The sequence below is a fragment of the Atractosteus spatula genome, chromosome 6, assembly GCF_055471065.1.
Source record: "Atractosteus spatula isolate fAtrSpa1 chromosome 6, fAtrSpa1.hap1, whole genome shotgun sequence".
Classification (NCBI taxonomy): Eukaryota; Metazoa; Chordata; class Actinopteri; order Semionotiformes; family Lepisosteidae; genus Atractosteus; species Atractosteus spatula.
The window spans coordinates 29326614-29470792 of NC_142711.1; the positions used below are offsets into that span (position 1 = coordinate 29326614).

The 144179-nt window shown below is 35.4% G+C and overlaps 2 protein-coding genes across 2 annotated transcripts; both read right to left on the reverse strand.

Moving 5' to 3' along the window:
- Positions 1 to 22539: 22539 nt before the first annotated feature.
- Positions 22540 to 27321, reverse strand: aqp1a.1 (aquaporin 1 (Colton blood group) a, tandem duplicate 1). Its single transcript, XM_088919233.1, has 4 exons — positions 26905 to 27321; positions 25099 to 25260; positions 24327 to 24407; positions 22540 to 23630 (listed from the first exon to the last, which is right to left on the reverse strand). The coding sequence occupies exons 1-4, from the start codon at positions 27265 to 27267 to the stop codon at positions 23451 to 23453; spliced, it is 786 nt and encodes a 261-aa protein (XP_088775359.1). The 5' UTR covers positions 27268 to 27321; the 3' UTR covers positions 22540 to 23450.
- Positions 27322 to 41107: 13786 nt separating this feature from the next.
- On the reverse strand, positions 41108 to 107732 carry mindy4 (MINDY lysine 48 deubiquitinase 4). The gene is made up of 18 exons (XM_088918830.1): positions 107508 to 107732; positions 105963 to 106082; positions 105557 to 105804; positions 104147 to 104426; positions 103109 to 103437; positions 83756 to 83814; positions 80954 to 81063; positions 80452 to 80568; positions 73451 to 73539; positions 69395 to 69496; positions 69027 to 69090; positions 68520 to 68585; positions 67593 to 67660; positions 52661 to 52724; positions 50785 to 50946; positions 46064 to 46244; positions 43778 to 43850; positions 41108 to 41933 (listed from the first exon to the last, which is right to left on the reverse strand). Exons 1-18 carry the CDS (start codon positions 107565 to 107567, stop codon positions 41885 to 41887), a joined length of 2241 nt encoding a protein of 746 aa, XP_088774956.1. The 5' UTR covers positions 107568 to 107732; the 3' UTR covers positions 41108 to 41884.
- Between the last annotated feature and the right edge of the window lie 36447 nt (positions 107733 to 144179).

The window sequence follows — 144179 nt, forward strand, 5'->3', positions numbered from 1 at the left end:
TTCTCTAATATAATGAAGAAGTCTTTATTGTAGGAAATTTCCCTGGATACACACACACACCTACAGTACTAACAACATAGTACTGTACCATGCCTGCCCTTTATACAACAAAAATACCTTTAATTAGCTCCCTAGCAGAATGTTCTCAAACACCCCTCACCATTAATATAAAATAAATAAACACTATTTATTTATAGACTACAGATAATAGTGGCCATTAATGGCGTCTCATGTGAGCTCGATGGAAGTTGCAGTTCTTCCTTGCCCGTACTGCCACAATATGCTAACAATGCAGGAATATAAATTAAATAGAACTGATTACTAATTAGCTTGCTGCGATAGGCCCCAGCTCTCCCATGACCCTGTATTGCATTAAATGGTTAGAAAATAGATAGATGGATTATTAATTAGTTGAAGATAATAGGAGAATGTGAATAACATTTGAGGTGTTTTCTGTTATCCTACAGTATGTGCATGTATATTCTTTAAACACTGCATAAAACATAACAGTTAAGTTTGTATATGTGTCTGAAGCTAGTGGCAGGCAGGTGTCATATCATAGATAGGTAGGCAAATAGATCCACTATTTAAGGAGTTCCCAATCCTGGTCATGGAGGACCACACACATACTGGGTTTTAATCCAACCAAGCTCTTGATTACACAATTGATCCCTTAATTTATCAGGATTAACCTAAATGTTTTGACTGTTTTCTCCTCTTTAATATGTTGGAGGTATTTTTAACTATTCCATTTCGTACATAAAATTAAAGCTCAAACTTTGGAGTTAAAAAAAAACAAATCAAGCAAATTAAGCTGGAATGAAATACCAGTAAAATAGCAGTAATGAAATAGCAGTTGTGTGGTCTGAGAGCCCCTGGATTGGGAAATTCTGCACATGCAGACTGGGATGCTCAGACAACAGTGCACAATTGCCAGAGAGCTGCCAGTGATAGAGTGATAGATTTGGATAGAGTGATAGAGCTGGTGTAGTCAGAAAGGGGTCATGAAAAACAGTGAAGTTTTTGGAGCACCTGCTGCCCTATAGACATATAACACCTCCAATTGGTGCTAAGGCATGTACAGACTTTGAACTGTCAAATGGATGTGATGTGTGACCAGATTGAAAGAACATTTCTGCCTATTCTCACTTGCCCTGTGCTATACAGGTTTAAATTCTGTGAGACAAAGAATAAAGAAGCACTTGCCAATTCCAAAATTGAGAGCATGAAGTAAAATAAAAAATACAAACAATTATTAACAAACAATACATGTTTCAGTGGGAACTTTTTCATTTAAAAGCTTAACTCAGAAATAAGTACTGTACATTGGAATATTACTGAAGATGACAGCTACAGCAGATTATCAAAGCATTGATAAATTAAGCTTAAAGGGTTTGCATCTGCATTTTAATTAAAACAATCACCTGTGCTATAATGAAAGTGTGTTTAATTGACTTCAAGGAAATCAATATGCAAAAATTAAATGAAAATAAGTACTGTACTGCAGTACAATAAGTTTCTTCTCAACACCACTTAGCATTTTGCAAAGTCACCAAAATCAAATGTGAAAGCTATTAGCTTTAAAATAAGTCAATGGAGTCAAATTTACACAGATAGGGTTGTAGCACTGCAGTCTTTTTCATTTGATACATAATGAATAAATTGGAAAAGAAAATGTAATTCTTTTTATTCTATTCACACATCCTTTTCAATTTATGTTTTAATGTAATAGGGATATGAGTCACGTACTCTTTGCATGTACTACTGGAGATGAAACAATTATAAAACTTCCTAATGATAAGCAATTCGCCATGGACAACTAAAGGTTATTATCACAAAATCTTAATACAGAATATATAGAATTAAAAACAATTTTGTCTAATCAGATACATACATATAGAATGGTATATCTCCATTTCATGTTATATTTACTAGTTTTACTGTATATAATATTAGATTTAACCCCTAAAGAGAATGCAAGCTCCTGTAGCCAAGCATTGATAGATACACTAATTGTGTAAGTTACTGAATATTAGTTGATATGTATCATTCTTCGCTATTCCCATTCTGAAGGGAAAGTTAAAGAATATATTTTTCACTATTTTTTATTACTATAAAAAATAAAAACTGTATACAGAATATACAAAAGTGTTAACACTGAATAAAAATGCAAGCTTGTCTGTGAATATGAAAGTATGTCAATAATGTTCTTGTACATGTCAGTTTGAAATAACAGGCTGAACAGTCTGAACTGACAGTTCTTCAACTATTTAAACATTAAAAACAACCATAGAGTTTATTATTGTACATATACAATTGGAAGCTATAGTATTTGCCATAGGCATAGTCAAATTGGCTTTATCACTCTGTTCTCCTCCTCACTAATAGCTGATGTGTGGTGAGCGTTCTGGCACACTATGACTGCTGTCGCATCATCCAGGTGGATGCTGCACATTGGTGATGTGGAGGGGAGTCCCCATTACCAGTAAAGCTCTTTGAGTGGAGTGTCCAGAAAAGCGCTATATAAGTGTAAGCAATTATTAATTAGTATTATTATTATAGTACCATTTCTGCTATTTCAATTAATGTGGACATAAAAGATCTTTGTGTTATACAGACTTAGCATATACTGTATCTTTACACTTGTGATACAACTACAGTCCTAAAAACATGTAATATATAGAATATCACTACTCTCCACGATTGGCCTTTTAGAAATACAGTATCATGATAGGAATATCGCTTTATAAATACATTCATTAACATTTTAAAACACCTTCTGATATTTTTTAAAACCCTATAAATACAAATGTTTTTTTTTTTCCTTTTATGAACACTTGACTAATTTTAGGCATCAAGGACAACTTTTTAATAAATAAAACAAAAAAAAGAATATGTTCACATGATATTAGTGGTACCCCTCACCATATTACCAGCCTCAATATCCCCAAATTAAAATGAGATAGATGAGAAAGAAGGACCTTGCAAGAAGACTTTGCCTTCATCAACAAGAGCACTCCAAGCTGATAGAAAATTAGTCCATCTGTTCAAGTCAGAATCTATCTGTTTGAAAATTTTAATAAAATTGTTGACTGTAATGACATGCAGAGAAAAGGAAATCTTCATACAAGAATATATGAAGTGGTTGGCACAGCTGCAGACATCTCCAAATTTCTCCATTGTAATTAATTTCATATCCTAATAGAGCACCAAAATAATTAGGAACAGTTAACAGATGAGGCAGGACACAAATAAATGTAGCATCTGCATAAAACAAAAAACAATTTTGAGTATTATAAAGAGAGAAAAGGGTAGAAGTAATAAATTGATGGACAACATGAGCTACAGCTTCCAAAAACAAGAAAACATGCAGTTACAGCTTTAAGTGACTGAGAATTGTCTCTTATATTTTAGATAAAGTTTGTGACATTTGGAAGAGTAAACAGTTCTAGCTTCAAAGGAGAAAGGATGTTTGTTGAGGTCTGGGGTCCCTTGAGCAGAAACAATTGTGAAGTTTACCTTAGTATACCTAGGTAAGTTGTGGGTTAATTATTGTCAAGAAGCAATACAGAATACAGAAACACACAACATAAGAGAACATTAAGAGGACAGAGAGAGGAGGAAAAAAGAAGAAGCAGGGAAGAAGGAGAAGAGAGAGGAGTACGGAGGAGTTAGGACTTAGCCCACGCCATGCTCCCTACTTCATGATCATCCAAACCAAACCTGACAGGAGCTAAGTACAGTATGCTACAGAAATAATACTATTCTATGTTTTTTTTAGGAAACTTGGGTTTCTTGGGTAAAAGATACCTCAGTTAGAAACGTCTTTCCTGCATAAGGTGCATTTTTATGGATAGGGATAAAGGGTTCCCGTTTATTTTTTGTGGCATCCATGGTGCAGTGAGAGAGATTTAACTGCAGGTTATATCATATTTAGTTAGGGGGCAGCTTATCTCCTATAAGCTCCTATACAGAGCTTAAAGCCTCTGTAGGCTTTAATAGTTTAATGCTTATTAGCAGTCTGGGGCTTCCTGGGTGACCAGAATGTTAGGCCTCTGAAACACATTGTCAATATTGTACATAGAGTAACTTGTGTGTTTTATGTTTTGTTGTGTGTAGTTTAGTTTGTGTCCTCATTATATTAAATATTTGTTTGACCACGTGTGCCTGGATTATTACTCCTCTCAACAAAGCTGTGCCAGAGAATAAAGAAATCACGTGCCTCTAATTATACCAACCACTCAGGTATATTCTGGAAAAAGCACTTACAAGGGGGTTATGAATATTTATTTCATTTTTTGACTAAACCGCTCGGTCAAATCCTGATTTTCACCTTTTTCGTAACCACCCATTGTAACAATACTGTATAGTGGTGCGTGTGTGCATCACTTACTGTACATGTGCCCTTGGGGATAGCAGACAAGTGTTCTTAGTTTGGTGTTAGTAACACTGCTTTAAGGATCAGCATGTGGTGAAATTATTACCACATTAATGAAACTTCAGCACAAAGTTATATACTACAGAACCAACCCTAGATATTGAAAGAATGAACCAGGGAAACAATGTCTACAAGCACATGTATACTGTGGAAGAGATGGTGAAGATTCTCAGAGGATAGATGTCATCTAATACAGCCCTCCTGACTGTGAAAGACTTGTTTGTTCATATATACCTCCAGACAGTGTGATAGCACATTAGTGTACGACATGGCTTCAGAGCAAATCAGATGTAAAGGTTCACTCAGACAGTGGGGATTCATCTTTTTGTCAATAATAGTGATATATTGGCAATATATCATTCGTCAATGGCAGGGAGTATCATGTCAAGCAAAAAACACTAATCAAGACCAAAAAGTATAAAAAATATACAAAGCGCACCATCAGTGTTGGGAGAATTAAAATAAGCAAAACAATATTTGTTACGAAGAAATCTCAAAATGACTATCATTACAAATATACAAGTTATATGTTTATTCCATGCCGAAAAGAGAAGAAGAAAAAACAACATTTTGGCAGTGGAGCCTTCTTGAAGAACATGCCTTCGCATGTTGACGCAGCTACCCACCTGAATCATTAAAAATATATATTTCTTACAATTAACAATTCAGTGATGTTTAAAGATACCGTATTTATGCAGTTGTGAAACTTTTACAAATGTGTGAAGGCCATCTGTTGAGCAACAACTAAACTCAATAATCCCATCCAATTTAGCTTGAAACTGCATCTAAATTATGTAAACATTTTGTTATGTCAATTATGGAGTAAAATTTATGTCTGACTGAAAAAAAGTAAAATTATTAGGAAATAAATATTTCAAGTGGAGAAGCAGGGTTAGTAAAGTAGAAAAAAAGTAGCACCCGGACCGCACGGGGAACCCAAGTGGTCTGTTTGAACTGGCTGACTTGACAGCCTCTGGGGCACGAAAACATACAGTAAACACCTCTGACTCGCGGAGAGTCGCTTGAGAGGCGCTGCCTCATGACTGGGAGCTAGGCCCTCAGGGGATAGAAGTGGAAGAAGAAGACTCCCCTGACATCTTGAGAATTGCTTTGAGAGGCGCAGCTTCACGACTAGGCTATGCCCTCAGGGGACAGAAAGGAGATAGCCCCTTGACACGCCGAGTCGCATGAGAGGCGTTCCCTCAGGACTGGGAACAAATCTCTCAAAAAAGCGAAAGAAATCCTTGACTGGAGGAATCACCTAGAACCTCCATCTATTAGTTTCCATTAAATATTAAAAGTATTTATTTTTTTAGCTGAAAGATTAAACAAGTGCTTGAAATCTACTGCACTCATACAATACATACAATTTCTGAAAAAAATGTAAAATGCTGTCATGAGGAATACAAAACAGGTATAAACATTGTAATGTAGGTGTGCAAATGAAATAAAAACATTTTTACCTGAAATATACAGTAGGTTTTTAAATATAAAAACCTCCCTACTTCATCACCCTCTGACCTCCACATAGAAAAGAAAAAAATGACTATTGCAGTACAACTAAAGCCCTCTTTTTGCTGTTTGCAAATGTCTTTAATGCTTCAAATACAGTACGTAAAGAACACATATTGTAGAACACGTACTGTACAGTACTTAATCGTAAGACAGGCTAACAGAAGAAAAGTCCTTAATCTTGCTAAGAGTGCTAAAACCAGCCCATACCCAACCAGAAGAATCCACCCTAAAAACAGGAGGTGAGAGGATCCAAATTAAAATTTGCCTAATCTGTGACAAAAATAATTTTTCAAATGCAATATTGACTTTCTAGTCATTAATTACAGTGAATCACTTCTGTGTACAGTAGGTTTTCTACTCAACTGTGCTCCTGTATCATGCATCTCTTTGACAAGTATTACAGCATGTACAATATAGATATTACAACATGAGTTCATTTATAGTTTGGCTTATCATACCTGGATGAGGAGAATAATAACCTGTACATGAGGACAAGGCTGTTGGACACTACCTTTTTTGCAGGATGAGGCTGGGCAGCCACTAAATGATTGTGGTACATCTCGTTTGGTTTTTGGCAGAAGCTCGTGACAAGGATATTTGTTTTGAGAAATTTCAGAAATTATCATGCAGTGTTTCACAAAGACATGCTAATCTGACTTTCAATTATGTTGTCCTGCAGGCTCCGCCCAGGGCAAGACAACATAAAAGACAAATATTTGCAAATCTTTTGGATTTTGTGAGACGCATTTATTAATTTTATATTTCTAAATATTTGTATTATTTTAAAAGGTCTATTTAAAATGGTACAGTGTCTCCCTCACCAAGCGCAGCATTGAGAATTCTGTGAAATAATATCCACAGCTATCCATACAGAATACCAACTATAGTATTAGCATTGTTCTTGCAGACCACTTTCATCAAGATGCCATTATTTATACCACTGTTTTGCAAGCAATCATGAAAATTTTTTTGAGCGGTGCATACCACAACAATATAGTGGCAAATTGTAATATTAACAATTTCAGTTGTTTTGATTAGTTGATAGTCATTCCATAAAATTTCATGATCCAAATTTGATCCAGGTTCTATTCATGGCATGTAATTCCCTTTTCAGAAAAAAATACTGAATGTCCACATTACATTTTATATATAATGTTTATAATATATACAGTAAAATTTATTGTCTTTTCAAGAAACAAAAAACATTAAATGAAGCTTCCATTTTAGTAACATCTAGCACAACAAAAATGTCACCCAGTGGTCTTTTTTGAGCTATGAAGGGCTGAAAGCAGTACCCAGGACAGGACTGTGGTATACTGTACCAGTGTGCTTTCCCCTGGCATAAGCTTTGATATACTCTACATTCTAGATGACTGCATCTGTAGATGCATCATTGCTGTTTATTGTTCACAGAACTCTACATTTACTGTACTCAGCTGCAAGTTCTGAATATAAGGTGAGCTAAGAAAGATCCTCTGGATTGAGCAAGGAACACTGGTGTGATTGAAGTGAAATACAGTACTCCCTGGAGATAGAAGGTAGGTTGTGAACATTGTAAAGGTCTCAGAAGGAGCATAATTCCCATTGAGAAGGTAAGCGGTAGAGGAAAACCTCAGAGAAATATATGAAAGTTGCACCCAAAGCATAAATCTTTATAAGCCAGAAACCCCACTTAAAGCAGCTAAGTACTGTACCTGGCCCATTAATGTTTTGTCTTTCCCCTATGTTTTATTTTTGTTTCTAGTCCTTGTATGCCTCCTTTACAGTTTTATTTTTAATTTCTCTGTAGATTGTTGTGTTCTGTTTATTTGTCCTTTTTGTTCAGACATAATCCTTGTAGTTCAAGGACATCCACCTGATTGTTAGCAAATCTGCTCTGATTAATCTATTTATGGGTATGGTTTACAGTTGTTCACCATTGCATTGTGCATGCATGATTCACATTCTCAATATGGGCCTGTTCTTTAGCTTTTTTTTTACAACATGAGCAACAGTTATTGGGTCATCATGTGCTCTTACTAGTAGCCTTTCAACTTTTGTAAAATCCTAGCCATCTCAGTTACAGTTATAGAGCTTAGTAATGCTGACTCTTTGCTTCTTGTCAGCAGACATTTGCAGTTTAGGCCAGGATTCTATATTTCATAATAGGTTTCTTCATATACCGTACCTCTTAAATTGTAACTCAGACTTGTGCAGACAGGTAAACTGCACCTTTAAAATTTTGTATTTTTTATTTTCATAGCACAGTGTCTTTACTCTACAGCACATCTCTTACTTTGCATCACCAAGACAGTGAGCAGCATTTTCCACCTCGCCAATCGCCTTGCTAACATAACAATCAACGTCAAGTGCGAAGACAAAACTATTCCATTTGAGAAAAGCCCGAAATATCTAGGAGTTGTCCTTGACCACTCACTGACCTTCAAACAACATCTCTAACAAACAGCAGCAAAAATCCAAGCAAGGAACAACCTCCTGCTAAGACTAACTGGCACTAGCTGGGGTGCAAATTTCACCGTCTTACGCACCTCTGTGCTTTCTCTAGCCTTCTCGGTAGCCGAGTACTGCTCTCCTGCCTGGCACAACAGCAGCCACACGAAGAAGGTAGACACAGCCCTGAACAACAGCATGCACATTATAACCGGGTACATTAGATCTACGCCCACTGAATTGCTACCGATTCTCAGCGCCATCTCTCCACCTAACCTTCGCAGAGAAGCAAGTTGCATCAACCTTGCACTGAAAGCCTCGGATGACTCCAACCACTTTCTGCACGATGTCATCTGCAACTGGAACACCACAATCCTCCGATTAGAAAACCGGCACTCACCTTCTAACACAATGAGGCGCCTTATGAAAGAAGCAAACAACGACAATGGCACTAATTGGGCTAACAAAAAGTGGCAAGACGCGTGGAATAATAACAACCACAGACTGAAACAATTTATTGACAAAGTATCCAACAAACCCGCTGGAAATGACCTACCCAGACAAGCCTGGGTCAAGCTGAACCAACTAAGAACTGGACATGGCTGTTTCCGGGCCACCCTACACAAGTGGGGTCTCACTGATGACCCAACTTGCGAATGCGGCGATGGCAAGGAGCAGACGGCCGATCACATCCTATACTCCTGCCCTCGCTTCAGATGCCCTGGCAACTTTATCGATTTGGATGATGCCAGCCGCGACTGGCTGAGGCACCTGACTGTGACAATATAACTATGTAACCTCTGCATGTTAAGCTCATACGAATATATACAGTATAGCAAATCTCCATTTTGTTCAATGCAAGCTATTACAATACTTGAAGGGATCTCGGGAAAGTATGCACATATTATTGCTGTCTCATCTTCCTTGATGACATTTTCACATTTATAACAATCTTCTCTGACCTGATAAATTGTTTAATAATGCTAAAAAAGTATATAACTTTATCCATTTTCTAACTGCTTCATCCAATTCAGGCCTGCAGGGTAGCCAGAGCCTATCCCGGCAAGCAAAGGGTGCAAGGCAGGATACACAGTGGATAGGACACTAGTCCATCACAGGGCACAGACAGACACAGACACTCACACATTCACACCAGGGACAATATTCCAAAAAAAAAACCAAATTAACCTATTAGTATATATAGTGAACAAAGGTAGAGCATATAAACAGTGCCGTAGGTCCAAAATTGAATCCAGGGACTCAGCACTGCCAGGCAGCAATCCTAATTACTGTGCCACCATCCCACCTTTAAAGTATGCAAAAAATATTATTTTAAAGAAGTTTCTTAATTGCACAAGTACACAACCCCTCTACCATAGCAATCCTATATCAGTTGAAATGGAAATTAACAGTTTGAAAGGTCTCAAAAGTATTGTAATTGTCCTTGGATTCTTTCTCATCAAAACAGTTGAACTTTTCTTCTGAGCAAATGCTTCCAAATCTCTCAGATACAGTAGATATTGAAATCCAAGCCAAAACAAATAGTAAGACAGATTCACAAAGACCAAGGAGTTTTTTTTTTTAATCAAACAGAAGAGACACTATTAAGGACCTGAGAGCTGAGTAACAGAGGTTGTGGTATATTTCTATATATTGGTGTGCAGTTTTTATGCATGTTGTTTTATTGTGTTTGGTAGTGTTAATGAAAGAGTTATGATGGCATTTTTAGGCCTAATCCAAGTAATGTATTATGAAATACCTATATAGGTCACAAATATATATATTCTAAAATTCTAGCAAAGTATATATCTGAGCTGTGTGATAGGCTAAGCAGTGTAATTTTAATCTATGTTTTGCAATGGCTAAATGAGCTGTCCAGAGTGCTGAAAATCACATCTCTTTCAATAACCACTTATCCAATCCAGGGTCACGGTGGCCCAGATCATATCCCAGGAAGCACTGGGTGCAAGACCAGAAACATCCTTGATGGGATAACAGTCCATCGCGGGGCACACAAGGACACAAACATGCACACACTCATATCAGGGCCAATTATACAGAAGCCAGTTAACCTACCGGCATGTATTTTGACTGTGGGAGGAAACTGGAGCAGTAATGAAAATGTCTGTAACTATTTTACATGCTGGTCTGAATATCAAGAAAGACTTCTCTTTTATTATCTCTGGCAAGAAAGCATATGTAATCTAAATAATAGGAAGGATACACTGACACTCGACAGCAAATCTAATGTTACAGTACCATTTACATCACTTTATTATTAACCCTATACAATTACTTGCATTAGGAATTTGTCTTTTCGCATACCCCAGCTTGCTCTCCGTGAGACACACAGACACACAGATAGGGAGAGAGCCTGGGATCAGAGCGCAGGGTCAGCCATTGTACAGCGCCCCTGGAGCAGTTGGGGTTAAGAGCCTTGCTCTGGGGCCCAACGGAGTAGGATTCCTCTGCCGGCTGCAGGATTTGAACCAGCAACAGGCGCAGATCCTTAGCCACAGAGCCACCGCTCCGCCCTAATCATTATTTACTACAGTATTAGTATTAGCAATATAAAATATAAGTTATATGTTAATTTGGAATTTATATTCTGTTTCATTCAGTTTCTATTAAATGTTACTGTACAACTTGCTTGTATGGTCTTGTCAATCTTAATTTATTGTGGCTGCTAGGATACAGGACAATAATAATGTCTGCAATATCACAATGTACTGTAGCATAATCAAGAAACAAAACTAAACTTATGTTTTTTAACAATAAAGACATCAGTTCTCAACAGAATTCTGTCATTTGAGAAATACAAATTTTAAGAAGAGAACCCTAACTCAAGTCCAAATCAAAGTGAGTGAGTTTGTTTTCTTGTAATTGTGAGATTTCTGAGAATTCTAGCAAACTGTCTCTTTACATCTGTGGCCAACTACAGCAAAAGCAATGGTTGCATACATAATCAGAAAACTGGGAAACCTAAGCTACATTATAATTAATGTAAATAGTAATAATACTTCCTCACATTTATATAGTACTTTTTCAGGAACTGAAAGCAAAGGTTTGTTATAAGAAAAAAGTTTTTGTAATGAACTTTAAATCCCCATTATATTACATCTAGGACTCAATGTCTATTCCCCAGTATTGTTCAATATTACCCTAACAGAATAGTGAATTATACGGTCATACAGAAATTAAATATTTTGACAGTATCACTATTTTGATACTTAGAAGCCTAGAGCTTTAGTTTGGATTAAAGTATTCCTATGTTATGGCACAAGAGATTTTAAGAAGAGGAGATGTGTCTATAAACTGAATCACCTTTGTTGTAATGGAAATGGACTATATAGAGAAAAATCAATCTCCAAAATCCATTTTGGTATGACTAGTTTATGCCCCAATGTAAAACCATGTAAAAAAAGTAATAAAACTTATTTTCTATCAGGATCACAAATACTATCTGAATGTAATCTGACCACCTTCAGCCGATGGTCAGTCAAGCTGACCAATAGCTGACCAAATCTTGATTACTCATATTGTTAACACACTAGAGATTAATTCATTCAGCACATCTGCTGTTCTTATAGAGGAGCTGTGATCTATAAACTGGAAATGATCATAACTATACTCTTTACAACAAATGGTGGCTGTGGATACAGCAAGATTAAACAGTATATGGTAATGCTGTCTGCAACTTGAGGAAGTGTGGGGTCTAGTTAAAACTGGCAATCATCAATGTAGTAGTAAACTACTGTATGTAACACGTTATACTACTATTGATATGATTGTTGTTGTGTAAGTAGAAAACTGAATTCAAAAGTATTTGATACCCATTCCTTATTATAAACATGTTTTTTATTTCATTTTTGGCAATTATTAAAGTACAGTACCAGTGAAAAGAAGCAGCAGATTAAATTTTTCCGGTATAGGCAGTCTGTTGTTCGATTATATTCGATATTAGATTATATCGTGTTTACTGTATAGCTTCACCGCAATATTAAAATACATGGGAGAAATTAGGTAGATCCCCGTTTATGTTATCTTTTAGTCAAATTAATAAAGAAAAACTAATTAAGTCTGTTAATGACGGTTTATATTTGAAATTTGATTTGTGTTTCCAGCTCATCTGTTTCTTCTTTATATTTGCACTTGGGACTTCATTCGCTAGTAAGATTCTCACCTGTTGGTACATCAACAGTAATACACCCTGCTTTATATTTATGCACCCCACATAAATCAATATAGAAAAAATAAAAATCAGAATGATACTCTAAATATTTGTTTCACTCAAGGCAAATAATAAAAATAATTACTTACACAAGAAGCCAGCGATATAGTGCCCAAAATCCAGCAGGCAGAAATGATATTCATATTCAACTGAAGGGGCTGTCTAACCTCTCCAGATCAATTCTATAACTCCTATCTCTCTCTCAGACTCGAGCACAAATCCTTTATGCTTTGTAAGTGACGTGACTTGAGAAAATAAAAAGATTAAAATAATACATAATCAGCTGCTCCTCGCCCGTCCATTTAAACTCGGGTAAATGGAAAATGTTAAAATAACGTTGACTGTAATGTTGTTCAGAAAGGAAGAAAAAAATCTTGGACGCGCAATTATTTATTACTAAGTGACATTGAGATCGTTGACCATATTTTAAGCTAAAGTAAATGTATGTGGAGCTCACACCTTGAGTTAAGTTGTAAAAGAATTAAAAAGTTTAACGACTGTTCCCAGCATTTTAATTCCGCATCGTCTGCAGTGAATGTATCCTCTAATGCCTAAATACTAACCAGCCCTTTCCTTGTAAAACCCCTAGAAGATAACCTAGAGTAAAAATCTAAACATCAGAACTTTTGTGATCATTTGTTAAAGAGGGGCAATCTAAAGGTTTTGTATTGTGTATTTGCAGAAATCTTTATCATGAGTTTGCTTCATCAAATGTATTATTATTACTATTGACTGAAATAGAATATGTTATATTCTGCTCAAACATATTAGCAAAATATTTCCTTAAGGCTTAAAGTAGCCATGAGTGATGAATAAAATTCATATAAAAACAGCATTATTTTAACAATTTAAAAAATAAGGCCAGTTTTTTCAGGAAACACAAATTCACAGAAAATAAAATATAAGTAAACCAACATCAACAATATAATTGCTTTAAGCTCAGTTTGCATGTAAATTGCTAAGTGTGAACACACTTTCATTCACAACACCTTGGCTGTTCATCTCCAGGGTGATGGTTTTTGGTCCATGTGCCTTTTTCCTTTCTTTAACAGTATATTTCACTGTTCACTTCTCTGTGCTTCCAGGTACAGTATATCAACATCTTCAAAACAGCATTTCCCACTGTGGAATTTCAGGAAACATACCTGTAATACCTCTGCAATCTTACAGATTGCAATCTTACTGGCAAAATTATTACTATAGCAGTAGTAGTGGTTGCAGTAGTGGAAGTACTTAGATCCCAAAGCACTTTACATATTACATATTACATTCCCTCATCCAGAGAGAACAGTGCCACCCACTGGTTCACCAACATACAGTATGATGGTTAAATGTTTGTTAGCATAGAGGCAATACGGTTTTGTAGTTATAATACCTGAGAGCTTACATCAATGTGGTTATATTTGCACATATAAGAAATGCAAATGATATAATAGTTTATGAATATTTTGAAAGGGTTTAATTCAACATAGTTCATTTAAAAAGCGTTTTATTTTCATCACTCATCTGTTTTACTGAAATTTGATCAACCAGAGATAATTTTTCTGTAAATTAGAAATCTAATGCAGGAAACAAAATTTCTAATGAGAAAGGACATTTCTATAAGACAGAAGAGAAACAGCCAAAACTGCCAATGCCTAGTTAATTAATTTCTGAACATAAAGTTTCTTTATTATTTAAATTTATTATATTTCCCATTTTTACAAGATATTAATCATACATCATTGTCATTCCAGCATTTTGTTGTTGCCTCTCTTTTTTGTTTTTTATTATACACTCTTATCTGTATTAATTTTTAGTTTGTGTCTTTCTTTTGGTTTGTTTTTGGTTTGCTTTCTTTTAAAGCTGATCACCTGTACTTTGATTACTTTTTTCCAAATTCTCAAAACCCCATGGTTTAGGTTGTGATTGGGAAAGGAATCTAGTGTTAGTACTAGGGGATTTCTAATTTGGAGACTTGTTCAGTTGTTTGTTCTGGTGTATTGTTCTCTTTGTAAATCTTCAATAAAAATATTTGCAATGTAAAATCAACCTGATCTTGGCATGATCATCTCAAGTCACTTCAAGTACACTTCTTGATCAATTGTCTTCGGGAAACTATTTCATTCATCTTAAAGATGTCTAAATGTTTTTATTCCTCCTCATTGTTAATGCTGTCTTTTCTCTCTCAGTGAATGATAGTGTATCATTGGTAAACTCCTATTTTTCTTGATTTGTCCATTTCATCTCTGTGATTCCTGTATTCTGTAATTGATTTCTATCCACCGAATGGATGATTAGCCGTCCACAACTTCACAATAGCCTTGTTTTCCAGTTTGCCATTGCCTCCCTCCTACGATGTGGACTGACATTGGACTTCAGGAGTGGTGAATAAGAAAGTGAATTCTATCAAAAATAGATTTGAAAACTGCTACCCATAAATAATACCCAAGCAACATGAGAGAGATGAAGTGACAAGATAATTTCCACTGAGCTGGTATGTAGTTGCTAGAAATTTTAAAAACTCATGCCTTTATTTACTTACATACACTGTAGTTACTTCCTTCAAATATTGAGTTCACATGTCTGAATACTTATGCAGTCAACGCATTTAAGTTTTTTCTCTTTAGTTTTTGTTATTTACTGTAACTTATGTTACCCTTATAAGTCTTCAGTTTGAGCATTCAGCTTCTGAGTAAAATATCAAGTTTAAAAAAAATATGTATGAATCATTTTGTAAATTTACATATGGGGACACCATATGAAAACACTGCAAATCCACAGTAATCTCTTGCAGTAAAACTTAGAAAGCATCTCTTGACAGAAGGCTAGCAATCATTGAGTCTCTTGATAGCTGACTACATCTGTAGTCAGCATGTCTGAACTTGCATGTAAAGAACAAAGTGATCTTCATCTACAAAATCAAAAATGTTGGTTTCAGTTCATAAATCCATTTACCCCATGGATTACAAATGGATCAAAAGTTTTGATCTACAGTACATGCACAGTATGTCTAGTTTAAGCTTGTCTTCAGCAAGTTGAGCTCATGGTTTACTTTGATGATTGCACTATTCTTTTAGAAAATGATTCTATTGTTTTCAGCTGTGTTGGCATAAAGTCTCTCCAAGCGAGACCTGTTTTCCTGTAGCCTTGTAGTAATCTCATTGATTATGGTAAATGTTTTTAATGTCATTATAACATCCAACAACTTATTTTCTGTAGACAAAGATCAGGTGTCCAGTATTGTAATGCAAGCAGAAAAAGTTTTGTAATGTGATTGTAAGGATCACACTTGAGTGTGTGCTATTTCCAGATCCCACAACATCATGCTCTGCATGCTTGTTCCTTCAGCATCTCTGTCTCACTGCATCATCTCCAAGCTTAGCACCACCCTTAGAACCACCTTCTCCTGTATAAAGATTTTTCCTGGTGCATTCAGTGGCCCTTTACAGCGATTCTTTGAGGCATCTGAAGTGATAGACAAGAATGGTCCTGATGCACTTACTGTACATCTGGAATCATCTGACTTTTTAAATCATGCAAACAATTTTAAATGGAGGTAGAAACAAGCACATCTATGACAATTCCAGCTCATCTTGTACGACCACATAATATTTTCAAATCTGGAAACATGGTAGGGAGCAATTTTGTTCCGCAATCTGGAGACCTGTGGGAATGGCTGAGCATATTCTGTGGTGGTAATGAATGTGCAGTGAAATTTTCAAAAATTATATTTTTTATCTCATGACAAATCGGTCACTTAATATACCATTCAATTAAAAAGGTAGTCTACAAACTACAAAAGCTACAGTACAATGATTTTTGAATTTGCACCAGTATATATTGGACAAATTAAGTTTTCTGTATGCACAGATTACATTTGGCTTGTGGGCTTAGTTGTTGTTATTCAATATAACTATGAGAAGAATAGGGGAATACTAGTAATCAACATTCAGTCGTATAAAGGTGTATATAAGCCAGTTTTGTGTGTTCATACTTTGATTTTAAATGCTGGAGATATGGCCAATCTCAATATGGTGGGACAAACTATCCAAATTTGGGACTGTCCTGTCAGCTTTTGGATGTCTGGTCACTCTAACAGATATCTGAGCATACACGTAGTACTACAGTACAGAGCACAGTGATGTTACATTGATGGCATTTGACATTTTACAAATGTATCAATTAATAGGCCTGTGGAATTTAGACAGCTGGTTTAGTAAATATTACATTTTGATGTTTATTTATTTGGAATATCTGAAAGAAAATTTAGTAAAACTCTTTATGTTTCTATGGGCATTTTTTAATGATCTCATCCTGCAGTTTGAAAAATACCACAGTTTGAAAACTAAACAGATTGTTTAACTTCATTTTTTACACAGGAACAAGTCATGAGAAGTAGGCCTACTTCATGTGATATAAATGAATCAAAAGAATGGTATGATTTCAGTAAATGTACTGTATGACTAACAATTTGAAAGGTCCAGTTGCTGGTTGATTCATTAAAAAGATTATGCAAGATGGTGTGAAAACAGATAACTGAACACTTGTGTTGCTGAGTCACATAGTTGTCAGAGAGAAGTGAGCAAGACATTGACTCTTTGACATATTTGTGCTTATGAACAAACGTGAAAATGTCTCTCGAGTATAGTATTTTAAATGTATAAATCATTGAATCAATGCAGTAAAATACTGTATATCACATGATAATGCATTATTTAAGTAACAAAGAACAGCATGTAAATAATGTTTACGCAATTTGCAATACTTCTGAAAATAGTTTTCTTTAATATTTTTGTGTATACCTTAAATCCATTCATTAGGCAGATTAACATAACGTATTGTCACAGCTGGCTTAAAATGTCAAAGGAAAACCTTTTAGTAGATGAAGAGTAATGTAACATTTTGCCGTAGTTTTGAAAATTCTAGTACAAAAACTAGTAATATGTTCTTACATTTTGAAGGAACGAAAGACAGGTATTTGTTATAAAGTATTTTTTGTCAATATTAAAATGACTATCTTATTTGAACATAAATATGGGCTACCTTACTACTTTCAAATTAATTTCATTTTTTTGTTTACATTATGTGAAATGTGAAAATATACAAACTCAAAAATTAGTTCAGTAAATTTAGGAATAGGACAATGCATCTGTAACAACCTGGCAAGCCCAAGCTCACAGCCCCCAGACACAATGGCAACCAGCCAAATTGCCGTGTGGCCTCAAACACCTCCCGATGCAGTGAGAATATGATCAGAAAGGCTCTCTCTCATCTGCCCCCACTTAATGGGTTATTAACTCATCAGCACTGGATACTTTAGCCCTGTCCTGTTCTTTTTCTGGTGCCCTGTAATTTGTTTTTTTTGCCAGGAGAAATTCCCGCATGATCTCTCCTGTCTGTGCTAACCAGTATTCCATCTGAATCTGCCTGGCCTTTTGACATGCCTCTTTGCCTGGACCTTTACCACAAGCCTCAATTACTCCCCTTCATTATTACAGCTGCTGACTGGGTGTACAGCACATCCTCTGCCCTGCCTCTGCTTGCTTTTACATGGACCTTGCAGTTGGATTTCTCAGCCTGTCTCACAGCCACTGTCTCCCACACTCCCGGGTCAGGGCCATGTTGTAACAAAATCTTTCAAATTAAAATAGTATATTGTGTGACATCTGATGTTTATTGAAACAATTAAAATATATACAAATACTGTTTATACTGTAGATATAACAGAGACAACATATATACATATGCCTGAAACATGATTTTCTTTGATATACATTTTTACTAATACAATGGCTTGGTAATCCCAGAATTGAATGAATATTTTGGATATCAGGCACCAACAAGTAGGAAACCCTGTTTAAAGGAGGGTGCATTTTGTGTTTCTTATTTGCCAGCAGCTATATCACCCAGCAGCTCACAACTGGCAACCCACTGAAGCTAAGCAGGTGTGGTCAGTACCTGGATGAGAGACCTCCTGGGAAAAACTAAGGTTGCTGCTCAAAGTGGTGTTTGTGGGGCCAGTAGGGGACGCTCATCCTGCGGTACTAATACCCCAGTATAGGGGCCATCCTTTGGATGAGAGGTAAAACCAAGGTCCTGACTCTCTGTGGTTATTTAAAATCTCAGGGTGTTTCTCGAAAAGAGTAGGGATGTAACCCAAAATAACAAAATTTCCCATTGGCCCTTACCAATCATGGCCTCCTAATAATCTCCATCTATGAATTGGCTTCGTTACTCTGTTCTCCTCCCCACTAATAGCTGATGTGTGGCGAGCACACTGGCGCACTATAGCTGCCAGCGAATCAAATATTAAATAATAATTTAGCCATTAGGAACAGGTAAAGGTTTATTCCATGCTGAAATCTTCTTCAGGTATGGCTCCACAGCCGAAATTCTGTGTCTCTTTCCTTTTCAGCATGGAATAAACCTTTACCTGTTGCTTTGCAGCCAAAACATGCTGATGCAACTACTGTACCTACTGTGCTTGAACGATTTTAGCCATTAGCTGAGAAAATGTTATTGGAAACAATGTTGTAGATTGTAATTAAAACATATTTGAATAACCTCTTTATCCAATTCAGACTTGTGAGGGAGCCAGAGCCTATACATACAGTATTTAAATATGTTGGTACTGTGATCCTAAAAACTTTTCATTGTCTTTATTTTCATTTGTGTGAAAGAGCATAGTAAAAAAGTGCTGTATACAGTATAGTTTATTGGTTTTAGTATGTGAAAAACATAGAGAATTTTATATGCAATGCAGAACAATGCCTAGAACTATTTTGTCTATTTCCACAATACTATTTTAATATTTTTACCTTACCTTAACTGTAATATACCCTATTAGCTGGATAACTTTTTGGTAAGGCGCTATGTTTTTTTTTCACAATACATAACGAATATAAAAATGGAAATGATAGAGGTTACACATCTCACTAAACGTTGTGAAAATTAATGTTTATCTTAGAATGCTATCAGGCTCCTGCAATGATTTATTATAATCAATATGGTTCAGCTTCAGTATGGAAGAATCAGTCCTCACATTCATTAGGATCTGTCACATGTGGATGCATACCATCATGAAAAATTCACTGGATGTCAAATATGTCCCTTTCTCACCCTAACAGTGGTAATTTCTTTTTAAATTGCCATTGCCCTTGAGCATTATGTGCACATGTCATTATTTACTGTCTCCACCAGAAGAATATCCACACACTGCCTTGGCAAGCAATGCCAGTAGACATATTTGGACCACGTTTGGCATAAGTATCCAAAAGCACTGATGCCACCACAGAGCTGATAGAAGGCAATTTGTCTCTGAGACAAATGGTGTCACACTCTATAGATGTGTTGACTCAATACGAATTCCATGAGAAAACAGAAATTAGCAAACACATTCTACTACAGAAACAGGTGTCTTGTTTACTGTATGCCTACTTCTTTTTAAAATTATGAATATGTGAGATTGATAATTTACAGTATAATAATTTTTCAATGGTAATTAAGTCATATAAGCTTCACATCATTTTTTGCCCCATATAAAAAACCTTTGAGCTCCCACACAAAGTACAACAAAACCATCACACCCTTCTCTTATCAGTGGGGTAACTAAGTGACTCAGCAGCTAATGCCTTTTTTACTTTGACCACATTTTCTTGGAAAATATCATACATCTCATTCTCTGTAATGTACAAAGCTCAAAGCAACCCCCAAATGGTTGCATGTGAACATCTGTGAATAACTGTGAACAACCATTCCTTTAAGTATTTCACATCCATCTACTGCAACCATACATTTTTCTCCTTTGATGGATTTATATTGCCAGTAAATTAAAAGACATTTACAAAAACAGTTGTGTTCTGTAGGATAATTCTACATGGAAATCGCAATATGTTTAACTTTCAGACTCCAGAAATACAGGTAATAGCAATCGAATGTGTCAAAAGTGATTACTGACAGGATGACAAAAAAAGAATAGATTGTCACACCTCCAAGTGACAAAACTGCGGTGAAATACTGTTTTAACAATTATTTGTACAGTTGAAGGGGACAGCAAAAAGAGAACACCTAAGACAGCTGCACTACATCCACAACACATACTGTAGTTTTAACCATTCTCATTCAAATGTGAAGTTCTAATATAAATCTAAGAATAAGAGTAATATGATGCCAGAGTAAGACAATTTTAGATGGCACCTTCATCACACCTTTTATTTACGTGCTATCACTTTCAAAAGTTGTAGCTCTATAACAGGGCATCCAAAATTGTTTTACAGCAACCATAAAAAGTATATTGACTTCAATACATAATGTATAATATGTCATTCACAGTTTAATTGTTTTCAAAGCTAACAGTGTATTTTAAAAGTGCAGTTGTATTATTTTAATATGTCGTTTTTTTCAAACTTTTGACTTTTAAAATATAATAAAGAAAATTAAACAAAGTATTGATCTTTATATCTTAGAAGTGTGCATCTATTTGCAAATTACAATTACAAGTTTACAAGATCCCGAAAGTGTTCTGAGTTTTCCATGTCTTCTTGTTATTAGCAAAGGGTTCTGTGTGAAATCTAAGCATGCAAAAGGATATCAAGCTGTGGAAGACCTGATGTTATAAGAGTCCCTAGTTGTTATTGCTATCATTAAATTTTGTGGCAAGCAAAATCTTCTGATGGTAGCTGATGTTAAATTTAGAAATAAAGTATTTATTTTTAAGAATGTTATTGTTAGTGCTTAAACAAGAGTAATCTTGGGTATTTTTAAGATCTACCTGTAAAAGTTTGTGAAGTAATAATGGTACAATGTTTCACTTGTTTAAAAGCAACTTTTATTATCACAACTGAATAATGTTTGGAACAATTGTAATGTTTAAGTGCAATCCCTTCTTACACATGGATACCAGGATAGGCTCTGGTTCCCTCATGGCCCTGAACTGGATAAAGCGGTAAGAAAATGGATAGGTGGATGTATTGTTTAACGTTTAGAAAATATTGCTAAAACAAATACATTTAAAATTATGAACAGGTAAGACTTCTATACAGAAAGGGTTGTGGAAAGCTAGCAAAATCCCATGGTCCATTTTGTTGCTACAGAACTACAGTAGTAACAAGGCTCTGTCTTCACTACTACAAATTTCTTCTTTTTTCTCTTTTGAGTGTGAATTAATGAAGAAACATCAGGTTCTGTACCAAACAAAAAAAAAATCTGTTAATTACAATGGACTGTGATTTTTTGCTAATCTAAAAGGACACTACACATTAGACTTTTGCACTTTTACCACAATCTAGGCCTGTTTGTGCCAGAAATACATTTTTTAATGCAATGAGCATGAAAGACTCATCTTTCTCTTACAATGTTCTCTCTCAGTTTTTATTCAATGCTGACAGTTCAATGAAAGCTAATTTAACATAGTAATAGTTGATACAGTAAGTACAAGATTATGATTTACTGTACTTTACTTCTTAATTGTTTATGAATGGATAATATTCTGTAGTGTCATTTTAGATTATAAAATGAAGTGAAAAGTACTATATAAAATATATTTATTAATATATCAATCTATCAACGTATTTTCTGCACTTATAATCGTCTCATATGTGGTGTGATGATGGAGTAAATAAGCTGAACCATAGATATTAATAACTCTGAATTGTACTTCATGAAACTAGTATAACTAATTTCATACTGAGCTGTTTGTTTAGTCTCATTATTTGGAATGTTTTGAAACTTTACATATTCTAAAAATCTGGACTTTAGAATATGTACACAGTACAGTAAGTATTAATCCTCACAAGATTAATAAAATGACACAGGATGGAGTGTTTAAGTAAAATAATTTACTTTATTTTTAACCTACTATCAATTTCTATATTTCTGTGTACAGTATAGCTGATCTTCAAAATGAATACTGTATTGCAAAGTGATACCAAGCTCATTCATCCCATTCAGTCAATATAATTTTATTTAAATGTATTACATTTAACAAACTAGAACTACAACAAATTTGAACAGCAAAACAAAACTAAACAGGAATGGCAAGGAATTAGAAAGAACAATTGGACATAATTTTATTTAAAAGATAAGATGTATCACTTCAAACACTTAGACCATTTTAAATCACTCAAGCCAACAGTGCTCAGTAAAAATATTTCTATGTAACATGATGTACTGTAAGCAACCTGCTCTTCAAAAACAGAATGAGTACATAGATTGTGCTTTTTGATTCTATCAAATGTGTATAATATCCTTGTAAATATCCTACAGATAATGTATAGTAATTAGCAAACATATTTATTTTGCCTTGTAAAGCTGACTTTCATCATTTAAACAATAAACATAATCTTGAGAAATAACCTATTTAGAGCTTTGATTGTGTTACATATTCTGAAGGAACTTATTCTGACCAGTATGGAGACTATATGAAGGATACAACTGGACTATTTTTACCCTTAAAATACAGATCTAATTACAACTGAAATGCATTTTATCACAAAAGACAAATTTATAATAGTGCACTTTTAAAATATATATTTGAATGACATTACAATAACAGTATACAAAAAACATTTTTCATGAAAAAAATCGCTTGCATTAAAAAGTAGTATAAAAACCAAAGAAAAACACTTGATCAGTGCTCAAAAACTCAAGTTATCAAAGCACATTTTTAAGTCTTTTCTACTATAATCATTGACTTGGTAAAACGGGTAAAGCACTGTGTAGAATACTGCAGTCTTAATTTACACATATCTTTTAAAAAGAAGGAACTATTTTCCTAAATAAAATCTTAACAAAGGATCATTTTGTTTTACAGTAGGTATTCAAAGTTCTGTTGTAACACATAATGCACAAATGTCATCATTTCAGTGACATTTCTACTCTAGTATTCTCATCGGGTGCAGTGACATTGTATTCCCCATCCTGGCCATTCACCAGCACCCTCATGCGATCAGGCAGTTCATCAGATTTGGGAAACAGAAGAAAGTCATAGACAAGAGCAGCAGCCACACCTCCACACATGGGTCCAACCCAGTAGACCTGAGATGTAGAAGCAGATAACAATTATAACATTTTTTATTTTATTGTTTTTAAAGAGAAAAAAAAAATCCCCCCCACGTTCCTTATCTCTTCACTCAAGCCACATCCTCCCCAGTGGTACTCTCCTCCATGTTTCTACCTAAAGACCTTTCATATACAGTACAGTCAAAAAGCCACAATGTAATGCCTAGATAACAAGGCTTTCACAGTGTCAGCAGCAACAGTTCAAGCCTCTACCATTTCCTCTGTTCCATAGAACCTACTGTAGCAGTCGAAAGTTCAATAAGTATTTACAACCACTTGAGAATTTTAATTTGTCTGCGGTCACCACTTAAGTGAGCCTTAATATCACAATGTCTGTCCTACACTGAAAACACAACGTTTTAAGTGTAACATTTTGATACATACTGTATAGCTTAGTTGGTCCTTGTTTACCAAGCTGCAGAAAAGCTAAAGCTGGGTTTGGGGGCTTGTTCAGAAAACAAGGTGTTCTTGAAAATACAGAGGATGAAAACTCAATGGAAAGCATCAAGATCAATACCCACACATTCTGTGGGTAGACGCATATTTTAGTGCTGCTTTCTCTCCAACACATTTTCATGTTAACTTTTTAAAAAAGACAAATATGTTGAAGTCTGTAATGTAAGTGCTAATTTAAGGTTCCATTATTTGTTTTCAAATTTCACATTCTCTTACCCAGTGGTCTTTGAAGTTAGACGTAATCAGAGCAGGGCCAAAGGATCGAGCTGGGTTCATTCCACATCCAGTATAACTGATCTGGGGAGAAAACCACAGATTTGCATGGGATTGCAATGGTATTTCCTAATTATCGAAATAACAAATTAATATGTGATATTTTACCAGCTGTGCAGGAGAAAACACTCACTGACACAAAAATCAAGTAAAGTGGTTATTATAGGATCTATTTTTTTTGTAATGGAGCCATGATTTTTTTTCCTGAAATGTTCAAATACTAGCAGAAACGTACCAAAAGTTCACTTTCAGAATAGTTTTTTTGCTTCAAAACTATTTTAAAAAAATCTCAAAGAAAAAGTGTTTCACAGAATTCTAGATCTAAAATAACAAGCATTTACTGAGGAAAGGGGATGAAGTTTAAATTTATTCTGTAAATTCATCATTTGAGGCAGTACATTTGAAAAACATTACTGCTGGCAGCAGAGCAAATTTAGAAAGTGTTTGCAATTGCTCAAACTACAAAACTAAAAGGGTATTGTATCTAACTCTACCAGGGCTTTTAATTTCAATCTCTGCTTCTGACTCAATCCATTTTGCACCAACTGCTTACATATATTTACATACTGTAGGTCAAGTGAGCTGTTAAATTCCATTGGAACTGGCTAGTCTTCACCAGTGATTTTTTTCCACTCTATGGTGTACATCATATTTCAGTCAATTTCTAAGTGACTTACAGAAGTGAATACTAAGAATTCATGTTTTAATGACGTACAGCAGCAAGGTGCCCAAAGGCCACAGAGAGACCAATGGCAAGGGGTGCAGAGCCAGTGACATCATGCCGTCTCTTATCTGTTGTTGCTATAACACACAGGACAAGTTGAAAGGTGACAAGAAGCTCTATTCCAACAGCTTGACTGGAGGTTACATTGTTTAGCTGTAAAAGAAAGATACACATTTTAAAGGTTGAGAAAAAAATAATGATTCTTGTCAGCTCTGGATAAAAGATTGTTTACTTTTAAACATACAGTACTACCTGTAAACATTATATCAACAAATCACATATTATTAGGTATTATAAGAAGGTAACAAAGGTGACAAGGAAGAGAAGGCCATTTAGTCTGTCTGGTTGCTGATAACTAATTGATCTGAGTATCTTATGCAGGTTTTTTTTAAAGATGTGTGGTTTCAACAACATAGCTGAGTTGCTTTCTCCACACTCCTGCATTTTTGTCAAGTATGAAGAATATTAATCATACACTGATTACAGGATTTATTTTAAGATGGAATAATACAAAGTATTGATACCCCACTACATGACACTGTTGGACAGTTTTATTTTAGAACTGATACAATTATGGTCAATAAGTACAATAAGAGACTGAAAGTGCACTACTTACAATAAATCTAAGTATCAGATTATTTCAGTTTCTCACTAGGGACTTTATGTAACAACATAATACATAACTACAAAAATACATTTTTTTATTTATCTCAGTACATCATTTTTTAAACTTGATTCTCCACCCAAATTTTATTTTACTGGTAAAAGCAGTTATAAATGCTTCATTGAAAAATAACTCTGATGTGAAATATGTAACATCCTTGATGAACCTGTGAATCCAATGATATTCTGGTTAGTAGCAGCTGAGCTACTAAAATTTATTTTCATATTTTTCCATGTGCTAAACTTCAATATCCACTTTATTTCAACAGTTGAACTCGACAATTTAAAAAGTCATGCAAAAATGTCCATTATTTACCTTCCATTAATTACAATTAGAGATTAACTCAAGAAAGATCTGGGATATCAAATCTATATGGGATATGTTATCCGAATATGCTGATATGTCTTACAGTTTTAAATGAATTTAGTACTTTTTTGTGAGTGATGTAATTTAATTATGAAAAGCAAACTAGTGAACAGACCACTAGAGGTCATCATAAACTACTAAACCACTGCTCATAATCCTGATTGTTTTTGTTGGAATATGTACTATACTGTGTAAACATTTTTTATTCTTTAGCTAACAGCTTCTCAACTTTTTTATTATATCAGACTAAGGTCACCAAATCGGCCAGGTAAAATATTTAATCTGTCTCCTTGTTCTTTTATGTTATACATGTAATATTACTTGTATGTATTTTTTAAATCAGTATTTTTAAATATACAGTGCATTTACCACATGTTTAGTATCTAATTTAAATGATAAATTATTTAATTTGTAAAGAAGACCATGAGGCACATGCCACATGTTTCCAGCAAAAAAAAAAATAGTATTCTGAGTGGTTTTACTTGTGCTGTCCTTCTCATTACCTTAATTCACATTCAGGATCTATTTCTCTGTGCATAAAACACATGGATGAAATCAGGTGTTGTTATGATTATCCAATGCATTTGCACAAAACACGCACTCAAACATACGTGCACAAAATAGGTAAAAGAGAATAAAATATGAATATTTACCTACTATGTCTGATTTAATTACAGTGAATTAGCAACAGTTGCATACACTCTATAAATAAAGTTTTAAAACTTTTTAAAAGAAACTTTTTTCTAGAAGCAAGAAAAAACACTCACTGAATTCACTCCCAGTACATCAGTTCCATTTGGCCTGACTCCGTACACAATTCCACTTGCCATCGATGCCCCCAGTAGTTGTGCAATTATGTACATAACAGCCTTGAAGACACTGATCTGGCAACTTGCCAGCATGCCAAAAGTCACTGCAGGATTCAAGTGGGCTCCACTTATGTGGCCCAAACTTTGAGCTAAAGTGGCTATAGCTAACCCAAAGGCTAGTGACACCTTTACCTCTTGGTCAGGACTGGAAGCTTTAGGTTGCCCTATAGCAGCTGATATACTAAGAGAAATAAAGAGAGTAATGCCTATTAGTTCAGCCAGCACTCCCTTCCAAAATGCTTTGCTCTTGAATTCTCTCATCTTGACTGAGGCTTTGCTGGTCTGATGTGGTATCTACAGACACAGAGACGTTCTGGAGAATTTATAGAGTTCAGTTCATAGTGGGAGGAGGGGGTGTTGCAAAGAAAATCAAAAGCATGCAGAATTAGTGAGAACTCAAGAGCTTTCACAGTTGTTCCACCTCTTTTTCATAGGAAGTCTTTATTCATCGAAATAGCATTTTCTAGAAAATGTTTTACACAAGTTGTTGCTAAGACATATGTTTATCATCGGTGGTAAATTCCTTAAAATTGTGTGTTGAATATCACAGAACATTAAATATTTAATATTGTTTCAATTTTATTGCAGTTAAAGCAGTAAATTGGTAAAAAGGGAAAACGCAGCATAAGGTTTTGATATGTTGTAAGAAAGTTTCTCCTTCATTCTCTTTGATTGTCGTGGCAACTCCTGAACAATTGGGGATGCAAAAGAACTGCAGTTGTTATTTTGTCTAATCATTTGCATCACAAAGTGAATCTTTGTTCCATGGAGAAAAATTTTGCTCAGAAGAGAAAAGTGAAATCTAAATACAAAACAAGCAACTTAAGGAGTTATTTAATGAGACTGCATCTGATCAGAGTTTTCTTGTTCATATGTACTAATAATGGTCAAACAAATGGGGTTTTAAAATTATCACATAAGCAATATACAATATTATAAACAAGTGTACAAAAACAAGGCATGTTGATTAATTCACTTAATCCCATATGTTTACACATTTTAATTCAAGATAAATACACTTACATGAATTTAAAAATTCTGAAATTATAGTACAGTACATACATATTTGAAGTGAAGCTTTTATCATATATTTGACTATATTCATAGAAATTGTACTAAAATATGTCTTTCCTAGTAGAAAACTCAAATTATTAATTTGTAAAATGTATAGTTTTAGAATCCTTATAACAATACATGTTTTTATACATAGTCCACAAACATGGCAAAGGTAGTATGCAGTCCAATGACTGTAAAAGACTTTATAATTTTTTACTATTTTCATTCAAATTAATCCTTACTACCAAATAATCATAATTATATTATTTGTGACTTTAAAATTCAGACTTTTTTTCTATGCACCAGACCTCCCTGTTTGCTTTTTTAGTGAGTCTCCATATTGTCTTGATGTGGACACAGGGGAAATTACATGTACACATCTTTTGCAAAGATTACTGCTACTCAGAATCAACCATGCTACAGTACATGTATAGCATACTGTATGTTCCTACTTTCAATATGGATCACTTTGCATATTAATGCAAAGATGCATATTAATTATTTGCCAGAAGTCTCAAGAAAAAATTATCTTTGTAATTCCCTTGCTGATTTGTTTTTGTTTGCCACTCCCCAATTATTTTTCTATCATGTACACTACAAAATGTACTTGTTTGCTAACTGTAATACAATGTAGTTGTTATAGATCACATAGAGCAGTGAGCCTAAAATGGATCCCAGTGGCACACCACTTCTTACTTCAGCCCAATTACTGTTTGTGCTCTATAAAAATGATATACTATTTCCTGTTTCCTAACCCCTTCTTGATTGTGTGCATCAACAAGTTTGGATTTGAATGGTTTTAAATTTGAAAACCAATATTGTCTGATGTCGTTTGTTTGAGCATTTTAGCAAGATAGTTAAATAAGACATTCCATTTATAAGCCCATGCTATTGACTAATAGATTATGGCAATAGTCCTATCTAGTATTGTTATGTACTGCAACTCTATCATTTGCATTTCACTTTAGCATTAACATTAGTCTTATTACTCTACTGTTTCCTGGATCATTTACCCTACTCATTATGAACTGAATACATTTATAGTTCTCCAATCTGTGGACACTGCTCCCATTCAAGTGAGAGTTAAAGTATCACATTTTGGAGTCTATGAAAACAGACTTCAATTCTTTTACATGACTGGGAAAATTCTAGTGATTTACTGTAGGGTCAAGATCAGTTGTGCTTAATTTACACAATATTGCTGGAGATTGTTATATACTGTAACATTGGATATCTCTGTGAATTTAAATGTAACATGTTACATATACAATTATTAACTTTGCTTACTACTATAAAAAACTACTCAATTATCATTGTTTTAATGTTATAGTACTGAGTGAAATGCTTTGTATTGTTTTTAATTGTGCTACAATATTTTGCTCTCTCTCATGGTAATTCTTTTGTATTTTTTCTAGCAACTAACTATAGCAACTAGTTAGTAGCAACTAACTATAATATCAAACTGTAGACATTTTAGTATATTATGATTGTTTGAAGTGATTAGGTAGATAAGAGTATCTTCCCTGGTTGGTGCTTTTACAAAGTATTCATTGACATTTTAACCATATTAGTTTGAGCTGCTGTATTCCCATAACAATATTAAATGCATATGAAGAAAATTGAAATCACTAGTAATATGATTCCATCTTTGCTACTTACTGTACATTCCTAACGAATACAGTATATTACATAGTAAACTGCTTGCATCCATGTCTGTATTAGTTGGTCGTTGGCATATAACAGTTGTTCAGGTGGGTAGCTGCGTCAGCATGCGTAGGCTGCAAAGGAACAAGTAATAGGTTTATTCCATGCTGAAAAAAAGAAGAAAGAGAACACAACGTTTCGGCCGTGGAGCCTTCTTCAGGTGTGAGAGAGACAGGGCAGTAGGCAAAGGTAAAGTAGCGGGAGAACAAAGGTTGGGAGGGAGGAGGAGTGAGAGGCGGGAGCAGGGGACAGAAAGAGGCCAATCAAGAGGTGTGAAGTCAGAATGGGTGCAGAGAGGTGTGAAATGAAACTTCCAATGAATGGAGAAAATTTAAAAGAACAGTAGTCTGTCGTTAAGGGAAGGGAGAAGGTGTGATCCTAGCTGCAGAATAATTTTAGTTTCGGTGGTCTTTCTGATGTATGAGTTCGGAAAACCGTCTTTGAGAACACAGATGGAGAGATTAGAGTGGTCGTGGCCGTCAGAGGTGAAATGAGAAACAATGGGCTTGGAGAGATCTTTAATCTTTACAGCCCTGACGTGTTCTCTGAAACGGTCTCCGAGTCTCCTTCCTGTTTCTCCAATGTAGATGGCTGGGCATTTACTGCAAGAGATACAGTAAATAAGGTTGCTGGAGGTACAAGATGCTGTCTGGGTGATCCGGAATTGTCCTGAGGGGCCTTGAATGAGTGTGGTGGTGGCAGTGTATTTGCAGGTGATACAGCGAGCTCTGTTACAAGGGAAAGTGCCTGGTGTGGATGGTTGTTGAGGGCGGTCAAGGGAGCTGTGAACAAGGAGGTTACGCAGATTAGGTGGTCGGCGATATGAGATGATAGGGCGATCAGAAAAGAGGGCCCCAATGGAGGGATCATCCTGTAGGATGGAAAAGTTGTGGTTAATGGTCCTGGGGATAGGAAGTGTGTTAGGGTGGTAAGGAAGCACCAAAGGAATGCGGTTGTTACGGCGGGAGTTCCTGATCGGGTTGATGGTCCGGGGGGTGTTTTTGGCTCGGGCAAGGGCCCTGTCAATCACACTGCTGGGGTATCCTCTGTTGATGAAAAATGAGTACTTTTCGAGGGCTTGGTTCTCGAAGTCGATGTTGTCGCTGCATAATCGTCGTAACCTAAGGAACTGTGAAAAAGGAAGAGAGTTTTTAGTGTGGTTGGGGTGAAATGAGCTGTACAGGAGGTAGCTGTGTGAATCCGTGGGTTTGTAATAAACTGAAGTGGACAGTCGGGGGTAGTTGATAGACAAGTGGATGTCTAGAAACGGAAGAGTAGTGGAAGATATGTTAATCGTATATTTGAGGGACGGGTGGAAGTTGGTGAAATGGTGCAGGAAGAACTCAAGCTGATTGTTGGAGCATGTGGCGGCACCGACGCAGTCATCAATATATCGTTTGTAGAGGTCAGGGACATAGCCAGTGTAGGAAGCGAAGAAGCGTTTTTCTACCCAGCCGACAAAAATGTTGGCATAGCTGGGTCCCATTCTGGTGCCCATGGCAACTCCACTGACCTGTTGGTAAAAAAGATTATTGAAAGAGAATGCGTTCAGTGTGAGGACCAATTCTGCAAGGCGTACCAGGGTGTGGGTGGGTGGATCAAGCACTGTGCGTTTGTCCAGCATGTGCTTGAGTGCTGTAAGCCCGTCATTATGGGGAATGACGGTGTACAGAGATGTGATGTCCATGGTAAAAATGTAGCATTCGGTACCCTGAAATTGGAAATCATTAAAAAGTTGGAGCGCGTGGTTGGTGTCTTTGATGTATGAGGGAAGATCTTCAACCAGCGGTCTCATGAGGCTGTCGAGAAAGGCTGAGATGTAAGTAGTTGGACAGTTACATGCTGATACGATGGGGCGTCCAGGGGTGTCCGGTTTGTGGATTTTGGGGAGGAGGTAAAATTGAGATACCTGTGGATGTTCCATGATGAGCCGGTTTGCCTCCTGGGGGAGCTCATTACTGCTGATAAGAAGAGAAATGGTGGATACCACTTCCTTTTGGTAGTCAGTGGTAGGGTCCTGTTGGAGAGGGAGGTAGGCAGAAGTGTCAGTTAGTTGTCTAGAGGCTTCAAAGATATATAGATCCTTACGCCACACCACAACAGCGCCTCCTTTGTCCGCTGGTTTGATGACGATATCATCCCTGTTGCGGAGAGACTGGAGCGCCTGATTTTCTCCTTGGGTGAGGTTAGACCTATGTTTACTGGGTATAGAGAGTGCCTTGGGAGCTTGATTAGTGCATTGGTTGATGAAATAATCAACTGGTGGAAAACGGCCAGAGGAGGGAGTCCAACAGCTCTGTTTGGGATTAATGTTGTTAATGACATCAATAACCGGGTTGTTATCAGCTGCCTGTGAAGAGGAATTGTCGGCAAAATGTGCTCTGAGACGGATCCTGCGGTAAAAGCGGTTAAGGTCGACATTGGTCTGGGGGATATAACAGTTGTTATGTCCTTAGAATTTCTGTTCTGCAGTTTAACCCAAATATGTTCTATACACCCGGCATTTTCTTTCTTCAGCTTTCTTGCTTGAAGTTTTTTAGGAGTCTTTGTCTCCTGCCTCAAAATGTGCAGCTATTTATATTCATTTATGCCATCTTCCCCTAGACATGTTTCGGTTGCTCCTATAATATCATAATTCTCTTTTGACGTAGCACTATCAAGTTTGTGCATTTTATATAGCTTCCTTATGATTCTAGTATTGAGGGTTAAATATTTAAGAATTTTTTTTTTTAATTTTTATTATTTACCTGGGTTTTCCTAAAAACACCTGAATTGGGATGTTTTGTAGCTTCCTACCCCCTAACTTACTTTAAATACACCTTAACTAGTTTATTTATTTAAGCCATGCCCTCTCCAATTCATCTTCCTTGTATAGACCCTATTTCCTGCCAGGTTTTCCCAGTTATCCATAAACACTTAAATGTGTTGCTTGCAAGTGGCACTGGTAGAATTACTGAGATGACTGCAGATTGTCTGCTCCTAAGCTCACAAGCTAAATCATGTGCCCCCAGCTGGAATTACAATGCTACAAAAATCAGTGATCAGTAGATCAACCTCTTATTCTCTAAGACACAGTCAACAGCTTAATTAAAAATATTTTACTGCATTTTATGAATCACTGAATTGGAAACCTAGTTGACTTTTCTTGAGCAAGGTCAACAATTCACCTTTTCTGAATCTAATGCATAGACATTTTAGTTACAAGAAAATTAAGACTGTCCAGAATTACTATATAGCTAGGTGCAAAAATATTAGTTCAATAGTGATTGACCCAGCCTTATAATAGCTCTGATCTGCATCAATGAATATTTACAATTTATATTGCTGTCATATCTTGAATATATACACTTACCTATGTTTTACTCTAATTTCTCTCGTGCAGACATTCAATTTGATCAGAGAATGTTACACCTGTAGAGATAGCTACAGTGAAGACACCTATAGTACATCCATGTCAGAACTAAAGGACATGAAAAAGTATTAATATCCTGGCATTACATTAAGTCATTTAAGAATCCTCTTTTTGGAAGGATGTACATACTGTCTTTTTCTGTATTATACTGTCTTTATAATGTATCAATACAGTATATGTACTGTATTAATGTATCATTAATAATAATTATAATTAATAATTGCTTACACTTATATAGCGCTTTTCTGGACACTCCACTCAAAGCGCTTTACAGGTAATGGGGACTCCCCTCCACCACCACTGTGCAGCATCCACCTGGTGCATAGAGCGCCAGAACACTCACCACACATCAGCTATTAGTGGAGAGGAGAGTAGTGTAATGAAGTCAATTCATAGATGGGGATTATTAGGAGGCCATCATTGGAGGACATCAGGGTTACACCCTGGGATTTTTAAATGACCACAGAGAGTCAGGACCTCAGTTTTACGTTTCATCCGAAGGACAGCGCCTGTTTACAGTATAGTGTCCCCGTCACTATACTGGGGTATTAGGACCCACATGGACTGCAGGGTGAGTGCCCCCTGCTGGCCCCACTAACACCTCTTCCAGCAGCAACCTTAGTTTTTCCCCACAGGTCTCCCATCCAGGTACTATCCAGGCTCATACCTGCTTAGCTTCAGTGGGTTGCCAGTTGTGAGTTGCAGGGTGATATGGCTGCTGGTATATTACTGTATCATTGTATCACACAATTTGCTTGAATGCTTAGCCATACATACTAAGGTCATTTCAGCCTGTATGATCAAAGCAGTTTGCCATAATTACTTAGGATTTTTAGTGGTTATCTGATGTCTGATAGAGTTCACCAGCTTGTCCACATTATACATCCCAGACCATGTACCTACCTGTTCTGTTCTGTCATTAGATGTCAAGAAAGCTTTGTGATAAACTTGAGTGACCACGTTCTATACACTAAACCTTAAGCAATGATGCATCTTCCCATTTTGCAATATCTGTGGACTGTCATCATAACCCTATGCTTGAATATCTGATATTTTGAATTATTTTGGTGATCTATCAGCTTAGAACATTAATTTGACTAAGTCTGAATTCCTAACATTAAATTATGCAATTGTAGTGTTTCATAGCCGTTCAGGGACGCCAAATATGTAATCATAGTGGCTCTCTGAAGGCACCAGTTCTGTAGGGTTTGGGCATTTACTGAGACAATTATTAATTGTAGCAGTAAATCACAAAATTGATTCTTTTGATGGCTTTAGAATCCAACCATGCGACATAACTCAAACAACGCACACACGCAGGTACTAATACACGAGGATACATTTATTAATACATAGAATATGCATGTAAACCTAACAGATCTTATCGAGAGGGTTATCAGAATACAAAAGGTATATATTCAATCAGTTACGAAGTGTTACACATCAAGAGGACATACGTTCAGTATATCATTCATTAAGACCGTTTCGTAAATGAACTTGGTTATAACTTCTACATTAGATACTCAAAACAAGTACATAACTCTTAGGAATTAAATTGATATCAACTGGTTGGGATAACAATTGAATTCTCGAGCTGTAATGCATTGAAGTTGAATACTCATCCAATTTCTGGGGATTCAGATCTCCTGCAGGCACAAACAATCAGCTGCAGGCTTGTTGCTGTCCAATCCGCGCTCTCTGGCTCCGTGCCAGGCTGTGCTGTGCGGCTTGCGACGGTGCGCTGCTGATGCTCACTGACCGGCTAGTTAGTGTTGGCTTTAACTAGCAAAGTTTGTGCACAGGAGAAAAGATGACTGTGGATCCCAGCAAGTCAGGAAGAGGACCGGTTCGTTCCTGATGAAGAGCTAGTTCTGAATAGTGATTCAGCTGTCCACAGTTCTGACCTGTCCACGAGGCCTGCTGCTGGTTACTCTCTGGCAACCTCCACTCTAGACTCTTAGAACAAAGGAAAGTTCTGGCACTCGGACACACTGGCCGTTCCGTGGTTGTCCGGGCTGAGTCTCGGGATGGTCAGGAGGCGCGCTGCGTGATTGTCCTGCCCTTGGGAGCCTTCTGCTCCTGGGCCGTCCTGCCCTGGAATTCTCCTTTGAATTCCCTTTAGAACAGTCCACAGAATCCTCTCCAGAATCTTACTGAATCTCCCGAATCTGAATCTTGTTGAATCTGAATCTTGTTGAATCTCTCAGGCTCTCTGTGTTGCCTGTTTTTACCTGGAGGAACTTCAGCTCGTTGATTGGCTGAAAGTTCCATGGGCATCAGAGTCCCACGTGGGTTACTCGGCCCTACCAGTCCCTGATTGGTTGATCACAGTGAGATATGAGTCACTTAGTCCTGACACTTAGTAATGCAGTCCAGATGTCCAACTGGCACTCCCTAGACTGATAGGCGCCAGTGGATGACCATTGATCATGATAGCCAGACTTAGCTAAGTGCATCCCCCTTTGGGAGCTGTCCTAGGAAACCTTAAATCATCTTGCATGAATAGTTTCTCTGTGGCTGCACCACAGAGATGAACAGAGAAATGGGGCCTCATTTGGGAAGCTCAGAAACACTTAATTCTGCCTTATTATTAAGCCTCGCCGCTACACAATGGAGAGAGCTAGCCTGCTATTGACTGTGCCTCTGATCATCAGCTTTCAATATCTTGATACTTATATGTCTTGATATGCCAGTACTGTAAATAACTTGAATAACATTTTTAATCAGGTGGATGGTGACTTCAATAGTTAGACATGTTTTCCTAATTTTCTTCAAGCCTTTGTCTGTACAATAAAAAATAATGGGATTCGTTTCTTTAATATCTTTAACTCTATGAGTCCTCCTTCTCCAACATTAGTCTATCATGATAGATTGCTTTCAAGTTTAGAAATTTCTATGAAAATGAAAGCAACTTCTTATACTTATACTTGTGCACGTTTTACGCTATTAAAAGCGAAGAAGCTTTTGGCTTGTGAAAGTATCAAGTTTATTTTTATACCTTTGGTTTGCCTTTATTTACTACTTCTTTTAATGCTGATAACTCCTATATCAAGTCTACATTTACTGTAGGTTCCATAATCATGCAATTACTTAAGATTGGACTTTTAGTAGAACAAAATTATAAAACATGACAAATACATTCTCATTTTCTCTTTAATCACAAAAATATTGTCTTTCTTTTTCTTGTCCATAATTTAGTGACAGTGGCATCACATTCAAGGAGATATTTTTAATGATGACAGTCTTTGCTTGTTCTAAGACTACGAATCCAAGCTTCATATCTCTTCTTTCTTTTTTTACTTACAGTACGTCTCCATTCTACAATGGGTTTCTATGGCATCCACTAGGGACGAATTTGCCTTGGCACCCAATGCATAAACTGTTGGATCTCAGGAAACAAAAGGGATTGGCCTCCTCAGTTTTTATTGCAGGCTTCACGTAAACCCTTAGGATTGGCTACCATCTGGAATATGGACTGGATGAAATGCAGACACAGATATATTTACAGGGGCTTGTTTGCTGCTAAAAAGCCAGTGCATTGTGGCACTCCATATTCCCTCCACTGGCCTAATTGTTTCCTGGTCTATGTTGGTATAATTTATGTGGAGTTAATTTACTGTGTGGGGTTAGCAAAGGGAGTCCTGTTAATTAAAAAAGGTGCTGTCACTAGTGGCAGGAGTTTGACTTCTGCTTTTGTCAAAAGGCAACCTAATCTCCACTTTTACGACCCAGATCTATAAATCCTGCATGGGCTGGTGATTGGAGAAGGGGTTTTGAAAGGGTGCCCTTTATGCACATCTGTTAATGTTTGTATACAGTGTTTGATCTCATCAGATGCTGTTATTATTTGAATACAATATGGTAAACATTTTTGGTTACCAAAAGTAAATGTTAGTAGTACAGTGGTGCAGTGGTTAGCATTGCTGCCTTGCAGTGCTGGGGACATGGGTTCAATTACAGAACTATCTGGCGTGCTATCTTCATGTTCAGAAACATACTGATAGGTTTCACGAGGAATGACAGCAGACGAAAGCTTGAGAGAAATTAGAATCGTTTATTGTGATGTGGAGATTTGGTGTAACCCGCTTGGCTGAGGGCCAACCTCCCGGCCATTGGACGGGGAGGATAGGACCCCCATGCGACCAATTGGGTAGCTGCAAAGGTGGAGAGGGGGTGGAGGAGGGATGCAGAAAATGAACGAGGAAGAGGAGAGGGTGACGTTTGATATTTATGGAGACCGGTTGCTTACGTCAGGATTAGTGAGAATTGCAGCAGCGGTGTCGAATGAGCGCGGCTGCCTTCATTCCTCCCGAACTTTCATTAAAAACTCCATTAATTGGCCTCTGGGAAAACTGGCCCTCAGTGTAAGTATCTGAATGTTTGTGTGAGTGCCCTTCGATGGACTGGCATCCTGTCCAGGGTACACCTTGCCTTGTGCCAGGATAGGCTTCATCTATCCCGCATCCCTGAAAAAAATTAAAAGTCTATCTTGACCAATAATAAGAAAATAAATGAAATCTTAATAGTGAATTTGTTTTCTTAAAAATTATTAGATAAAGTTTTTTTAAGATTGCCAGTGTACCTGTATCAATGACTATATAATGATCCATTTAGAGTTTTGTCAACATTCCATTCAAAGCAATGTCAATATGAAACATACTGCTGTCAACCCCGTCCTCTTTAAAAACCCTCATGTGAATTTATTATGTTAATAATTCAACTGAAAACATCTGAACACCATTCACAATCTACTGTACCATGTGCCGTACATTTTTAAAATCATTTTAGGTAACAGGCTTTCTCCCATATACTTTTGAGTTGCTATCAATGGATTAAATAAAAGCCTGAAGTCCTGATTTGAATTTAGGGAAAGAGTCCAAGTCACAGATCTCCCCTGTGAAGGAAATTCCACCTCAGCAGTGCATAGCAACTAAAAACAAATTGCTATTCATCCATTTCTACTTGTGTGCTGTGGCAGCCAGTAATGTGGTAAGACAAATAATTTATCAATAGGTGTATGTGTGATAACTCATGATTGAAAAATATAAAGTTCTAAAATTATATTAAATTGAGTGATAGTGTCATATATTGTCAATCTGTGGTTGCCTTTTGAGGTGCAAGGTACAACCAAGATGTTTTTATATTCTCACATAAAACACATCCCGGGGTGTATTATTCCTGAATCTTTGAATGTGTAGTTGTAAAACGAAGAAAAAAAGAGGTGTTAAAGATAGCTTGTAGATTTGCTTCTAGAATCAAGTCTTGTTTAGGCTTTTTATATACAGTAGATTATAGATCTAAAACTACTAACATTAGGATAAGTAAGATTATTAAGGAAAAATTATAGGAGTGGCATATTCATTTCTTCTTACAAAAATTGCAACAGAAAGTATGATCATAACCTTAGTAATGTTTTTTAAAGAAATTATATTACAATTTATTCCCTTTTCTTGTCTTTAAACTTTCTAATAAAAAAAATAGAAATGTTAAAATAAACTATCATATTTAAGAGTGAAACACCACAATTATCCTCTTTAATTTATATCTTAGGATTCTTTATGATCTTCTTTAGGATTCCTTTTTATCAAGTATTTTTGTGTAGTAAGGTCTGTTAAAACTCAAACAGCAAAGGAATTTCGTTTGGATTTCACTTAAAAATATTTTACTGATTCCTGAAATTGACAGGAATTAATCTGTTTGGTTTTACAGCAGCTTTGAAAGAAAACGGATTTGGCCAATTGTCTCTAAATGTAGCACAAATGCTGCTCTTGATTAAACGTCTGCACTGACAAAGCAATATTTCAGTTTCACTAATATTGTATTATATTTTAACAATGCAGCTGCCCAAATATAGCATAAAGATAAAAAATGTGGCATTTAAATTTTGATAGTACTGTATTAGTATGAAGCACAAATGCAACATTTTATGGACAAAAGTTTTAGACATACTTCATTGAAAATGTAGAAATGTATTTGTAAAAGCTGAATATTTATTATTGCAGCAATTTCCCTGATGTGAGTAAGTGTTTATTCAATGAAGACCGTTTCCAAGACTCCCTGCTGGCAAGGAACAAAAATCCAATCAGGAGCGTAACACATTTTATTCTGACATTTAGGGGACGTGGTTACCATGCAAATGGTTGTACTATTACTAGAATAAGTACTGAAAAAACGAATCCAAATTGAGTTTTTGTAAAGCTTCTAAACAATGATCTATTTATCTGTTTTAACCGTTTTAATAAACTTACAGGCAAGTTAATTTTGCATATGATTTCAGTACTCATATTCATTAATGTTTGATATTGAAATGAGCATCAATGCACTTTGTATTGAACTTTTCCAAATGATATTCAATATTTGAAAATTTAATATTTTTTAAAATTATTTTAAAAAATATTATTTATTATTATTAAAATTATTTATTTGGTACTTTTTCAATATTTTTCCATTTCCTCATAACCAGAAGAACATCTTGTAATTTATGGAGCTGCAGTAAATGGTGTTATTGGTTTGTTGACAAATCATTGTGTTGTGTTTATGTTTCTGTCTGAACCAGGATACATACATAATCAAAATGAAGTAATTTGCTTCTTATCTTTCTTCCACTTACTGATCTTAATTACTGTACCATACTGTGACTTGTTTATTTTAGCAAATACATTTATAGAACTTCCTCTCCACCACACTTATCTGCACGAGAAGGGAAATACTTCTAGAAGATAGTTTACATTGAGCCTACCGTGCTTATGTTCTTCCAAGCCTCACTGATAGACATTTGTCTTAGTCTTTTAATTAATTTAAGTCACTGTACTTAAACGTATATTTATTTGACTATCTTATTGGTATTATCACTATTGGTAGTATTAAAACTACTTTAAATCATGCTTCAGTTTTGAAGCCATAGCAAAGCCTGTTTTATTTTTATTTCAAGGCCAATATGTTTTCAATATGTTTATGTTGTAAACAGATAAGCAGGGAAAGGTTCTATTTTGCCATGAAATGGAGTTCTACTTAAGTCTATTAAAAATCAATACTTGAAGTATCTATTGAAATAATACACCAATTTGAAAATGCCAGGAGAATTAGATTAAATGAGATGTGTTAATAAATGAACACTAATGAACTTAAAAAAACAGCCTACTTTTTTATTTTGAATAGTTCTTTAAAAATTAAAGCCAAACTCTAAGGAAAGACCAGGGACTACCACATTGCTGCTTTGGAATCAGTCCAGAAAAGAACAAGAACTTAGTGTCTGTCCAACACTGACAAACTAAAATATCTGAACCTCTTAAGCCTTGGACAGATAACACAACAAGGAACCTCAATCATGTATTCAAAATCGTCAAAAGCACAGACAACATCAACCTAATGGACGTCTTTAGAAATAACAATGAAAAATTAGCCAGCAGACAAAAGTGAAAATTACAGACATGTGCATTTTAAACACAACAGGACACTTCTTCACACAAAGGGATGTAGGAGTAGGATCTGTCTACTCAGCTATGTTCCTGAAGCTGATGTTTGAAAGAAGCTACAGTGTATTAATTGACTTCTGAGTAATGGCTACTGTAGGTGCGATCCTCAGATCAACCAGCTGATAAAAACTAAATGAGTTAATAATCCACTCAAATGATCAATTAGTTATAAGCAAGTAAATAATCTGGCTGTTCGTAATGGCCTCCTCCTGTTTGATACCTGGTTTATTTCTATTAATATACTGTTATTAATATCAATATAGATAATCATCATTCTCAGTTTCATGGGCTTCATCCATTCTTCAATATTGACTCCCTAATTAAAGTCTCCTGTATTTCCTTTGTTTTCTCACCATTTCCAGCATTTACTAGCTTTTCCATCTGTAGGAGGAACCAGTCAATAACTTTTTTAGTGTGACCTAACCAGTATGGAAAAAAAGGTTTAACCACTGTAGCGCCAGATTCTCATTTTATTAACTGTGCATACAGGTAAACTCTACAGTACATGCATTGTATAAAAAAAATAAAGATTTTACGCAAATTAAGCATCTTACAACATCATTACTTTAGCAGGGCACGAGTCAATGAAATTAACAAAGTTATATTATACTGTGCCTTTCAAGAAAGGCATCTGCTAAAACTTTCATGTGATTGACTTAAAGAAAAAGTGAACTACTTCCCGCTAAACATACGTAAATACTTATCTTCATCCAACAAAAAAAAGTAAATACCAAGCTAAAGAAAGCTTTCTTAAACATTTTATTTATGAAAATATTTGTATAAAGAAATAAATAAAATTTAAACTGAAATGTAGTTTTTCAAAGGCAAAAAATGTATTTCTATTCTTATCATTAATCGTTGAGTTAAAGCACAACAAGCCATACATTCACATGCAAGACATTAATCCTAAATACACAATAAAACAAACGTATAAATGGAATAAACTACATGATTACAGTCGGCTGTGAACCTCATTAGTTATTCAACTTCATATATTCAAATAAATCCTAAGGTACATTCTTTACATACTTCATATTGTTTTCCAAATCAAAATTAAAGGCACAGGTATACAGGGTTGAGGCAATAAAACAGAATCCATGTCTTTATCTTAAATATTTGTATGGGTGCTTTACAAGTTGTGTTTTTCAGCTTCACTGATACTTTATGGCTATAAATTAGGTCATATATTTTTTTTCCCGTAGAAGAATTTCATATCTATAGCACAATGAAATCAAAGTATAGGTTCAGTTTCATTCCAGTCAACCATGGCACCTTTCCATCTAGAACAAGAGAAAAAGATAATCAGTTACATCATTAAATGAAATTTTAAATGAAAGATGAGAAGGTCAAAGCTTACTCCACTGCAGCCACGACCCTACAGATCCCCACTGTCCCAGCATCTTAACCCATCCTTTCTCTCCTTCATCCCTTCCACATTTCTGACTGAGTCCATCTTTCAACTTTTCCTTTCTTATCTTCTCTTTCATCGTCACGTGTCCTACCTACCCTAAGGCCTCAGCTGTATCTTCTATGTTTCATTACGTTCCTAATGCTGCCCAGCAGAGAAAGTCAATGCTAGCCCAAACATGCAGTTCTGTCTGGATAAGGCTCCTCTTTTCACAAGCTTCGCTGCCTCTGGTGTCTGCAGTGCAGTTTTGCTTCTTCAGGCATGGTGCTACCCCTCCCTCACTTCCCTGCTAATTTCCAAGATCATGTAATATCAGCCTCTAACTCCCTCCTACCCCTACTTCACACCTGTCACTCTGATTCACCTTCCCCATGTTCCAGATACCTGCTTAAGGAAGAAATATTTGCAGACCCTGGGCTTTGTGAAAGTGAATCCTTTCTGGATTCCTCAACTGCATTTTGCAATTTGCTTTGCTGCTTTTTGGGGGATCTAAATGATGCAGAACAGACGCTGACTCCTCTTTTTTAACTCACCCAAAGCAACACTCCACAGAGCATCATTTCCTGAACTCTCCACTCTCACTGGTTTACTTGGAAATACTGCTAAGGCTTCCATTTGACTTTCATATCCTTTTTTTCTTTACAACTTGCAACCTGTATACTTGTTCACCTGCAAATTTAATCTTTATAACTTAAAAATTCTGCATCAGCATTATGGGTTCTCTTTTGCTGCTTTTGCAGGTTCTTACAAAAATGGTTGTTGTTCTCCTCAACCCAGAAAGTTATCCAATAAAGCATACAGGCAGTTCTTGATTTACACACTCATAATTAAACCAAAAATATAATTTGCATGTTGTTGGATTAATGCTTCACGAATATATATTTTAATTTAAGACAAATAAGTTGTCTGTTTAACATGCTTAAGCACAGACAACAACAAGAAATTTAATGGAATGTTTGAGGCAATACCAATACCCTCCAAACACCAGTTGTGTGCAGGGATGAGTAGAATTGCTTTGATGAGGCACAGGAAACTGTGATTTGTATCAATCTTTGTCTCAGCATGCTTCCAGGCATTGTTCATGCCCCATCTTCTCATGCTAACTAAATAAATCTATAAAAAGTATTATCTTAGTCTGTTCCTTATGTTTATATTGTATAAAATCCCTGCATTTTCCACATTTTTCACCAATCAACATTCACATAAGTCTTTCCTGCATATTTTTCAATAAATTGTTAAACATTAACAAACATTAACAAGCATTTAGTTTTTTTTACACAACTATGTGAACATCTTACACGAATACATCTGTTATTGTTTTTGTATGCATGTATTCTTATAGGAAATTATTTTTTAATTTAGAGAGCATTTTTCAGCAAGGGGTTTGGAAACGGAGAACTATGTGTTTTAATTAAATTATCTTCTACTCTGCCTTACATTACAATTTATACAAACTACTGAAACATTAATGAACCATCTATCCATCCAGAAGAAACCTTCATGGCCACGGGAGAATATACAAACTCCATGCATGTCGTGCTCCAGGTCACAAACTGAACCCAGGGCCCTAGCACTGCGAGGCAGCAATGCTAAGCACTGCAGCTCTGTGCTGTCCACATACAGTAGTTTAAAATAATATTAATTACAGCATTATTAAATAGAAAAGTCTATGTTGAATACTTCTGGGTAATGTATAAAAGTATTTTTACAACTCACTTTGTCCTGATGCAGTGTTCAAGAGGCGGAATCAGGTCATTTTCCACATCAGGAGCATAGTTTTGAGATGTGTCTGTAGTATTCAAAAAGAACATGACATTAAATAGTATTTCAAACAACCAATAATAAAATATTTAAATAATGTGAATAAGCTTAACAGATACCAGAAAGTTGTACAGTATGTCTCTATTCAGTGAAGATCAAATAGGAATTTTACAGTAGCATGGAAAGTGTGCTTTATCCTTGTGTGACTGTACTACCCTATTTATCATCCAAGGAAGTACTTGTAATGTGGATCATAATGGCTGATTAGTAACTGGATCTGAGTCACCAATTACTGTACTTCTTCCAAAACCAAGCCTAATAGAAAGTTTGGATTTCATTTTTCTTAACTATTATTATTGTGATCTGGTCTATCATTTTGGAAGAGGTGTTTCATTAGGGCCAATAAGAAATTAGCAATGTCATTAAGCTACAGTATATATGATATTTTATTAAAGCATTGGGTGATACCTGGACAGTTGCAATGCACTGGTGGTCTTGTGGCAACAAAACTATTATATTGCATAGCACCTATGCTAAGCTATTTGCTATGTAATTATTCAGAGTGCAGTGTTTAGGAGTCACAATGAATGTGTTTTGCACCATTTGGTATATCTATTTATGTTAAAGCAACAATATGAAACTGATGTTCCCCTAATAAGATACCGGCTCATACCATCCCATTTAATGTTTACCATGAAAACCTTAAAAAGCAAAAAATAAAGTGCACAATTAAAACATCTCACACATGGTACATTTAAAGGGAAAGTACAACAAACTCAGATCTCACAATCCATTTTAGCACTTGGATTGTACACTGCATTACAAATTATTTACAGTCATGTAAACATTCTCCAAAATATTAGTAAAACATATAGTAAGTATAGTCATTCAAACTTAATACATCTACTTGTGTTATTGCTTTACATCATATAAAGCACAAGCACACATGCACAATTTACATTTTTATATTATAAGTGGTGTTCTCATGTCTTCTAAGGATAATATGTCTTATAAGGATAGTTTGGACATTGAATGTGGATGTTTGGTTTGATATACTGCTAATCTGATGTCCCTCCAAAGGTGGTTTCAGACTTGCTGTACTTTCAGAAATCTGAAAATGGTCTTTCTGTAAATTTCTGTGGTTTCTGTTGTCAGATGCAGTGGTGTGCTGGCGCTCTGGGATTAGAGTGGGGGATGCTAATTGGCTGAACAAGCTCATCAAGTACACCTGAATCATACTTGTACACCTGAAACCTGATTCCTCTGTATCAACAGGTGCTCTGTTTAACTGGTGTGTTGTCTACATCTAGCTTATAGAAGTGCAATACGTGGAAGTGGAATGGGCAATTTATTTTTCACAACTATGCAATAGTTGCAATAGTTACCTACTTTGTGCAATATGCTTGGGAGTATGCAATTTCTATACTGTGTATTACATCTTCCTTGTGTTCTGTACATTCATACTTTTTTTGTGCGTGTGTGCCGTTTCTGTTTTGTTTGTAATTCTTTATTCCATTTTTTTTTAAATGTATTTACTGTATCATGTTACTACATTTGTACTTTACTGTGTTGATTGTGCCTGGCTGCTGTAGCACTTGAATTTCCCGCATGGGATTAATAAAGTACCTACCTACCTTTGTCTGCATCAGCAATCAACCACTAACATAAAAAGTTAACTCTAGCAACTTATTATTATCAGCAAGTTATTCTTACAAATAGTTATCATGTTTGGTCAATAGTAATATTACTAAGATAATAAGTTTGATACATTATTTTTTAATTAGTTTCCCTTAATCTTTAAGTTAAAATGTCTATATTGGTTAAAATCAAAAAGGCAATTAGTGGTATAAGTGTCATTTTATAGTAAAAGTAAGAATGTTTGCATATAATACTGAGATCTATCATGCCATTTTAACAATCTGCAGTTTTGGTTTTTAATACAATATAGAAAACAACTGATTCAGCTCAAACAAGTTCACTTATTCTGAGCTGTTGAGAAAACGTCATAGAAAATACATGACTATACAGTTAGTAAATGGTGAATTTTGCAAAAAGTATATTTTTAGAATGTAAAATTATAAATGAAAAATTAAAATAACCGCCAGATATACAATAAATATACTGAGAAGCATTAAACTGAAACATGTTTTGTTTTTATGGATCTCAGCAGACAATAGTCATTTTTTAAACTCAAAACCTAATTTACTTGCTCAAATTGGAATAAAATCAATTCTCACACACCAACAGTTAGGCGGATTTCCTCCTGTTGATTTGCTAGGCTGTCATAGTAGTAAAGGTCAAATCTCCTCTCCATCCTCCAATCACTCATTAACTCCTTGCGTGTAGAGAAAAGCACACTGAAGTGACTTTCACTGCATATCACCCATATTGGATACCTCGGAGTCTTCATATAGGTGCCAACCTACCGATAAAAAAATAATACTGTAGCATGAAGAGAAATTATAAAGTTACTTGTACATGCTGTTACATTAATATAAAACATTGTATATTAACAATTTAGTTATAAACTCATGGAATAACACAGAAAACAGACTGTGGAAATTGTGTCACCACATAATGCCATAATGACAGCGCTACCTTTGATGTGATTTAAAAATAATCTTTCTAATACTGTATGTAAGTCTGGCTGCGATTTAAAGTCCACTTGAACTCTGCACAGTTCATTTGTTGTTTTTTGTGCTGTGTGTTCAAAATGTACAAAGGTCTATCAACACTTTATTCTAACTATGTTTTGGGAGACAAAAGCAATGGAATTCATAATGAACAGAACAATGTACAGTTATTTTTTATGAACATGAGTGTTTCTAACCAATTAATTTAACTACTTTTAAAAAAGAATTGACAGGAATGTCTTATATCAAAATAACTTCAGAGAGGTGAAACTATGCTGTGGTGTATGATAAAAACAATGCCCTTTCCAGTAAAAACCTTTTACTTTTCTTTCCAGCAACATAACCTTTATTTCATATAAGTGCAACATGCATGCACTGCATAGTGTGTCAAATTCATTATTCGATGCTTTATCCAGACTTATTATACTGCACTGCAGACGTTTACAACTTTCCCTCCTACAGATAAAGCTAAAATATTAATGTCAAACAAATGCTGAAGGTGCTTTAAGGTTTAAGAAGTTAGATGTGGTACCTTCCAGATTTATTCATATTCCTGATGACATAGAAACAAAATCAAAACATCATACTGTATGATAATAAGAGTTATGGGTAATAAATGTGTAATATATTGTAATTCTAATAGCATAGACCAAAGTCTTGTCATAAATAATTTAATTTAACTAATTTAAGTCCAGAAATGATGAGGGTCACATTTATTTACAACCCTGTAATAAGTAAATACTCATCTGTCATAGATAACACTAACAAGTTGCTTTCTTTATTTGCTATTTGGGTATGGCATTTCTCGAGGGAAATCTTTCCTCCTGGCAGAATTTCTCTAGGTCCTTGAGACCTTTTTCCATTTGTAAACAACATTCTTCATGTGAATGTTCAGTTGAATTGAGTTCTAGAGATTGAGATGACCATTTAAGAATGTTTTTCTATGAAGTTAACACTTTGTCATTTAGATATATATACATACAGTAGTGTATACATATGCTCTAGATCAAGATTATTGTCATGCTGTGATGTCCATTTTTGGCCAAACACGAGATTTTTAACACTGGAAGATTGTGGTTGGTACATGTACAGTAACATGTTGGTTCATGATTCCTTCATTTTAAGATGGGCTCCAGGACCTACAGTATAAATGCAAAACAACCCAAAATGATAATATACCTCCTGCCATATTTCACAGAAGGCATTAATGTTTTCCAAACATGATCTTCAGGTTTTTTTTTTTCCATCCATCTTCTAAACTGTGTACAGACTATTTTTAAAGACCAAAGTTCAGCAAGATGCCAACTTTGACAGAGCTGCGCAGCAAACAAGACAAAGCTATTTTTCCCTCTCCTCTTGTCTGCACCAGGACCCTCTCAGCACAGAATAGCTTGCCAACAACGGACCATGAACCAATCCGCCAAGCTCAGTCTTACCAGTAGGAAGTTTAACTCTTTAAAAACATCTGGGATCGGATCTTTGAGTATAAAACGCCTATATTCACATTAAAATTCTCAACAGTTGGACTATTATTCCAAACACATTTGAGGTTTAGATAATGACAGTAAATGCATATTCATTTGTATCTTAGAATATATATGTAAATTAATTATATGAGATGGACAGAACCTATGAGCTAACCATAGACCATAACATTATAGTGTTAGACATTATAGTTTGACATTATTAACTATGATCTTTATAACAATGAGTAAACGATCAGCCTGTAATGTCACAGCAGATCACTTAATAAATATATTCAATTAAGTTTGTTGTTTGCTATGCATGTTTTAGTTCTATATCAATAAATTGTATATTTAGAATCTGTTGTGTGAGACAGTAAATTATTAAGTTTGTTTTCAAAAAGGTGTCAAGTACTCTCGCAATTTCAAGTACAATCACAATTTTAATTTATAGTAAATTAAAACCCCAAATCACCTACACCTGGACAGAACAGCAGTTGGTTGCAGGCCACTTTTTTATGTCAAACATAATGCTGATTGAGCATATTCAATTTTAGTTTCATTTTCCCATGGGTGACATTGTCATTCAGCTGTAGTTTGGCATTTCCAAGCTGCATCCTTATGTAGTTCACCCTCAGAAGAGAATTTTTTTTCTTGCAACCCAGCCACAAATATCATATTCCCGGAGATGGCATGGAATGGTATTTTTCAACTTGTATCCTGAAGATGCCAGTTTGTATTACATATCTTCAGTTGTTGCCACTGAATTTATTGTTACCTCCTGAACCACTTGTCTCATAGCTTTTGGTGACAAGATATATTTGCATCTTTCTGGGCATAGATCCCAGTAGGCTTAAATTGCTTAAAAATGAACACAATAGTGGAGCTTTTTGTGGAGGTCAATGACTACCAGCCTGCAGTATTCAGAAAATTCTTTGACCTCGATAATGAAGATGCATGCTACTACTAGATTACTTACTGAATGAGTGTTACCTCCTTTTATACTCAGGGGACTTTGGGAGGCCTCTGAACACAGTAGTTCTGCACATTTACAATGCACTTCCAAAGCATGTTACTCTTTTGTTGGATTTTATTAAATTGATACTTACAGCTACAAATAAATGTGACTCTTTCTAGTTCCTGGAATGAAAGTTGACAAATATGATTTTTAACTCTGTGCATAACAGTGCCCTCAAAAAGTAGTGGGATGGTAAAGTCACAACTGTTATTTTTGCTTTACAATTAAAGACTATGTATTGGTAATCATGATATTAACATGAATAATGTTTTATTTTTGGGTACGTTCAGTCATTCATGTGACAATACTTATTAGTGTGGCACATTCAATTTAAATACATTTTTCAGGATTCAGGATTGGTAGCATACAGTATTTCTTTGAAGCATTAACTGCATGAAATCTGTGACCCATTGAGCTCACTAACCTTTTTGTGTAATCATTTGAGATGCTTTCTCAAGCATTTGTTGCAGATAATTTAATATTTCTCAAATATTCTTTGGGTGTGATAAAATCTTTAAAAAAAAATATTTTCTAAAGAATATAAAGTGCACTGGATTAAAATATTGAGACTGACTTGGCCAGTCTAAGATATTCCACTTACTTTCTCTTGATGAACACCTTTAGTTCATCATATCAGTTCAATACAATATCAGTTGTATTTTTGGGGTTACCGCTATGCTGTAAAGTTCTGCCCAATAAATAGTGATGCCATTTACTCTACATAAGCAAATGTAGTTTTCTGTAAACTTCAGAATTTATTCTGCTGCAGTCATCATTACATTACATCATCTATAAGGATAAGTGATCCTGTTCCAGAAGCAGCTATTTTTTTTTATCTTTTCCAATCCCTCTAGAGTCATCTTTGAGCAAATTCTGAACTATGGCAGAGTTAATGTCATGGCCTTGGCGTGTATGGTCACCTTTGGAACTAGCTCACTCATCACCGATGATGTACATAATGATTACAAATACAAATGTAAAGCCAAAATAACTTTCTCAAATATCCTACACATCCATAGAAAATGATGAGACAACCTCTATGCATAATAGAAATACAGTATGATGAGCTCTTTTTAATTACTAATTGGAAACATTATATTTATTTTTATACATAAACCATAAAATTCAAACATAACATTTATTTTCAAACACAAAATATGAATCATGCAATTTAAATGTATTTAAAGAATACTGAACAAACAGAATGATAACTTTATGGAAACTTTATGGATCACAAATCACCACAAACTTTCTCAAAGGAAAATGCATCATTAGTTACAGTATGTTTTTGCACAATATTTCTGTAAAATGTATTTCAAAATATCTTCCCATCTTAGCTGTAAAACTTGCTGGTACATTGAGCATTATTCCTCACAACTTTCAAAGTTGCCTGATCAATTTCAAGATTTTACTTATGCCCTTTATAGTCTCTTGCAAAGCTTATTCTAAAGCTTTCCAAAAAAGATGGGGCAAGGCAAAAGCCATAACAGTGCATCAATTTCTAACCATTAAAAAAACCCCAACAATTATACTAATTTAAAGTAACAAGTGATTTTAGTTAAAGTTACAAGTGAGTTACAAGTGATTAAGTTTGGAAAGTATGTTCAAGATCACTATTACATTGTAAACAAACCCATACCCCATGAGGGATGAACAGCAGGGTTTGAAGAAGGTGACAACAGTTTGAAATAAATTAATATTTTATGCAGAGTTAGAGTTTAGTTACAAGTTATTTTGCAAAAGGGCTTTTAAGCAGGTCCCAAACTCTTGACTGATTTACTCCTCAACATAAAAGGTCAGAAAGCTAAACACATATAAAAAAAAAATTATGATAAAATACTCACATACCTTGCAAACATTGTAATGTTCAAATAAGGAAAGTAATCCAATGTCACTCCGTCCTTTGATTCCCTTCAACAGGGTAATGTTTCCATTCCCGGAATCCAGTTCAATTTCATCATTAAACACATTTGATACTGCTCTTCCAGTCAGAAGAAGATTTACAAGTTCCTACATTTATGTTAAAGAAAAAAAACATAAATATAAGCAATCCTTAAAATTCAGCATCAATAAATATGCAAAAGGTGCAAAAAATAAACATAACATAACAAATGGGTTATGTTACATCTTAACCTGGATGGTGAAGGTTAGTATATCAGTAATACAAAGACCCCCAAGATGCATACTCAGTTCCCATCAGTATATCCCAATGCCCAACATAAGAACTTAAGAAAGATGACCAAATAGCGGAGGACATCCATCTAACCTATTTAGTTGAAGCTAACAGATCCCAAGATCTCATCCAGTTGTTTAATAAAAAGAAGCCAGGGGAGTGGAGGGACCATCTCACTATTCAATTCTGTGCTGCACAAGAGCACATCAACCTCTAAACATAGGAGTAATATTTCTATTTAAGATACCCAGGGTTATAAATAATAAACCTAGCGTCCCCTTTCCTTTGTAAAACGGCACCACAAAAAGGGTTGTCTACCAGAGCAGTTACATCACAATTGTGTTCATTATGCAGTAGAAACGTTTACAGCTAATCCTATCACTCTGGTCTGGAACCTAGGTGGCTGGGGCTGCATCATTTGATCCTCAATCTGAAGAGGGTAAACATCAGTCAGACTATAAAAACATGAAAAATAAGAGGATACCTTAGTGGTACCCTTAGTGAAAGTACCAGCGACTCAAAAGGATGCTGGTAACTTGGTGACACAGTAGGCTGACTACAATCCAAGTAGGCAGGCACTGTTTAGAGAGGTCAAGGCTTTTATGTTTAGTGACAACTGAAGACCTAAACTATCTGGTAGCAGCTCTTCATCCTCTTCATGCTGTTGAAGGCCAGTAGACAAAGTGTCATGGGAACCAATCTGGAGTGCCAGAGAATGTCCTATGCCTGACTGCGCAAGCTGCAATAAAATGGGAGAAAGCATGGCTGGCTCACCAGTGACAGGATTAAATCCCTCTAGGGGGTGAGTGAGTTGGCAAGCAAGTGGTTTGAATGCCAGCAACATTTTAGTTCACTGATGCCCAGAGATGGTCCAAACCAGAGCAGACAATAAATGGATTTTGCTATTACTATGTTGACCTCTGGTCACACAAACACAAAGACAATAGCAACAATCTCTGGGTGGAGGCACTACTCCAACATGACTAGGCTTCCTGGACAGAGGATATACACTTTGTTTAAAAATCCTGGTAAGTAAATCACCCTGACAAAAGGTTCTGGTAACATCACAGAAGCAGAAAGTGTGCCACCCTGTTCATGACATAGGAGTAGCAACAGCACGGTATAGCCTTTATAATTTTCCAGAAGACAAATCCTTGATGTTGAAGAATAGAATAATGGATTTCCAAGGATGCTTTTTTCTTTCTGTATACAGATAAAACAATTGTAAAGCTTTATTCTACCACCTAGTACTTAACTGAAGGCACTATGCAAGACTGAAGGGATATACAACATTAGTTGCCATTAAACAAAAAAGGATATTCTATCAGTTGAATTGTAAGAAAACTCGGCCAATGAAGATGAAGAAAACAACTAAAACAGATAACTGATGGACTTCTACTTTAATATCAAGAACTCATCTTACTACTAATTTCAATTGCACTGCACATCTCATCATATTGTTAGGTAACAGTATATTTTTGTAAATGTGTATAACTCTTGATTGTAAGATGATTTTGTTTTCTGAGCCTGATTAAATCTTAAAATACTAACCTGAGTGCAGTATCCATGGGCTCCAATCACTGAGTTTGTAGGCACATCAAAATCTTTTCTCACTCTAAAACAAACAAAAAAACAGCAAAGACTTTTAAGATGAAGCACTTGTTGCAGACAATGGTGATAATCCTTGTCACAAGAGTAATGATCCTATACAGTATATTCTTATTTGAAGAGCTTGACCAAGTAAGAATACTAATCAATTATGTAACACATATTTGCAAGTTTCTTTCTTGTACACCATTTTCTCCCTGTGTAGTTGCCCAAATTACATTAAATGAAAGGTACCTATGGGATCTACCCACTGCAGTTGGGCACTTTGCCAGCTACTGGTGAATTTCAGCACTTGTGTGTTTTTAACATATCTATATCTTTAAATTGAAAAATATGTAAACCATTTTTTTTAAATCACCAACCAAAACTTGATTGTATAAGACCAAGGAAGATATTATATTTGTGCTGCCTTTGGTGTAGAAATATACATTAATTTTTCAAAATATTGGAACAAAAGGTCTATACCAGTGCAGTGTATAAGCAGTGTAAAAATGATATGTTTGTGTTTTATTTTTTATTTTCATACTTTTTTGAGAGAAAAAGATATGTTCAGAATATGGTAGCTTTGGATTTTGATAATGGTGATAAAAATAAAATTTAAAATGATCATGGAAACAGTCGTTTTTTATCTTGAGTGCACCTGTTGTTCAGTAATATGTCCAGAATTATGCAGCTCGGATACAAAGTAAAAGTACTCTTCTTCAGGATATATTTCCTGTCCTGTGTACATTGAACTGGCTCCCTGTAAAATGTACAATGGACCTTAATATTCTCCCAAATACATATATGTTAGCTTCATCAGTGTTCTGAAAGCAAATTCCACCAACTATTGTTATGTGGCAATAAATAATTTAAAAACATATTTTTATATTCTACTGTCTCATTTTGTTGTACTCTTGGTTATTTTGGTCAAGTTTTACCATATGCGTTTTTGGTCAATGCAGGTAATATTACTGTATATTGTGCTTTTTTATTTTATTATTTTTTAAAGTGATTCTACATAAAACACATTATGCTGTACATCAGTACTTTTCCTGATGTTCCTTCTTATGATTAGCAAACTGACATTTCAAACTGATTAAAACTACATTAATGAAGTACTTATAAACCTTAACTCAGTTTGCTTGATGTACACTTCGATGGACAAATATTATTGGCACATATGTAACTACTGTTTTAATGAGTGACAGTCATCAATATTAAATTATGTAATATTTATTGTAAATCTTGGCAGAAGATACACCTTTTCTATAGACCTCCTAGGCCTACAAGTTTTCACTTGGTGACAAAAACAGTGGCTCTCAAGCAATAGAAAATAATTATTTTCAGTAATAAAAATTATGTTAGAGATGTTTTTAAAAAAGTTCACTAAGTTAAAAAAATAATTATGAATGATTGTAGTTTTAACATTTCTTGATGATTGCCTTCTCAAAAGCTATACTACAACTGTAATGTTTGGCTGTATACAGTATGTGTTTAAGGAGCACATACTGTACTCTATATAGCCTTTCATAGATTTTAACTGTCCACCAATAGTCTGAGTATAGTTGTAAATTTGTGTAATATGCCACATTGTTAACTTGTCCTTAAACCAGCAATAACATCTTAAAATGTATTTTAGGGTTCAAGGGTAAATGAAGGCATAAAACTTGTGAGACATACTTGAAAGATCTGGCTAGTTTTAAAATATGAGCAAAAACATCCTTAAGATAAATAAAACCATTTGATGAAAGTGTTAGAAGCACTTTGATATAAAGCATTGCAGTAATCGAAAAGATCATAAAGATTTTTTTTTTCATCTACCAAAAGCCAATGTATCAAATAGGTAAGGCAGAAATGTTTTTTTTTAAACACATTTTCAATACATTCTCTCAAAGAACTGTGTTAATTGAAATAATTGAAATGTGCAGCTCTTCAGACTGGCAAAAACATGCTGAAATAAATGGAAGCTGAAGAGAAATTACTCGATACAAATAATAACTTTAACACCTTTATTACAATTAAACAAAAGATAGTGTTACAGCTTTAGGTGATTGAGAAGTGTCTCTTAGATTTTAGACAAAGTTTGTGACACTTGGAAGAGTAAACACTGCTAGGGTTTCTAAGGTCTGGGGAGCCCCTTCAGTTTTCAATTGTAAAGTTTACCTTAGTATACCTAGGCAAGTGGGTTAATGATTGTCAAGGATCAGTACAGAAACACACAATATAAGAGCACTTATATCATCCAAACCAAACCTGACTGGAGCTAAGTATTAGAACCATGCAAGAGAGAGCATGGCATTCTCTTTTCTTGTCTTTTCTGCTTAGGGTGCATTTTTATGAATAGGGATATACTGTACAGTAGGCTCGCATATATTTTGTGGCATCCGGGGTGCAGAGAGAGAGATTTAACTGCAGGTTATATTGTATTTAGTTAGAAGGTAGCTTATCTCTTATGTGGCCTCTGTAGGCATTAAGAGTTTAATGCTTAGTAGCAGTCTGGGATTTTCTGGGTGACCAGAATGTTAGGCCTTGTGTTTTGTATGTTTTGTTGGGTGTAGTGTAGTATTTGTCTAGTGTCATTGTAATAAATATTTTTTTAACCATGTGTGCCTGGATTATTACTCCTCTTACCAAAGATGTGCCAGAGAAAAAAATCATTCACATGGTTCTAATTATAACATCTGTTCATGTGTATTCTAGAGAAATCACTTACAATTGGGGGTTATGAATAATTATTTCACTTATTAACTAAACCCCTCGGTCAAATCCTGATTTTTGCAAGTTTTTTAACTCCACATTTGTAAAAATATGATAAAATTATGATAAAATGATAATCTGTTAAATATTTATCTCACTAGAAATGGCACATCAATCAAAATTGGTGGAAGTTCTCTGCACACATGAGATTCCACTTTTTAACAATCCCATAAGTGTCGGACCTGCTATTACATCATGTTAGAACATGCTACAAACACAATAACTGGAAATTGGAACTACACAAGCAAGCATGAAACAATAGAAACCACACATTATCCAGTATTTTTGGAATTCTAAAAGATATGCCTGGATTTCACATCGGAAACAACTGCTGGGTTGATAGATAATATACGAAAACTAATCTTGCTCCCAGGGTAAATGGAAAACTTTGACACTGTCCAGCAGTTCTCACTACCGGTAATCTTTCCTCCATTTAAGTTACAGCAAAAGTAATATATTCCAAAGTCTTTGCAGAAGAGCATTAGAAACAAATTACATATATACTGTATTAATTCCATGCTTCACAATAAAATTGAATATGTGTGATTAAAGAGAGTATAAAACTGAAATTAAACATATAATCGTTATCATGACAAAAATCCCTTATAATGTGTACTGAAGTGAAAATTTTTATTATAAAACATTTTGACATCCTTTTAAATTTAAATGGTATGGAATAAATGGAATAAATAAAAATGTAGATGCATAAAGCATCTAAGTTATACCAATCTTTACAGAGTATATTAAGATGATAAACACTTTAGAACAGATACCGATTTATTATTTTTAAAGACATGGGGGAAAATAACAGTTTTTTGTTATAATACACAAGACTACATATTCCCTTATGAAACAATGACAAATACATGCAATAACCGTTATAAATTGTACACTAAACTATTGTCTATTATTGTTATAAACTACACACTAATGTTGTATATGTGCCTAGAATATCAGTAAATTGGTACTTTATTGCAATTTTCTAGCTTTACAGTTTTTTTAAATGACATTGAACGCAAAGTAAGTTTGTATTAGTACACCTGACCATAATCTATGGCATTTTGAACTTGATGAACCAGACTACAAAGACTGACTCCATGGGCTCATTAAACTTGGCAAGATGCTACAGTACATAACAGAAAACCTTCTTTAATACCAAAATGTTTCTACAGATGCAGCCATTCAAAGTGCGCGGCACAGACACCGCGGTACAGATACCGCAGGTATGATGACACGGGATACCGCGGTGCGTGATTGGTTGACCGACAGGGGCACTCGTGGTCCGTTGGTCTGTCGTAGAAAGACTTACTGTAAACGTCTTTACTGTGCCCGTTGTAGATATTGAATTTTACCACTGAAGGGAAATCTTAGTAGCTGAGCATAAAAAGAATAGGAGCATACTGTAACGCGTGTGAAGGCCATAAACGATATTAATTTTGGAACGTAAACATACAGTATATAGCTGGTCTTGGTACTTTAAAGAAAAAAATACACACCGGTATTCCATTTCTCCCTAAACATTGTAAGCTTCGAAGTCTTTAACTAACGTGATACCGGAGTCAACAAGCATACTTTTAGAATTTGATTAAAAGGGAATATAATATGGAATCGCGTATCTAAAGAATTTAATAACGGTATGATTATATCCGTGTACTGCGGCAGGGCTGTGTAGGGCTGTTTCGCCTGCCTGATCATGCGAGCTCTCTTGTAGCCTACTGGTCTAGGTGCGTGACTACCAACTGGCAGGTTGTGTGTTCGAATCCAGCTGGTGCTGAACTTTTATTTTAACAAACATTTCTTCGAAAAAATAGGTAAGCGATATTATGGACAATCAGTTGACTTTTATATTTCAAAATATCGCAACATGATCGATATTTGCGATATTTTGAACATATCTTCCCTTCTGACAGCGGTTCCTGCTTCTATTGTGTGTGTGTGTGCAACAGTAAATTTTTATAGAGAAATGGAGGCTGGACAGTATGCGTTACAATATAAACATTTATATTGATTTAAATCGTGTTCTGATTTAAATCGCAAACACGTGTTTAATTATGTGTTTTTAATCATAATCAGGCTAATGCATTTCTACATTTTCTGTATGAACCAGCTTAGAGGTTCATACAGAAAGACAGCTTGTGTTTAAATTGAGTGTAAGGTAATTTATGCTTCTAAAGTCATGGTCAGTATTATTGTACTGTGCTGTACTGTGTCACATTATTTTATAGCGTTTTTATTGCGTTATTAAATCCGGTGGCGCTGTGTTAGTTTCCTGACTCACATTATTTAAACTACCACATTGATCATTCATCTCTAAATAAACTTTATTTTATATAGCGTTTTAAGCGATTAGGTAATTAGATTGCTCATAAACCTAATCGCTTTTTCTACATAAACACAGCGTGATTGCTCTCTGAAAATGCTTTTCCTTTATTTTTAAAGTAGGCTCAGATTTCAACTATAGATCGTATTATTATAAACTTTCTTGGAAAAATGTATTTTATGTAAACCATGTTTGCTATTAATTCATTTAGGGCTAAAATACGTTCATTGTCTTCCAATCGAGTCGAGTTGACATTGGAAGCCTGCCACACCCGGACTGTTAAACCAACGCATTAGCACGTCAAAGCCCATTGAGCCAGTATTGGCTTTAGTATCCCCCCCTTCTCCCCTCAATTCAATTCAATTCAAGGTGTTTTATTTGCATGACAGATGGGTACAAGCAGTGTTGGGTATGTATATTGTAACGCTTACGGCAGACAGGCACTGTGTAAGAGCCGGCGCACCAGAGCAGCGCACCGAGGGAGCGTCTGCATTTCTAACTTAGTTTTTAAAATTAGTCAAGCAATATGAAGCATCTCCTTTTACTTAGTGCCTGAGCATAAAAAGAATAGGAGCATACTGCAACGCGTGTGAAGGCCATAAACGATATTAATTTTGGAACATAAACATACAGTATATGGCTGGTCTTGGTACTTTAAAGAAAAAAATACACACCAGTATTCCATTTCTCCCTAAACATTTTAAGCATCGAAGTCTTTAACTAACACGATACCGGAGTCAACAAGCATACTTTTAGAATTTGATTAAAAGGGAATATAATATGGAATCGCGTATCTCAAGAAATTAATAACGATATAATTATATTCATGTTGCAAAAGAACTGCAACGGACATAAAAACTCCCTTGCTTTTAACAGAGCGTTCCATAATTTCTAACTACGAAAATGCCAGGTGAAAGGATTTGTAAACATATTTTGTTAAAGCAAGTCAGTTTTTTCCACAACACATAAAAGACATTTTTCCAAGAAAGTTTAGCCTTTGTCACTAATGAAACCACTAAATAAAGACATAAATATAGAAATCTTAAGATTTGTTCTATTTAATGTTGGTAGCAGGATGAACTGTCAGAGTGTATATTTTGTCGCAGAGTTGCTGCAAGATGTTAACAGTGAAAAAGGTATTTAGAAATGAGTTATTTCAAGATGAAAATTTTCAGAATAATTGCAAATCTAGCAGGATAGAGAAAGCACAGAAAACTGGCAGTTAGATTGATCAGATTAGTATGAAAAGTCATTTAGCAAAGGGAATTAGAAGAGTGACAAACTAGTATACTTTAGATCTTTTTTTCTGAACCAGGGACAATCTGATCATGTTTCCCTATAACAATAATAAAAAACTTTATTTGATATATCACCATTAAAGGTGGCATCTCAAAGCAATACAGTAGATGTAAAAACAGATAAAAGGACCACAGATTACAAAGTAAATGCATATAAGAAAGACAAGCCGTTAGAGGTGCTACCAAAATTAGAAAATGAAGCAGATACAGACACTAAGTCTTCTGAAAAGAAAGGTTCTGAGGTTAGATTTAAACTGGCCTTGGTGTGTGTGTGTTTGTGTCTGTCTGTCCTGTGATGGACTGGCGCTATGTCCAGGGTGTATTCTGCCTTGTGTCCGTCGCTTACTGGGATAGGCTCCAAATCCTCTGTACTGGATAAAGAGATTAGAAATGGATGGAAGTAAAGGCACTGTGTGGATGGAACTATACACAGTGTTAGAAACCCACTATGAAATGGCAGCATCTGGCTTAAGGAAACAGCCTTTCCACCTCTCTTGCACATCAGTATCCATACCTAGTTATTTAAACAAATTGCCTCTAATTATAAACATCTTAATATGCTGGCTCTGTGGATCCGCATCAGCTATGTTTGCCCATTCCTTCAATTCATGTGCATCCAACACACAGTTCAACGCTAGCAACTACACAAAATCTAAAATATGAGCTCTACTTGCCACTTACAGTACCAACAGTACCAGCTAACTTTAGTAGTGACATTTTCATGGATCTTTTTAACAATAAAATTTACAACATCAGACTTCAGACACAATTAAACAGGCCTCAAAAAAGTCTGGTACAAACATTTTCAGCATGGAATAAACCGTTACTTTAATGGTATAAACCTTAAATGGATTCATATTCTCAATAAGATTTGGTGCTCAGTAACATGACTTAGAAAATGACAGAAGACATACGTATCATGCTTATCCTTCTATTTTTCATAATCGTAAACTCCTTAAGGCAGTTACATTTTCTCTGTTCTGACCTGGAGTTACAGAGAAATTTAAATTCTAATAAGAGATTTGTAATGAGGAAAGTCATACCAATCACTCATACAGTACCAGGATTTGCAATTACAATACAAATACTTTCTTTCTGTATGTGTTTATTTTGCAGTTTGAGTCTATGGCATTCCTTTGGGGGTCTATACTCCAAGGCATGACTTTTTTATGTATAAACATCAGTATTTACTGCTATTAATTACTGTACGATTTATAGTTGAAATCTGAGCCTAGATATAAAGTTAGATATAAAGTTAAAATCTCGACAAAGCAATGTAGGAAATACAGAGAAAATAAATCCTTTCTGACATCTAAAATCAGTTTCGATCAAGGTCTCTAAAACGAACAAGAAAAAGAAGATTTTCGGAGGGCAATTACGCTGTGTTTATATAGAATAAGTGATTTATGAGCAATCTAATTTCTTGTTCGTTTAAAACAGTGAAATGTCAGCTGTAAAAGATCGCACCAGAAACAGCACTCTCTCTGCCTGTCATAGACGTTCAGGAAAGGCTGAATGAAGTAATGTCAAGTACAATAATTCGGAGATCAATAATAACAGTTGTAGGACAGTATATAAGGAGGATAAGGATTTTGAAGTTGACTCAAAATCTGATAGGTAACCAGTGCAAGGACTTGAAAACAGGTGTAATGCATCCCAGATAGGATTCTTGCTGTCATATTCTGAACATATTGAAGATTGCTCAGTGTGGATTTAATTTCCTCAGTGAACAGGATGTGCATTTATTAATTCTAGAAAAAAACTAGATTTCTCTAGTTCTTAGTTTCTCTAGTTCCCTTTAAAATAAACTATTACTCCACAATGCAGAGTATTACATGGCCAGTATTTACACATGATATTTGTGATTTAAAGAAATTAACACAAGCAGCTTTTGGAGATTTAAGTGTTGGCTGAGTTATTGCAGGATAAAAGACTAGAGATGTTGGCAAGAAGAAGATAGTTTGGGGAAAGCTGAGGAATACACTTATAACAAGAACACTTCCTAAGGGGTTAGGCATACTTTTGATGAAGATGATGAAGTTAACAGACTATATGTTTACATAGATACTGAAATAAGGATTGTATTTTAGATTATGTGTAGTTGCTGGCATTGAACTGTGTGTTGGATGCACATGAATTGAAGGAATGGGCAAACATAGCTGATGCGGATCCACAGAGCCAGCATATTAAGATGTTTATAATTAGAGGCAAGTTGTTTAAATAACTAGGTATGGATACTGATGTGCAAGAGAGGTGGAAAGGCTGTTTCCTTAAGCCAGCAGTATAAAATATTTTATTCTCAGTGAGATGCTGCCATTTCATAGTGGGTTTCTAACACTGTGTATAGTTCCATCCACACAGTGCCTTTACTTCCATTTCTAATCTCTTTATCCAGTACAGAGGATTTGGAGCCTATCCCAGTAAGCAACGGACACAAGGCAGAATACACCCTGGACATAGCGCCAGTCCATCACAGGACAGACAGACACAAACACACACACACACCAGGGCCAGTTTTCCCATAAACCAATTAACTTACCAGTATGTTTTGGAGTGCGAGAGGGAGTCATATCACACATATGGAGAAAAACCATGTAACCCAGAGAGAACATGTAAACCCCACACACACAGGATGGCAGGAATTGAACCTAGGACCCCAGTGCTGCAAGATAGCAATGCTAACCACTTTGCCACCATTATAAATGGATGGATATCTTAGTTATCTTTTTAGTTCACAGGTTTGCATCCATAATTTAATTTTGAAAGCCACTGAGACATCAGGTACTACTGTTGTATTTATGAAAAAGAAACAAAACAAAAAACATACTAACAACTGTGCCATCCTACTCCTTAGCTAATACATTTTATTATTCATAAACAGTTAACATTGTTAGCAAAATATTTTGAATTATATTTAACCCTATTTTTTCTTTAGTTTTGTATTTAACTTATTATATGATAGTCAGACTTAATGTATATTTGAACAATGAAAATATATTTTTACAAGATTTTACATTAAGCACTTAAAATTAATATGGTTAATAATAGTAAACTGTAACATGCTGTAACAAGATCGGTTAAACTGCGAAGAAAATGCTTTCAGAGAAAATGTTTCAGGTGTGAAGAACATAGATCTCCAATGCAATTTCAACCAAACCTGTTCCCACACACCCTGCCCCCACTACCATTAGAATATACACAAAGCACTCAAATCTTTCGAGCTAATGATCAGGTGACCCGAGAGAGAGCGAGAGAAACACCAAGGGGTGCGGAACCAGGGAACTATTTACATGGAAAACGGGCGATCTCCCCAGACTGTCCGCCCGTTTCACTGTTACCTGGATACCTCTTTATTTAGAACTCACAAACACTGATTTTTAGTTTAGAAGGATTCAAGTAGGGTTTTAGATGAAAGGCAGCGACCTTAATCAAGCCCAAATCACAATTGAACCCATTCAGAGCCTACATTACATTTTAGCGTTTCATTCTGAGCAGAAGACCCTCACACCTGAAGAAGGGGGAGGTGTTTTTCGCTGGAAATCTCGCCTGCTTCTACTTTACAACCGGAGTGCTGGCTGTGACGAATTAAACCGGTTTTACAAGTTTCAATCACAGACCATGTGACATGGGAGTCAGGAAACTCCACCGGATTTGATAACGCTATAAAAACGCTATAAAATAATGTGACTTGGCACAGAACAAGTTTACAGCACAGTACAATAATAAATGCTGACCATGACTTTAGAAGCATAAATTGCCTTACACTCAATTTAAACACAAGCTGTCTTTAGCCCTCTAAGCTGGTTCATACAGAAATGTAGAGATCCAGGCTCAGAACACACAGCTTCATTAGCGAATACATATGCAGGACAACTAGAGAAGACGTTTTACAGAGGATGGATTTTTAGAAACATCCCATCAGTGACATCACTGAAGTCAACTCCTAGGTACTGTAACTGTCCTGTGGATAGTTTCACAAGAATCAGACAAAGGTTTAAGCATCGCTTGTTCTAGATAAAACTGCATAAAAAAAACAACAACCCATAATGTACTTCTTTGCGGCTCTGTTTGCCCAAATCATATATTCACAACGTGAAATCTAGAAAATAATATTACGTAACCAAAATCCGCAATATGGAAACAGAACCTGTGTAATTGTTGATAGATGATGTACTCGTAACATTTTTTCAAGACGAACTACAACATTTAAAAAATGACTTGTATGTACTTGATATCTCTAATCAATCCACGGGTCCCAGCACGAAACGAAACTAAAACGCATACCGTTTCGCGCTTCTTATTAGTTGCTCAAAAGTAATTTGACCTTATGAAATGCATAATATAAACCTAGAAACATATACGTGAGCAGTACTTAAGCACTGTAGTATCGGTGTTAAGACATACCTCTCAAATACTGTAAATCAAGTTAAAAATATCTCAAGACAGATTCTGGTCATAATGAAACCATGTTTCGTGTATGTTTTCTTTAAAGTACCGAGACCAGCCATATACTGTATGTTTATGTTCCAAAATTAATATCGTTTATGGCCTTCACACGCGTTGCAGTATGCTCCTATTCTTTTTATGCTCAGCTACTAAGATTTCCCTTCAGTGGTAAAATTAGATATGAATAGTCAATACTTAAACGGGCACAGTTAAGACATTAAATATACATATACATACTGTATACAGTACAGTTTGCATACGGTAATATGTTTATGTTCCTAAATCAATCTCTTTTATGAGCATGTGAAAGACATGGTGAATCACTGTACTTTGCATGATTGGAAACAAATGCGTGATTGCGAAATGCTGTGGTGTTACTTTTACAAAGATGGTCAATGAAAAAAAGAATGTTGACCAGGGCAATACTTTGAGTTTACACTTACAGCTTGTCCAAGGTCATTCATTATTAATACTATTAGTAATATCTTCGTTAAAGACTTTGATGGCCACAGCTCAAACATGAGAGGTTGAGCTTTATTAGCTCCACCTTGCGGAAATTCCGGATACTATTATTTTGCTTGTCGTATTATAGGAGAATTTACGGTAACTCGCGGTATTTACCGGTAGCTTGCGGTAGACTGCGTACAGCGTACCGCAAAATAATGCGGTATCGCCCGCGCATTTTGAATGGCTGCATCTGTATATCCTTTGTTAAGTATTTGGAAAAAAAATCACAAATGACAAATCACAAAATGTTTTTGTTCTTTAAAAAAATAATAATAAATACAGATGTATGAAGTGTGTCCAAAGCCTAGGCTTAAGATAAATCAATTAAGGTTTTAGTTACAGTAAACCCACATTTTAACGGACTTCACTTTAACAAACATCGGATTTAACTGACAAAAACTGGTAAAGAGGGGTTTTGTCTGCAAAAGAGACATCTGAGTTGTTGAATTGCGATCTACAGTCAAACATTCTAGAATGATAATGTTCAGGGCTACATCTAAGCTATAAAAAGGCACTTATACATGTCTGTGTTTCAGAGATTTGAGAAAACACATCCCTATTTTGCTCTCTGAGGGAACTTTTAGAGGGAATATGGAAGTAAAATTGTTTAACACAACATCATAATCTTGCAGTCTCTGGATTAGCAAACTGCAACCTTTAGCAAAACATACACCCTTCCTTTAGAACAAATTCTGTGAATGATTTTTGCAAATATATTTCAGATTTTAACTGTCACTATTATTGTATAAATATATTATTTTACATGTTACATAGGAAATGAAAAAAAAAGATCTAAACCTAAAAGTAGGGAGTGTGCAGTTTCTCAAAAACATTGCTCATTAAATAGACATATTACACATGTAAGACACCTAAACAGGAAAACAGTGTTTACTACTTAATTATCACAATAACACGGTTATTAGTAGCTAAAATAACATTCTAGGATACATAAAAGGCAATCTTTACTTCAGAAGTTGCAAAAATTTTTCAATACACTATATATTATATTAGAGTGACAATCTATAATCTGATAAAATCTTGGGAAGCAGTTGGAATCTCATAGGACATGCTGAAAGATAGAATCTTAAGGCTTCTTGACATGTTCAAGTTCAATTTGAATAGACCAACTCTTTGATAAAGTCAATATCAGAATCATTAAAAAAACAAAAAGAGTTGAACTTTTCAAAAACAAAACCAAACTTATAATCAGAGGTTATAAGTGACAGTCTTCACTACCTGTATGCAAAATACAGTATGTACTCATCTATATTTTACATCATCTGCTATTCTTGAATTTTATATACATTTTTTTAATTCAACATTCTACTTCTACAGTATTTGCTAATCCTTCTATTTTAGCATCACCTGCAAACATCACTAGTTCAGTATACTAACAATAACAGAATCATGGTCATTGATTTAAATTAAGAAGAGGAGTAGTCCTAATCCCTGTGATAATCCACGAAGTACATCATCCCAGTTTGATGAAAGGGTGAATCATCCCAGTGTTGGGTCTGTGCTGCAGAGCAGACACACACTGCAAAGGTTTCCCAACTCAGGGAAATTTACATATACTGTACAGTATATATACAGTATACAGTGCTGTGAAAAAGTAAAGTAAGGTAAGTACACCCAATGAAAAGGTGTGTGTTTTTCAACATATTTGCATGTATGGATATTTGATCTTCATTTAAAAAATATTGATAGATAAAGGTGATCTAATTTAACAAATAACAATGAAAATTATTCTTTGCAATAATTTATTCAACAAAAATAAAAGTCAGAAATGCAATTGTCTGCTGTGGAAAAAAAAAAAGTACACCCCCTAGCTTCAATAGCCGGTGTTGCCCTCTTTGGCAGAAATCACTTCTTGTAGGCGTTTCTCCTACATCGACTTGGAGAAGTTTTTGCCTATTTCTCCTTACAGAACTCCTTCAACTGTGTGATGTTTGAGGACTTTCATGCATGCACTGCCCACTTCAAATCCGCCCACAGCATTTCTATGGGGTTAAGATCTGGGCTTTGACTTGGCCATTCCATAACCCTCCATTTCTTTCGGAGACATTCTTTTGTGGATTTGCTTGGGTGTTTTGGGTCATTGTCTTGTTGTAATGTGCACTTACGGTTCAGCTTCAGCCTTTTGACATATGGCATCACATACTCATCAAGTACTCCCTGGTACAATGTGGAATTTATGGTTGACTCTATGATGGCAAGCTGGCCAGGCCCTGAGACAGAAAAGCACCCCCAAACCATAATGTTTCCACCACCATGCATTACAGTTGGTATGAGGTTCTTTTGGTCAAAGGCAGTTTTTGGTTTTTGCCAAACATGACGTCTGCATTGTGGCCAAACAGCTCTATCCTTGTCTCATCCGTCCAGAGCACATTGTTCCAATAGTCCTGATCTTCACCTAGGTGTTGTCTGGCAAACTTCAGTCGTGAATATTCTTTTTTGAGAGCAGAGGCTTCTTCCTTCCTGACCTCACATGTAGGGCAAAGTTGTGCAGTCTCTTTTGGATGGTTGACTTATGCACTTTGACATTGACTGAGGCAAGACTTGCCTATAAATCCCTTGATGTTATCCTGGGGTTCTTGGAGACTTCCTGCAGCATCTTTCAGTCAGCTCTTGGTCTGAATTTGGTGAGACGACCTGGCCTGGATAGATTGCCAGTGGTTTGCAATTTTCTCCATTTGTAGATGATCTTTCGGACAGTGGAGTGATTGACTACAAATTGCTTGGAAATGGCTTTAAAACCCTTTCCCAGACTCATAAGCATCAACAATCTTTCTTCTGAGAGCCTCAGAGAGCACTTTTGATCTTGACATGATGTAGCCATATACCTCAATTGCTAAAACCAAACCAGATCACAGGTGTCTGATGTTTATATAAGGCAGTGCCCTCCATGTTACTCTCTAATGATATTCTATTCATTTGCACCTGTTTTGGTGCACCTGATTCTAATTTTAGGCATTTGATCCAATGATAAAGGTAGGGGTGTACTAACTTTTTTCCCACAAGGAAATTGCATTTCTATTGATTTAAGTAGTACAAATGAGTGCCAAATTTGATTTTTCAATGTTATTTTTTAAAATTAGATCACCTTTATAAGTTTTGTCGAAATGAAGATCAAATACCCTTTTGTCCAAAAATGTTAATAAGACCTTTTCATGGAGTGTACTTACCTTTTCACACCACTGTACAGTACATACTCAGGAAGAAGTCTGTTTCACACTTTGAGTCCTTGTCCTGTTCTTTGATATCTCATTACTTCTGGTCATTTTCATTGGTATTTGGTCTTTGAAGGTTTATCCTATTTTATGGTGTTTGTGGGTGTTTGGTAAGGCCTATGTCATCAGATTTCAGTAATTACTCTAATACATTCTGCAACATTGAGAAGTACTATTGTGGGACTGCATTCTGTATGTGCAATACATATTGTATGTGTTCCACTAGGATAATGTAACTGACAAAACATTCACCTTATTGTGATTTATTATGACACTAATCATGATATCTGAACACTTTAGTTTGTTAAGCATTATTTAAAGTTTAAATGACTTACAGTTCTATAGATCTGGAAAGAATTGCTGAAATGGTTAATAAAATACATCCAGAGGGACCCAGCTCAAACTGAAAAAAGAGAAAAAAAATATTGTGATTTGTCTTCAGTCATTTCAAACAACAAATTAATTAAAAAAGTAACTACAACACAACAAGTAAAGAGCTATAACAGTGTAACATACAGGCACACAGACTGTATGGCAGGCATGATTGCTAGCTCATAACATTCCATTTTGACACTGTGTAAAATGATATTTAACCATTTAATTTAACCTCTTGCACTCCCCCATAGTCCATTCCAAAGCAAAAATATTAACTAGCTGTACTTTTAAGTTAAAGTGAATGAACTCCATAACATGCCACTTATTGGTAAAACAAGCACAATTTACAATTTGCTACTGTAACTGAACTCAGTTCTTGTCCAAGTACAAAAAAGAAAGCTTAGGTTTCTCTCTCCAACGTAAGCGATTGTACAGTAGGTTGCTCATGGGTCATCACTCATTTGTCTTGGGAGGGAAGTATTCTGTCCACTATTTCCCCTGATTGTGCTTATTTTTGAAAATGCTGGTTTTAGCACTCAGGAAGGAAATCCATTTGACCTTTACTTGATAGTACTTGCAGAGTACTATCAGAATAAAAATAAACAAACTTGATATCAACCCAAGAATATTATGACATTAATAAATTTATGGTTACTACTAATATTATCATCATCACTATTTATAGTAGTAATAAATAAAAGTAATAAGTGTAAATAACTGCTTTTCATGGACATATGCGATTTGTGCAACTTGTGAGACATAATAGTAGATGAGAAGTCCTTTAAAGACAATAAGAGAGAGCACTTTTACATCTGTATATAGACATTTCCAACACAATCATTTTCATGTTAGAAAAAAATATTAGTTTCCTTCGTAGTGTACAATACCTGATGTATACTCTCATTCAGAAACAATTTCAGGTCTTCCAGACTAGTCACAGTATTCAGTGTTATCTGAAAAGCATATACTGTAAGTCAATTTATCATCTTATTTAGATTATCATTATATCATGATAAAATAAAACTATACGCGACTCATATTAAGTGTTGAAATAAAAAAAACCCAACAACAAACAATTCCAACCTGTATAGCCTATGTATTATTTTGCATTTTAGACTCTTCTCATATCTATAATGCTGATATACATAGGTAGATTCTTAGATGATTTTATTGTGTACATGACCCAGGTCTTTTTTGTTTATTGCAATACTGAGCTGTTCCACACAACTTATACTTCTTCTTGTGAAGGTTGGAAAATGACTTTATTTTAGTCAGATTACAAATGCATTACATATGTTACTTGCACAGCACTGTTTTTCAGTGAATTTAAATCTATTCGTATTTTTCTGGATATCAAAACATAGTTTTTTTAAGATTAAAATCAAAATAAGCACCGTTTCTAAAATTCCATCTGCTTTATATCTTCCAGCAGGTACAAAATGTTTTCTGCCTGAAGATCTGTAGCAACAAATAAAACAAAAAAGAGAACAAAATAGAACATACAAGAAAGAAATAACCTTGAGTAACCATATGTATGAGAAAACAAAATACATAAGAACTATTAGCAAATATGAAGTCAGATAGGCTAACTGATATTTAACCAATAGATTGTGTTTAGACATCTTGTAGGAATATTCATTTATGCTATGCATACATTTTACTCAACATAAATTCATCGTTTCTATACAAAAAGCAGAATTGTATTAAAAATGCAGGAAGTCTTTTTAAATGATGTAGTATTAATATTTAAAATATAACTTACATTGCAATAGTAGCCCTCTTTTTTTCTCCAGCTCGCCATAAAATTTCAGCAACAGCTAAAATAAGACACTTGGTTCTCGTAGATTTTGAAGGCTGCAATTTTCTGTTCAGAAAAATTAAGTTTATATTAGTGTAGTATTCCTTTTTGCATTTAAATTAATTACCGACATTTAATGCATAATATGTCTATATGTCAAAAGATTAATTTTAATTATTTATACAATCAGGAAAACATAGCATTTTATACCTGTTTCTACAAGATGTCATAGATTAAAATCAGTTACACTTGTGGTTTTAAATTTAACCATTATTTTGTTTGATAATAATTATGGTTTTCCTAATTTTTAGTCCCTTCTATTGACTTGTGTTTACTGTACTGACCACAATTAAACAATGCAAGTCAAACTACAACAAAATTACATAAATACTATAAAAGTTCCCTTTTCAGTAGATTACCACAACAAATCCTACTAATAACCACAAAGTATGATTTGCCTTACTAATTTTCACAAAGTTACTTCAAAGCTCCACAAACATTTGTAATTTAAGTGAAAAACAGTAATTCAGATTATCTCTGAAACAGCAATACAGTAATATTATCACTGGAATATGATTTATTGGCAATTAATCACTGCAATCTTTCAGAAATGGCTTGCCAATAGTTATTTAGAATAGAACTTGTTCACTTCTATTAACAGATCTGCATGACATTGATACTTTGTTCTCAATAATAATCCTATCTACATTTTAGCTGCTTAATATTAACATGCAGATCATTATTGTTCAGTGGGATCTTTGCCCTTCCTTCTCCAGTCTTGGGTTTGTATTTTGTACTTTAAGCTGCACATGTCTATGAATGCTCAATAGATTACTAGCTCCAAGAAGGACAAAGGAATGACTTCATTTGTGAAAACATATAAAATATAATACCTCTGTTTACAGAGGTGTGTAGATCCAAATGCTGAGAGCGCTTAAAAAGCCAATTACCTGTACTTCAAACCGTCAAATTTCAAAGAAATGCCCAAAAAGTCATAATACAGACCCTGTGATCTGTCTTGGTAGCCTCAAGTGAGTGTCATAGATGCCTAAACTTTAAAGTTTGTAAGTCTGAACATTGTAATTCAGTGAATTACATTTCAAAATCTCTTCAACGCTGTCAAATCCATGTTGCTAGTATCAAAGTGGGTGGTCTGGTTTCATTTGAGAATTTGATTAGAGAATCCAAGCCAAAAAGTTGGAAATGTTGAAAAATACACAGATAAATTGTGATGTGAATTCTTGCATGTACTGTACATTCCAGTCTTGCCAACGTTGACACTAATGTTTCAATAGCTCTTTAATATAAGGAGGTCTCCTAAGAAACAAACTGTGATTTTTGCACAAAATGCCTTTCAAGATTCAAAAATTGCTGAATTTATTTAGAGGTGCAGTGAAATCAGTCAGGAACATTGGATGTACAGCCCATGTGTTATGCAGTTTGGGGTAGTTTTGATGTTCTTTGAAAAAAAATCTTTTTTCCCACAACATAGTTCCCACAGTCTATCCAATGAACACTAATGTAAAATTCAATGTCCTTGTATGCACTGTCCACTCCCTCAAGCAGATTTTGAAGCTGCCTTTGCATCAAGAGAGGTAAAAAAAAAGTAACATTCACTATCCTTACCACTATAGTCATCACATTTCTATACATTTCTTGATTAATAATGCAATGAAACTATACCATTAGGTGGGCAATTTGAACCTCAATGATCTTTACAAACCCCTTCTGTTTTCTGACCAAAGCAGTGGCACAGTCTTTATATTGAACAAATCCAAATTCAACTCTCCCAAGTGAGCTATAAGTAGTGAACATTTATCTTTGCTTCTTTGATTGTAAAACATGTTAACATGATCAGTGGCACACATTGTAAGCTTTACTCTGAGTCAGGTAAAACTGTCCCTGCTAAAAACCAGCATTCATTGAATAACATATTTTTTAATACTTAGTATCTTCAGAGTTTAGAATTACACAGATAGTGTAATAGTGATCATTCTGGTTACTTATGGCATGTATGCTATACAGTACTGATCGCTGACTTGATAAATAAGCAATCTAGCCATCACACCCTCACATGTGATTTAAGTCACTGTATTTCTTGAACTTGAACTTTATTGCCATATGTAACCGGTACATGTACTGGTACAATGGAATTCTTACTTACAGAAAGTCTCTCAATTGTTAAAAAAAAAAGTGCAGACAGTGCATCAAGACACTATAGAAACAAACAGTAGACAATGTACAAGTAAACAAGTAAACAGTTTGAATGTAAACAATGCAGTCATGTAAACAATGACCGCAGATGTGCAATAAATAAGAAATGATAATGAGGTAGATGGTGTGGGTGTGGTCTGAGGGGCATGGCCAAATGTGTCCGCCAATCACACTGCTTGTGGGCAGAAGCTATTGAAAAATCTAGTGGTAAGTGTCTGTATGCTCTTGTATCTCTTGCCTGAGGGCAGTGGGGTGAAGAGCTCATGCCCGGGGTGGTGACTGTCCTCTGTGAGGGTCAGAATTCTAACACAGCAGCGATCCTTGTAGAGCTGTTTAATCTCTGTGAGACCATGGTCGATGATTTCTGTTTCTAAATAGATGATTTCTATTTCTGTTGTGTAATCTGTAATTTCTGTAAGTGTAAATCTGCAAATGAGTCTACACCACATGATAATTCATCACTAAAGAGGACTGATGGTAAATTAATCTGAAGTGCCTTAGTTCAGTCTCCAGCTTAGTGACAGAATGAGTAGCTGTTCAATTGAAGGCAGGATATATTGGTTCCTTTTTCATTCCTGATTTTCAATAGGCTTGACATTCAAGGTTAAAGGTCAACAGCTAATCACATCATATGTGCCCATTTACAGTACCTATAGAAAGTACAAAGCCTTTCTGAAGTAAAACATTTCACGTCTTAACAGACTGAAATCAAGGCACATTACATCAGTATTCATTTTACCTTTATATACACATAGTAACAACCATCAGGTGACAAACAAATGCTCTAACATTCTGAAAAGTACAAATTATACTAGAAAATGGGTTATCATTTAAACATATCCTTTATTCTGATAAAACAATTAAAATGTTATTTCAGTGACAATTTGATTTTATTTCATAATTTGCTTTCGGTTGTAGTTTGCTCCTCTAGTTTTGTGATTAATAGTAGGATATCATAACACGTAAAGCCAGCATTACCTATTACAATATCATACATATTTTAAATCAAAGATACGGAAATAAATAACATTTATTTTAATAAGTAACAGTCATGTGTCAATAAAACAACACAAGAAATATCTAAAGAAATTAGAATTTTCCTCATGATTGTTAAGTTGCAGCGTGCTTCAAAAAGTATTACAGAATACAGAATTTTAAATTTATATTTAAATTCACAGACTGAAACTTATACTAAAAATAAAAAATATACTGCACATTATGAACCAAATTCAAAATTCCTTGTTATAAAAGGTGGAATCAGTTATTTACAGAAACCTGAATACCATGAACAACTATTACCAAAACTCTTGGTTTTGAAACTTTACCATGCAACCATTTTTCAAAGTTGGAAAAAAAAAGTTAAATATAGTTTCAAATAGCAATTTAATAGTCTACTTGATTTATCTGCAAATATCTAACTTATCACTCTAAAAGACCCCACACAATACAAAGTTACAAAAAGCTTATTTAAATTCCCTGTGACTTCAGTCTTTTTCCATCACATAACACAAAGAGCACAGCAAATTTGGCCTTATTTAAAGATTAAATAAATTCATTCTGAATTCCATTTGATCAAAACGGACCAGGTCTGATAAAAAGCTAGTCTTTCCATGTCATTGTGAATTGACAATGTCTGCCTTCCAATACCCCTAGAACCCTGGCTCAATGAACGAGAATAAATCAATAGACAATTCTTTTAGTATAAGTGTCAGAGTCCTACAATACAAGACTTAGAAAGGCTTCTTACTATTGTGTTGATCAGGGTGTGAGAAGGTTCAGTAATGTTTTGGTAAAGCAGGGACTCACTTGGTTCCAGAGCTAGTGCTTGTGTCCTCAAACAGAAGCTTTTGCAAGACACAGGCCTGGACAGATGCCAGTACTCCACAAGGGCCACCCTTAGAAAAAGCAAGACATTCTTTTCACTTTGTTTTGCAGTTTTAAGAATACTTTATTCCCTTAATATTTAAATTCCTTTCCAGTCACATACTACGATTTTATATTCAGCAAAATCAAAGCAGCATTAGCATTTTGCTTATAAAAAACATGGTGCCAATACAATACAATACTGTATAATAACAAAACCAGATTTAAAAAAACTTAATTTTTTATTAAAACATTGTTTTCAATGATAAATGATCATTGAAATTGTTATCATCTTTATGTAGCATTATTATTATTAGAATTATCATATATAAATATCATTAGAATTGTTTATTCTTATTATAATCAACTTATATAAAATTGTGCTTAAATACAGAAGACATTGTTGAATAATTGAATAAACAGAAATACGATAAATCCTTTCATGATAATATGCAATAATAGACTTGTCCAGAAATGCAAAAATGCACAACAGCTATTGATCTAGGTAATTCAATGTAGCGCAATCATCCTAAATTTTCTTGTGGTAATTAGAATGGAATTTTTATTTTTTTAATCCAGATTTCAAATTTAAATTTTGATTGTTTACAATTCAGATATTAAAGTGAAAAATGTTTGCACCTTTCCACTTGTAAAGTGTATTTCACTTTATGTGAATTCTACAATAGTTAACAAAAATATTTTATGTAATCCAGTACATTAACAAACCTGATGAAAAATATCACATTACTGATATTCAGCATCACTGTGGTTGAAAATATTGTTTTTAAGACTTATTTAAAACATCACTCTATGATGGAGTTGTCTGCTCTAGATCTACATAAAAAAAGATGCCAAGGCATTTAATCCACTTTTTGGGGTTAGAATACCAACCCCAAGCAGAGAAAAAGAAAAGCTTTTTAAACTGTTTGGATTCTTGCCTTGATAGGGTTATTCATTTAAATTTTGAGAGTGTTGTGTTTTGAAACCTAATGAAATCATAGATAGGTTATAAAGCCAACACAAAATGTTTGAAAAGTCATATTTTGTTTTTCCTCTGTGAAGCATAGAAAATTACAAAACATTACAAAATGTTTTTGTAACATAAAAACAATAATTGTTATGTTTTAATTTATTGAAGTTCTTAATGAAGCAATCACTAATAATGAAAGAGTAGAGAAAATATTACTAACTGATGTTCTATTGATAGCACCAGCTTCACTACTATTCAAACTAATAATGATTCTAGAACTGGAAAAAGTTTTTACCTACTGTACTTATTGGTAACTTTGGTTAATGTGGTACTACCACTGTTTCAATTGATAACTTTATAACTGTTATCATTTATATATTTTGAAAACATCTGTCTTCAAATTAGAATTAAATGAACCAATATTTTTTAGGCATAAAATCTCAGCATGCACATAATGTATTCATCAGTAGATTATTTGTATTTTTTATTAAATTATTATTTGATTTGTTTCAATTCATATTATTTCTATTTGTTAATTTGATTGTAAAATTTGATTCTCTAGTTTAGTTTCATATTTTAGTTAGCATTGTCATATGTTTTAAAATTGTATATAAATTCAATTATACTTCCCTCAGAGTCACAGTATTCTGAGAGGAAAGTTGGGTCGAGTAGTTACAGAGAAGTCACAGTAAGACTGCAGTGAAGCGAAATCACATAAAGCCTGTGTGGATGCAGACAGCAGCTGGCGCTGTTGGGCACAGATCAGGTGAAATAACATAGTGAGTTGGCTGCATGTACAGGATCTACAATAACCTCACACCTCATATGCAGGCTTATTTGTCTCAGTTTAAAACTGTCAATGTTGAGTTATTTCCACAGTATTTAGCATGATGGCACAATGGTTAGCATTGCTGCCTTGCAGTGCTGGGGCCCTGGGTTCAATTCCTGGGATACTGTTTGCGGGGATAGGTTCTCCCTGGGTATGTGGGTTTCCTCCGAATCTTCCAGTTTCCTCTCACAGTTCAAAGACACGCTAGTAAAATGGGCTTCTGTAAAACTGGACCTGGTGTAAGTTTGTGCTCTGTGATAGACTGGTGTCCTGTCCAGGATGTATACCGCCTAGCACCTATTGATTACTGGGTTAGGCTCTGTCCCACCCCCCGACCCTATACTGGATGAAGAGGTTTAGAAAATGGATGGATGGTAAAGAATAATTGGTGTACCATCCAGGGTCTATTTAGCCTGAATTAGATAAGCGGTTTTTTAAAGTGATGTGAATGCATGTAAAGTTTTTGAAGCGACCAAAGTGACATATGTAGGGTACATCAGAATAAATTTATATGAATCAGTGCAACTTAAATTACTTGCTATATTTTACTCTAAAGCTGCTGAAAACAAAGCATTAAAAATAAAATACCATATTTAGCTGTTAATAGCTACTTTGCTAATGCTCCATTATTTAAGAAATTCAACATAACTGATAGTGAGGTATTACACGGAGTAGGACAGCTTAAAACTAATTAATCATTAAGGGCCTGATGGTGTCATTTACTGAACTTTAAGTGTGAAATTTCAACTACAACTTAGGATGGAAGCTGTAAAGACTATATAAATGCAAATTTAGGCATTAAACTATAAGCCAATTAGTTTTACTTCTATTACTGTCAAAGATTATAATAATAATAATAATAATTGCTTACACTTATATAGCGCTTTTCTGGACACTCCACTCAAAGCGCTTTACAGGTAATGGGGACTTCCCTTCACCACCACCAATGTGCAGGTTCTGCCTGGATGATGCGAGGGCAGCCATAGTGCGCCAGAACTATTCAGCTATCACATCAGCTATTAGTAGGGAGAAGGAGCCAATTCATAGATGGGGATTATTAGGAGGCCATGATTGGTAAGGGCCAATGGGAAATTTGGCCAGGACGCCGGGGTTACACCCCTACTCTTTTCGAGAAACATCCTGGGATTTTTAATGACCACAGAGAGTCAGGACCTTGGTTTTACATCTCATCCAAAGGACGGCGCCTGTTTACAGTATAGTGTCCCCGTCACTATGCTGGGGCATTAGGACCCACATAGACCGCAGGGTGAGCGCCCCCTGCTGTCCCCGCTAACACCGCTTCCAGCAGCAACCTTAGTTTTTCCCAAGAGGTCTCTCATCCAGGTACTGACCAGGCTCACACCTGCTTAGCTTCAGTGGGCTGCCAGTTGTGAGTTGCAGGGTGATATGGCTGCAGGCATATGGAAACTGTAGGTACAGCTAAACTAGGAGGAAATGTTCAAACTATCAGCAAATACAGTATCAGCAGTCAGCCAACATGGATTTGATGGTCTTATTAAACTATGTTATTAGAATACTTAATAAAGCTAATATGTTGTATTTAGATTTCCAGAAAACTATGAATGAGGTCCCCTTAAATAAATTCTCCTATTAAAACCTATATCAATTTATGGTAATACATCCACATGGATTGAGAACCGCTTCAAATCAAGAAATTCTTTTATGTGGCACAATTAGGCTGATGATTGGCAATGGTGTACAGCAGGGATTTGATAGGACCCATTACTCATAATAATGAATATCAATAATACAGATTCTAGAATACTTAGAAAATTAGTCATAGTTCCAGATTATACAAAATATGTGAGTGGTAAACAGAAGTAGCTGCAGGGGACTTCATAGGCAAAATCATAGATTGAGTAGACAACAGGCAAATCACAATTAATGTTGACAAGAGTAAAGTGATCAAGCAAGAAGTCGGAACATTTCTGAGTTGCAGGAAGCTATGCATGAAAAGGGATCTGGGTGTTTGTGGATTTTGCTATGTCCTTATCATGACAATACAGGGAAGCAATAAAAAAGCTAATACAATATCTGGGTATGCAGAAAGAAGTGTGGGATTTAAATCAAGGGAAGTTATGCTCAGGGTTTACAATCCTTCACTAACAGCTCATTTAGAATACTGTCTCCAGTTTTAGTCACTAGACGTCAAAGAGGATGTTATAGTCTTAGAAAGAGTTCAAAGAAGAACGCAAGAATCATTCCGGTTCTCATGGGATTGTACAGGTTAAAGGAACAACATTTCTTCAGCATAGAACAAAGGAGATTGAGAACAAAATTGATCCATATACAGTATATACTACTGTAAGCAAAAATAATTTTTTTAATTATAACCAAAACGTATTCTTAATTTTATTAATAGGGAAGGGACTTTTTTTCTGCAACAGGTGCTTTGACACTTTATTGAACAGACATGACCCATGCACATTTTTTTAACTGATTTAGAAATGGGGAAAAGGAAAAACATCTTTACATAAAGGTTTGCTGGTGTCTAAACATTTAGTTTATCAGATAGGTGGTTAAGGCACAAAGTCTGGATATTTTCATAAAAGTGCCTGGATGACATTTTAGGACTGCTTAGATACAGTACTAAACAATCACATACAAAATAAGCCAAATGGCATGCTCTCATTTGTTATACCCAAAATATGTCAAATATTTTCTGATCATTATTAGCATAGCTGCTTATATCTTGCCATGGATTATAACAGTTTAACTTTATAACTGTAACAGAGCAGCCATCACATTTTAGGGTTTTATTACTTTTAGCATGTCAGAAGGGTTTTTAGATCATTATGTGATCTAAATCACATTTAGGGTTTAGGGTTTTAAAGAGAATGGTGCAGGAACATTAATTTGTACATGGTCGCAACGTGTCCTGAAGCTGTTAGTGGGTATCACTCTCTTTAAATGGGTTGAAAGAAGCTCATGGTGAGAGTCACCCAGTTAACAACAGTCTATCTCTTGGGTACTGCCCAGAGATAGTATGGGGTTATGGCAATGCTTCAGTTGGGAAGGCTAGAAAAGTTTGATTTTGAGTTAATGGTCATGTCTAGACACCATCCAGGGAACACTCTCCAGGAATGGTTTTGCTCAAGGTTATGGAAGGGGAGCAAGAGGAGAGGAGCACAACTAGCTCTCGCTAGTGGATTCATTTGAAAGGTTAGGAGTCCTGGTCTTGCTCTAAAGGTTAGAATGTAGGTGTAATTCTCAAGTGGAAGTTGTGTTGGTGACTGCTAGACTGATTAGGAAGTTATCCTGTCAGAAATCCAAGAAGACTAGGAAAGCAGTAGAAAACTTGACTAGAGCTGCTAAATCCAGCTAAAGAAACAGCTGAAACACTATGCTTCAAATCTGCATGACTGGGAAACCATAGTCTTTGGGCTATGAGTGATAGGGGGAATGTTGCCGTGCCGTTGAAGCTTAATTATTTTTTTCTACCTTATACACTACTGTGTATCAGAAAACACTGAAATTAGAAATATAAACCTCAAGAAAATATTCAGCCCATCTAATCCTTTTGGTAGTAGCCAAAGGTAACTGATCCAAGGATCACATCTGGCCATTTCTTAAAAGAAGACAAGGGCCGTGTCCTTACTGTCACCCTAAGCCCTTCCTCCAAGTCCGCACTTTTGTGAAAAAACACAAATGTGGACTTAAAGCGCACAAGTAATTGAAGGTGCAGCATTATAAGAAGGGCAATGGGAAACCCTCATGCTAAGTGCCTCCATTCACAGTTTGACAAAATTGAATTTTATCTCACCTATCCTTCCACAAAAGTAATGTCATATCGTTTTCATTTATGTTTTGCAGCCTTGACACAAAACAGGCAAAGTAAACTAAGGAAAACTTGGCAATACCACTGTTTATTCAAAGCTTTGTATTACTAAATACATTTCATACCACTAGTACAAAAATGACAGCACGACAAACATGACATAATGCGTTAATTCACATTCAAAGTAAATTATGTAAGGTAAACTTCAAAGCTTTGTACTATTAAATACAGTATGTGGACTATTAAGTATTCAGAGTACAAAATACACCACAGGTAAACGAATATTCATCTGTTGAAATCGGACGACAAAATAAAAGCTTTATGTCAAAACTTAATACCTAGAATACATACAGTATGAATCTAAAGTAGCCTAATGCAAATTTCTTTTTGCATAAAATGAGTTTTAAAACTGTAAAACATTTAACTAACAATTGAATATTGTATTCTCTGTGGCAATTTCTCTCCTGTTTGAATGGCTAGAACATGAAACGTCACCATTCCACACAGTTGGGAGTAATTCCCTTCCAATGTGAACTTCAGAGAAGGGTGCAATAGGGGCGAATTGGGAGCACCCATGAACACCCTTGTGGAACACAAATTTAGAAATGGGACACCCTAAGACCTTGCAGACATGAGCAAAAACGCACATACAAACGGCGCAAGATCGCAAGTGTGCACATTGGGACACGGCTAAAGCATGGGCTTCAACTACACAGCTGGGTACCTTGTTCTGAAGTCCCACAAATCTAAGTGTAAAAAAGGGCATTTTGTTTTCAGTTTTAAATGCACTTTTACATAGTTTCTAATTGTGCCATCTGGTTCATGTTTCACTATTGACTGTTTAACTTTTTAATTGCTTTCCCTTATTATCTTGAAGGCTGATGCAAATAATATGTTCAAAATAAAGATTTTTCATAAAGTCTTCATTTTCCATTTTGACTTACAGTTTATGTTTTTGCTGTTTATAATGTTCAGTATGTGTCTATATTAAGTGTCATTTGCCAGGTGTTTACTCCATCCTATATATTTTCAGTGTCGTTTTGAATTCTGTTTGTGCAGATCACTGATATAAATTAGGAACTGTAGTGCTCCTTGTACAGATAAACTAAAAAAATGCATTTTAAACTTACTGTATATTATGTATTATTCTAAAATACTATATAGTATTCTTGTAAATATGTACATTTTTATCAACTCAGTAGGTTGAACCTATTGTAATGTACTGTATCTGGATTGGAGACAAATTATAAACATGAAAACAACACATTCAGGTCAAGAAAACCTGTAACTAAATAAGAGTAATACAACGAAAACCAGTTATATCCACATAAATCACACTGAATTACCTTTTTCTGCACAATGCCATATTTCAGCTGGGGAATCTCAGAAAATGTAAAACTTTGAGCCTTCCACTCTTCATTAAAACAATTCAAACTGGAACCAAACAGAAGTCCCTTGAGGTCCTGAAATAAAAAAAAAACTGTGTAAAAAAATGTTTACAAATTGAGATGATTTCTATAAATCTCAGCTTAAATGCTTTAATTTTAAATGCTTTACCATTTAAAAAAAATTGAGAACAAATTCTCCATCACAGTAATAAAGTGAAGAAAATACGGTATTGGAGAAATCTTAGTGAAGTGCAATGGCTCACTGGTTTTACAGTTGTATCACACCTGGGATTTGAACCCACAACCTCCCAGTCCACTTCCTCACCACTGCCTCATGCAGTGGTTAACATAATTGTTCAGAGCTTTATATTCAAGTATAAAAACACTGAAATTTCCAGCAATGGTCCATTAACAAAAAAGAAAATAAAGTAAAGAGAAAAGACAAAAACTGAAGGCGTACACTTGCAAGATTTATATCTATTGGATTTGAATTTACACGGAGCTGAGCTGCATTTGAAATTACAGGCACACTGATAACCCCTCGAAGGTCCTCTTCATCATTGATATCATCTGAAAAATGATGAAACACAAAATAAAATGTCAATAATCCAATTTAAAAACAATCAAATTCCCTAATTTTATTTTGTTAAAAAATGGATTGCCTGGTTTTCTTCTAAGTTAAAAATAGATAATACAATAAAATAACAATGGACAAAGAACATGACAAATGTGCCGTGGATACAAATGAACCAAATAACTGCTTTCTCTGGTGTCTTATGTCATTAAAAAAAAAAACTACAAGCATGGAAACCAATAACACTTTCAATATATCATTATCATTTATTTAAACTACTTAGTTTAAAAAATAATAATAAATTATCTTTATATAAAACAGGCATTGCATTAAGTAAACTATTCCCATTGCTTTCATTCATACATTTCTTGCCACAAAAGCTGAAAACATGCAGGGCAGTGACTGAATGCAATATAGCACAGTAACTGTGAGCCACATTTCTCCTTCTGTGTTGTGAAATTAGGCAAAACTATGTAGACTATTCAAAAATCATGCAGACCAAATATAATCACAAAACATAGAGGATATTCAGCTAACATTGCATAACACAATTAACAACATAGAGTATTTAAATAGAAATTAATTACATTATAAAAGCCCTTTATACGTTTGTAGCCATTTGTAAGCCTATGTTCAGTTTCACTGAGACCAATGGTGGTTAAGTCACTGAGTTTGCTCCAAACTTTAAGGTGGGGTTTGAAGGAAATGTGTGTGTATGTGCTTTGCACTCATTATGCAAAGATGTGTTCCTGTGATCAATGACATCATCAAACAGGAGCCCTGCAATTGGACAGAAGTAGAGAACCACAGGAAGTGAACATTTGTGTTTCGGATGCATTAGTATTAATAAGGCTACTTACTTTGTATGTAGACTACAAAGGTCCAGACATGGCCTCTATTTCAAATTGATTCTAACCTGCTTATCAAAGAAGGCCATGGTCAGAGTTTAGCATATTTAATCTGGCATTCATGGCGTATCAGGCTTTGTTTAGTTCTGATTGTAAATACAACATTTTCTAGTCTGTGTGGTGTTCAACAGATTGAGTTTTTCTTAAATTTTATTTCAAAACTGCTGACTTCCCTGCAAAGCTGTTTTTTGAAAACTAGATTTCCTCATCTTTCCGGACCATGTAATTATTGGACACTTGTTTTTCATTTTTGTTATGACTTCTGTGACCATTCATCACAAGGTTCTATGGGGCCAATCAAACATGTTGATGATCATAATGGCACAAAACCGAAACATTGATATATGTTTAACTTCATTAAACTTCATAACTACCTGTAACTTCAAATGCATTTTCTACAGCTGCAAAAAGTGGAAGCCCTACCCTGAAGTCAGGGGACAAAAACTTTGCTATCTAACACAGAAAGTGTTAATATAACCTGTACCACATTTTTATCCTATATGTTAATATTTTCTTAATGGACAAAAAATAATTACCCTAATGGATGTGAAATCAGGAACCACTACAGACTATAATCTCTCACATAACATCACAGTATACCACAAATATTTTAGCAGTCTAGAACAATTCTTGAATTACCTAAGAACACTGCATATGCCACTTGACCCCAGTTAATCATTGATGTAATCTAAACCTGTTTAAATACTGACTGAATGTCAGTAACAGTACTGTGTTGTGGATCTCAACCTTATTCCTGGCTTATACTACTGATCAGTGTTCCCGCCAAGTTTTTGATCGCAGTCTAATTTATTTAATTTCAGTTCTTCCAGTCCTACAGGAGGTTTATTTTTTAATTGTTTTAGTGTTTTACATGTTGAAATTGTTGGACCAATGCACTTGAATTTAGAGCGCATTAGAGTGACTTGAATTTAATAAAAGTCTAAACAAGCAAACATCAATTAAAGGCATTAGCACAAGCCTTAATGTTCATTTGGAATGAAAACCAGCAGACTTGGGTACTACAGGACCAAGGTTGGCAATCATTGGTATAGTGTATGATTAAGAAGCTCTGAGGTTAATGGTGTTCTACCGATTTGTCATTGTTTGAGTGAAAACTGAACCTTCTGGCATGTTGCATCTGTTATTCCTGTTCCTGTGCTCGCTTTAAAAATGGTAGTAAATTTGCACCATCCAGAAAGGAGTAAAATTATAGGTTTCTGCTCCTCTTCAAATTGGACTATAAAAAAGCTGAAGAGCAGTGGTGGGCAATTTAATTGTACAGCTGTATAGTCTTGGATAATTTTCTTCACATATCAAAGGTTCAAATTCAGAGTCATTGAATTGAAGACAGGCACCAATTACTTTATAGCTTTTCGTGTAAACTTCTAATGTAAAATACATTTTCTACAGCTGTAAAAAGTCCAGCCCTGAAATCAGCAGACAAAAACTTTGCTAACATGGAAAGTATTAATACAACCTGCACCATGTTTTATGTCATTCTATTAATATGTGTTTTTAAAAATTGTATCTACCAAATTACATACAGTATAATTAAGAATATTATAATATTAATCAATATCAATATTAATATTAATATATGAGCTCAACCAGCAGGAAACCCTCAGTGCATATCTATTGTCTTTTTACAGTAATTTCCTAATTTTTCTCTAGTATCATTTGTATAATGTTAATTCTGTAGTTTTTGATTTGTTATACCTCTGCAATTAAATCACAGTAATGGAAAGATGAAAAAATATTACTTGATAAATACATAAATTACCTAGTTTCATGGCATACAATGGCATATCTTCTACTTTGGAATTGGAGGTTGAGATCTTCCTGAAAAATAAAATTAAGTAAAGTTTGCAAAGACCATTTATAATATTAAAAAAATTACAGGATATTTATGTTTGGAAGCCAACATGTTTGGATACAGCTCAATAGTGTGATGCTACAGGAGTCTCAACACAAACTGTGTAACATAAATTACTAGAATATAATCATCAATGGTTTGCAGATTAGGCCAATCAACCAGGTGAACAATTTTGGTGTTTTTCTTAACCACTGAAAATCATGTTTAAAATAATGAAATTGTCTCCATTTTTCAACTGTGTAATTTTATTCTTTAATTTCCTCTCATCCAGTCAGAAGTTGATGAACAATCCTTGACATCAATTGTTCTCGACAGGATTACAGCAATGCACTGTTTTCTGGCTCATAATATCCAGAGGCCTTTGTATGTTAAAATTCAGATGTTAGAATTATAATCAGAACTAAACCTTACAAGCATACCACTCTTGTTTTGTCCTTCCTCTATTTGCTCCCTATAAGGTTTAGGATTTAAAATAATTCTCTTATAAAGCTCTTTAGTTGGCAAGGATCTCCTTGACAACTTAAAGACTTTCTGTGTTATTACAGCCCACCCTACAAGCTTTTCTCATTTTAGTATTTTGTGATGGGGTATCCTACAGTTATGTAGAAGACCGTATGAGACTCCCAGTGTCTGTACATTTTTAAAAGTTGTTTAAAAACATTTTAAAACCTGCATTTCCTGGTTTTAATTTAACTGTTCCTGCTGTTTTTCTTTTCTTTGTTTTTCTGTCATTTATTATTATACCTAGGTTTTTCTTCATTCTTCTAATTGTAATTAGGTACCTGTTTTTCAGAAACTATTTTGTAGTCATGTGCTTGTCAGTTAACCAAAAGATGTTGAACATAAAAACTAAAATTGAAAATAAATGATTTAGGGGACAGTAAATGAATGGCAAGCTGTTGAATGTTTAGAGATGCTAGTGTACGAACAGGAAGAATTATATAGTTAAAACGGAAGGCAATTTTAAGTCATGTCACTACTGTCCTGCAACAGCTAATTTGTCTATTGATACTTGCCATTTCTAAATGTGTTATTATTTTCAAGTTTAAACAAAATTTTACATTTGTTTTAATATGGCTAAGGGAAAAACAAGTTCATAATCGACAGGAGTCAGATCTGGTTATCATTTCAAATTGGTATTACTCTGAATGCATTCTCAGCATGTTTCTTCTATAAAATACAGATTAATAAAAGAAAATTAACATCCTGTTTACACTCTATATGGGTACTGAATATTGATTAAACATTTTTAATAATTTAATCAATTTGAATCATTGCAATTCATTGTTCATGACAAATTAACTTGAGTTGGTTTGACTGTTGCATAAGCACCAAATGACCTTACTAGTGAGACTTTTAGGTGGTCACAGATAATGAGGTTATTTAAAGTGAAGAATGTCAAGCCTGGTGAAAATTAAGAAAAACACAGAAACCAATGTCCACCCACTTGTAAATTTATAACAGAAAAAAACAGTGACAAGGGTATGCTGGAAGCTTGACTTAGTCATTGTAGTGTCACTTGTCCTCTGGCTTTTAGGGACAGTATGGTGTTCAGAGGTTTCCAATACAGCACATTGTTAAAAACAAAAACAGTCCATACATTTACAGTCCATAAATACAACCATGATGGTCTAGAGAGGAGTGTCTAGATGCTACAGAATTTAACTAGTAGTGATTATTGGCAACCTGTCTGCTCAGTACTTTGTTGATCAAGACTTGGAACCTTGTTTACAGTCCTCCCCATGGGCTTAACTTGATATGACAGCATTTCCGCATGTCAACATGTTCATCTGCATAACTTTGTAATTTTACAAAATGGAACACCATTCAAGAAGAGGCTGAAAACTTTTGCAAGACACTGTACATTACATTTATAATGTGTTTAATGAGAAATACAATATTTATTTATACTGTCCGATAGATTTTTAAGGGATTTCCATGACTTCCAGAAAATGTTGGAAGCTGAGTTAACAATAATCTACTGTATCAAAGATCTTCACAGTAATTTACAAATACATGTGTGGAAGACCGAGTCAAAAGGTCAGGACAGTGACTATGCGCGGGAAAGGTTTTCTGTTCGCACCTAAGACCGCTGTCTTAGGTGCAAACTAAAGCCTGTGATTCTGTGGAAATTCAGACCACATCACTCTGTTTCTCCTCCCGGCATACAGACAGCTGCACAGGCGCGTGAAACCAGCGCTCCGGACAGTGAAAGTGTGGCCTGAAGGAGCTGAATCGGTCCTGCAGGACTGTTTTGAATGCACTGACTGGAATGTGTTTAAAGAGGCAGCCACACAGGGATCATACACCGACATACAGGAATATGCATCGTCAGTCACTAGCTACATCAGGAAATGTGCTGACGATGTCACACTCACAAAAGAAATAAGAACCTTTCCTAACCAGAAACCATGGATGAACAGTGAGGTTCGCACCCTAATCAAAGCAAGGGATGCAGCATTCAAATCGGGCAATAAATCAGAACTAAGGTCAGCCAGGATCAATCTTAACAATGGTATTAAACATGCAAAAAACACGCTCAAACAGGAATTAGAGGAACACTTCACCACTAATGACCCAAGGCGCATGTGGCAAGGTATACAGGCCCTCACAGACTACAAGAGGAAGAACATCTGTGCACCTGCCCATGATGCCTCCATGCCTAACGAGCTCAACACCTTCTATGCTCGGTTTGAAGCCAACAACAGAACCAGTCATCAGAACTGCACCCTCCGCAGCTGACCAGCTGCTCTCACTGTCTGCAGATGAGGTGAGGGGATCTCTGCTAAAAGTGAACACACGCAAGGCTGCAGGACCCGACGGCATACCCAGTCGTGTCCTCAGAGCCTGTGCCAATCAACTGGCGGGTGTATTCACAGACATTTTCAACTGGCCCAAGCCGTAGTCCCCACCTGCTTCAAGACAACCACCATCATCCCAATACCAAAGAAAACCACAGTGACATGTCTTAATGACTACCAACCAGTGGCACTAACACCTGTCATCATGAAGTGCTTCGAGAGGCTGGTCATGAAGCACATTAAGGACACCATCCCAAACACAGTGGACCCGTACCAGTTTGCCTACCGGTCCAACAGATCCACAGATGACGCAATCTCCATTGCCACACACACGGCCCTATCCCATCTGGACAAAAAGAACACATACACAAGACTACTATTCATCGACTTCAGCTCAGCTTTTAACACTATCATCCCAGAGAAACTTGTCAAGAAACTCAGTGCACTGGGTCTCAAAACCACCCTCTGCAACTGGATTCGGGACTTTCTGACAGGCAGACCTCAGGCTGTCAGGCTTGGAAACCACACCTCCGGCACACTAACTCTGAACACTGGGGTCCCCCAGGGGTGTGTGCTTAGTCCATTGCTCTACTCCCTCTATACCCACGACTGTAAGGCCAAACACAACACCAACTCCATCATCAAGTTTGCCGATGACACCACAGTTGTAGGTCTGATCACAGACAATGATGAGAGGGCCTACAGGGAGGAGGTCAATCTCCTTACAACATGGTGTGATGACAACAACCTCACCCTCAACGTCAGCAAAACCAAGGAGCTGATCGTTGATTTCAGGAAACTGCAAACAGGACATGCCCCTATCCACATCAACGGGACTGAAGTGGAAAGGGTCAGTAACTTTAAATTCCTTGGTGTCCATATCACCGAGGACCTCACATGGTCTCTCAACACCACCTGTCTGATCAAGAAAGCGCAACAGCGCCTGTACTTCCTAAGATGGTTGAAGAAGGCTAAGATATGTCCCCAGATCCTCACTAACTTTTACAGATGCACTACAGAAAGCACACTGACAGGCTGCATCACAGTGTGGTATGGCAACTGCAGTGCTGCTGACCGCAAAGCCCTACAGCGGGTGGCGAAAACTGCCCAGTCCATCCCATCTATACAGGACATTTATGACAGACGGTGCTTGAGGAAAGCTCTAAGCATAATCAAAGACCCCACACTCCCCAGCTACAGACTTTATGATCTGCTACCATCTGGAAAACGGTACCGGAGCATTCGGGCCCGGACTACCAGACTCAGAGACAGTTTTTACCCCCGCACTATCAAACTGTTAAATTCCCAGCCTCTCTCACTCTCACTCTCACCTCACCTCACTTCTCACCTATGATCTGAACCTCACAATGCCTTCTTCCTTTCTTTCTTACCAAAAACCCAAACACACATTGAAAATCTACCTCTACCATACATGTCAAAAGCTCACTCCCCATAATTTCTATCCCTTTATTTTATTCTGTTGATGCATATTTTTGCACATAACCTATTACCTTTTTGTTGTTTTGCACATTGCCTGTTGTTGTTTTTTGCACATTGCCTGTTGTTGTTTTTTTGCACATCGTCTGTTGTTGTTTTTCGCACACTGCCTGTTGTCTCTGTCTTTCTTTTGCTACACAATTGTATTGTTGTTGTTGTTGTTTTTTTTTCTCTTTGTACTACTTATGTCCAAGAGCTAGCTAAATAGCATTTCGTTATACCATATACCATGTATATGAGTGTAATGACAATAAACTTGAACTTGAACTTGAACCCATTCAACCAGAGAGAAATGAAACAGATTGGAGGATGCCAAATGGCATCCCCCTGTCCTGTTTGTTTGACTTCTGACACTGCCGCTTTCCCTGTATATTCCTTTGATATGTTAAAGTCTTGCCTACTTTTAATGTATAAAAAGGAAAGTATAACTTCAGTCCAGTGAGCATGTCTTGAGTGCTAGGGGAAACCCTTTCTCTGTGATATGCTCCCCTTCAGCTGATTGTATTAAAGATCTCTGTTTGACAATCTCCTAACCTGAGTGAAGACTGAGTTTTCTTTGACACATGCAATCGAGTATAAAGCTGCCATTTAACAATGATTGATAAAGGAATAAAACTTACCTTAAATCACCTTTAAAAATATCTGTTTTGTTTAATAGTTTATTGTTTGAAATTGGTCATAAAAATCCTATTCATTTTCAAAGGCAAGATTATGATTTTTAAATATGAATAAAAAAATATATTATGACAATATATATAGATGTCATTTGGGTGCTTGTTTATCCACAACACTGAAAGTTTTTGAATACCTAGGACCTTCCAAACCTTAAAATATTACTACTTACAAAGAACATATTTACACATACAGTTGTATGCAAAAGTTTGGGCACCCGTGGACAAATTACAAGTTCTTTTGATTTTCTAAGTGAAAAGAAGTTAACACAACCTCTGCAGCAAACAAACTTAAAGTTGACATATTTCTGCAAATTTTAATGCGCACTATTTATTTGCTGAATTTCACAGATTGAAAAAAAAAACAGTAAATGTGGCATGTGTAAAAGTTTGGTTGATCCACTATTTTTTTGTAAGGTCTCACAATTTAATTGACTCGTTAGGCCTTAATCTAAGTCAGGTGATGAAAATTCCAGACCTTAAATAAATTATCTGACTCTTCGAACCTCTCAGGGTGTTATTCTTACACTCAACAAACATGGGCTCCTGTAAGCACCTGACTGAGGATCAGAAAATAAAGATAATTGAGTCTTACGAAACAGGGGAAGGCTATAAAAAGATATCTAAACACTTCCTGCTCGCAATTTCCACTGTCTGAAATGTCATTAAGAAATGGAAGTTAAGGAGAACTGAAGTCAAGACAAGATCTAGAAGACCAAGAAAAATCTCTGATAGAACTGCTCGTAGACTGTTCAGGAATGCAAAGCAAAACTCCCATATCACTGCAAAGGACCTGCAGGAAGGTTAAGCTGGCACGGGAGTAGTGGTGCACCGGTCCACTGTGTAACGTTGCTTGCACAAACATAATCTGCATGGAAGAATCATCAGAAGGAAACCTTAATTGCGATTTCATCACAAAGTCAACATCTGCATTATGCAACACAACACTTATATAAGCCAAAGGCATTTTGAAACCAAGTGCTGTGATCTGATGAAGTAAAGATTGAACTCTTTGGCTACAATCAACAAAGGTACGTTTGGAGAAAAGAAGACGCATTTGAAGAAAAGAACACTTTGCCAACTGTAAAGCATGGGGATGGATCTATTATACTTTGGGGTTGTGTGGCAGCCAGGGGCACAGGAAATATTGTGCAGGTAGAGGGAAGAATGGATTCTGTTATCTAGTATCAACAAGTCCTGGAAGGTAAAGTCCCACAGTCACTGAAGAAGCTGAAGCTGAAAAAACAAGACAATGATCTAAAACATACCTCAAAATCAACCATGAACTACTTCAAGAAAGGAAAGATTAAGGTTTTGGAATAGCCTTCACTGTCCCCAGACTTGAATATTATTGAAAAACTGTGGGTAGATCTTAAACATGCAGTGCATGCAAGACAACCTAAGAATATTTGAACTAGAAACGTTCTGCAAGGAAGAATGAAAACAAATTCCTAAAGCAAGCACAGAAAGACTGTTGGCTGGCTACAAGAAACATTTGAAGGCTGTGATTTCTGCCAAAAGGGGTGTTACTAAGCACTGACTGATAGGGTGCCCAAATTTTTGCAAATGCCACATTTACTGTTTTTTTTTTACAATCTGTTAAATCCAGCAAACAAATAGTAACTCTGCATTAAAATTTGTAGAAATATGTTTGTTCACCGTAGAGGCTATGTAAACTTCTTTTCATTTAGAAAATCAACAAAACACGTAATTTGGCCAGGGGTGCCCAAACTTTTGCATACAACTGTATACCATATTTAAAGAATAACATTACTTCCAATTACTTGGTATTCTAAAGAATGCCAACCAAGATCAGTTTTATTATATAAAAAATAATAATAATGTTTATAAATTTCACCAAAGTGAGTTCACAGGTTGTTTTCTACTTGACCTCAGGAGAATTGAAATTTTCTTATGAGAAACTGTATGTTCAACATTTCAACTTCTGTTAAAGCTATCAGATACAGGAATAATTGTTCCTGAACAACGTTTGAGTCACTGATTGTTTTTTTTCTAGAGGATGTCTTCCACCTAGTCCCTTTAGATTTTTCCCAGACTACAAAAGAACAAAAAGGTGCCAGTTAAAAATAAATAATAATGCTTTTCACGTGCAACTTTCTGCTTTAAACTTTGAATTTACCAAAACACCACAAACAGAAATCATAAAGTAATGTCTTGAACATTAAGACATTGACCTTTGATATTTAGACTAAGGATAATACTTTGGAGACTTCTGTGACAAAATTTTCTGTCTATGTAGACAGTAGGGATAAAGACATAGGGCCATTTTACCATCAGACCTAAGTTCTAGTGCTATGACCATGGTATTATTTTCACACCTGAAGCATAATTTTTTTCCATATAAAAGAGAACAGACTGAAGTACAGATGATAAAGACATTCTGAGGTACACCACCTCTAGCTGATATCCAGCATATTACTTTACAAATTTATAATTATCGAAGTCAAATTCACACACTTAAAATTCTCAAAGAAGAGTAAAGCATTTAAAATATTTTTAATCATAATATAATAGCACATACAGAACTACAATGGAAGAAACTCGTTCAGAGAATCATGTTTCAAATAAATTATAGATTAATTAAACTAGTTAAGTTTAGTGAAGAATTAAACTAGTGAAGAGCTAATAATTAGACCTGCACAGACTCACTTTATAAAGCTTTATATATTATGTTATTAGAAATGATTGAATTATTTTTACATTTTCATACTAATAATGGTTGGGAACACAAAAGTATCATCTCAGTCAGATAAGGTCATTTCAAGAAGCAGTGGAAGAACTGTAGTTAGGAGCTTAGATGTCCTGTAAAGTAATGCTATGTTTGGTTTTTTTTCAGGACACACACAGTAACTGTACTATTGGGCTTCTATAGTGCCATGGAAAAAGAAAATGAGCACTTTTATGCAGACACAATATACAGTTGGGTCTTGACATTTGCATGATTAGCAAGTTTTACATATAATCAATTCCAATCCTATACCATTGCATAATGTACTATAGTATATAGAATGTGTGGTTAAGAAGACATATATTACTCTCCCTTATCTGAGTACAAATGCATTGGCTGTAAGAATATTAAATATTTATTAAAATTACACTGAACAATGAAAACTCAGCTATGACCTGTTTAATCATTAGTATGACCAATTGTAATGAAAAGGTAAAAAAAAAAACTGTCTGCGAGCCTGTAATGTCGTCTACAGCCTGCCATGCTCCACACTGCCGACATAAAACTGGGAGCAGTTACAATGCAAAAACAAGAACACGTTGAGATGCAGAGTAGTGGGTATTTTGGCAGAGAGGCAGGAAGACTAACTCAATAGCTAGATTTGTCTCACATTTTTCTGTGGCAGATGCTGCAACAGCTAAATTCAAAGTCAAGCTTAACAATTTTAGGCTCAGTTTCATTCCTATCCACTCTTAAACATAACAGAACTCCAATTTATATAAACGATAGCACTTCTTTAGAATATACAAAGCAGAATCTTAAGTAACTTCATACTGATAACAAAAATGTTTTGTCCAACCGTCTTAGACTACAAATATACATTCAGTGCTGGTTTTTGTTTAAATTATGATCAGCTCCATAATGCCAAAATTAAAGCAGAAAGAAATCTAATCTGACATCTGTAACAAAACATCAGATTATATTTGCCAATTTAAGCACATCTTGACTTCTACAATTTGTATTGAGTCCTGTTATACTCTACTTGCTGTGGTTTCTGAACGCACATTGAACAAACTCCAGTATGTTCAAAATTTGGCAGCCAGAATCCTGACCAGGTCTTGTGCAAGTGATCTCATTACTTCTATCCTGGAGTCCTGGCACTGGCTTCCTGTCACGTTTTGCACAGTCCTCATGCTCACCTATAAGGCTCTGCATGGCTTGGCACCTCAGTACCTGCCTGACCTCCTAGCGCCCTACTCCCCACCTCGCAACCTTCACTCTTCTAATTCTGTTCTCTTATCTGTCCCCCAAGCCTGTCTACACTCTATGGGTCTCATGGCCTTCTCCTGTTAAGACCCAAAGCTCTGGAACTGTATCCTCAAGGATATCAGAGAGTCACCTTCTGTAAACCCCTTCAAATCTAGACTCAAAACCTTCTTCTTTAGAAGAGCCTTTACTTAATTGGTTCTATTCTTTACCCCTCTGCTCCTACTGTATTAAGTACCCCCGTCTAGTGTCTCCTTTCATTGTATATTCTCATTGTGCATAACTTGTGTATTTTTTATTGTTGTTGTCATTCTGTCATTCTTTGAGTAGCCACCTTAAATGGCACTGTATAAAACTTTTTTTTTTTACAGTGAACGTGAATTCAAGTGAGGTTTCTGGGCTCACCAACAGGTCGACATCATATTCCAGATTCTGCACTGGCAGCAAACTCTTTCTTAATACTACAGATGCCAAGCATATAGAGTCTTAGTATGGACTACTCTTTACAACCAAAGACAAAACATGAAGGAGACCACTGGGTGTAGTGTACGGGGTGTACAGTAGCAGCACTGTAGTAGGATACGTTACCCTAACATTCAAAGCGTATAACACATAAAATTCAGGACATGACTTCAACAATATATAAGCCATCTAGCAGTCTGAATTTTATATTGTATCAGTCCCTTTTTAAATAAAGTAATTTTAATTTACTTACAGCAAAATGTCTGCTCACCAAAAATATCAGGCATAACTTATTACTTCAGTATATAATTCTAAATTTTTCTGCTTAAATACAAACAAATATCAACCAATATAAAACATATCAAACAAAAAGGTTTTCATGATACAAAAGAAGGAAATGTTTAATGAACACATTTCGTGTCAAAATCATCTTATTCTCATGCAGTTGTCATTTCTTCAAAGCCTGTCATTGTTCCACAATATCTGGACATCTATAATAGGAACAATGGGTACAGGATACACAATGTTTAAGAAAACAAACAGATGCAGTGCATTGTTCAAATGATATACACTTTCTGCTTTTCAAATTATAAGTGTCAGAGATATGTATCAACATGTAGTTTAAATATAATTCCAAAAGAGTAAAATGATTTTCTGATGCTCTTCAGTTTCAAAAACATTAAACACAAAATTTGTTGAATTTGAATATGTCTGAAATATCCATTATCAAATTAAGTTTTTAACAAAATAAAATGTGTATATAATATATACATACTGTAAAACTTCTCTGTACAGTTTCTACTAACAGAATGGTATTTATGCTTTACAATCAATTATTTGTGACAATGAGATTAATAATAATGATAAATACAATAAATGATACATTTTATGGAATTCTTAACTTAAATAATCAATAAAGACAAATAAACCAGGAACAGACACGGCTCATTTAAAAGTGAAATTGCAGAGGGGAAAATCAATGTCCTAGATTACTTGTTGGGGCAAAGAGGTGACTTCCAAACAGGATTAAAGCAAATTCACTGACCGGGTCTGCCACACGCTCCATATGGTGCTGGCATTCTGTAAAAACTTCACTTACAGAGTATATTTAGATTGATATGATTTACCCCAATATTTTTTGTTTCTTACAGTATGTTCACTATTCCCCCCAAACATTACAGTTTGTAGTACTCATTTGACCAAACTAACAAGCAAAATTGCAAGTTACCTAAAGCTGTAACAGTAAAATAAATTGTAACTGAGAAGTCTCTCTTAGATTTTAGATAAAGTTTGTGACACTTGGAAGAGTAAACACTTCTAGCTTTAAAGCAGAGAGGATCTTGGCTGAGGTCTGGGGGGTCCCTTCAGCAAAAAACAATTGTAAACAAGACAAGAAGACACAAATAGAGAGAAGAGAGAGTAGTCAAGAGGAGTTGGAACCTGAAACATGCGCCACATCATGATCATCCAAACAAAACCCAATTGGAGCTAAGTATTTGAACCTTGCTAGAGAAAGCTTACTATGCTTTGTCTTGAGGGAAATTGGGTTTCCTGGGTAACAGATACCTTGGTTAAAAATGTCTTTCCTGCTTAGGTTGCATTTTTAGAATAGGGAGATCCCATTTATTGTGTGGCATCTGGGTGCAGAGAGAAAGATTTAACTGCAGGTTGTATCACATCTATTTAGAAGGCAGTGTATCTCTTCTTTGGCCTCTGTAGGCATTATTTAAGAGTTTTATACTTAGTAGTAATCTGTTTTTTTTTTCTAGGTGATTAGAAATTTAGGCCTGATATGTCTTCTTTGTAAATATTGTACATAGAGTAACTTGTGTGTTGTATTTTTTTGTTGTGTGTAGTGTAGTTTGTGTCTTGTCATTGTAATAAATATTTGTTTAACTAAGTGTGCCTGGATTATTAATCTTTTCACCAAAGCTGTGCAAGAGACTAAAGAATCCATGCTCCTCTAACTATACCAACCATTTGGGTATATTCTGGAGAAATCACTTACAAGTTGGGGGTTATGAATAATTATTTTAGTTATTGACTTAACTGCTTGGTCAAATTTTCACCATTTTTGTAACCCCCCCATTTGTAAAATTATGTTATGTCCATCCACCTTAGGCATATGTCATTTAACACTGGTAAAATATTAGTATTGCCCTTCTAAGAAATAATAGACACGGATTTAATGACCTGCCCTCATCATAGTCATAACAGTACACTCTTTTCTTTTTTCCCTGTACTAATCTTTAGCTTTCCTCATCTCTCTTTTCACCTCTTTCTGAATTGCCCTCTTGAGCTGTGCATCCCCCTGAGAAAAAGCAGGTTTCTTTATAAGAAGTAGATTTTAGGATTTCTTGGTTACCCACAGCTTATTGAAAAAAATCCTTTAAGTATTTGGATGTAATAATAAATCTACATAGAAAGTAATATAATCAGATATTACATCAACAAATTAATGAATATTCTCTGATGTCCCCTTAAAGACATACACTTGTTTATAGTCAAACCATGTAGCTGTTTAGTACTTTTTTTTTAGTCCCAGACTTCTACTGATATTATCTCCAGTTTGTTCCCATTTGAAAAATTACTAATAAACTGGCCTGAAAAGCACTGTATTGTGATCAGACTTACTGAGCGGAGACTTTGCAAGGTATAAGTAGACATTTAAAATTTTCCCATAGCATAGATCACTATTTATCTGTGTAAAACTATTTATCTGTCAGTTTATTAAAGAACACTGAATACCATTATGGGCCCATTCTAAATGATTTTACAAACTGGTGCAACAGGTTCTCCCTAAAGTTAAATGTTTCAAAAACAAAGGAACTGGTTATCAATTTTAGGAAAAATACCACACCCCCTCAACCCACTATAATTAATGGTCAGCCTGTTGAAATTGTCAATGACTATAAGTACTTGGGACTGGTCACTGACAATAACCTAAAATGGGACAAATGTTGTGGCACGATTTATAAAAAAGGCCAACAGAGACTCAGGTACTTTAAGGTGGATAAAACTATTCTTACACTTTTCTACAAAACATTCATTGAAAGTGTCTTAACATACTGCTTCACTTGTTGGTTTGGCAACATAAGTGCCGGTAATTCTAATAGGCTGGGTAAAAAATAGTAAATAAAATGAGTAAATATAAGTGGCAAAATAATCGAGAATAATCAAATCAACTTAAGCATTACTTTACAAACAGAGGGTGACTACGAAAGCCAAAAGCATCAGGGAGTGTGTCTCACCCCCTCCATTGTGAATTCACACTTCTCCCATCTGGGAGACGCCTCTGTGCCCCCAGGTGTAAAACCAAGAGACTCAGGAAATCTTTCATCCCCACTGCAATCACACTCTTAAACAATGTAAAGTAACTACCTTGTCTCTTGTTTCTTGTTTCTTTCTCCTGTAACACTGCTGTATTCTCTTCTCTTTTGATAATGTGTATTGTCATTGTGTTGTGTTGCGTTTGACTGTGCCGTAAAACAAATTTCCCTAGGGGACAATAAAGCTTGAATTGAAACAGGTCTTAAAAGTACAATGTTTTGAAGTGCAACTATTAAAGATTCCCAAATTGAATTTAGGAACATTTGGGGCTGTACAGTCCAATTTCAGAGTAACATCAAAAATGATTTCAGATACTTTTCTAAATTAGCTTTCGGATGAATGTAAACAATTGTTACAAAAAGCTGTGAAACTCTCAAAGGAGATAAAAGCAACTCAGAGTCACTAAGCAGTCCAATGAGATTAAACACGGAAATAACACACTATCTCTGACAATAATAATTTGGCAGCATCTACAGTATGACCAACCAAATGCAGTTTACCATTACAACATACCCATTCTACATGATGTTTACCTGTGATGTCCTTGTCTCTATCTGGCCAGTGTAATGAAAACATATCACCTAACTTTGTTGTCCAACAGACTGTAGTCAAGCCACATCCTACCACTTGCAACTATCCAGGCACTGTGAAATTAATGCAAGAACTTCACATTAGCATTCGGTTTGCCTATGTTGCTTTTCAATCATCAAAGATTAGACAGACTTGGCAGGTGTAGTTTATGCCCCCCAAAGTTGTTGTTGTTTGCCTGAATTAATCATTTTGTGGAGTTTGGACTTCAGCTAAAGTCATATTCTGTGTAAAACCAAGAATACCTTAAAGAAACTTGGAAACTAGCATATCTAAGTATCGAAACAGAGTGCAGAGTTCACGAAAAGTCTGCTTACCATTGTGCTGAAAAGGTACATTCTTAAAGGTGTCAGTTGAGAAACCACAGTCACAAGCACTGCTTGTATAACGAGTAAAAATACTTTAAATTGTAAGAAAAGAGTTGGCTTTTCATCTGGAAAAATTATACATTTGAATTCCATTAAGTATTTATGGTTGATGTAAATATTAATGTGCAAATACAGTATTTACATAGAATGTATAAAAATAAAACTTGTATTTCTGAGCATTTTATCCATTTGTCATACAATATTTTCTTCTCAGAATCCAAAGCACTCTTAAACGCTTACCATGCAACAGTAGTACTACTGCCTATAATTATAAAGTTCTAATGTAACTGTGGCATCTTCTGATCAGTTGCACGATAGCCACTCATAGTGTAAGAACATAAGAAAGGATACACAGTTGTATGCAAAAGTTTGGGCACCCCTGGCCAAATTACATGTTTTCTTGATTTTCTAAGTAAATAGAAATTAACACAATCTCTGCAGCAAACAAACTTAAAGTTGACATATTTCTGCAAATTGTAATGCAGTTATGATTTATTTCCTGAATTTAACAGATTGAAAAAATAAAACAGTAAATGGGACATGTGCAAAAGTTTGGCCACCCTTCCAGTTGTTCCACTAGTGTTATTTTTTTGTAAGGTCTCAGAACTTAATAAGGCCTGATTCTAAGTCAGGTGATGACAATTCCAGAGCTTAATAAATTATCTGACTCTTTGAACCTGTCAGGGTGTTGTGCTTACACTCAACAACCATGGGCTCCTCTAAGCACCTGACTGAGGATTAGAAAATAAAGATAACTGACTCTTACAAAGCAGGGGAAAGCTATAAAAAGATACCTAAATGCTTCCTGCTTCCAATTTCCACTGTCTGAATTGTCATTTAGAAATAGAAGTTAAGGGTAAGTGTTGAAGTTAAGACAAGATCTGGAAGACCAAGAAAAATCTCCGATAGAACTGCTCTTAGACTGGTTAGGAATGCAAAGCAAAACCCCCATATCACTGCAAAGGACCTGCAGGAAGGTTTAGCTGGCTGGGTAGTATTGGTGCACTGGTCCACCCCTGGTCCACTGTGCAGCGTGACTTGCACAAACATAATCTGTATGGAAAAATCATCAGAAGGAAATCTGATTTGTGATCTGATCACAAAAGTCAGAAGCATGCAACACAATACTTAGATAAGCCAGAACCAAGTCTGATTAAGTAAAAATTGAACTCTTTGGCTACAATCAACAAAGGTACGATTGGACAAAAAAAAGAAGAAGCATTTAAAGAAAAGAACATTTTGCCAACTGTTAAGCATGGGGGTGGATCTATTATACTTTGGGGTTGTGTGGCAGCCAGGGGCACAGGAAATACTGTGCAGGTAGAGGGAAGAATGGATTCTACTAAGTATCAACAAGTCCTTGAAGCTACTGTCACACAGTCAGTGAAGAAACAAAACCTGAAAAGAGGTTGGATATTACAATAAGACAATGATCCAAAACATACCTCTAAATCAACCATGAACTACTTCAAGAAAGGAAAGATTAAGGTTTTGCAATGGCCTTCACAGTCCCCAGACTTGAATATTATTGAAAATCTGTGGGTAGATCTCAAACATGCAGTGCATGCAAGACGACCTAAGAAAGTTTCTGAACTAGAAGCGTTCTACAAGGAAGAGTGGGAAGAGATTTCTAAAGCAAGAATAAAAAGACTGTTAGCTGGCTGCAAGAAACGTTTGGAAGCTGTGATTTCTGCCAAAGGGGGTGTTACCAAGTATTGACTGGTAAAACTTTTGCATTTGGAGTGTCATAGTAAAGGGTCTGAATACTTATGTAAATAAGATATTTCAGTTTTTTTATGTTTAATACATTTGAAAAAATTCCTAAAAATGTGTTTTCACTTTGTCATTGTATTGTGTGTTGATTGATGGCAAAAAAATATCAATTGGAACCATTTTGAAATAAGTCTACAACATAACAAAGTGTGGAAAAAGTGGAGGAGTCTGAATACTGTACTTTCTGAAGACACTGTATATATCTCGCCTTACTCTCAATCATCCATGAACACCCAGGCAACATGTCAAATATATGTTCAAAAACAAATTCTTTATCAGCTCTTGTTGCAGTAAGTCTAAAAAAGGATTGCCCAGAGTTTTCAAATATGCTCCTGTTCTCCACTATAAGAATTACCGGAGCAAATCCATTTTCCTCAGGATACAGATTTAGCTTTACAGGGGCTAACATTTAAATCAGTATTTTAAATGAAAAAAAATCTCTCTCTAGAATCTGTAAATGGAAAAGTTCTGAGATCTAAATTTGTTTGCTTTTGAGTTTTTCTGGTTCATGATGCACAGTTGGTGCAGAAGAAGACCATAAGAAGCCTTTGAATGTCTGAATCAAGGTCCCTCATAGACATCTTTGTAAAAGACTAATTTCTTCAATCTGTCAGTGTTAAATGTTCCCTTAAACCTCACCATTTATCTGGTTTCTGTTCTCTGTACTGATTTCAGACTAGCAATATTTTTCTAATATTGTGACCAAAACTGACACCATACTCTAAATGAGGTATTACCAGTAAACTGTACAATCTATAATTATCAGCCCTTGATTTGTATTCAGTGTTTTTAACTATATTTTATTTCAGCCATTTTTATTTCTCACCTTATCATCTAAAATATATAAATACTGTGTCCACATTAAAAAAAAATTAGAATACCCTATATAATTATGGGGATTACATTTTTTAATATTGTACAATTTTTGAGAAGTAATGGTGTATGAAGTTGTTGAGTGGTGCTGTGGTCAGCACTTCAGCCTTCCAGGTTCAATTGCAAACCTGGGGTGTTATGAGTTTGTATGTTCTCCCCATATTCATGTGGGTTTCCTCTGGGTGCTCCAGTTTCCTCTCATAGTCCAAAGACATACTGGAGGGTTAACCGGCTTACTGGTAGGTTAAAGAATATTGAGGACATGGCTGGCGACATAAAGGTACTGCTTTAACTAAATAAGACTTCCTTGTAGCAGCCAATTGACGGGTGTTGTGTTTATTGCAGCCTTCAAACATTTTATAAACAACACACCATGAGGAATCTTATAATGGCGACAGATGGTAAGGACACGTTTTAGAAGACCTTTAACATCAGGAAGGCCATTAACAGTATCTCTGAGAGGTCAAACATTCAATGATGAATACTGTATGGGGAAAAAAAAACTTGGCCTGAATGTGACCATGATCTTCAGGGTGTCATGGAAATTCAGAAGAATACTGAAGGATTGGCAAGGCAAAAAAGGATGGTTTTGATGAGTTGGATGAGTATGACATGTGGTTCTGAAGTCCTCGAAAATGAGCAATTGATGAGTGTCAGACAGCTGGCTTTCCAGCATGAAGAAGCAACTTTGGTTGTCCCACACTACAAAGCAACTTACCACCAAGGATGATGTCACATGCTTCTTTGACAAGGAAATCACTATCTTTACAGATAAAGACCCTAAGATGGAAGGAGCAGACATTCGGTCCTGGACAAGCAAACTTGGCCCTGTAGTTTGATAAGTACCAATAAACTGTTCATTAAGAAGTCTTTTATTTAGTATGCATTCATGTATTTTTTTTTGGGGGGGGGCATTAAATTAATAATAATAATAATAATAATAATAGCTGTAGCTTTAATAAGCTGTAATTATTGTCTGCATAACCTTGTTTGTAAAAAATGACAGACTATAATGTTAAGCTCTATAATCATTCAATCATTCTATAATCATCTGGTTTAGGTTTGTCACAGTTTTTACAGATGGGAGCTTGATTAACAATTTTCCAGACAGCGAGCACCACCATCATTTGCAGTGACTGATAGAATAGTTATGTTAATGACCATCTCGTATTTAAGTAAAACTGGTAGAATACCTTCAGGGCCTGGAGATTTATTCTAGCTGACTCCGGTAAGTCTAACATTCTGAATCTTCTACAGTTTTAATAAGGTAATATTATTTAATATTGAACTTTCAGCCTGTAAAAATATTACATTAAATCACATTCTTTGCCTTTCTGATATTTTTAACCTGCATCTAATAGCCTTTTTAATGTTGTTGGTTTTTTAACTAAATCTTATTTTATTTGTAAAATGATGACTGTTGCATTGGAATTGAATCATGCCTTTCACAAAATCCATCCAAAGATTCATCACTTGCAATATTGATCTGTGGGTTGCAGTTCACTGCTTATATTAGTTTTCCTCAATCATATTCAGCTCCAAGCTGCTTTGAAGTAGACTGTAAAGTGGAGAGCTTGTCTTTGCATACATTATTCTCTCCAAAGATGGCATCTTGGAAGAGCATGATTGCAAACAATAACTGTAAGGCAGCAATGGTGAGTAGGGTTACCTCCAGTAGTTGTTGAAATCATTAGCTGTGCATTTTGGGTTGCATACCAAGTGGGTGTAGCTTGCTCCAACAAACACGTTCTTTTTGTTCTCATATTAGTTTGATATAAAGTGAATTTTATTTTTTCATTTGATAGGCCTCTACTAAATTATAGACCTTATTGCCCTAAGATATTTCTGTTTTTTCCCCCTTTTGCATCCCATCATCATATGCTGGTATAAATCTGAATTAGAATATTCTGTACTTTGTATACTGTGTTTATTGCAACAGAAGATTTTTTACGTTCAGAATAATTTTAGTGCCACACCTCAGTGCAAATATTAATGAATTGTTTCACTGAAGAAACATTAGTGTCCATAATAATACACTTACTGTACTTCAAAACAATCCTTGGATCAGTTTAATCTTATCTGCTTTTTATTATGCCTCCCCAATACTTCCACCCCCATGCATCTAAGAATGTGCAGGACTGTACACCCCTTTCCTTTATTAAACATTCTTAGATAAAAATGTGTACTTAGCAATGTGTTCTAATAACAACTGATAAAATGCAACAAGAATAAAGCAAATATTGTGTAGCTCAAGTATTTAACATTTTGTATTAATAAAAACGCTAATACAAAAAGTAAGAAAATATTGAACTAGTTCATAAGTTTAATAAATATCCATTGCCTTTGGTACTGAAGAAAAAAGTGCATTAGTTTCACAAAATCTCTTGAACTTCCAGAAAAGGTCCAATATATGCTGGAGTAGTGTTTAATTAATCTTTAAAATGCTCTGCACTGCATTTCCAAAAGCAAAATCCTGTGTCACACAGTAGGAAACCTAGTTCCTGGAGGGCTGTGCAGTATTATAGTGACCTGTTTCTTTTCTTTGTACACCAGAGCTATGTTTTTTAATGGTCCTACTGTTTCGTGACTAAACATGCTTCTTCCCATGATTTAAAATGTTCTATAAATAACTGAAGTGTGTCAGTGTGCGTCAATCTTCCAATTATAAAATACCTTGGAAAACAGATAAACAATTTATCTGCTTGGTTGCTCAATTTTACAAAGAAATTAAACTGTAATGAATACTTAAGATTCTTGCAGCTCTCCAAGACAGGAGTGTGCCATTCCTCCTGTACAAAGTTGTTACATTACAGACAGCCAGACTTTTCTTTATCTTTCTGTGCTGAAGAACTAAATTGTCCTGGGATTATTACAAACATTGTATCTTCTCTATCTGTTAATTTTTTTAAAGTTACAAAAAAGCATATACGAGTATTACTTACTTATACAGACGATCCTTAGACAGTTCATTTTCCTCTTTATTCTTCAGTTCCATGTGGTCAGTTTTGAGGGAATCATTACATTTTCTCAGCCCAGTCTGAAGTTTAGAAACCCTTTTTTCTTCTTGTGTATCACAAGATTTTTTCCTTTCTCTTTGAGAAAGCACATCTGTAAAAGCATCTTCAATGGATGCAGTTTCACTAAATTGTGTAGTTATTGGAGCACCATCCTTTAGAGACAGAACAGAATCTTCTTTCTGATCTTCATCTTTTGACTGAAGAATAAAACTTGATCCAGATGGTCTTCTTGGTTGACGTTTTCTGTTACATTCCTGGTGAAGGAAAATAAAAAGATCACATATATAGTCACAGTCTGATGTTACATAAATGCTCCCTATTGGTTATTTTTCATTCCTAAGGATAATTAAAAATAGGATTAGCCATACCCCTAGAGTTTTTTTTATCTAAAATAAAGTTAGATTAGTGCCCATCAGTGTCCATAAAGTAAACAGAAAATGTTAACAGGCAACATGTCTGGTCTAAGATAAAATCTGTTTATTGTACGTAAAGAACACCAATTGCATAACTTAACAAACATACTGTATATAGAAGTAGAGATCAATGTATTAATATTTATCATTTATATTTTTAAACCAAATACATTTTTAAAATATATATATATACTGTATACTGTTCACAAGAAAACATGTAAAGGATATTTTTAATTTTTCTATTAGAATTTAATGTTTCTATTATATTGATTGCATGTCAATACATATTCTAGATTAATCTTGTATAATCTCCTCTCTGTTATCCACATTAAAGAGACTTCATCTGGAAATAAATCGCACTTGTAAATGGTATTGAACAGAGGCCATTAGGCATATGCGACAAATGTATTTTAAGTGCCACTGCAAATAATTCAAAAGTACGTGATGGGAATTATCAATACAGATCAGTCATAAAATGTGAGATTAAGTGAAAAAAAAATACAAAAATGTAATTCACCTTTGCAAAATCTGTGCATAAAAAGTCACTAACCTGTTGTGAACTAGCAATAGGACCAGCCATCATTCCACGCACAAAGCGACTGCTTCTATGTTTTTGAATCTCTGAAAAAATGTTCTTTTTTTCTAAATACAAACCAGCTTTAAAACTATCATTGTCAATTTCTGAAAAGGAAGGTATAATGTGATTGTCTCTCTCACTTTCTGAAACTAAGCTGGTGCTTATCAAATGCTTCACTGTTTTTTTAGAGTCAAACTGAGACTTTTGAGGTGAAGGCCATTTATTAGATGGGAGAAGTGCATCCTTACAAGCTCTAAAAAAAGAAAAAAGCAACATAGGTTAAAAATTACAAAGTTCTAAAAAATAATGTTAGAAGCATCCCATTTTATTGTAACTACAGTGACCATATGACTCTGTAATCACTCGCACATTTTGGCACAATAGAAATGTGATTCACATGTTTAATTTTTACAAAACATACAAAATAAATATAAAAATTCTAAAGGCTGCCAGAAAATGTTATTTCATTTCTAATGTGGCCATCTAGATGTTAAATGATCGGTGAACGTCATCTACACAGGTCTTAACCTCTTTCCTCCACATTCTGTAGAAAAAGCATTAGGTGCTGGTTAAAAAAAAGATTACAAGTCTAAATGATATATAAAACTTGCATTTCATTACTTTCAGTTGTTTTTTAAATTGTCCCTTTTATCAAAGACATATCTCTCCATGAAGAGACAGCAATTTACTAAAAGAGATGTACAAGTGACATCAATAGAAATCATATCATCTGTCATCTGGTGAAATACTGTATGAACATCAATTATCCCTTTGCATAATAAAAAAGAGAGAAACTGCTGAGGCAGTTCTTATTAAAAACTTTTTAATAAAAAAATATTCAATACCCATCAAAATCACATTTCATGATAACTATGACTGTGTAGTACATTCCTAATTATCAGGTTTATCTGGACATTTCAAAAATAAAAAGGTGATTTGGTAAAATCAGTACAAATATCTGAAAGTACACAATATTATAATTTTACATTGGAAGATTTCAATCTAATTTTCCATTACCAACATTTCCAAATCAGTCCTTACAAGAAGCTATGCCCAGGCAAAAAAGGGAAAGAGTTGTAAGTTGCAGTGTAAATTGAAAATTCCATTCTTCAAACCATATTAAATACTCAAAAAGTTGCCTCTATGTACCATATATATATTTATTATCAGAATTCAATACCAAAACAGATAAAGAACTTAGCCTTATTAATAACTCTCTATGTTTTTATTTTAAAATAATTGTCTAAAGGGTATTATATTTGTCTTGTGTTATTTCAGAACTGGTGAAGGCTACTTGTACTGTGAGGATTCCTCAGACATTACATTTTAAAATCCAACATATTTGATGAACCAAATGTTAAATAAAGAAAATTTCTGTCATACCTGTAAACATCAGTTTTACTTTGGTCAGATACAGCTGTACTTCCTCCTTTCTCCTCTTCAGAGATATCATGGATACTAACAGCTGGCACAATGGTAGACTTAGCCTTAGGCACTACAATTGGCTGAAATAAAAATGCACAATGATCTTGCTCACTGCTACTATTAGTCTTACTCCTCGTCTCTCCACATTTTTCCATGTGGTGCTTTACAATAATCTCTAGCATTGCTTTTAAAGGGGTTTCCTGGGCCTGAAATTCAAAAAGGAAGAGAACAATACGGATTGCATGTGTGGAGTCACATTAGCCAACAAAGTGCAAAAAAATAGAAAATTTAATGCTGTATTTGAAATAAGATCATAATGCACAATCTGAGAGTTCCAGAAACATTTTTCAACTGTTGCAATTACCTTATTCTTTTTATAAAGAGACTCCAAATGCAAGATTCTTCGAAGATCACTTCTGTTGTTAATGCTTAAATCAGTCCTTGGAAGTTCTTCATCCATGCTAGCAATTGTCTGCTTTAATCCCTACATAGATAATAGATTGCAAACAAAGGGATATGTTTTGAAATAACTGTGATTGCATACATCTTATTATTTGATGACAGTCCATATCTAAATGCATACATGTTTCAACCAATGAGATTGTCAAAAAAAGCAGTCCCTATGAAATATCTGGAACCTCACTTAAATAATGATGTCAAAGTTCAACATCCAAAAAACACAGCTTTTAATGAATGTTTTTTTTTAAAAAGCCAAACACTGCATTTTTGTCTTCTGAGAAGAAATTCTAAGGTCTAAGGAACCGAAGGAGAAGATTTTTTAAATGGACTGTAACATAATGAACAGTTGGATCAACTGCATAGAGACACTTTCAATTATTTGCATAGTTCATTTAATCTTTTATATGTAGTAACCCACCACTGAGACTACACTACACATCTACTGTAGGTGGCACGTGGCAGTTATTCAGTATCAGCAGCTCACCACACAGTAGCTAAAGTGAACAAGTGAAGAAATAGGCTACTTAAATTAAACTGAGAGAAGAGAAAGTGGCCAAAAGTAAAAATGAATTGGAATTTAGCCAGGAAAACATGATTTGTGCAGTTCATCTCTTAGAAATTGTGTCCTGGGCTTTGTAATGACCACAGGTAATCAAAAAGCTCCCTTAATATTTTATCTGAAGGACAACAGCCCATTTCACCCTGTCATATAACTTGGAATTTCTGACGTTCATTGGAAAGAGTGCCACCTACTGGTCTTAACGCATTTACTGCTATACCTCGAACCAGTGTAGCCTTCACTGGAAATTTCGTGTGAACTGAAACTGATGCAGGGAAGAAAATAAGACTCGCATGATTTGGAAGATTTTAAATCTTACGGCCACCACGACCATACAGAAGTCAATAAAAGGGGTTTCATGTTTTATTTTTGGTTGTTTATGCGTTTATGTTGTTGTGATTCATTTATCTTGAACTTTAGTCTAAAACATATGCAGTGGAGTAAGATATCCGTGGTACAAATGTGTCGTTGTATAAATCACATAATTAAATATTTCAAAAGTATGTATGGGAATCAACAAAAAAGCTGAATACGTTAGTAAGATCAGCTATCGATACAGCTGCAGTACCATGTGCTTTTGCATGGAGGTTAAAGGTAGGCAACACCTTTTTATGTTTCGTCTATGGGTACAAAAAAAACAAAAGCCCGTTACGTAGAGCTGAAAGGAAACGTTTTCGAAATTTGGCCAAAAATACTACTGTACCACCGACTTATTTGTCTTCCACAATTTACATTTAAAAATCTACAATACATAGTAAAATGAAACAACAGGGGGAAAAAAAGAAATGGAACACGATGTACTGTAAACCGTATTCAAATGCAATTTTCGAATTACAGAACATGAATGATTAGCTTTCTTAAAATATAGTATTTAGCCAGTTAGTAATTTACCTTCCGACTGAGATATTCCCTTACTAATGATGCAGCAACCTCTTCCACTGGGTTTGTCATTTTTCTTGGAAAACTATATTGGAAACCACCCTGCTCGGGATTTCAAAAGAACGTCACTGGCTAACGCTAAATTGCACACTACTTATCTTTATAAAATACTAATACGATGTAATATTCCACATTTTTTTCTTTCAAAAACAAAGCAGTCAGTTAAGGAAGTACTGCCTCTGTAATTCCAATTGGAGAGTCGCAGACCTGAATCACGCAGATCCCAAATCCGGGCTTTTTGATTGCGTGATTCACCCATCACTCATGTTTAAAAACCTTCAGACCTGGTTGCTATGGATCTGTGATTGTGTGGAAATGGATTTGCGCAGCTTCCGTTTTGTCTTGCTTTAGTCAAGTCACGCTACTCTTTAGAAAAGACTACAAACCAATGAGGATTTTTTGTTATTGTTTGTCATCATGAGCATGTTTTAAAATATTGTACAGCTTAATGGGATTTGAAATAATGTCAATCCTGTTGTAAAGACTATTTTTTTTATCTTAACCACCTAAGAATTTATTGGTTTGTGAATCTTATACATCTATAATGCAGCTTTTTAATATACCGATTTAATACAAAACATAGATAAACGCTGGTACCTGACACCTAATAGCTGTCGGTCTGTACCCAGAGCTGCATGGAGCTTTGAAATGAGACTGTATTATAATTGCTCTAAATAAACTATTGTATTTTATTATTTTATATGATTTACTATAATCGATTCTTCGAACCGCTTCTGTAGAAGTGGTTAAAGTACCAAGTTAAAAACTGAACAAACGTAAATGGTTTTAACCTAAAAGGATGTGTGCGTGAAACATATATGTTTAACGTTATTAAGCAATGAAAACACACAAATACAAGAGAGAAATATTTAATTAGTTTTGCCAACTTTATTTAAACAACCAAGCATTTTATGTTTTCAAGTATTGTCGCCAATAGTGCAGTTAGTAATTAAGTCCACCAGAGGTCAGTATAACCCACGAAATGAAAACGTTTTGCCACTATGGTAAGCGTAAAACAAACGGATCAATTATAATAGCCTCAGATTCCCAACGTTATTAATAAGATGAAAATATTTTTTTTTTAGTAAGGTTCATTCATATTTTAACAAGCAGACATGTCATAGGTGAATACCTTATGCTGATTGATCATTTTCATCAACAATGAAACTGTCAAAATCCCAGGTAAAACAGTGGATGGCCACTGCTGAGTTAAACAAGCTGTATTTTTCTGATGCATGCTTTACCCATGTTTGCAGATGTTGTCCTTTGAAATTATATTCAGTTACTCTTGTAGATCCTAAAACAAGCTTGTGCTAATTGACTGTTTTCTGAATCCTAGATTCCACATTGTCCCAGCTCTTCCCACAAATATTCAATTGGACTCAAGTCTGGTAAGTAGGCCATCAGAAGAAAAGAGTCACACAAGCAGCACAAGAAGGTGTGTTGAGTTTTTGTTTAGATATCAAATGTCTTGAAAAAAGATTTCAGTACTTCCCTCTTAACTTTGTGAAATTGTTGCAGTTATAGATTCTTTTGGCGTTTAGTATATACTTATATTTATGGTAATTTCAGAAGGCAGAAGTCACTTAATGAGTAAGAAGTAGATACAGATGACTAAGGTAAATTAAGTAAAGTGCTGTTTTTTTTAAAAAAAGTGTTTTTTTTAAAAGCACAATATTTTCTGGATGTAATGTACACTTACCTTTACAATTCATAATTCATATCTAAACTGACTGCTTTTGTGTTTGTACTTTCAAAGGAAGGAATGTATTAACACAAATTAATCCATCATACATTCAACAATAAAATGTAATCACCCACAGAAGCCATGAAATGCACAGGCCTCGGCAAGGTTACTTTCTATTGTGGTGTGAGCATGGAATATAATTCAAGTTATCCAGCCTTTGTATGTAGTTCTAGATTTTGAAAGAAAGATTACTCATAAAAATGATGAAATACAGAAATAATGTTTTATCCAGGTACTGGTGAAATGAGCTGAAATGTCAAGGACTTTTTTCTGGTTTGTTTTTTCAGATTTATAAAAAGCAAGTTGGTTACTGAGTGGGCAAGCCATTCAGAAGTTAGAAAACATAAAACAATTGTACTTGCAGGGGCATTTACAATGATATGTACTGAAAATTATTTTCTTGTTCTCAGCAATGTGTGTTGGCAGGCTAAGGCTGGGAAAGACAAGTAAAAACAACATAAACCTTGCAGGCAATGTGTATGTGCAAAGAAAAATCACATTCAATCTCCAACCTAAGAGATAAGAGCCATGATGTACAAATATAAATCAATTAATTTTCATTATACAGTATCTCTGGGGAATGCTGACTTGCAAAAGCAATGCAAGTTGGTAAATTATATGATATGAATATGATAAGAAATGATCAGCTGTGTTAGATGTTTGCTTATTAAATTGCAGCAGGGACGTAGAAACTGCAACGAATACATACCTGTAGCTGGTTGTAAAATTTAGTGTTATTTACTGTACATTTATGCCGATAGTAGATCCACAATAACCAAGTCGAGATCCAGAAGACAAAGTCAGAGACAAAGCGAGGTGTCAGAGCCAAAAACCTATAACTCTTGCAAAACAGGGAGCAGGAAACAATGAAGCTTTAGCTAGGTAAAACCCAATACTGAGCAAGGAGTGGTGTGTCAGGTTGGTTTAAGTAGGTAGGTGGAAAAAGGTGTGTCTGATTAGTTAACTGGAGACTGCACTAGAATGTGAAGGAGTTGATTAAGGGTGGTGAATTCTCTGGGGGCTTGATGTAACATTACTCCCCTCCCCAGGGGCAGCTCTTGACACCCTTGACGGACGGTTGGGAAAATCCAGATGGAAATCTTTGATTAGTTGAGGGTCTAAAATATCCTTTTCTGCAACTCAAGACCTCTCCTCAGGTCCGAAACTCTCCCAATCAACAAGATATTGTAAAGTTCAACTGGACCAACAAGAATCCAGAATCTTATTCACAGTAAATGCTGGGAGACCATCAATAACGCGGGGGAGTGGGGTTCTAGGGTGTGGTTTTGAAAGGGGGAGATCTGTGACAAGGTTTAAGGAGGGAAACATGGAAAGTTGGGTGGATCTTTAAAGAAGAAGGGAGAGCTAAGCGATACATACTGTAAGTGCGGTGATCTGGGCTAGTACACGAAACGGACCGATAAAGCAAGGAGCCAGTTTATGGAAAGAGTACCACAGAGGGAGGTTGCAGGTAGACAACCAAGCCCATTGTCCTTGTCTGAGCCGGGGTACCACTTGCCGATGTTTATCCGCCATCTGCTTCTGGTGACTGTTGGTATACTGGAGAGCTGATTTCGCTGTCTTCCAGACTTTGTGTATCTTGACTAAATATTCCTGAACCGACAGCACCTGAATATCTGGGAGGGAATGAGGAAATAGATATGGCTGGTAGCCCAGGGAACACTGGAATGGAGACAAGCCAGTAGGAGAGGTGGAAAGGGAATTATGTGCATATTCCGCCCAGGGTAGCAGGAAAACCCGGTTGTTCTGTGAGGAGGAGATATATGCCCTTACAAAAGTCAAAAGTTCCCAATTCATCTGTTCAGTCTGCCCATTCGCTTGGGGATGATAGGTGGATGTCAAGGAGACCCCCGATTGATTTGCAGAAGGCTTTCCAAAACCTAGATATAAATTGGGGACCCCCATCTGAAACTATAACATTTTTTGGATTCCATGTAGTCAGAAAACATGTTGAATGAATAGGTCAGCGAGTTCCTGAGCAGAGGGAAGCGAAGGGAGAGGAATGAAATGGGCAGACTTGGAAAACCTGTCAACAATAACTAAGATAGTATTGCAACTTTGGCTAACAGGAAGGTCTGTAATAAAATCAACGGAGAGGTGAGACCGGGGATGAGCTGGAGTGGCTAAAGGTTGCAGATCACCGGGGGTCTTGGAACGAGGAGTCTTGATTCGGGCACAAACAGTGCATGCCCGAACCGGACATAATCCCTGACACCTTTTATGGCAGGCCAAAAAAATCTCTTGAAATCAATTCGTGAGTACATTTAATTCCTGGATGACCCGAAAAACTGGAATCATGTCCCCACTGTAGGATCAGTGGAATTTGTAGGATCACTGTAGGATCAGAGTTGGTTACAAAAAGTTTATCTGGAGGGCACTGCAAGGGAACTAGATGACCAAGCTTGAGTGCGTATTACCTCCTCCTCGATATGCCTTCTTACAGCAGCAAGGATCTTGTAGGGTGGAATGATGTGTTCCAGGGGGTGATCGCCATTAGGGGGTTCACGGAGGTGTGAAAGGACATCCACTTTGATATTCTTGGTACTTGGGGTGTAAGTAATAGTGAAGTTGAAGTTGGAGAAAAATAAAGCCCATCTAGCTTGCTGAGGACATAGACGCTTACCTGACTGCAGATAAGATAAGTTCTTATGATCTGTAAAAATAAAAAATGGATATTGGGCCCCCTCTAACCAATGCCTCCATTCCTCAAGGGCCAGTTTTATGGCTAACAGCTAATGATCTCCAACATCATGGTTCATTTCGGCAGGGGTTAGTTTCTTCTAAAAGAAGGCACAGGGATGTAAAATGCCCTTATCTCCATGACGCTGAGAGAGGACCGCCCCGACCCCGTGTCCTGAAGCGTCAAGGGAGGGATCTGGATATTTCAAAAGAGGGGCTGAGATAAACAGGTGTTTCAAATGCTGGAAGGCTTCATCCGCCTGAAGAGTCCACTTTCCCTGTTGTGGTCCCTTACATGTGAGGAACGTAATTGGTGCCACTACTGAACTGAAATTCATTGAGGCCACGGTAATCGATACAAGGGCGAAGGCTTCCGTCTTTTTTCTCTATGAAAAAAGAAACAGCACAAGCTGGGGATGAAGAGAGTCATATAAAACCAGCTTTCAATGCCTCCTGGATGCAGGTGCCTCCTCATTAGGTGCTTCAGACTCCTTATGAGACAGGAGAGTAGATCTTACCCTTAGGAGGCATAGTACCCGGCAGCAGATCAATTGCACAATTGTAGGGTCTATGTGGGGGTATGGAAAAAGCCTATTGTTTACTAAAAGCTTCTGCTAGATCTGCATATTGTGAGGGAATGCCAGGAGAGAAGTCTTGAGAGAAAGTAGTGAGGGTGACCTTTACTGGTCGCAAACAACATGAGGATAGACACTGAGAACCCCAAGCCAGCAGTTCACCCCAAGACCAGGAAATCCGGGGGTCATGTTTACCTAGCCAGGGAAAACCTAAAATCAAAGGGTGGGTGGGAGATTCAAGAAGGTAGAATTGTATATGTTCAGAATGTAAAGCACCGATTTCTAAGCACAGGGGTGAGGTCTGCCAATTTATGAAGCCCGGAGAAAGAGGGGATCCGTCCAAGGCCTGCACTGGCCCTCGTGTAGACGATTCTCCCGTTCCTGATGGGTGAGATGGGAATGACCAATCTCCATAGGTTCCTGGACTGGAAGACAGTGGGTCGGGGGAGAGGGGGTTTGAGAGGAAAAAGGCAAGCAGGTTTTGGAACACTCCAATCATCTTGCACGTAACCGACCATCCAGCTCGATGATTTAGAGGTCACTTCCTCAAAAGTTTTCCCTCTTATTTAGGTAAGTAAATTACTGCAATTTCCTGTTTTTCTATAATGGACTTACTCATGTTGTTAGGTTTTGGGTTTACTGTTTCTTACATTTAACTGCAATCTGCTAAAGAAAAACATCGTATTTTCTGATGAAGACTGATTATTTCATTAACTACTAGAATTAATAATGGGAATGGACTTTTATTGTTTTGGAAAATGTGACCCAAATTATTTACCAGCCATCCAATTTCTAAACCCCTTTACCCACTACAGGGTTGCGGGGGAGCCAGACCCTAACCTGGCAATTAACAGGCACAAGGAAGTGTACGCCCTGGATGGAACACCAGTCACTCGCAGGCCACATACAAACACAAACACCAAAGCCACTTTTCCCAGAAACCAATTAACCTACCAGTATGTTAGGGCCCTAGGGCCCCAGCACTGCAAGGCGGAAATACTTACCACTGTGCCATGCCGTACCCACATGATTTACAGTTCAGTTAAATTCAAATTTAAAATGTTTCAGTTTGATTCATATTTTACTACTGTGTATAGGCTACTTATAAAGTGGTGTGGTGGGCAGTGCAGTGGCTCTGTGGCTAAGGATCTGTGCCTGTGGCTGGAAGTTTGCCAGTTCATATCTTACGGCCGGCAGAGGAATCCTACTCCATTGGGTCCATGAGCAAGGCCCTTAACCCCCACTACTCCAGGGGTATGCGAAAAGACAAATTCCTAATACAAGAAATTGGCCAATAAAAGGGATCTTATATTATCAAAACCATTAAACCTGTGTTAAGTTAGAAAGCATTTTTATACTGTGAGCTTGAAAACAAAGTATTATGTCAAGGATATGTGACAATGTTTATGCATGACTTAGTTTGTTAGAGTGTGTAAACCATGTTTAGTTTTGTTTCTAAGCAGTGCTTCAAACAAAAAAAAAATGTATACTTGGTTACGTCCAAGTTAAAAATAATTATTTCATTCCAAACACATCTGCCTTTCAAAATTGATTTAATTGACTAAAAGCCACTTCACAGGCAGAGTGGTAATGTTATTATACAATACACTGGTAGTAATATGCTGTGGGATATGATTTTAGCACTTATGCGTAATTGCACAAAACCTTTGCGTTCATGTTAGTGGGTGCACCCACTACCTCTTGTACATCATCCTTGAAATCACTGAGTAACTCTATGTACAATGAAAAAAAACCTGTTTCCATATCCAAATAAAAAAAAATCTTTCTGAGTCCTAACTATTACACACATAAAATATAAAAAAAATATCACAGCACGCTTTATATAAAAATGTACATGGATTTATTTTCAAAAACACACAAAGAAGAAATTTTGTTGAAAAAGAGTAGTAATCTGAAAGTTTAGAAACAGTAATATTCTAAAAGTTTAGAATCACCATTTAGGTGATTGATCAATGGTTATTTTAGTACAGTAATTCCATTTTACATATCTTTACTTGAAGGTTGTTAAGTAGACTGGCAGATGTTACAATTCAGATTGCTGTAGGCTTTCCGGAGATCTCTAAATTATTTGTCTTGATAGATAAGGTTATCTAAATGATGCTGCTCTGAGTGGCTTCCATCTGGACTATTACTGCCCTAAGGTTCTGGGGAAAACTCTAGCTATAAGAAAGGAATGCTGAGGAGACTGGAGGAAGTAAAGGAGGACATGCAAATGTATGCAGCGAAGCAGTCCGCAAAGTGTTATCCTTTATAAAAACAGAGGTTTTAGGTTCTGTGTGGGAAATACAGTGTGAAAAAGGTATAGCAGATAGCTCCACAATGCACATTTTGAATGAATGTAGCAGTATTTCTTATCCTTTCAGTGTTTGCTTGTTTTTACACCTACTGTACTGTACCTGAGTTTATTGGTGATGCCAGATCAGAGTGTAAATGTAATAATACTACTAATAATAAGAATTATTATTATTATTATTATTATTAATAATAATAACTTTTTTTAGAAAAATGTTAACAGCTGTTGGAGCAGCACTTTGGAAGATTGCCAAGTGAAATTGCATTGTTAAGGTGCCCTGTTGAAACTATCCTCCTAGAATTATACAGGTGGAGCTGACTTGAGTCAGTTGATGCTTCCTTGATGGATTTAACTGGTTGGTCCTATTTATGTGTAGCTGCTTAAGTTTATCACTACAACTCCTCAGAAAAATCCCACTTTACAGAGTATGTTCTTCTTTTCTTTTTATCAGGAATAACAATTATGATGTTACTCTATAGTTTCCAAAGCAAAATGTAGTTAACAAAATAAACTAAAACCTAAACAGAATATAGAAATATAAAACATAAATAATACATTTGAAATACATTTTTTCTATAGTGTATTCATAAACAAACTTTATTAAAACTTACATGATACTGTATATGTACTGTAGTATTTTACACGTTACATCCTTGAATGTATGATCATGTATGCTTATGTATGATTTGGAAATTATGTTTCCTGATTAATGCACTGAAAAAAAATGAAAACAGTCTCCATGGACTATTTTAAAAAATTCTCAGAACAATTGGCTTGAGCTGTTTTAGATTGATAAACTTTGTATTTGTTGGTCTCTCTACAAATTACTATGTAGGACAAGGTATAGACAAATGTATATTTAATACATGTCCAAATCTCAGCAAACTTTTTAAAATAATGCAGAAGGTATCCTCCTTAGATTTAATGATTAAACCAAACATAGTATCTGTCTTTTCTGAATGGTACATATTTGTCACAAGCTGAGTTATCTGTACTGTACATTGATGATAGATACATCATATTGGATCCTTTTGAAAAGGGAATACATGGGCCTATGTATGAAAAATAAAATAATAGCATTCCAAAGTCATAATAGAATAAAAAAGTATAATTATTATTCAAATGTTACAAGCCATTATATTTTTTATTACCAAAATTGTGTTCTAGTAATTTGTTTTATATAATTGTTTTGTACTTATCTCACATCACACAAGACATCTATATACTGTAATCTCTTTTTAGCCACAGATGAACCATTTTTACATTTAGAATTTACCATTCTTAATGATGCTAGATCACCATTTTTACATTTAGAATTTACAGCATCTTTTATTAGCAGGACACAAATATCTGACTGTTTAAATGTGGTATTAAAAGCTTTTTTTAAAAGAGGGGTTGGATCATAGCATATCACATTCTTGAAGAACTATACAATAAAAAAATCTGTTTATATCACCCCAACTGTTTACAATAACTTTCTGAAGGACATAAATTCTAAACGAGTGGGTTTGCTTGCTAGAAAAAGTATAAAAACAGCCCATGCCAGTTAATCAGCTATTTTTCTCTTAGATTAATGTGCAACTGAACTCACCCTTAAATAATAGAATAACAGAGATAGGAATTACACACAACACAAACATAGGAAGTTAGTTTTTTAGATACCTCCTACACTTTGCTAAAGTGTTATTGATTTGACATCCTAAATATCCCCTTTCAGTATCTTATTCCACACTAGACTCTTTTCTATCTCTGTTCTTCACTCTCTATGGAAAGAGAAACCATAACATGAATTATATTAATCTTCAATTATTAAACACTTAATATCACTACAATGAACTACAGATGGAGCCATTCAGAACAAAACAGCAGAACCCATTGACATGTTACAGGGGCTATGCTTTGCTTTGCTATACCGTAGTGTAGTTCGGCCGTGTGATTCACTGGCCAAAGATAATTGATAGGTGGCACTTGTGGTGTGTTAGGTTTTAATGAAAACAATAGCTTTCTAACAAAAAAATACAGTTCTTTTTTAAATCCACTTACTCTGGAATATTAATATGGAATCGTGTAATTAAAGGGAAATTTTGCTACCTGAAAATCAAAATAAGTTTCTGAACATCATTAATGATATCAATTTATGAATATAAATATATTTATTTAGCTGGGTTTGGTAGGGTATTCCACTTTCTTCATGAACATCTGCATCTAAGTTTTTTACTTGGTCACATGTGGTTATTTTGGAAATGTTTTGATGTGTCTTTTTAAGTACAGTACATTTTCTTTCATGATTGTTGAAATGTAAAATGAAAAGCGTGTTCAAACAAGTCCTTTAAACTGATTGATGATTTCGTTCAGTGGTAGAATTGTCACGTGTGAGCTAGGTTTGCTTCCTGGTGACTGTTCCAGTCATAGTTTTAAGAAACAAAGACCCTTCTGTAATATTTATATCAAATAAATAATATGTACTGTATATAGTATTTTTGACATCTTTATTATTTATAGTAGAATCACGTCAATGCTTATTAATAGTACAGGAATTAAGTATAATCTCTGTGGTGACGGACACAGAAAGGCCAGTCCATGTGGTTCAGATTTAAGGTGTTTTTCTGTCTGATACAGTTTCCTGATAAGGAACAGCTCCCAGGGCTGAGACTCCAGCCACCTTAATGAATGGTCACCTCTGGTGCTTTTCTATCTGGGATATTCCAAGGGAGAGTCTCATCCCAAGTTGTTTACAACCTTAAGGTCAGAGAGCACTGTTATTCATCCTCCACCTTGATCAGCCAATCTGGAAGTGGTAGAGTGGGGTAATCCCAAGTGAGTCTTGAATATCCGTGAAACTTTAAACCAATGAATGACCATAGTTCCTCCATATAAAAGAGGCAGCACAGGGCCCAGAGGGTCCCCCTCCAGGACGTTCTCAGCTCAGACAATCACGTGACGGCCAGTGTGTCTGAGTGCCAGGTCTTTACCTTGTTCTAGTTGTGACCGGAGGTCACCTGCGTGTAACCAAAGGATCCGCCCGAGGTAAACCCAGCAGCGAGCCTTGTGAACCGCCGGTAACCCACCGTGAGTGCTCGCCTGATCAACAAGTGAACTACGGTCAGAACTGTCAACAGCTGAATCTTAGTATTCAGGACTAGTGCTACATCGGGAACGAACCGGTCTTCTTCCCGTCTAAAGACTGTGACTTGCTTGGACCCACAGTCACTTTTCATGTGCACAAACTCTGCTAGCTAAGCCAGGACTAACTAGCCAGGTCCTCAGAGAAGCACTGCCAGCGCGCTGCAGCAGGAATCTCTCCCTCCTTCTCCCACACCTACAGACGCACCAGGACTGGCTGGCCCTGAGCCAAAGGATGCCGATTGGACGCAGCAGCAGCCTGTCATTCTTCCTTTGTATCCACAGGAGATCTGAATCCACATAAATTGGATGAGTATTCAACATTCTACATTGCAGCTTTAGAATTCAATTGTTACCTTAATCCCAGTTGATGTCAATTTAATTTATATGAGTGATGTACTTGCTTTTGAGTATCTAGTGTAGAAGTTGTTTATTTTCCAGATTTAGACGAATGTACACAAAAGCCAAATATTTATCTTAATGTGTTTGTTTTTGCATTTCTTTGACTAATTAAAAGTCAGTATGAAAATATAGGAAGTCACAATGTAGTAACAGGTTCTGGTGCAAAATTCTCTGAATTTCAGTGCCACTTTCTCATTTTACTTTGTAAATCTGGTTTTACTTTGTAAATTCCTACAGTATATTAAAAAAACAGAAAAATACAAATCCTGTCTAATCATTATGTGTGCAACTGTAAGCATGCATCACACTTTTATATGCACATAATATTTTTCCAATCTTTTTTTTTCATTCTCCGGGGTGTGCTCTCAGTATGGCACTTTGAAACATCCTACCTGGCCATTGCCTTTCAGTTAGGTTTCGAACATTTGCTTGACACAGAGACAGCAAGAGTTCACGTCCTAAATGATCTTAGAATTAATTATGAAAAGGGTATTTGATCCCTGCTGGATTTATTGTATTATCAGCCTTAGACTCAGGTGATTACAAGGTTTTGTGCATTTATCTGTTCAAGCTTCTATTTCAGGCTTTAAAATAGGTCAGGTCCTATCTCCACAGGCTGCAGTGACGACATCTCTGTCACAAAGTAGTCATCACATTTTCTCAGGTTCAAGTTCAGGAGTACCACAGGGTTCTTTTTTGGGCCCATTTACTGTCTTTTCCTAATTTTCATTTTGCCTCTTGGGGTAATACTTGATAATAAATTCCATATGTATGCTGATGACAGTCAGCTCTAATTGTCTGTCATGTCTGATGTTTCTTGGGCTCTTTTGGTGCATTTTTTCTCTTCGCTGTAGAAAACTGGATAAACGTTGTTCTTGCTGTTAATTTTCAATGGAACAGAAAAAAATGTTCATTGGAGCACATGAATCTTAAATACAAGGAGGCATGATGTTTTGAAAGCATTACACTGTAACTATGGAACAAGTAATTTCCAAGGAGACATTTCACATTTTTCTACTTTCAAAGCCATCTCCAGCTTGCACACCAATGTCACCTTCCCAAGTATATGATTTGCTGTTAAACTAGAACATGCTGAAAACAAAATTTGAATACAACTTTTTAGGTTCTTCTCCAAACAGAACTTTTTTTCAGGTCATCTCCTCTATGTCTGGTACTGATGTGTAAATTCAAATTTAGGGTAAAGTTTGATTCAGTCATTGATGCAAGTTTTCATCCTTCTTACCAGTCACATTCCTACAAGTACAGTACATAGAAAAAAAATCATTAATTTGTCTCAGGAGTTCTCCACATATTATGTATGTCTCAAAATATATAGACAGCTTTAAAGACATAAATGTAGGGGTTGGAATTAATTATTTTTATTAATTATAAAATGGTATAATGTATGTTATTATTTGCAACTTAAAGATTGCATCCATCCATGCATTTTCAATAACCTCACTTAGTCCAATACTTGAGTATTGTGACCTAACCATAAGAATATAAGAATGTTTACAAATGAAAGGAGGTCATTTGGTTCATCTAGCCCATTTTAAAAGTAAATTGCTAATTGTTGCTCAGATATCCACCTGTTTCTTGAAAGAAGTCAGAGTATGTTTCAGCTATGTGGCTAGGCAGTTTATTCCATCCTCCCACCTTTTGGATGAAGAAATGCATCCAGTTCTATATTTTGAATGGACAGCCACATATTATACAGGTTTGTGTTTCACTCTTTATACAGTATGTACCCTACTCTATGTCAGTGTTTCGCATTTTGTGTGAATGCAGTGTTTTGCATTTATAATGCAGGCAAAACTTTGCACTTGTCTGCAATCTATTTGAATATAATTTCCTGCTTCTAAAGTGTTTGGTAATCCTCCTACTTTGGTATCTTCTATAAACTTTCTAGGTTTACTAACTATACCAGAATTAAGGTCATTGACATAAATTAAGAGCAGCAGACCTAGTATAGATCCCTGTAGTCTCCAATAATTCTAACACCACAGTGTGAGCATGTATGCCATATCTGTATTTTCTATTTTCTAGTAACAAATTCTCAATCAAGGTAAACACATGTTTACCCATTACTTTTGTTTCTTGTTTAAATAACTCTAAAGCTGGTTAGGCATGACCTATTGTATCTTTTCTAAATCCATGCTAACTATTCCCTAAGATGTTATTTCCATGATCCTCTCATTTCTAATTGTTTCTGTAACATGACATGTAATAGAAGTTAAACATATTGGACTATAATTATTTGGTTTAATTTTCCAGCCCATCTTATGGATGGGCATTACCTAAGCAAATGTATGGGTACTAACCTTGTCTTGAGTAACCGTTGAAAGAGATGCATCAATTGCTTTTAAATTACTCATTTACTTGAACACATTTAGTAAAATACCACTGGGCCCCAGGGATTTATTAATCTTGAGTGCTTGTGGTACCTAAAACACATCTGTCTCTTCTATACACATACTATTTAGTACATATCTTGATCCTTATATTGGCATATTGACATCTTCCATAATAAAAACTTCAGTGAAACACTTTTCTAGTACATTAGCCATTTTACTTGCATTGCTAAGATGCAAATATTCCATGAAAATATTTCTTTAATCTTTGATGGTTATTTTGCTGTTGAAGTACTGAAAGGAATTCTTATAGTATATTCTTTAGCTTCCATTGCAAAATACTGTATCTTTCAATTTCTTTCTTGGACTTTCTTATATCCTTTTTTATCTGTAGTTGCAATTTGTGTACTTCCTTTGTTTTCTATTGATAATGTTGATGTTAATGTTTTATCACTTTATAAAGTGCTTTCTTTTTCCTTATATTTGTTCTAATCAATTTGTTGAACCATTTTGGGATACCTTTTATTTACCCATTTTACCCAGTGCTCAGGGCTCCATATTTGTTGTAATATAGGCACAGACCTTCCATGGCACTCTTTTCTTTAATTTAATTTAGATTCATATAATTTAATTTACTACAAAGAGCTGTGAACTTGTACAGACGTTTCCCATTTTGTTTTCCTTTTATATCCCTTTCTGGAAATGAAAAAAAAAATCTTTGTTACTTTTTTGAACCATTAATATAGCATTGGAGGGCTATCTTGTACCCATTAGATTTTTCCAAAGGGATTTTATTTTACATACTGTACATCCAACAGCTGATTTGGCTTTATAGTTTACATTAGAAAAGTTATTAGAAAAGGAGACTGCACAGATTATGTTTATTTAGTACTTTAGTAATGTTTTAGAAAAAAAATCACTGCAAGAGATGTTTCTGTACAAGTACCTACCTGTCTTTAAACCAGCACATAAGTTTTGGCATGGCGTTTAAGAAAAACACACATCTTTATCGACTGACCCATAGTTTCACAATAAGTCTATGAAAATAACAGCTTCAAAGGTAAATTTTTAACTGCTGAATTTCAAAACTTGTTTTTGTTTATTAAAAATAAATTGAGTAAAATAAAGAGCTTGTTTAAACATCTGCATTCTTGTAAAGGAGTCTCTGATATATTAAAACAATGAAAAAAACCAACTGAAGGAGGTATTTAGAAAACTCATATAAAATTGTGCTTTTTAAAATGTAAATATACAATGAGTGCATCTTTTGTCAGTGATAATATTTCACACTGAAGTGCTTTAATGAAATGAACAAAACAATGCTTTCATTTGCATATATCAGTGCCTAATGTAAAGGCTGAAGATTTCATATGCAATGGGACTAATTATGTTTTCAGACAGAATTTCTAGCAGTGGCATGTCATTACGGCTATTAAATGGCATTGTAACAATTAGTTTTTTTCCCTAAGCCCACCTCAAATGAAATGAAATAAACAGTTTTGACATAATTACTGCTATTACTATCCACTTTTAATTACATTTCTCACTGTAAACATAAGACAAAATAATTAAACTGTACATTGTGAAGGAGAGAATACCAACAATAGGTGTTTGATGTTAACAAATATTTTATTAATATTTTTAATAAAATATATTAGATAAAATTGGATAAAATTTTACCATTTTTGGACATTGCTGTACTTTTGGCAACAATACAGCGTAGACACTGTAAAAATAAGACTCATACATTCTTTAAATGCAGAATAAAGATGGAAATAAGAAGGTAAAGAAGAACAGAAACTGTACCATGAGAAGGATAATCATTGGCCAGGCAAAAACAAGGAAATCAACCAGGTAATATGAGCATTGACAAGACTTAGATTAAATAAAAACAACTTGTCTTATAGTAGTGGGACTATTTATTTAGTATCCACCCAGCAAAATAAATCATTCTTGTATTTTGATATACTGATGGTGGTACAGTGAGAACGGTTCCCCTTTGTTACTTTTTTAGGGAGTGACTTTGGCCTGAGTAAGGTCTTTATAAGAAAAAAAAGTTTCCGATAGATGTACCTCATTTGTAGAGATAAGTTTCATTTCTTTGTTTTGTAAGAGGGTCAGAAAGGCTGGGCCAAAGTATTCACAATTGTCATAAATAAATTGCAATTTGGCAAGAGGAGAGTAAATGGACAGCCTGGAAAATAACACCACTCTTCTTTATAATTTAACTAGGTTAGCAAACAAAAGGTATAACCCGAACCTTTGCAGAATAAATAGCACTATAAGAAATGTCACCCTTGTACAGGTACTATTATCCAACAAATACAATTTCCACAGATCACTCTCCTATAATAATGAAAATATATTATGCCTCAGAAATAAAAAAAACACAACACAAACCATTAATTCCAGGTGACCCAGCTATAAAAAATAAATTTACCACAGTCGCACTTTCAACTCCCATTTTAAGATGTCCTTCCTTGGTCTTTACCCCTTTCAGTGGTAAGGACAGCATTACAGTTTGAGAGCTCATTGGTCTCCTGGAAGTAATGTTGGTATTGAACATCCTAAAACAATAAACTGCCATTGCTAAAATTCCAAAGGGCCCTGATAATATATTGATAAAAAAGTAAAGTATAGATTTCAGCAGTCCTATCGATCAGTAAAGATGTGGTTTAGCATTTTTTCTATTAATGTATACAGTAAGTCACAAAATAAAAATCTTAGCAAGAATTTCTGTCAAAAAAGAAAGCCTTTAAAAGAGTACAGAGACATTATTTTTTATACTAATTGATATGATTCTGTTGAATGCCTAATACATTTATAAAATAACACTGGGAAAAGCTGCTTCTTACAAAAGTTACCATCTGAACCAAGATGCTGCTGAGTTTATAACCTAAATGGAAAGAAAAGGTTTACATTCAGCACAAGTACAATGTTTGTACTTTTTATTATTTTTTACAAATTGCTTATTTGTAGATCACTACAGGTTGACCATGGCAACAGTAAAATATTTAATATATGTGTGTGCACTAAATGCTAAATAGTGTACCTCTTCATATATTTCCCTATTTCAGAGAATAACACGGTAAAGAACTCCAAACTTTCCAGTTCTTTCTGCCCCTTTATGTTGACCTGGCTATTATTTAACCTTGTATTGGCAATACCTTACTCTGTTGTGAATACAGTAGGTCCCTGGTCATTCTTCCACTGATTATAAATATGTGCATTCATTTGTTTATCCATATTGTTAATAATATTATTAATTATTAATTATTATTAATAATTTATTTAGAAGATCATTTAATACAAAGCAATATAGGTGTCTCAAACAGTCTAGATAAAATGTAACACCTGGCAGTGTCTTCAAAGCAAAGGAGATGTTTGCTGATATGTAGAGTAAGTGGTCCAGATCCTCTGACCAAAGCAATCATAAAGTTTACCTTGGTTTGCCTTAGTTAATTACATTCTAGGTAAATGATTAAATGTCAATCAACTGTCCAGAAAGACACCATATAAGATCAAATCAAGGCAGGGCAGAGGAGAGAAGGAAATACAAGAAAAGAAGGTCAGATCACAAGAAAGAGAGGAGACGGGAGGGGAATTTGAAGCTTGTGCCAGGTGAGAGTTCCTGATTCTAGATCATCTGAAATTTAGAGCCAAGTATTTAAACCTTGCTAAAGAGAGCTTGCTATTCTGTGTTTTAAGGGAACTTGGATTTAGTGAGTAAAGAATCCCTTGGTTTCCTGCTTGTTAGGTGAATTTTTTAAGATAAGGAGATAGACTCTCATTTATTTAAAGACTTATTGATTTTCAGATTTGAGAATCATTAGGGAATGGAAATCTAATAAAGTGTGCTTTGAATTATTTTTGGAAACTTGAGTCCAAAACATTTTTATTATAATTTCAGGAAAGCAATGTTTCCAAGAGTGTGTTGCAGAGTAATATCTAAAAAAAAGTATTACAATTGGTTCAACAAACTAATCAGTACAAATATAAAGGAAACAAAAACTTTCTATAAAATGTTTAATGAGCAAGAAAAGGAGAACAGTGAATTATGAGCACTGGCTAAAGAAAAAAACAGGTCAAGGGATAGAAGAAAAGGAATACTGCAAAGGAGACTAAAATATATAGCAAAACGTCCCACAGTACTGTTGTAGTGCAACTTTAGGAATATAACAGCAAAATAAAAGTAAAAGAGTAAAATGTATTAGGGATAATATGGGACAGTTCTGGAAAAATGAAAAGGAAATGATTGATGTAACAAAGATGTATTTCATTCAAGTGTTCACTAAAGAATAAATCAATAATGTGCCTCAGGCAGGAGTTTGCAGACAGATAATGTCTATGTACCAAAACAGGAGAATTATCATATACTCAATAAGCAGCAAATAGAAATCAAAATGTTTTAGATACAATTCCAGACTTCACTAAAAACTGAAAGACAATATTTAATGTTAACAAGTGCAGAATACTATGGTACAAGCACATAGCAAAATCATAAACTATAAGAGAAGGGAAGGGAAAAGATTACTTATGAAAAAGTCTAAGGTGTTTATGTTGACAATATATTTTCAAGTCAATGTTGAGAAGACATAAAAATTCAGACAACATTTTAGGGTACACAGTTACAGTATAATGTAGAAGTTAAATCAAGGAATGTTATGTTAAAATTGCACATTACACAAATAAGATCTCTTTCAGAATATTGTGTACACATTTAGTCACCATTTTATAAAGAAATTGCTGATCTGGAAGCAGGCCAGAAAAGAACCACCTGCTAGATTCTGGAAATTGAGGGAATATCTTACTCTAATAGACTGATGGAACTGAACTTTTTTGGTTTTGTATAGCGATGTCTATGAAGGGAACTGATTAATGGATTTAAAACCATCAAAAACTTTGACAAAGTCAACCCAGCAGACTTCAGTGAAACATGAAGCAAAGGACATAAGTGAAGACTAGAACTGCAGAAGTGAACTTGAAAGTGATAGCAGAAGGCACTTTCTTAACAAAGAGTCTTGAACAAACTTTCATGTTATGTTGCTGAAGCTGACACCCTGGCTTCTTTCAAGAAACACCTGGATGAGATCCTTGGATCAATTAACTATCAAATGGGCTAGATAGGCCGGATGACCTTTCATTTGACACCTTTATTTATGTTCTAAATTTATTTGATCTTCTTAGGTTTAAAATTAGGATTAGTGTTTGGTTCGGGTTAGTATGTGGCACTATTTCATCTGGGCCACAAAACCAAGGCCTCAGTATGGTGATCATAGGCACTACAGTAGTCTTTGATTGGACATGCCATTAAACTGAGGTCCTGACAACTTTGTCATTAAAGTTTCCATGGCAATGTTCATAAGACAATGTATTTTAACACTAGTGTACTGGTGAAATTATATGATGTGACTGTACAATCTGACCTACCAAAATTCCCTACTTAATTCAACTAGTGAAACAATATCTCACTTCTCTATTTGATCTGCTGTGTATTGGGACTAAAGGCCCTTAATGATGGACATGAACAATATTTTCTATGCTATTAACTGGCATTATGACCAAATCAAATGCACAATCTGTTTCAGTTTCCACAGGAATGTTTTTGTCTTGTATTTTGTTCAACAATGCATTAATTTAAAAAGAGTTACTGATTTTATTCTGTTCTAAGGACAATATAATTATTATTATATAACTGTTTCCAATGTATCTCTAAAATGAAAATGTTGTCTATTAAGTCATATTGTAGTGGTTATAAGTGCAAATGTTTTAGTCAATTAAAATTGTATGTGCAAAACAAGCAGATGTTACTTAATTTCTTTAGTTAATTACCAAATATCTAATCCCATTCAAAAATAAAGAAATAAATTATCATTGTGTTATAGAAAGGCATGTATAAAGGTATATTTATTCTGGAATTTAGCATTAATAATATTAACTATAAATATTTTTGTGCAGACCTGATGTTCTAAAGACTGCTAAAACTACTCAGAAGCATCAAGTCATCAAGGCTATGAAATACGTAAATAATAAGCTCCTCAACCACCATGCATCTAAATACTGTATGAAGCCATATGATAAAAGAGGAAACTAATATGGATGGTTCTCTGAGACAGAAACTATCAATAGTGTCAGGTGTCAAATCATACAGATGTCTTAATCTTAATCCTGTATTTTTCACATTCATGTAACTCAACTATATTAATTCCCTCACTCTATTAGATACTTCATTACTACTAAAAGCATTAATGACAACTGTACAGTACAACATAGTAATAGAAAGTATATTACAAAATAAATCCTGTACATGACATATATAAAAATAAGTAGACATCATTTCTGTGTTTGTACAATCATTTGCTTCATTGCATTGCTCATTTAAATTAAGTCAGTCACTGAACTCTGCAAACAGATTCCTCATGCTTGTGTTTTATGTGATATGTAACACTAAATCTGAAGGGATTAATACATCATCATGGTAAGACGTTTTGCTTAAAACTGATAATTAATGTTTAATTAAATACTGATAATTATAACCACTTATTCTAATATTTTATTTTCATTTTCATTTGTAATATTGTTACAGCTATTATGACTATTGAAGTGTCTTTAAGAATCTACATACAGTGGGTGACACCTGGGTAGTTTCAACATTTCCAGTTCACAGGGGCTTCAAAGCAAGGAGATGTTTGCTGAGATGTAGGGATATGAGATTCAGTCAAGATCAAATCAATAATAAAGTTTACCTTTGTTCACCTTAGTTAATTAAGTTCTTGGCAAATGATTAAGAGTTTCATCAACAGACTAGGAAACAACATAAAATTTGCAGGTCCAAAACAGGGGCTTGTGACAAGAGACAGAAACAAGAGAGTAGAGAGGAGAAAGGAGGACAGAAAATAAAGAGGTCCTTATCCAAATCATCTATAAAGACCAGATTGCATTAGGTATTTGAACCCAGTTAAAAGAGCTTGCCATTCTGTTGTTGTTAGGAACTCTGATTTCCTGTATAAAGAATCCTTTAGTTAAAAACAGCCTCTTCTGGTTACTGAGTGCATTTTTAGAATAGGGAGATAGGTTAACATTCATTTTGTAGCATTTGGGTTTACATAAAGAGATTATGACTAGATTATGATTTACAATGGATTTAGTTTAGAAAGAAATGTTTTCTTTTTTGTGCTTTTATAGGCATTGTGTCTAGGCATATACAGTATAGGCATTATGGAAAAGAGGAATACTGAAGTCTGGGGTTTTTCCGAGTGGTCAAGACATAGGCCTCTAATATGCCTTGTTAGTAAATTTGCACATAGTGTACAGTAACTTGTTTGTTGTATGTTTATTTTGTGTGTAATTTAGTGTGTGTATTGTCACTGTGAATAAATATTTGTTTAACCCACTGTTCCTGAATTATTGCTCTTTTCACCAAAGCTGTTCCAGAGAACAAAGAATTCATGTGCCTCTAATTATAGCAACTAATCGGGTATATTCTTGGCAAAATCATTTAAAATTTGGGGGCTATGATTAATTAATTGATTATTTAATTAAATTGATTATTTAATTTAATGAATTACTGATGAATGTGCTTTGTCATTTTCATAACACTCCTGTTTATAATATTTTAACATATTTGTCACATTTTGTAAAAATACAAAATTATGCATTCACATTTTTTTAAACAAAGCCAAAAACCTGAATGTTCAAAGATAGGCTACAGTAAATGTAAAAAAAGAGAAAGAGAAACAAATATTTTGATTGCATAATTATTCACGCCCATAACCTCTTTATTTGGTGGAACAAGTATTTTGTGTAAGTCTCTGCCTACTTTGTGCACTGGCTTAGTGCAACTTTTGCACATTCCTGATGGCACATTTGCTCAAACTCTCTAAGGTTGCCAGGGATAATTTTTGACAGTAGGTACAGTATCACAGCTTTCCACAAATTGTCAGTATGCAAGTCTGGATTTTGCTATTCAGGGACATTCACTTTCTTATTTGTAGCTTTGAGCTTGTGCTTTGGATCATTGTCCTGCTGAAAGGTGATTTTTTTCCAGTCTGAAGCAGGTTCTTCCTATAGATTTACCATTACTTTGTTCCAGGCCCTGCTGATGAGCAGCAAAACGATAACATAATATTGCCACTACACACTTTGCATCAGAAATGGCAGAAATGAAATGGCCTGCATTAAAGACAAAAAGGTTTCAATTTTGTATTGTCTGATCACAAATTCTTTTGCCACATCTGTGCACTATCACTAAGTTGCACTGTTGGAAACCCTGTGCAAGTTCTGAGGTGTTTTCTTTTCAGTTCCATACAAGATCCCTTTTTGGAGTGACAAGGTTATTGTTAACTGATGGACATTTTCTCATTGTAATTGTTGGTATGTCTCAGTATGTTGTGAAATCCATCCAGGGAGAAGCAACCAGATACATTCAGGGGCTTAGGGGAATATCCTGAAGGAACGTAACCTTTTTAGTTTTGAACAAAGAAGACTACAAGGGTATCAGATACAAGTATTCAAAATTCTTAAAGTAATTGAAAAAAATAACCCAGTGGATTGTTTCCAAATGAACAGTGAAACATGAACCAGAGGGACAAGTGAAAACTATGTGGAAATGCATTTAAAACAGAGCAGGAGATGCTTCTTTCCCAAAGGGATAGGGGAGTATAGAGGAAGCCACCCATCCATGTATTTACGAACTGTGCACTAAGTTACTTTGCAGTATGTTCTTTTGATTTACTACTTGCTACGCTCAGATCATATTATTCTCATCTGATACACTTTCTGAATTTCTGAATGGAGTTTCTAAATTAAAAAAAAATCTTTAAAGGCAATACCAATGCATGGTACCCAAATACTTAATAATGTTTTTGATGAATTGATAATTTTTAGGGTGGTACAGTGGTTAGCATTGCTGTCTCACAGTACTGGGGTCCTGGGTTCATTTCTGGACCTAGTTCTTTGGACATCCTTGTTTGCAAAACGTATTGTGATGCTGCTGAGGTGTTGTCATCAAACTGGTTTTGTTAAAGGTGGACCACAAACAAACTTCCATCTAGCTCCCAGTTCTTGGTCTTCAGTCACAATTGTTTTCTTCTGGTTATTCATGTTATTCGGTTCACTTTTTGCTTGCAGTCCACACTTCCTCATTGGATGTTTCTTTATTTTTCTTCCTCAAAAGTCAGGTGTGCTTTATCTTTCAAATCCATGCCACTTCACTTTTCCTCTCTAACTCCTCTAAAGTTTTACAGCAAGTTATTCCCCCAGATACTGTATTTTTCAAAATATCATTTACTTCATCCTGTATGTTACTTCAATCTTTTCTGGTCTTTTAAGTACAGTATCTTCCTTAAGCATTAAGTTACTTATATTGTCTGGAACAGGGTGTGAACCTATACCCTGTTCCAGTAAGGACGAACAACTGACATTTTACATGCTGCCGTCATTCCAGCCATCTTAGGCAGGGGGAAAGCTATGCACAATATGGGTATTTCCGGGGAACATAATGCCCGATTCTGTTCTAAAATATACTGTAGATGAACATAATTTCGACATACAAGTATTAAACAGTGAAAATCAATAAATCATTTTGCATTAAAGAACTAGTGTGGAGACAGACAAATGCTTCTGTCTTAAGCACACTTCAGTGTTGTAGCAATGATAAATATTACCAGGAAAATGTTTAAGATGTCCATGAGTTCTGCAAAAGTTTGACATTTACAGTATGAGTTTCAAAAATGACTGAAACTAAAAAACAAACCAGAATGGAGGTAAGCTTGTCACTCTCAGAACCGAAATATAATCTAGATCTAATTTTAAGAACTGTCAGTTAGCACATTCAATTGGTAAGTTATGTATGTATTGATTTGGACAGCAACTTGAAATGGCTAGTTTTATTATCTTGCCTGGCTCAGTAAACCAACCGCCTGGCCATGTAAACAAGGGTGTCAGAACCCAACCCCACAGCCCCTGCCAGGGAACTGCTGCAAGAGTGAAGATGGAGTAAAGGAAAGGATGTGAAAATAAAATGCAAAGCTAGGTCAGTTAGAATCAGGACATTTAAACATCAGTAGGTGGTAGTGGACAAGATAAGGTTTTGACCTCCTCCTGAAATTTTGTTTAAAATTGCATTTGTGAAGGATTATTTTTTTCAGAATTTCTTTTGCTAGATAAATACAGTAGCTTTGGTTATGAACATGCTACATAAATCTACACTATTCAGTCATTCATTATTTTTCTTTTATAAATCAGAATATGAACCCAATTTCATATTCAGTGTTTTAAGTTTGTGTAGGGGTTTTGTGAATTTGTGAATTTACTGGCACAATATTGAGCTGTAACGGTAAAGGACTGCTAGCCCTTCATCTGCTCATCTATGGACTGCATGTTGCAGTAATGTACTTTTTGGACACTGCATTAATATACTGTTTATACTGTGGTACTCTAAATCTGTATATACTTATACGCATTTTGCACATATTTTATTGTTTTACCGTGATAAAACTGTACTTATTTACATTTTTAGTCTATTCTGATGTCTGTTTTTGCTTGTCTTGGGCTGGGCTGCTATAACACCTCAATTTCACTTCGGAATTAATATAGTCTTATCTATCTAAATTGCGGGAGTTTACTTTGGCTAATAGAAATCAATTGCTAGAACAACAAGGAGTCTTCACAAGTATTTAAACACTATATACATTTATTGATACATAAAATCAATGATTTATTGCTACAAAATAGCATTTAAAATATCAAGGTAATACAGAAAAGATACATAAAAACAGGATACCATGGTAAGTATACTGTTGGTTACACTAACTTTGTAATCAGTCTCGTTAAAAGAATCAACATTCAGGCACTCTTAAATAATTATAACTACTGTACTTAAATGAATTAAATTGAAATAAATGTGTTAATATCACAATTGTATTCTCAAGATGGTGAATATTGAATTATACTCATCTACAACCATGGATTCGTAACTCTCACAAAGAAGGATTGGGAACAGCTGACTGGATTCATTGCATTGCTGTCCAATCCATGCTCTGCTGGCTCAGTGCCACCAAGCTCAAGGTATCAAGGAAAGAGAGAGAAGGATCCTGCTGTAGCCTAGTGCTGACAGTCGATTCCCTAAAATAGATTGTCCATGTCAGCACTGAGCTTAACTGGGGACAAAGTCTGTGCACAGGGTGGTGACTGCTAGGTCGGGGCAAATCACACAAAAAAGGGAGAAACTCTTCTCCCAGTATAACGACTGTTACTGAAAAATACTCTGTTCAGGTGTGTTGACGAAAAGTCTAGGTCTGTATTGCTCCGGTGATTAAGTGGGCACACAGTGGTAGCTGGCTTGTCGCAAGATCCTGCTGCAGGCTAGACCTCTGTAGAATTCTGTCTTTTATGTACAGGCTTACTCTGTAACTCAGCTCTTTGGGAAAATGTTTAAGTCCCAAAGTTCAGACAACCGGTGTGGCAGGCATGTGGTTCCATGGTCAGTTAGCCAAGTCGGTTCAGCAGAAAGAGGAAGGTGGCAAAGTTAGAGGTAATACACTGCTTTTTAGCTGGGGAAAGTACAGTTGGAGACTGGTCAAGAAGCTACCAGCTGGAGTGGGTATCCACACCCTGCAAGTCCCTAGATGGCTGGTCATCTTGTTGGATGATTAACCATATCCTGTGACTTTTAGAACTATCTCCACATGTAACTATGTCCATCTGCCAGACATTAAGGTGCCAGCAGTGGACATCAAAGTTAAAACCCTAGCCACACCCGTCCCCAAAATGGAAGTCAAGGATGTAATATTATGAATTTTGAATTTTGAATATATCCAATTCTGGATACACCTATCATTTTTTTGTTTAAAATTCTGACAATGAGAGAGTATATCATGAAGAAAGTTTTCAATCTTTTGATTTTTTCCCTTTGTTGATTGACAGGCATGAAGCTCAGCAGAAATTGCAAAATGGCCCAAATTCTTTTTTTGAGAAAATACCAAGACAACAGTTTTCCTACATTTCAAATGCATCTTAAAACTCAGCAAATGCATCACAAATTGTCTAGGTGCTGTTCAAACCCTAACTCTAACCCTAGCCCGGGCACCTCTAGAAAACACAGTGTCAGAAACCTTACCGTGTTCAAAAAGTTACCTAAAGGGTCCAAAATAGTCATAAACACTTTAAGCAGCCAATTGTCCTGTATTTTAAATGTATCTGGTGGGAATTTGTTTAATTTTCCAGTATTTTTTTGTAGCTTGCTGCTGAAATTGTGCACAAAATTAGCAAGTATTGTGGAGTTTACAGCGCAGCACTTACAGCCCAGTACTAACCTAGTTTTAACACCCATCAAGAAAATACAAGCATACAGGTGGTACATATTAACAGTCAATGATATCTAATTACCAGAGCAAGGGTATACTGTAGCTCAACATAGTTTCTAACATGTAGATGTAATGCTCAAACTTGGGTAAATGCTGTTTCCAGCTACAATAACACCATGGCTGGTAATCAGTCACCAATTAATCAATTCAATTCAATCTGCCTATTCCAGTGGCAATGCAGTCTGCCACATTGTCACTCCCACTGGCATGTTAATAAATGGCACTTATCTTGATCACAACAGAAATTTATTCCCATTCCAGAGCTTGGTCTTAGGCCTTGCTTTGTGTGGAGGTTGTTTCTTTACTCTGTGCTTGCATTATTTTCTCCTCGTGTTTTGAATTCTCTCCGGCTTGACTAACTGCTGATTACCTCAATATTGTGTACTGGATCTCCCTCTGGCTTAATTCACATCTTCCTGTGTTTGACCCAAAATCCCCAACCTTGTTAAAGGTTTGGACCTCTCACCTGCCTGACCACCCCATTTGGTTTTTTCCCTGTGCTTCTACCTGTTTTCATCTCCATGGCATGCCTGTAGCTCTGTGACTGCTATGTGGCTGTAAATACATACAGTACCAGCTTCACTTGCTTGCTTGCTCTTACAGCACTGCTGCCTGTCATCGTTTCTCCTTAGTTCTGAGCATATTTTCCTCTGTATAAAGATCCTTCTTCCAACCCAGACTGCTACACTCTTCACGTTCATTTAGCGTTCCATTATAGTGGATAATTCTTTTTAATAGTTTATGAAAGCCACACTTAATTTTTAAATAAGGAAGAAACAACTTGGTTTTAAATGATCATTTTATTCATAGTACTGTATATACTTGAGTGGGAGATTAATGTTTGTTTTTTTGGTTTTCAAAACTAGCAAAAACCTGTTAAACAAGCTTAATGTGAACATCAGCCATTAGCCTGAATTCACTAAACAAATATAATGAGCTTAGAGGACATCTCTGTCTGAGACTTCACTGTTTTTTCAAAGAAGATTGAAGTAAAAGCTTTTAGGTTTTGTAATATAGTAGTCCTGTCAAAAATATAATAAGCCAGCAGCTATATCACCCTGCACCTCTCAATTGGCTACCAACTGAAGCTAAGCAGGGTTGAGCCTGGTCAGTACCTGGATGGGAGACCTCATAGGAAGCTATGCTTGCTGCTGGAAGTGGTGTTAGTGGGACCAGCGTGGGGTGCCCACCCTGCGGTCTGTGTGGGTCCTAATGCCCTAGTTAAGTGTGTGCAGTTTTTCGGATGAGATGTTAAACAGAGGTCCTGACTCTCAGTGGTCATTAAAGATCCCCGGGCATTTCTCGATAAGAATTAGGAGTTATCTCGGTGTCCGAGCCAAATTTCCCCCCTTGGCCTTTACCGTGGCCTCCAAATTGTCCCCATGTATGATTGGCTTGCACTTGCCCTGCGATGGACTGGCGCCCCATCCAGGGTGTACCCTGCCTTGTGCTTGTTGCTCCAGCTTCAAAGCAAAGATATAATCAGATTATGTGTATGTTCATAATTATGATTATGTGTTGTCCGGGTGTTCCTTTGACTAAGAGAGGACCATGGGGAAGGTCAAGGTTGAGCTCAGGGAATAAGGAATAAAATGTTTATTTAAGTTATTTGTATCACATACACATTGTTGATTTTTCAGATTGTGCTCTTTCTGCACTATGTGCGAGATGGTGGTTATTTGCATAAAAAACTTCAAGAGTCTTTAAAAGCTGGAGTTTAAAATAGTTATTTTTAACACTATCAAGAATATTAAAGCATTTTAACTCAAACTTTCGCAATTTGCTGCTTCTTCATCTGCTTCTTTCTGCCCCCTTCTACTCGCATTTGGCTCCTCTAACTACTGTACATGGACCATTATAACATGGTGTAAAAAGTGTAAATACATACAACCTGGACTAAAATTGTTTACTCATATGAATGTAAAGTTATACACCTAACAATATACTATATAATAGTAAAAATTAAAACAATTTACTAAATATATTAAACATATCCTTGACTATTACTATGCTTATATATAGTGTTCTTTAACAGAAAATATATAAATTATTTAGGATATATAAGGATTCAACAAACTGGCATTTTCATTGAAAGCCTTCTCAAATTCTATATAGGCCATAACATAGACTACAGTATGTGTGCATCCATTAATTTGTGGTTTGTTGAAAGAATTGTTCAGGCTATACCTATCTATTAATTAATTAAATTAATTTATTAATTAAGTTTATTTCATCATTATACTTTAATTAATTAATGTGTTATCTTAATTCTCATTGCAATATTCCTTTCAATCTCTGTGGATTTTTTAACATCCCTTTTCACCTGCGCTTACAATTTGTTGTTCTCCTTTACTGTTGCTAAAATTGATCAAATTGGACATAACAAAATCAACAAGTTGGAACAATAATAGGACAGCCAATAAATATTTGCCATTGATGACTGGAGAATTATAAGAGCCAACAAGGGAACACTAAAAACTGTCATTGAAATCACCCACAAACTCAAAAGTGCATAATTGAAGGTATTAATATGAGAGTTTGCAGATTTGCAAAAGGATGTAACTACTGATGGCAGAAGCAAAATTAATTCTGAAATTTACAGAAATATATATATATTTTCTTCTTATTTAGTAAATATTTCCATAGTCAGCACATCACTATGCTGCATCACACTATTCCAAAACATACAGCTCAGGTACCCAAGGACTTCATCAAGATAAGGTCCTGGATTGGAAAAATCAATCTCCAGATTTACAAACAATTTACCATGCATTTTACACACAGAAGTAAAGAATTGTTAGAACACTCCAAGAATATTCATAAACTCAATGTGACTGCAGCAAAAGCTTGAAAGTGGATCTTAAATGATTACATAGAGAATCTGGTGAGCTTAATGGGTATCAGACTTCATGTAATTATTGTCATTAAAAAAATATGCAACCAATACTAAATATACTGTACTGTAAGTCCCCATACATCTGGTTAGTTGGCAGCACTAGATTGAACATAAATTGTTATTTTTTCAATTATGCATGGAATTACACATAAATAAAATGTATACTGTACCACATGTTTAGTCATCTTAATTTTATGATCACATATACAAATTTCTTGACTATATTGTAAAGCAGTAAAAATAATTTTGACTTAACTGTCCCAATACATTTGGAGGGCACTGTACTAACATTTACAGAATGCTCGGAATAAAGTTCCTTATTAATGATGAATTTATCAATTGCAGGAACTGGCTAATAACTAAAAAAATAGGTAAATATGAATTAGGGGTCAATACTCAAACAGAGGTGGTATAACTATTTTATAGGATTTGTACTAAGGCTGCTGTTCCTATTTTATATCAGTGATTTAGAGTTTGATATAATTAGTAAATTAGTTGAGTTCACAGTTGATTCCAAAATAGGATTAGCAAACAATGTACACTAAGAGGCTGCAAAGTAAATTAAAAAAACACAAGTACAGTACCTGGCAGAATACTTTTATATTTATCAGTGAAGTGTTACACACACATACAGTAGCAGAAACATAAACTGTAAATACTGTATATAAAAGGAAAAATACTGAATTTGATGAAGCTATTGAAGAAAAAAGATCTGAGTGTTTATACTAACAAAACAGGCACATCTAGACAGTGTGGAGATACATTAAGAAAAGCAAACAGAAGGTATTTGGATTTTTTATATTTAATGTATTTTCCACTGTCCATGTTATTTACATATACATTCAGTGTAGATGCTCTGTGGCAACATGGGAAGGTTTTTCTGTTAATGGAGGAATATGTGCAATATGTTACAGTTGACATCCCTCCTCTACAAGGTGCTCTAATCGGCTAGTTCTAGATGTAATTATTTCCTGAAGTGTTCTCTGTATTCGTCTCTATAAACCTTGAGCCTCGGGTGTTCCTGGCTCAGCTCTGGAAGACGGAGTCTGAAGGCCTGCCTACCACCAGGCCACGGAGGAGCCTGAGGGCATAGGCCTTATCCCCAGATGTCCTGACCTCTGAGCCCGGGACCCGGTGATTTCAGTCCCGTCTGTGTGTTCTTTGTCTTGTTATCCCCTTTCTGGGAATTTGATCATGTCCTTGTCTCAGATGGATTACCTGGCTTTGGATTACAGACTGTTCCCTGAATACCCACCTGGATTTGCCGGGACTCGGTTGCCTTTGGTCGTTCCCCTGTTAACTAGATCACGAACTGTCATCGCTCACTGTCCTCACAAATAAACCTTGTGTGTCTTTTCCCAAAGTCCGCCTTTTGTCTTTTCCTGAAAAACCGTCATGCATAGTGTGTAACTGAATTCCACACGGGAGACCGACCTGGGTCCCGTTAAAATACATCGTTAACAACGGTCTGATCCAAGATCAACAGATCTCTCCTCCCGTCACAATTGGCAAGCTGCATTAGATAAAACATTTAATTTAAAAGAGTACATAATACTTCAGCTCCCCCGTGACCCTGTATTAGATAAAATGGTTAGAAAACAGATGGATGAATGGAATACATAATAATATGCAAACTAAAAGGAGGCAATGAGGCCCATCTTTTTTATGAGAAGAATATTTTCCTTCCCATTCTTTGAAGATCTCACAGAGACAGCTTTAACCACATGTCCTGGAAGTTTTTCTTGTCTCAAATACAAAGTTTAAAGTATACTATTCATATCCTTTATTTTTTGTATCACTCCAGTGTCATCCTGGAATTACAACAAAATCTGCTCCATTCTCAACTCAATGAAAGAAACTAATACAAATCTGTGGGTTCTATTAATTAATGTTGCATTCTGTCCAGGGTGTGCCAGCCGATCACTTTGATCTAAAACCAATGTTTTCCTTGTCTCCAAAAAAGTATCATAATAACAGATAAAAAAACAGGAGGTAGATCTCATTGTAAATAAAATGCCCGGAGGAATGTAGTTACACACTACAACAAATCTTCAGCCAAGCTACTATCTACAAGTATTTCTACACTGGTGAAACTGTCTTTGCTTGTATTTGTCAAATAATATGGAATAATCTTTGCTGCAGAAGTCTGCAGTTACATTGTCAGGAACAGTTCTTTCCGGGCCCTGTGCGGACGACACGATCCTGAATAGTGAGGACACAATAGGGAAAAAATAGTCATGCAGGAGAAGGGTCTGGAGACGGGGGGCGTGTCCGATGAGTGCAGGTGTCCAGGGTGAGTGAATCCAAGACGAACAATCCAAGCGTATACCCAAAGGGGAAATCCAAAACGGGAGGCAGAGTCCAAGATCAGGGGATCCGTCCAAAGTAATTAAAAACCAGAATTGGGTCGGGACCGGTGGGGCAGGGAATCAGGAACAGGAAACTAAAACCATAACGGAGCCAGACGCGGCAGGACCCCGGGCTCTCACGAAACGGGATTCACGGGGTGACGCCTGCGTCTGGCTTTTAAGGTGGGGCAAGAACTAAAACAGGTGCAGGTAATGGGGCAGAACAAGGAAGGGCTGGAGCGCCTTTAAGAGAGGGAGTAGTGATCGTGACATACAGTAGTTAAATGAGGTCTACCAGAAAACAGCAGAGGGTCTGTGGCTTAAAAACCAACAGAGGCGCTTCTAGGTAAATAGCACCTTTTTGTTCTTGATATTTTTTTTACTTGATTTGACTGAAACATTGCTTTTTTATATTGTATGATCCATCACATTTTCTGTGATATCTGTGTCAACTATAATTGAAGGTAATTGTGAATTAAATAATTTTAACAGTTTTCCTATACTAACATACCTTTTATTTAAGTACTTTATTTAAGTAGATTAAACAACTATACAAATAGTATATATAATTTTATATATATAAAAATGTATCAACTATATTAATATTTTATTCCAAAATATATAATGATATATGATAAGATGTTATCTGTTAAATGTTAAAAAAGTATTTCAATCAAAATTGAAGAGACACTAAAATGTTTCTACTAATATTATAGTAGATATCCAATTAACCTTAGAGAAGGTTTGGACATGAAAGTTACAGTATATCAGTAATATAATCCATCTATCCATTTTCTAACCACAATATCCAATTTAAGGTCACAATGGTTCCAGAGCCTATTCTAGCAAGCAACAGGTGCAAGGCAGGAAACACCCTAAATGGGATGCAGGGCAGAAAAACAAACAGACATGTGCACACACATCTAGGGCCAATTTTTCCAGAACCTGAAAGCCAATTAACCTACCGTGTGTCTTTAGACTGTGGGAGGAAAGATGAAAACCCCCATGAACATGCAGATAGCACCCTGGGTCCAGAAATGAACCCAAGGTTCCAGTGCTGTGAGGCACCAATGGTAATCACTGTGCCACCCCAGTAATATAATTGACATTAATAATGATTGTTAGTATATACTGTGTACTGAGAGGAATTAAAATGCAAAAAAAACAATAGCATGTGTTGTGTTTTAAATTTTAATTTAATTCATTTACATTTTATTAACAGCAGTTATAAGAAAGCAGTGCATGATACCTGATGTACCTTGGCAACAGAAAATGCAATGCATTCTGCATCCAGTAATATATTATAGACAGATTTGCTGACTGGCATGTAACTAGCACATAGACATTAACTGCATTATTTTTGTTTTGCTACTGATTTGATAGGCTTATAGATTAGAACCTGTAGCATGATTAAATTTTGCCACCCAATTGTCAAGCATAATGTAGTCAACTGCCATTTCTTTTTAATTTGGAGTTTTTGCAGTAGCTTTGAAAAAGAAGAAAATTAAATCAGTGTATTTCCTGTTTTCCTTGTCAGTCACATGTATTATAATTTGAATGGGAAAATGGAGAACAAATTGATCACACTCTTTGAGAAATATTAAACCTTTTGCATCTCAGTTAACAATTTTTTTGATTAATGTATTACAGTGTAAACTATGCAGAGACTGAAATCAATACTATATTGAATGGAGGATCTATCATAATACTCCTTCAAAGGATATGTATCCCTAATGCATATTTTCCATTTTAGGACTTCAGATTATATACAGAAGTAAAGTTTGGTTGTATTGTTCCTATGACAAACATGGTTTTGTAATAAAAAGTGTTCCACAGTAAGTATTGTTGATTATCACTTGAGAATAACACCCCATCTTGAGCATTTAGTAGTTAAGTGATTCTAAAATTTCAGTCAGTCTCATCTTTCACCCACCAGGTTGGGAAGCTTGCTCCTCATATCCACTGCACTGTTTATAAACACGTTTTTTTTCTGTTATCAGTCATAAATTACTTCTCTGCCAGTTATAATTACTTGTTGTTTCTTAACTACTATTGGAGAAATAGTATCCCGGTTTGGCAATATCTATATGCTATAAGTGTAACGTACAGTTCTTTCCGGGCCCTATGCAGACGACACGATCCGGGGCTGAGTGAGGAAACACTGGGAAAAAAGTCATGCAGGATACAGGAATGAAGACAGGGGGGCGTGTCCATGGAGTGCTGGTGGTCGGGGGAGGTGTGGCTGAGGCAAATGATCCAGGGATGAGACGAACGGGAAATCCAAAAAACAGGACAAAAGTCCAAAGCCAGGCGATCCTTCCGAGACAGAGGATTTAAAAATGGGAACCAGGTCGGAACTGGCAGGGGGCACGGGAACGGGAACAAGAAACAGAAACTAAAAGCATAATGGAGCCAGGCGCATCCAGGTCCTGGGCTTGCATGATGCGGAAACCAATGCAGGGCACGGATTAATGTCAGTGTCTGGCTTTTAAGGTGGGCTGGAAGGAGGCTGGAACAGGGGGAGGTGCACAAAATCAAGTCCGAAGTGAAAGAGCCAGAGCGCCCTTAAGGGGGAGGGACTACAATCGTGACAATAAAACTGTATTTACTTCAATCAAGTAAATTCCAATATTGTTTGGTATAAACTCAAGCAAATACTGAAATTGCTATTTTGTAGCAAAATATTGTTTCTCCCTATTGAATGAGACTATAGAAGTTACATAAACACTGAGATCATAATTTCTATTATTTCCTGAAGCACAGAATCACCTATGCAACATTTATAGTATGAATCAGAAATTATGGTGTATCATAAACTGCTCTTCCCTTGACCTGTCCAGTGTGTTTTAAATTTAAATTAATTTAGTTCATAATTAAAATACACTAAATTCAGAGTTAAATTCAATGTTCACATTAGAAATCTTGAGAATTAAATTATTATTCTAAACAAGTTTGACAAAGTTGAGCACAGGACAGTAAATTAGTTGATATGAATAGTTACAGTATACGTGACGATGTTGACCACAACAAATGTTATGTTATAAGCAATATGTTTCTAACCCTCATATCCTTAACAACTTTGTAATCCCTGAGTGAATGATCAGTTATTTGTATCAAAGCAAATATTAATGTATTAATGTTTTTTTTGTTGTAATAACAAACTATATATTGTAAACTTTGACCCTGTTTAAATTGCTTTTTATATTGAATTTCTTTCATTTTGTAATTGGTTCATTAAATTCAAACCATCACGTCACTACAACAATATACTAGTAGCATTAAATTTATTCTACATAACAGTGTACACAACAGTTTTGTGTCTTCCTTACAATCATTCCCCAGCTCCTGGAGGTCAATGACCATTTACTTGCAATCTTTGTGTTCTCTGACCTTGAAGAGTATCATCTCTGTATTATCTCCTTTTATACCCAAGGTATGTCCAAAGTAAACAGGAAAACTTCAGATGCCTCTTTATATTATCAAAGCTTTCCTTTGGAATTCCAAAGATCAGACTTTTATGGTAGATCTGTCTCTATTGGACTTTATTTAAAGTTATATTTTATATAACTTATTTATAAAGTGTGAATAAATGTGACCCTCTTTTCTGGAATTCAGTTAATTATTAATAGCAAATATGAATTTGCTTTGTTCAATTATGTTATTACAATATAACACATTATACAATCCATAACTCATTCATATTTCAGCAGGAGGGTATGAATACAATTAAAGCATACTCTGTATATGGCCTGTAAAAGGAAAATAAAACACTTTTCATTAACACTATTCTTTTTCTGTTTTTCATTTCCTCTTACTCTGTGAAAACAATAAAATGAAAGAGAAATTAATTTTGTTTCAGAATACAATATCAGGTCTTCTATTGCAGCTAGTATAATGCTGATTTTAGATCTTTTATACAATTTGTCTTTGAAGTGTAAGCTGCAAATAGTTTAGTTAATTATTTTTAAAGAAGGTTAATAAACATTCAATTGGTCACAAAATTAGTATGCAAATCTTCTTACATTCTTAGTTTATAAGCATCTAGCTTTCTAAAAACTTTCAAACAGGAAATGATATAAGATAACAAATTGTGTGATGTAATTTTAGTTTTTTGGGTCTGAAGTTTTACATTGACTACAATGACAAAAGGCAATACTTTTGCTTTAAATTGTAAAATTTGCATTGTAAACTTTTTTTTTCATTGGCAATGGTGAAACAAAAGTAAAACAAAACAAAATTTAAAAGCAGCAATCCTTTCCACTGAAGGCCATATGAGTTTCTGAGGGTATAATAAAACAAAATAGAAATGTTTTCTTGGAGTAGGCTGTAGACTGCTTAGATGCCAAAATGAGAGTCTATACTGTACCTCCAACCTCAAATGTTGTAATATGATGTTCAAAAGTATTTGTCCACCTACTGTACATAAAATGTAATGTACTGTAAAGCTTAAAAATAAAATAAGTACAGATGTATAAGAATTAAAATACACTTTGTCATTCTTATAGTATTTTAAAAAGAAAAATATTAGCAAGCTGATTTTCTTTATGAAGAGAAGTGCCTCACATTAAAGTCTGTTTAATATATCATGTACTGTATGTGTGTTCAGTATCATGGCCAAATGTCATATGGCAAAACTTTTTTGGAACATACATTATGCCATATGACATGTATAAAGAACAAACTTATTCATTCTTTATTCTTTATTCTTTATTCTTTATTTAGAATTATCAGTCACCACGGTACAGACTGGCAGGTGTTTCACCTTTTAATCTGTAAAGATCCTGCCAAATTTTGATTGTGCTTACTAGTGAAAACAGTTACATACAGTATGCATTGTGTCACATCATCACATAGGAGCTTCACTGGGCACAGAGGAGCCATAAATGAGTGCTTGTCGTATCATATTTTAAACAGATTACTCAGTTATTAGTATTTAGAGATAACTGGGGTTGAAATGCAAATGACATTTTTAAAGTGTTTTTGTATACAACAGGAAATGTTCAGAATGTAAGATTCTACTTTTGACAGCATTACTCAGGGGACTTGTGTACGTAGAATATTCTGACCTCCATTAAAATTGAAGGTCCAAGAGTCTTCCTGGCTTAATTAAAAAATATTGTTTTCTAGAAAAATAATAACATAATAAAAGCAAAAGACTCCTTAATAATAAAATTAAAAGATTTCCATAAAATAAAATAGTAGCTTTAAAGAAAGAGGCTACCACTACACCTTGGCTATTCTAAGAACTACTACAAACCACAATTAAACAGTACATTACTTACTTCCCAATTACTACTTCTCACATTCTAACTCCCCTCTCTCAAAAAATGCTGCTCCCTAACTAATACACCTAAACTCTCACCATAAGACATCCTTCTATACTAAACAAATCCTGTGACAACACACATCCATCCATTTTCTAATGGATTTATCCAATACCGGGTTCAACTGTCCCAAAGCACACACAGACACTCACACCAGGGCCAATTCTCCAAGAAGCTAATTAACTTACCAGTATGTCTTTGGTGGGTTAAAACAGGAGCATCCGGAGGAAATCCACTTGAACACAGGGAGAACATACAAACTCCATGCAGATAGTACCCCAGAAATTGAACTCAGGGTCCCAAAAGTTAGCAGCAATGCTACCCACTGTACCACTACAATGCATATGCACATATGTCATTCACTTAACAAATTATCCTGCACTCAGCAACTTAATTAAACTTAAGGCAAAACTATTGAATTTTATTTAGTCTGCTGTTTGGCGACCTCTTGTAACAGGGTTACTTCTGTGTCTTTTATT

Coding starts and splice junctions, on each gene's coding strand:
- aqp1a.1 (XM_088919233.1), bottom strand. CDS start 27,267: ATGAGAGAATTCAAGAGCAAAGCATTTTGGAAGGGAGTGCTGGCTGAA. Junction 25,261..26,904: donor ATGTACTGGGAGTGAATTCA/GTGAGTGTTTTT, acceptor TTTCTTTTACAG/CTAAACAATGTAACCTCCAG. Junction 24,408..25,098: donor CCTTTGGGCACCTTGCTGCT/GTACGTCATTAA, acceptor TTTTCTCCCCAG/ATCAGTTATACTGGATGTGG.
- mindy4 (XM_088918830.1), bottom strand. CDS start 107,567: ATGACAAACCCAGTGGAAGAGGTTGCTGCATCATTAGTAAGGGAATAT. Junction 103,438..104,146: donor CTATTGCTAGTTCACAACAG/GTTAGTGACTTT, acceptor TTCCTTCACCAG/GAATGTAACAGAAAACGTCA. Junction 52,725..67,592: donor CTTTCCAGATCTATAGAACT/GTAAGTCATTTA, acceptor TGTTTGTTTTAG/AGTGAGAAAAGATTTTGATG.